Source organism: Erinaceus europaeus, chromosome X (genome assembly GCF_950295315.1).
Source record: "Erinaceus europaeus chromosome X, mEriEur2.1, whole genome shotgun sequence".
Classification (NCBI taxonomy): domain Eukaryota; kingdom Metazoa; phylum Chordata; class Mammalia; order Eulipotyphla; family Erinaceidae; genus Erinaceus; species Erinaceus europaeus.
In genome coordinates this window covers 123,835,340-123,945,440 of record NC_080185.1, presented here as the reverse complement: position 1 = coordinate 123,945,440, position 110,101 = coordinate 123,835,340, and the positions used below count along the sequence as shown (strand labels likewise).

The 110,101-nt window shown below is 46.5% G+C and overlaps 3 protein-coding genes across 3 annotated transcripts in view; all 3 read left to right on the top strand.

The window, feature by feature from the left end:
* Positions 1-18,701: 18,701 nt before the first annotated feature.
* On the top strand, positions 18,702-41,756 carry TLR7 (toll like receptor 7). The gene is made up of 3 exons (XM_007517472.2): positions 18,702-18,813; positions 19,486-19,587; positions 37,580-41,756. The coding sequence occupies exons 2-3, from the start codon at positions 19,585-19,587 to the stop codon at positions 40,730-40,732; spliced, it is 3,156 nt and encodes a 1,051-aa protein (XP_007517534.2). The 5' UTR covers positions 18,702-18,813; positions 19,486-19,584; the 3' UTR covers positions 40,733-41,756.
* Positions 41,757-56,011: 14,255 nt separating this feature from the next.
* On the top strand, positions 56,012-79,853 carry TLR8 (toll like receptor 8). Its single transcript, XM_007517473.3, has 2 exons — positions 56,012-56,111; positions 72,674-79,853. Exon 2 carries the CDS (start codon positions 72,680-72,682, stop codon positions 75,785-75,787), a length of 3,108 nt encoding a protein of 1,035 aa, XP_007517535.1. The 5' UTR covers positions 56,012-56,111; positions 72,674-72,679; the 3' UTR covers positions 75,788-79,853.
* Positions 79,854-108,990: 29,137 nt separating this feature from the next.
* TMSB4X (thymosin beta 4 X-linked) overlaps positions 108,991-110,101 on the top strand; it is a 1,702-nt gene continuing 591 nt past the window's right edge. Inside the window, exons 1-2 of the mRNA XM_007517474.3 lie at positions 108,991-109,052; positions 109,817-109,928. Coding sequence (XP_007517536.1) covers positions 109,829-109,928 — 100 coding nt within the window. The 5' untranslated portion in view covers positions 108,991-109,052; positions 109,817-109,828. The remainder of the gene's footprint in view (positions 109,053-109,816; positions 109,929-110,101) is intronic.

The following is a 110,101-nucleotide window of genomic DNA, read 5'->3' as shown; positions in this document are numbered from 1 at the left end:
TGGCCCGCAGACACATGAACAAAGGCTCCACTTTACTTCTCATTAGAGAAATGCAAATTTAAGCCCACTGAGATACCATCTCACACCTGCAGGACATAACAGGTATTGGTGAGGAAGGCAACATGCTACAGCCACTATGGGGACTGTATGGAGAGTCCTTAAACAAATAAAGATGGAAGTACCTTATGCTCCAGCAGTACCACTTTTAGACATTTATCCAAAAGACACGCAAACACAAATTCAAAGAGGCATCTGCATTTCTATGTTCACAGCTGCATTATTCACAGTAGCCAAAATACAGAAGCAACTTAAATGTCCACTGACAGATGACAGGATAAAGAAGTTATGGGACATATACGCAGTGGAGTACTACTCAGCAATAAAAAGATAGTATTGTGTCCTGTGGGACAAAAATGGATGGCCCTGGAGGTGACGATGCTCAGTGAAATAAGTAAGGAAGCAAAAGACAACTGCCAGGTGATTTCAGACATATATGGAATAGAGAGAATTAAAAAAATAAAAATAAAAGGAGCCAACCTGTCTTAGGAGAACTACTAACGGTGGGGTCCGTGGGTGTGGGGGGAGGCACTGAACTTTGGTGGTGGGTGCAGGGTGGCGTGGAACTCTACTCCTGTTCTTTTTTTAAATTTAAAATATTTATTTCCTTTTTTGTTGCCCTTGTTTTATTATCGTAGTTATTATTGATGTTGTTGTTGGGTAGGACAGAGAGAAATGGAGAGAGGAGGGGAAGACAGAGAGGGGGCGAGAAAGACACCTGCAGACCTGCTTCACCGCCTGTGAAGTGACCCCCCTGCAGGTGGGGAGCCGGGGGCTTGAACCTGGATCCTTGCCGCGGTCCTTGCACTTTGCGCCATGTGCGCTTAACCTGCTGCGCTCCCGCCCGACTCCCCTCCCTGTTCTTGTATAATCTTAGAAATCACTATCAAGTTACTAATAGAAATACCTACGAAAGACAAGTACATGGGCCCAAGATAGTGAACACCTGTGGCTCGAGGCTGTGCTGTTCTGAGACTCAAGTGATTAAACTGCCAGGCTGGAGGGACGAAGAGGGAGAGGCTGCTCACTGCTGCCCCCTGGGGCTCGGTCTCCATTCTGTCCCTTCCTCCACAGGGGACTTTTGATTTGCCACTGTAAGAGACAGGGGCTGCCCACTTCTCAAGCCTCCTCCTTTGGGCCCCCACCTGACCCCTCCACACCCTCACTCGTGGCTCCCAAGGTAGACAGAGGCAGGAAGGCGCCGGCCTGTGGGGCTCCTCCACGTTCACCAAGGCCGGCTCCCAGAACCCACCTCCTGCATCCAGCTCCAGGGTTGCCCACCTGGCTTGTTGTACCTGTGGGCACTTTCCAGGCAGGTGGCTCTTGACTTGGGAAGTGGACCAGGTTCTTTGTCTTTTCACTGGTCACTTACATGCCAAGTAGGCTCAGTAACAGAAAGCCAAGGTGGCTGGTTTCCACCTACAATTGTGTGTTGCCACGTGGCTTGTGCTCACAGGTGAGGACAGCATCACTGGGCATGGCGCGAAGCCACCGTAAGTGCCTCCCCCAATCATTGCTCTGTCCCGAGCTCCACATTACACCTCATTTAACCCTAAGATCACCCTGTGTTAAAGGAGAGAGTGAAACAAGTTCAGAGAGAATCTGGGAATGGATGGGGGGTGCAGCTTGGGTAGAGTACACGCCCACCCTGAATGTGTACAGCCCTGGGCTCCATGTATGGCATCACGTGGGAACACCAAGGACAGAGAAAGGTGGGATCCCATGGATGGTGGCCCTTTGGTATCTCTCCTTCCCCATGAAAATTAACGGGTGACTGGGAAAATAACTTGCATGCCTGGCACTGCCTGCTCAGTCCCTGGGGTAACATGTACTGCGGTGGTGCTCTACCCTCTCCTCTCCCTCTCCCCCTAGCTCCCTCTCCTATCTCTTATAAAATAAATCTTTTTTTAAAAAAAGAAAGAAAACTAAAAACTGGAACAGGGAGGCAGCTCAGTGGCGGAGTACGAGCACCAGACCCTGGGTTGGATGCCCAGCTGGCTGTTTATAAGTCACCACCTGCTTCAGCCAGTCTCAGTGGCAACCTTCAGAAGCCCCTGGCAGGGCAGGGCAATGCCATCTTTTTTAAAAAATTTTTTAATAAAGTCTTTTTTTAAATTTTATTTTATTTATTTATTCCCTTTTGTTGCCCTTGTTGTTTTATTGTTGTAGTTATTATTGTTGTTGTCGTTGTTGGATAGGACAGAGAGAAATGGAGAGAGGAGGGGAAGACAGAGAGGAGGAGAGAAAGATAGACACCTGCAGACCTGCTTCACCGCCTGTGAAGCGACTCCCCTGCAGGTGGGGAGCCGGAGTTCGAACCGGGATACTTACGCCAGTCCTTGTGCTTTGCGCCACCTGCGCTTAACCCGCTGCGCTACAGCCCGACTCCCAGGGCAGTGCCATCTTAGCTCCTCTTAGCGCTGCTGCTTCTCTCTTCTCCAGAAGTGCCCGCACACACTAAACCTAGGAGAGCGTCTCTCACTACAGCAATCTGGGAAGATGCCTCCCTGAAGACTTTTGGAGTGGTGCGCTGGGCAGGGGCTGGGGGGCAGCACTGTATGTGGGGGTCGCCGACTCAGGGCCAAGAAACAGTAACACAGGGCCAGGCGGTGGCATACCTGGTTAAACGCCCACATTACAGTACTCGTGGATGCAGGTTCAAGCCTCTGGTCCCCAACTGTAGGGGGAAAGCTTCACAAGTGGTGAAACATTGCTGCAGGTGTCTCTCTGTCTCCTCTCTCAATTTCTAGCTGTTTCTATGCAATAATAAATCTTTAAAAAATTAAAAAAAAACAAAAAAAGAAACAGCGACACTTGTTCACCCAAGGACGGTCCCCACTGCCCATGCTTTTCCTTCCAGGACAAGGGGGAGCCAGGTGCCCTGCCTTCTAGCATGCAGGTGCTTGTTTTGAGGACATTTCAAGTTGAGAGAGCCGCCTCCCCCCCCCCCCCCCCGCACACACAGGACTGCTGTCCCTTCAGCCAGCTCCGACACTGGCATCTGGGAGCCAGAGCACAGCTACTGCAAGTTCCCAGCACCAGAGTCCCAGTGTCATCACGCTCTCTGAGTCACGCCCTCTGCCCATTCCTCTAGCCCTTTCTCCCCCCTCTGGAAACCACTCTAGTTTCACAGAGTCCCAGAGTTATTGTTACTGTGTTTTGTCAGTCCGTTGCTTTGGTTGTTGATTATCCACATGTGAATGAAGCTACCCAGTCAATAACTGCCTTTCACTTCCCAACTTACACACTTAGCAGCATCTTCTCGCCTCCCATCCGTGTTGTTGTGGAAAGGCATAATGCTACCTTTTGTGTCCACTGAGTGCTGTCGCTTGACTTCTTGTTTTTTAAAAAAATTGTTTATGAGAAAGATAGGAGAGAGAGCGAGCCAGACATCACTCTGGCACATATGCTGCCGGGGATCGAACTCAGGACCTCATGCTTGAGAGTCCAAAGTCTTATCACTGCACCACCTCCCAGATTTGACTTCTTTAGCCAGTCGTCTGTCCATGGGCATTTAGGCTGTTTCTATTTTGGCTGTTGTGAACAATGCTGCTATGAACACTAGGGTGCGCACATTCTTTGGATCGTCTATGAGTGAGGCTGCTGGGTCATACTGTATGTATACTACATATACTGTATGTATATTTCAGTTGTTTATGGAATCTCCGGACCATTTCCCACAGAAGCTGCACCAGTTTGCGTTCCAAACCACCAAGTATGCCAGACCTCCTTTTGCCTCCACACCTTCACTAATATTTGTTGCTTCTAGTCTTTTTACTACAATATCATACATTGTTGTGGACCCTGAAATGCTTATGGTATTGTGAACCAATGGTAAATCAATTATGTTTTAATGAAATACATCATTGTGTGTAAGAACTGTCATCTGAACATCCACTGAAGTTTTCTCTGGCAAGATTCCAATTTAAGAGTTTGCAGATGGTCTCAGTAGGATTCCCAGTGGGCAGCCTACACTGGCAATATCCCTTTGAAAGACCATCAAACCAGTATCTTGCATCTTGGGATGCTGCTCTGTTTACAAACATGTGTTCCGAACAAAGCTAGTTATGGAGACATATTTTAAGCATGGAAAGTAAATTAAGTACAACTAGGGGAAATAAACATTGCCCTCAACAGTCTATTCCGGGCTAGCTTCGTGGGCGGGAGACAGACGACCAGGGACTCATGGCTGAGCTGGAAAGCAGTATCTCTTTATTCATGTGGAACGCAGCACAACTTACGCCATCTCTAAACTAAACTCTAATCACAATCCTGTCCTTATATATACACTTGCCAAGCAGGGTGGAAACAGGATGTGACGTAGAGAGGGTGGAGTGAAAAGACAGTGGTGGAAATCAGGGTGTACTAGGAGAGGGGGCGGAGCAAAAAGACATCATGAACCAGTGGGGATTAAACCAATGCCCTGCAGGCAGGGCGGTGCTTAGTTAACAGTGGTTATGTAAATAGAATACAGTGTTAAGCAGGGGGGATTAAGCCAATGAAACGGGGTCTTAGAAGCATACCAACAAGTCTAGTTACTTTGGGTTACTATTCATTTATTTGTTACGTGCAGAATCCATATTTGTGATTAAATGAAATTTGAAAATCCATGAAAAAAGGCATTTAGCATCTCTCTGATTCAGAACACTGTCATTACCTAAATCTGGGGCAACATGGACTGTAAACTTAAAGGGGAAACTGAGCATTCAGCATGCTGACAGTCAGCAGGGAATTCTGCACTGAGAAGTCTTTCTGTGATGTGCAAGTGTCACACCGCCTTGCTTGGACAGGGCCAAGCCTCCTTGGACAGTCGCATAATCTCTCCCTCACCACTCTTTCAGCTCCTGGATGCCCAGCATCCCCAGGCTCAGAGTCAAGAGGATGTAGAGTGCCTGAACTATGAATCCACTGCTCCTGGTGGTCATTTTTTCCATCTTATTGGCTAGGACAGAGAGAAATTGAGAGAGGAGGCGGAAGACAGAGAGGAAGAGAGAAAGATAGATACCTGCAGACCTGCTTTGCTGCTCATGAAGTGTCCCTCCTGCAAGGGGGGAGCAGGGGCTCGAACCCGGATCCTTGCATGGGTCCTTGTGCTTAGTACTATGTGCGCTCAACCGGGTGTGCCACCGCCTGGCCCCCATTTCTTCTCCTTTTCTTCTTCCTCCTCCTTCTCTTTCTCTTTTATTGCCACCAGGGTTATCTTGGGGCTTGGTTTCTGCACAAGGGAGCCACCACTCCCAGCAGCCATTTCTCCCCTTGTTTTATTTGCTAGGACAGAGAGAAATCAAGAGGAAAAGGGAGGTAAGACAGAGAGAGAAAGAGACATCAACAGCACTGCTTCACTGCTTGTGAAGCTTCCTCCCTGCAGGTGGGGGCTGGGGGATTGAACTTGAGTCCTTGCTCATGGTAATGTGGTGGAAAAGAGAATGTCAAGGCAAAAAAAAAAAAGTTAACTAACCAAACTGTAGGAAGAAGAAGCAGCCTAGATAACAGGAGGCCCTGAGAAAGCCTCCCCCCACACTCCCCTGAGTGGCACATCCTGTCCTGACAGGTCATAAAACTTGGAAGTCCTGAGGCTAACCTTTGCCCAGATGCAGCTCTGCAGGAAAGGATAACAGTAACTAAGGCAACCAGACCCTGAGCAGTGAGGACACCCCCATTCACCTTGCAGCCTCTGTTTCTGTGAGAATGCGTTCTGTTCTCAGCCCTGCAGCCCCATATAAACTGTACCATATCTTTGCTCAGGGCCCAGGATTCTTTAAGACCACCAGCTCTTTCTGTGGCTCATTCATATTAATAAAATTCCTCCTTGTTGACTCCTTGGGCTGGCTCTGAGTCTTGAACCCGCCACCGTAACATGTACGCTCAGCCAGGTACACCAACGCCCGGCTCCAAGACAGATCCTTTTTTTTTTTTAATATTCCCTTTTGTTGCCTTTGTTTTATTGTTGTAGTTATTATTGTTGTCATTGTTGTTGGATGGTTGTAGTTATTATTGTTGTCATTGTTGTTGGATAGGACAGAGAGAAATGGAGAGAGGAGAAGACAGAGGGGGAGAGAAAGATAGGCACCTGCAGACCTGCTTCTAAAGTGTGAGCATGTTTAGGATGGCCCAGAAGAGGGCAACATTGTACCAGGAGACTTAAGTTGCCCACTAGCACGGCCTTCCAGAATCTGTTAAGTACAGTCCTTTCAGTCAACCAAGCCTTGATTTGTAATTGACCCCTTGCCCCCTTCTACATGACTAAAGCTAGTGTAGTAATTAGTTGGCTTTCCTGCCTCAGTCCATTTAGTCCAACTTCAATATCTCTCGTCAATAAATTGAGATCTTGCTATGTCTGTTAACTGTTTTCCAGGGCCAGAAATGAAGAGGGGTACTCCTGCTCTGGAGAGGGGCTGTTCAAATAATTTAAGTAACTATAAGGGTTCAAACTGATTTATTTAATGAACTGAAAACCCGTGAATGTGGCAAGTAAAATAGCTCAAGTAGTAGAGTACTCCTGAGGCTCCTGGTTCAATTCCTGCCACAGCATGTACCAGAGTGGTGCTCTGGCTTCTCTCTCTTTCATTCAAACCTCTCTCAGTTGTACTACATAAAATAAACACTTAAACAAACTCATAAAATCTTGTTTTTTGCCAATGCCCATGTCCAGCAAAGAAGCAATTACAGGGTGCTAGGCGGTAGTGTAGCAGGTTAAGCACACATGGTACGAAGTGCAAGGACCAGCATAAGGATCCTGGTTCGAGCCCCTGGCTCCTCACCTGCATGGGGGTCATCTCACAAGTGGTGAAGCAGGTCTTTCTCCCCCCTTCTGTCTTCCTCTCCTCTCTCATTTTCTCTCTGTCCTATCCAACAACAATGATGTCAATAACAACAACAGCAATAATAACAACAATGATAAACAACAAGGGCAATAAAAAAGGGGAAATAGGCTCAAAAAAGGAGAAGGAGGAGGAGGAGGAAGAGGAGGAGGAGGAGAAGGAGAAGAAGAAGAGGAAGAGGAAGAGGAAGAGGAAGAAGAAGAAGAAGAAGAAGAAGAAGAAGAAGAAGAAGAAGAAGAAGAAGAAGAAGAAGAAGAAGAAGAAGGACTTCTGCCTTTCTGTGATGCCTACCAGCATTGCCATCTAGCTCTGGAGAAATAGTGGTGGCTTCCCAACCCCTCTGCCCTCTGCCACAGTGTTTCCTTCTGCCCCTGGTCCTGTGGAGGTGAGCAGAGTCTCTGGGACAGCCTTCAGGCCTTCTCCATGCCCAGTAGCCGCAGCCCTCAGACTGGTGCAACCCGAAATGGGTTAGAAAGCTTACTTTCTGGAGGATTTTGCCAGATTCTGAGGTGCAGATGAGAGCTATCCCCTCTGCAGACAGCTCTGCACAAGTTCTCACAGCTCTCAAGACTAGGAGGGGTCTGGAAAACTTATGCCAGGTGTTAGTGTGAAGACAGACAAGAAAAGTTCACATTCTCTGACCCTGAAAACTAAAGGCCCAAGTGAAGAACTAGAGAATGACTGACATGGTATGGAGCCACACGACCCCAACGCCCAAACCAAACCAAACCAAAGTGAATATACAGAGATGAAGAAATGCCATTCAGGCAGCTTTTGGCAGTGAGCAGCTGAGGGCTCAGAGCTCAGAGCTCGGGACGCCGTCGTAATCAGCAACCTTCCAAACCCCCCGTGTCCTCAGGCCCATCCACTGTGTCCCGACCCACTAAGCAGCACATCAGCAATGGTGTGTTCCTGTGATGGTCACTGCTCTTTGTTTATTTATCTGTCTTGACTTTCCATGTCCCCCGTTTTATCTGGAGGCCAATGCTATACAACACAGTCATCTACACATGGGCTCCATTTTCCAGCTCCGCATCGCCAGTGTCTTGATTTTTATTGAGGCACATATTTTTATATGTAGTCTTACATGGCCGCACATTTTAGAGGTGGTATCTCATGCCTCTTGCTGAGATGAATTACCACACCATCCCCACCACCAGAGCACCCACCTCCCACCCAGGGACACCCAAATGTTGTATGTTTCATATTGGTTTGGTCTCCTTCCCCCCACCTCTGGAAGAATTGGTTTGGCCCTTGCTAGTTTCTCGCCTCACTTTCTCACCGCCCCCTATGCTACGTAGTGCCAGAGTTCTGCCGGCAGCCGCCAGAGAAGAAGGATGCAGGACAGATAGATCTGTGTGGTGATTAGTTTGGGTTAGTTTATGGTCGTCTCTGTCTACTGCCACGAAGCTAGCCCGGCCAGCTGGAGCCCCGAACCTTAACGACATAGGTTCGGGGCTCCAGCTGGCCGGGCTAGCTTCGCGGCGGTAGACAGAGATGACCAGAGACACACGGCTGGGCCGGGAAGCTGTATTTCTTTATTCACGAACAACGATTCATAAACTAACCCAAACTAATCACCACACAGATCTATCTGTCCTGCATCCTTCTTCTCTGGCGGCTGCCGGCAGAACTCTGGCACTACGTAGCATAGGGGGCGGGGAGAAAGTGAGGCGCGAAACTAGCAAGGGCCAAACCAATTCTTCCAGAGGTGGGGGGAAGGAGACCAAACCAATATGAAACATACAACACTCAAACACTAATTCAAAGGGGCATCTGCACACCTATGTACACAGCTGCATTATTCACAATAGCCAACGAGTGGGAGCAGCCTAGATGCCCATCATCAGATGCTTGGCTAAAGAAGTTATGCACATATCCCATGGAATATTATTCTGCAATCAAAAAAGCTGATATTGTGTCCTTTGGGACAAAATGGATGGAGTTGGAAGTGATGACGCTTAGCAAAATAAGTAAAGAGATGAAAGACAGCTACCAGATGGTTTCATTCATACATGGAACTGAAACACATGAGAGAAAAAAAAAAACAATAAGAAGAAACTACCTGTCTCCAAGATTTTGTAAGGACTGTGGTGGTTACCATCGAGAATGTGGGTCACAGAATTCTGGTGGTGGGTATGCTGTGGAACTATATGTTGTGACTCTACATTCTTGTAACGTACTATTAATCACAAATGAAACAATAATAATAATATAAAACCCAAGCAAGGTCATCTGAGTTCCTCCTGACACCAAGTCCTATTAGTGCCCGTGACTGTGTGGTCTCTGGTTCTCCAGTGAAAGCCCCAAAGTCATGACTCGCTTGCACCAGACTTCCTACCACCCACCCGTCAGTTAGCAGGACTTGAGGGAGTGAAGTCTACAGATGACCCGGAACCTTCTTCTGACCACCACTTCCCTGTTCTCCCAGACAAAATCTGAATTACAAAGTGAAGGGTCAGGGGCCAGGGACCCGTTCAGCAGAGAGAGCACAAGCCTTGCTGTGGCCAAGGCCCGAGGCCCAAGGCCCGGGCTTCCAGCCCCAGCACCACATGGGAGCATCTCCGATGGCAGCAGGGGGGTTCCTGGACTGGAGAAGCAGTGCTACAGTGTCTCTCCTCTCTGTGTATCTGTCTCTCCTTCTCCTCCTTTCTCTAAGTAGAAAGAATGAACTCTGTGACTGTAGAGGCTGCCTGGAGGTGTCACACATGCAGAGAGACCTCAGTTCATTTCTGACATCACATAAAAAAAGAAAGAAAGTAAAAAGAAAGAAAGGAAGGTGAAGGGCCAGCTCTAGGCAAAATTCAGGGAACCTGGCTCAGCCTTTCTGATGCACTGGGCCAGCCAGGCCAAGGCCGTCCTTTGTCCTTTGTCCTTTCTCCTTTGTCCCTAGTCCTTTGCACTCAGCTTGGCCAGCTGGGCCATCTGTCCTCTTCCAGGCTGCTTTTCTGACTCTGGGAAGGCGACACCGGCTAGGAAGAGGCTCATCTTGCAGCTGCCTTCATGTGCCCCGGGGGGGTTCATGGTCATAAAGCTGCTGGTTTCCACACTCCAGGCCTCAGACTGTACCAGACTAGCAGTGGGAGGAGAGGAGAGGAGAGGAGAGGAGAGGAGAGGAGAGGAGAGGAGAGGAGGAAGAGGAAGAGTAAAACCAAGGAACCCCAGGCAGGGAGAAGGGGAGGGGAGGAGGGGGAGGAAGGGGGCAGAGAAAAAGGGGATGAGTCGCCCCGCCTCAGTAACCAATTTACCAAGAGAGTTGCAGGCATATTCTAGCTGCACCAGGGGCTGGGCGGTGGTGTACCCGGTGAAACGCACATAGTACTAAGTGAAAGAACCCAGGTTCCAGCTCCCATTCCCCAACCGCTTCGGGGACACTTCACAAGTGGTGAAGCAGGTCTGCTGGTGTCTGTTTTTCTCTCTCCCTCTCTCCCTCCCCTTCCCCTCTCAATTTCTCTCTGTCTTATCGAATGAAATGGAGGGAGAAAAAGGCTTCCAGGAGCAGTGGATTCATAGTGCTGGCACCAAGTCTCAGTGATAACCCTGGAGGAAAAAAAAAAAAGAACAAACAAACAAACAAAAACAAGGAAGAGCTGCAGCAAACATCCATGAAGATAGACAGAAATGACGCATCTCGGGGAGTCGGGCGGTGGCACAGCAGGTTAAGCACATATGGTGCGAAGTGCAAGGAACGGCATTAAGGATCCTGGTTTGAGCCCCCGGCTCCCCACCTGCAGGGGAGTCGCTTCCCAGGCGGTGAAGCAGGTCTGCAGGTGTCTGTCTTTCTCTCCCCCTCTCTGCCTTCCCCTCCTCTCTCCATTTCTCTCTGTCCTATCCAACCACAATGACATCAATAATAACTACAACAATAAAAAACACAAGGGCAACAAGAGGGAAAATTTAAAAAAAGAAAGAAATGGCGCATGTCCAGGCCGGCCTCATGGCCATGTTTAATGTACCCCATCAGTGAGGAAACTCCAGGGCCGAACTCAAGCAGGATCTGGGTGTGCTCAGAGACGGCAAGGAAGTGAGAACAAAATGCAAGGCTGCAGCTGGCAACAACAGCTTTGGACGGAGTTTCTTTCATTTTTTTTTTTTTAAACAATTCTGTTGGAAGATTAAAATTAATTAAAGCAACATAGAGCAAAGTCATAAGAGCTTTTAGGGCCAGAATATACCAGACCATCTGATGTGGAGGTGGGGGGCCATGGGCATAAGATTCTAAAATATAATGAACCAAGCAACCAGCTTCAACTGAAACCAAAACCCAAACAAAACAGTAAATAAAAACCCTGGGTCTGACCTCGAGTCCGGACCAAGTTTAGGTTTCAGGGAGTCAAAGCTTCAGTTACTAGCCTCAATACCACTTCTCAAGGAGAAAAAAAAAAAAGACCGAATCACACAAGATGTTAGAAAAAGACTGCCCAAACCAACTACTGAAATAGCCACAAGCAGCCTAGGAGGTGACTCGGTGATAAGAGTACATGCATGAGATCCCAGGCTTGAGCTCAGAGTGATGTTCTGGTTCTCTCTCTCTCTCTCTCTCACACACACACACACACACACACACACACACCCCTAAACAAAAAGTAGCTGAAGTCTTAAGTTTTCTACACCAGATCAAGCTATTTGAAAAAAATATTATTTTTAATGAGATAGAAAGAGACCAGAGCCCTGCTCAGCACTGGCTTATGGTGGTGCAGGGGATTGAACCTAGTACCTCAGAAACTCAGGTAGGAAAGTTTTGCACAACCATTATGCTGTCTCCTCAGCCTGATCCACTCATCTGACATGTGGGCTACTGCACAGTCCTCTCTCTCTGAACCCCAGGGCTCTCCCGCCTCCAGGAGAAAGGTGTTCCCACTCTCCCAGAGGTGCTCCTGTCTCCAGAGCTACTCACTGTGGGCACCAACCTTGCACGGTCTGTGGACGAGTTTGCTGGTAGGCTTTGCCATCTAGCCTTGGCACCTTGCCCCCTTCCTCCATATTGCGGCCCAGCGGTGTGGTACTGACTCCCACAGTCATGGGGACCGAGTCAGTACAGCCATATGACCCAACAACAACCAGACTTGCTCTACAGGGTCTCATTGGGCATGCCTGCAAGCCTGGCCAGCTCCTCATGGGGCGCGAGCGCTTCCACACTACAATCATCCTCTCTGGCATTATGCTATTCCACTGCAGAATACTGTGCCCCAGGATGGTTCCGTAGCCCCCATGTCCACTTGGTCGATTCCAAATTATATTCCTCCATGAGGATCATTTCTGGAACCATCCGTTCCACCCCGGTCCCATGGCTGCCAGTTCTTAGCGACATCGCCCCGCCAGATATTCGTCGGGATGCGGCATCATCTAAGTTCATTTCCCACGTCTACGCTCGACCGGACCTGCCAATATACGCGGATATCTTCGCCCACCCTGTCCAACGCTTGACGTCTCGTCACCCAATCTGGTCCCCTACACCTACACTGAACTTCTCTGTTCCAGACTCTTGGAAACAGAGTTGGCAGTCAGCTGAGGTCAAGAACAAACACCTCATCACAGACCCCTGCAAGCGTCCACCCAGCTTTGACCTAGCACGTTATGACTGGGCCCTCCTCCATCGCTATCGAACAGGCCATGGCCGGTGCGCCGCTATGTTCCATCGCTGGGGAGCCAGAGACGACCCGAACTGCCCCTGCGGCTCCAGACAGACTATGACCCACATAGTCAATGACTGCCACCTCTCCAGATTCAAAGGAGGTCTCGAAACTTGACATCAGGCTCAACCTGACGCTGTTGACTGGCTACGGAAGAAGGGCAAACGCTAGAAGAAGAATTGGGCATGCCCCCAATTTGCAAGAGTGTGGCCCCAAGAACTCCACTGTGGAGAGGAAGAGTATGGGGTCAGGCTGGGAGCAGGGTGGGGAAAGACAGGGGGTATTATCTGTCATGGAAGCCCAGGGCAATGCAGTGGCCTGAGCCTCTAGCCTGGGAGTCTGAAAGACAGCGCACCCCCAGCTTCCTGGCCACACAGGTCCTGGCAGAGAGAGCTTCTAGAATAGAACTGGGCGGCAGTAATGAGGCTCAAATGTCAGGCTCTCCTTTGGGGGTGATAGAGAGGGAGAGACAAGGAAAGACACCTGCAGCCCTGGTTCACTGCTCATGAAGCTTCCCCCCTGCAGGAGGGAAGTGGGAGTTAAAAGCCAAGTCCCATGGTAATGTGTGTGCTCTACTGGGTGCACCAGTGTCTGGCCCTAACAATCTGGTCACTTTTTTTTTTTTTCTGATTTCGTTTGATTTAGTCACTTGTATTCCACATGTGAGCAAAACCATCCAATAGCTGTCCTTCACATTTTTACTTATTTTACTCAGTATAATCACTTTCAGTTCCATCCATCTGTTCTAAATGATAAAATCTCATCCATTTTTATTGAAGAGTAGTGTTCCAGTGTGTATGTGTGTGTGTGTGTGTGTGTGTGTGTGTATATATATATATATATATATCCCACAACTTAAAAAAATATTTTTATGGGGGCCAGGCAGTGGCACATGTGGTTAAGCACACACACATTATAGTGTGCAAGGACCTGAGTTCAGGCCGCTGGTCCCCACCTGAAGAGGGTAGAGCTTCACAAGTGGTGAAGCAGGGCTGCAGGTGTCTCTCTGTCTCTTTCTATCTCCCCCCTCTCAGTTCTCTCTGTTTGTATCCAGTAACAAATAAACAAATAAAGGTTTTAAAAAAGTTAAAAAAGAAAATAGGATATTATTTATTCTATCTAATAGGATGGAGAGAAACTGTGAGAGGAGGGGGGATAGAGAGGAAGAGTTAGAAAGACACCTGCAGCACTGCTTCACCACTCATGAAACTTTCCCCCTGCAGGTGGGGACTGGGGACTCAAACCTGGATCCTTGTATATACATGCACACTTAGCCAGGTGTGCCACCACCCAGCCCCTTCACAACTTTATCCAGCCATCTGTCACTGCACGTTTAGGTTGCTTCCATACTTTGGCTATTCTAAATATTGCAGTTATGAACACAGGGGTTCACATATCCTTTTGAATTCGTGCTTCTGTGTCTTTTTGAAAAGCTTCTCATTGAAAGAAATTTCTCCAAAGATAAACAGGCAACCAAGCACCTGGACAAGATATTTGCACACCACACATCTGACAAGGGACTGGTATAGAAAATTTACAAAGAAGCCAAACAGCTTAACAACATAACAATAAACAACCCAGTGACGAAAGGGGCAAAAGATCCGGACAGACAGTTCTCTAAAGAGGACATCCCGTTGGCCCACAGACATATGAAAAAATGCTCCACTTCATTTATCGTTAGAGAAATGCAAATTAACACCACACTGAGATTTCATCTCACATGAGTGAAAATGGCTTGCATCAACCAAACAGGAAGTGACCAGTGTTGGCGAGGATATGGAGGGAAATGACTGCGATTACAGGGCTGGCGGGAACGTGGACCAGTGTAACCTCTGTGAAGATGAGTTTGGAGAATGCGTCAACAAATAAACATGGACATACCCTACGATCGAGCAATGCCACGCCACTCCTAGGTATATACCAGTTAAAGTCTTGTTTTGTGGGTGGGAAGGCTTCCTGAACTCCTCTGTTGGGAAGTTTCGCCTCGATTATGCTTTCTCCTGAGCTCACTCTCATCTTTTCTTTTCTTTTTTCCTCTTTTTGCCACCAGGGTTATCGCTGGGGCTTGGGGCCTGCATGATGAATCCACTATTCCCGGTGTCATTTCCCCCTTTTTTTATTTGGCAGGATAAAGAGAAATTAAGAGGGGAGGTGAGATAGAGAGGGAGAGAGACAGAGACATGTGTGCAGTACTTGCTTCACCTGTCGTGAAGCATTCCCCCTTGCAGGTGGAGGTTGGGGGCTTGAACCCGGGTCCTTGGGCATGGTAACATGTGCATTCAACCAGGTGCACCACTGCCCAGCCTCCCTTCACCCTCACATTTTCTGCGTGTTTGAAAGTGAATTGATTCCAGTGGAAAAGCAGTAACACTTGAAGAAGGACACATTACTGCCTTTGCAATCATAGCCTGGTACAGCCCGATGGGCAGACACAGCCAGTGCCTGACAGCATCAGGAAGCCTATAGTTCAGGCTCTCAGGATGAGCTGGGGGGTGCAGCACGCAGAGAGGCTGCAAGAAAGAAAACCTTTCAGATACTTTCAGTTGCCCAAATATTTTGACTATTCATGCTCCCCCCTTAGACTTCCAGCCTACTCTTCCCTCCCCTCCAGTGTCTGAGGCTGGAGCCTCAGCCCAGATCGTCAGTTTCCGCTGGGACTGGGCTCGGGTAGAGGCATGCAGGTGGGGACTGCCTCCCAGGGTGCAGGGTGTTCCCATAGCAGACTCCCTCTGGCACAGTAGGGTACTGGTTTTCTCTCTTCCTTTCTGGGAACCCAAGACCACCAGGTGAGCCACCTGGTCTGGCCTGCTCCATGACAAAAGGACACACAGACAGAGGCGCCCACTGTCCCTAGCAGACCCTCCAGCAAGTCCAGCACCACGGCTGCCTAGCCACCTCCAAATGTCTGGGAGAAATAATGCTTGTTGTCTGAAACCACTCGTTTGGGGGAGATTGGTGACTCAGTCATCGCTGCGTGAAACACCTCTAAGGCCTCCCGGTGAAAGCTCGCCTCAGGACCCCGCTGCCATCATGCGGCATTTCTCCACGAACCAGCATTTCTCTTAAGTCCAGGACTCGTGCTTGACTTTGCTATGAGTGGACAGCTAATGCAGCCCAGCCAGAGCCAGCCTTGCAGAGCTAAGGAAAAAGCGGCTCAGAGAGGTTCCCAGGGCAGAGACGAGTCAGGGTTAGCGCACAGAAAAAAAATGAAAGCAGAACACAGAAAGTCCGTGCTCTTTGTTATATTAAGAATACAAGCTAAAGTTCTCGACTGAAGATATGTCCGAGGTTAGTACGCTTAGTCCAGCCAGTGTCAAAGCTGAAGCATCTATTGGTGCATTTCTACCCACGACTCTGGCATCCATGGTAAGTCAGCCATGTTGTCCCACGAGGAAGATCCTGCAAGACTCAAAGATTCCATGGGAATCACTCTGCTTCTCAAGGAAAGGGGGAGCAGGCCCGTGCTCTTGGGAAGATTTTCTTTTTTTTTTTAAAGATTTTATTTATTGATTGATGAGAAAGATAGGAGGAGAGAGAAAGAACTAGACATCACTCTGGTACATGTGCTGCCAGGGCTTGAACTCAGGACCTCATGCTTGAGAGTCAAGCGCTTTATCCACTGCGCCACCTCCTGGACCACTCTTGGGAAGATTTTCTACAGGCTTAAATAGGTAACCCCTAAAGTCAGTTAGGCCCTGCTCCTCCCCCTTTTCCCTAGACGTTTCATCTCTACATAAAAGGTTAATTACAAGGTGATGGGGCTATTTCTGTAACACAGAAATGAAGAAAAAGACCAAGGGGGGTGGATCGGGCGGTAGCGCAGCAGGTTAAGCGCACATGGCGAGAAGCGCAAAGACCGGCGTAAGGACACCGGTGGTTCGAGCCTTCGGCTCCCCACCTGCAGGGGGGTCACTTACCAGATGGTGAAGCAGGCCTGCAGTGTCTCTTTTTCTCCCCCTCTCTGTCTTTCCCTCTTCTCTCAATTTCTCTCTGTCCTATCCAACAATGACAACAATAACAACAATAATAATAACGACAAGGGCAACAAAAGGAGAAAAAATAGCCTCCAGGAGCAGTGGATTTGTAGTGCAGGTACCGAGCCCCAGCAATAACCCTGGAGGCAAAAAAAGAAAAGAGAAGAAAAGAAAAAAGAAAAAGACCAAGGTCAATCAGAACAACTATACAATCTTAGAATAATCTTTAATTGGGTTCTACTTGAATGAAATAGTCCCCTGCAGTGAGTGCGTTCAAGGGCATAATCATCACACGAGCAGCCTAGAACCCAGGGTGGCATGAACACTGCCCTAACTGGGTCCCCTCAGTCACACAAGGTCCCAGTGCCAAGGTCACATGGGTTGAGAACACTGCAAGACAAGGCAACGAGTCACTGTTAGTTACAGTGTTGGTGTGAAGCCAAGCCATGGCATGCAGTGGAGCTTTGAACTTGACGTTGCCATTCAGGGCCATAGAAGCCTGATTTCCTCTCCTCTGCAGGCATAAGGAGAGTATTTATCATTCTCTTGCTCAAATCCCCCTTTAAGAGTTTCCTCTTCTTTACCCAGAAAACAGTGCCTCTCAGGATGGCTGCTAGAAACCTCAGTGGCCCTGGCCCTTCACTTCCCCTCACCCTGTCACCAGACCATAGTGGTGACACCTCAGGTAAGGCCCCCTTGCCTCTTCTTCTGCCAGAGTCCCAGAGCCTTCCTTCAGGACCTTCCTCCTTTGTCTGAATTGTTCTGAGAGCTTCCTAGAAAGACAAGGCCGTCTGCTCCCATCTATCTTGCCCCTTGTGATTTGCTCCCTCTACTCAAATCAAGAGTGAGCTTCCTTATTTCATTATTTCTTTATTGGGGGACTAATGGATGGTTTACAGTTGACAATAAAATCCGAGAATGAGCCTCCTCTCATCACTTACCAGCTGAAATGCCCAGCAGGTGTGACTCAGCAGACCCTTCCAGATCTTCCAGGCCCAGCAGGTGTGACTCAGCAGACCCTTCCAGATCTTCCAGGCCCAGCAGGTGTGACTCAACAGACCCTTCCAGATCTTCCAGATCATCAGCAGCCCACGGGGCACTTTTGCACAAACTAGAAAGAAGGTGTCCCTTCCTCAAGATGTTCTCCTGCCACTGGCTATCAAGTTGTTACGACAGACAGATAGACAGACAGACAGACCTGCAGTCCCTGCAACAGCTATGATGGCGCCCTCTAAATGAGACACCGTCTGAACTGGCTGTAGGCTCTGGTCTTTTCCTAGCCCCCTACTCTGTCAGAACTTCCTCCTCCTACAAGCTACTCCCATCTCCCCCACCCCCCATCTGCCCACCTTCTCACAGCTGCCCCTCTGCCTGGGGCAGACTCCTTTAGCTCTCCCATGTCTCCTTCTCCTAGCTCTGGAAAGTTCTTCCAAACCTCTAGCTTTGACCTTCCCTCTCCATCTCCCCCTCCCCCCTCCTCCTTTCGCCTCACACCCGTCACACTCCCTTCTGTAAGGGGCTGGAAGGCCACTCCTCCTGTATTAGCTCCTGGTCTCTGACTGCTGACCTGGGCCTCCCGGGGAGCCGGCAGCTGCCTTGACAGTGCCTAGGACACAGCAGACACGCAATAAACGCTGAGTGAATGAAGACCAGGCTCGTCAGTAAACACCATTCACTGGTTTCTGTCTTACGGCATCTACCAGGAGCTGCAGCGCCAGAGCCTTGCCCATCCCTTCCAGCTGGTCTGGAACAGGAGGTCAGTTTACAGAGGTCTCTAAGGTATCTACACAACAGTGGTTCTGAGCCTGCTGTGCTTCCCCCCCTGGCCCCCAGGGGACATTTTGCAGTGTCAGTAGACATCTGTGATTATCACAAGCAGAAGTTGGGTGGGGGCACGGCGCTCCTGAAAGCTAGTGAGTAGAGGTTAAGGATGCTGCTCAACGTCCTCCAGTGTCACAGAGGATAATAACCTGGTGACAGAAATGTCAGTTGGGCCAAAGTAGAGGAGCTTGCTTACCACAGACCAGGAAGGTCCCAGTCGTTTGGGTTTAGACAAGGCACTGCCCCAATTCTAGCAACAGAAATAAGAGGAACCTAGTACTGCTGTGAACCTCACTTCTAGGGTGGTTTAGTCATGCTCCTCCCTCCCTCTACCCCCAGCTAGCCCCCCCTCCCAGTCTTGCCTTTGACTTCGGAAACTCCGGGTGGGGGGCAGCCTGGAGCATCTGAAGCTCTTTGCTTCAGGAGACTCAGACACAGAACCACTCTATGCAGCCGGAGGAGGCACCAGGACTGCCGGGACAAGTTGGGCTCTGCTAAGTCATTTCGGTGCAAGAGCTGCTCTTCTGGGCATTGGGAGAGTGGGAGGGGGGGGGCAAAGGAGCCCAAATCATAGGCAAAAGCTTTTTTTTTTTTAGAACCCAGAGGAGAAGTGTGGTGGTCTAGTACATCTATTCTTCAAAGATACAGTTAGACTTGTAATACTATTAGAAATGTTTTTTAAAACTTTATTTTATTTTATTTTAAATATTTATTTAGTCATTCATTTTTGTTGCCCTTGTTGTTTTGTTGTTGTAATTATTATTGTTGTTATTATTGATGGCATTGTTGTTGGATAGGACAGAGAGAAATGGAGAGAGGAAGGGAAGACAGAGAGGGGGAGAGAAAGACAGACACCTGCAGACCTGCTTCGCAGCTTGTGAAGCGACTCCCCTGCGGGAGGGGAGCCGGGCTCTTGATCCGGGATCCCTATGCCAGTCCTTGGTCCTTGCGCTTTGTGCCACCTGCGCTTAACCCGCTGCACTACCACCCGACTTCCTAGAAATGTTTTTTTTTTTTTTTTTTTTTAGAGTTTGTCTCTGGTCCCTAGAGCTTTGAGGGAAGCAGTAAATACATGGGTGTTCTCCAGGGCAGGTCTGAAAGCACTGTTCCCGGCCTTTTGAAGCTACAGAACTTTGTCATCTTTGAAATGCTAAGTTTGCCGTTTTCTCTTTATCTTAGTTGAGGCTATTGGGCACATCTTGGGCTGACCTGGACACCTCCCATGCTCTTCTCTCTTCAACCAGACTTCCATCTTTTACTTGGGAAGAAGACTGAAAAATGGTAAGAACTGCTAAATGAAAGTGTTCTTTGTAATCTTTGTAGGAAGAACTGAAACCAGCTAGCAAGAGAGATGGTTATTTGTTGGGGAAAACTTCATGATATTTCATAACCAAGATTAATTATGGGACATTTAGGAATTTCAGACTCATCCGTTTATGCTGCCCAACTTCCTCCCTGAGTCATGCATGCTGGAGCACAGAGGGACGGACGGTTCTTCTTCTTCTAGCGTTTGCCAGGATGGATGGTGAAATTGAGGAAATAGTTCCTGGCTTCATTCCACATATTGGCCTTTGTTGCTTTTGTCTTCAAGATCGTCTTCTCCTTCTTTTGCCCCCCAGGGTTATTACTGGGGCTCAGTGACGGACTAGGAATCCACTGCTCCTGGAGGCCATTTTTTCCCATTTTATTAGATAGGACAGAGAGGAAATGAGAGAAGAGGGAGAGAGAGAGAGAGAGAGAGAGAGAGAGAGAGAGAGAGAGAGAGAGAGAAAGAGAGAGAGAGGGAGAGAGAGAGACCTGCAGACCTGATTCACCACTTGGAAAGTATCCTCCCTGCAGGGGGAGTGGGGACTAGAACCTCAGCCCTTGTACAGATCCTTGTGCTTAGTATTATGTGCGCTTAACTGGATGTGCCACTACCCAGCTCCCCAAAATCTACTTCTTAAATGAGAGGAGAGCACCACTGTGGGAGCTGTGGTGCCTGGAGTGGAGCTCAGAATGGCACACAAGCATAGGCCTGTACTGAGCCACCTCCCCCAACACTGGAATTTTTTATTAGTGATTTAATATTGATTTACAAATATTAAAATATATTTGCAATATGGATATATGTATAAACAAATTTATAATAGAGCTGTAATTCCACAGCATTCCCAACACCAGAGTTCTGTGCCCCCATTCCCTCCATTGGAAACTGCAGTAGTTCTCCTAATGTCACAGATATGGGTTGACTGTCATTTCTACAACTATCTATCTAAACTTACATATATTTGCCCATTTTTCTATTTTTAATTTATTCATTCATTCATTCATTTTTGTTGCTCTTGTGATTTTATTGTTGTATTTATTATTGTTGTTGTTACTGATGTTGTTGTTGTTGGATAGGACAGAGAGAAGTGGAGAGAGGAGGGGAAGACAGAGGGGGAGAGAAAGATAGACACCTGCAGACCCACTTCACCACTTGTGAACTGACTCCCCTGCAGGTGGGGAGCTAGGGGCTCCAACCGGCATCCTTACGCCAGTCCTTGTGCTTTGTGCCACCTGCACTTAACCTGCTGTGCTACCGCCTGACTCCTTATTCCCCATTTGTCTATTGTCCTGCCTTCTCTTCCTTTCTAAATCACACCTACTACTTCTGTGTGTCCTTCACTACCCCCCCCCATTCTTCTCTCTCTGGGTCCTGATAGAGTAGGAGTTCAGAGCCCTGTGGGCATCTTCCTGTAACATTTCTTCCCCTATCTTGGAGTACAGACCAAAATTCTTTTGGGGGTGCAGAAGGTGGGAAGTCTGTCTTCTGTAATTGCTTCTCCACTGGACATGGGCATTGACAGGTGGATCCATAATCCCAGCCTGTTTCTATCTATCTAGTGGGGCAGGGCTCTGGAGAGGTGAGGTTCCAGGGTCATGCTGAATTGTTTTTAATCCTGAAAACCCCAAAAGCACAGCTGTCCATAGGACAGTGTCGTCTGGCCGAGGCCGTCTCTGTGATATGTTGCACATGGGCTCTCATGCACTCAGAGAACCGGAGCTGGACAGTAGTTCAAATAGAGAATACAGGTTTTATTCAGGAACTACTGCAAGTGAGGGAAAGAGAACTCAGGAAGAGACCAGGCTCAGTTCCAAAGCCAGCACAGATGTGTGTGTGGGGGGGGGGAGGGCGGGGGGGGGGGGGAAGGTTATAGCTCAGGCCATCAGCTCATGGAAAAGTACCAAGAGGAAACATGGGGGGCGGCCCTATAAGAAAGCAGCCCGGGGAGCCGAGATAGCATTGGGGTGTGTGTGAGGCAATGGAACTGAGATCAAGGTAAGGGATTCTTGATAAACTGAGCAGACGGGCAGAAAGCCCAAGGGCTCAGAGGAATGCAACTCAATTCAGTTCAGGAGAGTGAGGGTCAGAGTTGGCTCTGCCAGGCCCTGGGGTGGGGGCAGGCTAGAGTCCATCACCCAGGTCCTCTGCAACTCACTCCTCTGCCTGGAACTAGAGTGGCCCTTCCCCTAGGAGCCTTGCAGGGTCACTGGGAGGCACAGAGAACTCAAGTTCTGTGCAAGCAGTATGAGTTATCAGGTGTGTCAAGAGATTATTCAGGAAAGGACAGCAGTGGCCTTTCCCGAAACTGTTCTGTCACCCACGTTAGACGAGATGGAGTAGGTTCCACAGGAGTGCCCTTTGACTTGTAGCTCTGCACGCTGGTGCTGGGCTTCCGTCTGTGTCCGGGTTCTAGCGAAGAATCCGCGGTGGAGGCACCATGCTACAAAGGACACATGACTTCCACTTTCGTTTCCTAGAAACGCAGATGTCTATTTTTATGCAAACCCATGCCCACATCTGCCTTTGCCCCTCAAGAGGTGGCAAGACAGGATGGGTGCTGATACAGAGTGCTCACAACTTTCTGACCGCCCACGTCCAGCATCGTCTCAGCGCTTCGTGTCTCTGAGCTCTTGGTGGGACAGAGGAGCTAGGATGCTGAGGTTAAGTCACTTGAGCAGTCTTGGCTGTGGCCACTTGCTGTTCTTCCTACAGCACGGCTGGCACACTGTCTGTGACCCAGAGACACACAGGACACCTGGGCTTTGTTTATGTATCTTCCTACTTACAGGGACAAAAAGGAGAGATTGGAGTGTCTTTTCTGAGAAAAGACATGAAAACAATTTTTAAGAGAAGACACGCCAAGGGCCAAAAAAATCGCAGGGTAATCATTCAACTTCATTAATAGAGTCCAGACCCTATGATCTGGAAATCTAGAAGTTTCACTTCTAGAAACCCTTGGTAAAGAAATGACTGTGGATGTGGCAAAATATTTGCGAAACTAGCCTACCTCATATGGCAAAGCACATCTCATGCCCCAAGGTGGGGAAGAATTAGTTAATCAGGGTACAACATTCAATGGGATTCTATGTAGCTATTAAATTGTGTTTTTTTTTTCTTTTTGTTTGTTTGTTTTTTGCCTCCAGGGTTACTGCTGGGGCTCAGTGCCTGCACCATGAATCCACTGCTCCTGGAGGCCATCTTTTCCCCCTTTTGTTGTCCTTGTTCTTGTAGCCAAGTTGTGGTTATTATTGTTTTGTTGATGTTGTTTGTTGTTGGATAGGACAGAGAGCAATGGAGAGAGGAGGGGAAGACAGAGAGGGGGAGAGAAAGACAGATGCCTCCAGACCTGCTTCACCGCCTGGGATGCGACTCCCCTGCAGGTGGGGAGCCGGGGGCTCGAACTGGGATCCTCACGCCGGTCCTTGTGCTTTGCGCCACATGCGCTTAACCCGCTGCGCTACCGACCCTCCCTCGTTTTTAATTTTTTTAAAGAAAACTGAGTGACATAATACTCTTGATATAATAATAGTAAATGAAAAAGCAGATTAAGATTGGTGTCATGTATCCCTGATGGCTTTAATGCATATTTTAAGAGCTTACTAGTGTTAGTATTACAAAGGCAAACTGTTAGGAATGTTGAATAGTTGTGACAGAGGTCACAGGTCTGTAAAGCATACTATTCACTGGCCCTTACAGAAAAAGTATGCCCATTGTGGTTTAGGGAAAACAAGGTAGGAGGGTGTAAGGTCAAATAAGATTCAATATTTTTATGGCCACTGGTGCTTGTTGTGATGCACAGTGGCTGCTGAGTTCCTAATGCCTGCACGATTACTTCATATCATTCTACTTAAGGAATTTGACATTCATGGCATTTACACTTAACAGAGATTAGCCTATAATTAGAAATCTTTCCCATTTTGCAGAAAGGGGATATTTGGTCAAAAATCTATAAGGGGAATTCCAAGTGAAGGTTCAGTCTATAAAATAAATAGTACTTTCTTTACTTCCCTTATTCACAGTTAGCCCCCAGGAGAGTTTTCTGAGCATGAGTCTAGTTGTCAAACTATTCATTGTCATCAATATGGCGAAAGGCTAATGAATTCAAATTCAAAAGATTCCAACAAGCGCTCCTACACTCCTTGCCTCTGCCTTGTCCTTCCTCATTATTCTCTAGCCAGTCCTCCCTCTAGTTCAGCTCAGCTTACTGCAGGCTCTTGCCAGAACCTAAGAGACCCCATCTCCACAGTTAACTCCATCAACTCTCTCCCACCAAAAATGCATATTCCAGCACTTCCTTCCTTTAGTTTTCAATTTCTTTATTGGGGAATTAATCTTTTACATTCAACAGTAAATACAATAGCTTGTACATGCAGAACACTTCCCAGTTTTCCATATCCAGCACTTCCTTTCAACGCAGGCTAGGAGGTGTTTTTTCTACTCTGTGACCTTGAAAGTAAAATACAGGGGCAGCTGGGCGCACACAACTGTTGTCCACCCTCCCCCAGTCCTGGCACCTGGCAGCCCAGTAGGGTGGCCTTCTGATTGGCTGGTTGGGTAAATGAGTGGAGGAAGGAGGGGAGTCATTCTCCCTGAACCCAGTGACAGGAAGTGATCTCCAGGGACTCAGTTATTCTCCCATTTGGGAAGAATTTAGCTGAAAGCACGTAAATCTAACCTGGAAATAGCTACGGTAAGAATGTGTGGTGGCTGGAAAGGAATGTAACTTCTTTATTTATTCCCTTTTGTTGCCCTTGTTGTTTTATTGTTGTAGTTATTATTATCGTCCTTGTTGGATAGGACAGAGAGAAATGGAGAGAGGAGGGGAAGATAGAGGGGGGAGAGAAATATAGACACCTGCAGACCTGCTTCACTGCTTATAAAGCGACCCCCCTGCGGGTGGGGAGCCGGGGCCTTGAACTGGGATCCTTACTTGGGTCCATCATGTGCGCTTAACGCGCTACACTACTGCCCACCCCCCCATTTTTATTTACTTATTTATTTATTTACTTTAAATTTTTTATATTTATTTTCCCTTTTGTTGCCCTGGTTGTGTTTTTATTAATGTTGTAGTTATTCTTGTTGTTACTGATGTCATCATTGTTCGATAGGACAGAGAGAAGTGGAGAGAGGAGGGGAGGACAGAGAGGGGAAGAGAAAGATAGACACCCGCAGACCTGCTTCACTGCTGTGAAGCGACTCCCCTGCAGGTGGGAAGCCGGGGGCTCGAACCGGGATCCTTACCTCGGTCCTTGCGCTTTGCACCGCTGCACTACAGCCCGACTCCCGTTCATAAAAATTTTGATAGCTGTATGATTTTGAGTTTCTTATTTGGAGAATATTATCTCCACAGGAATCTTTTCTAAGAGGTCCACTGATGTAAGCCAGCACCTAGAAGTAGGCAGCTGGCACAGAGCAGGGGTCCGTGAGCATTCGTTCATCATGTGTCACCATTCATTTCCTACTGTTATGATGAGGTTTGATCACTTTATCTGTAACTTTTATGATGTTGTAGTAAAAACCACACATGCTCTTTGAGAGAAAAACAAAACAAAACAAAGACCTCAAAGAATAGATTGAAATTAGGAGTCCTCCCTTTGGGGCCAGGCAGTGGTGCACCTGGCAGAGGCACCTGTTACAGTGCGCAAGGACCTAGGTCCAGGCCCCCAGGCCCCACCTGCAGGAGGGAAGTTTCAGGAGCAGTGAAATGCTGCTACAGGTTTTGGTTTCTCTGTCTCTCTCTCCTTTTCTCTTTCTACCCCTTTCCTCTCAACTTCTCTCTGTCTCTATCCAAAATAAATAAATAAATAAATAAGAATCTTTAAAAAAAAAAAAGTCCTTCCTTTCCACTCAGTGAAGGTCCCTTTCTTTTTAAGTACTGCCCAGAAAAAAGCACTGGTGAAAATGTGCATGTTCTTTCATAACTTTTGTCTGCAAGTTCACATCAAACAGTGTTTACACATATGCCACCTGATACGTACATATCGACACTATGAGGGCAAACACATACATTATATATTAATGTATATATATTCGTCATACAGAGACCATATGCTATGTGATACATACGTCTGATGCTACTTTACACTTTAATTTATGAGAGAGAAGAGAGACCGGAGAACTGCTCAGCCCTGGCATATGGTGGTGCTGGGGATTGAACCTATGGCTTCTGTGGCCTCCGGTGTGCAAGTTCTGTATTGTAACAGACTGAGCTATCTCCTTAGCCCTTATTTTGATGCTACTTTAAAATACAGTTTCTTTTCTCTAACTTAACAGAATAGCTTGCAAGCCTTTCATGTTAATATCTATAAAGCTATCATATATTTTAAAGGATTTATTTGTATATTTTTTAATTGATTAAATAGCGATTTATAAGACTATAAATTAACAGGAGTGTATATTAACACCATTCTCACCATCAAGGGTCTCTGTCCCTACCCCCACGCCCCTATAGTGAAGCTGAAAATCTACTCTCACCCTCCACCCAGAGTTTTTTACTTTGGTGCAATACTCCAAACTCAGTCAAATTCTGCCTTGCATTTCTTTTTCTGTTCTTCTTTCTCAACTTCTGTTTATGAGTGGGATCATCCCATACTCTTCTTTGTCATTCTGACTTATGTCACTTAACATATTTCCTTCTAGCTCCATCGAAGATGGGTCAGAGAAGGTGGGTTCATTGTTCTTAATAGCTGAGTAGTATTCCATTGTGTATATATACCACAGCTTTCTCAGCCACTCATCTGTTGTTGGGCACCTGGGTTGCTTCCAGGTTTTAGCTATTACGAATCCTGCTGCTATGAACATAGATGTACACATATCTTTTTGGATGGTTGTGATTGAGTCCTTAGGATCTATCCCTAGGGGCTCGGGCAGTAGCACAGTGGGTTAAGTGCACATGGCATGAAGTGCAAGGACCGAGGTAAAGATCCCAGTTCCAGTCCCCGGCTCCCCACCTACAGGAGGGTCACTTCACAGGCAGTGAAGCAGGTCTGCAGGTGTCTATCTTTCTCTCCCCCTCTCTGTTCTCCCCTCCTCTCTCCATTTCTCTCTGTCCTATCCAACAACAATGACATCAATAACAACAACAACAACAATAACAACCACAACAATGATAAAACAACAAGGGCAACAAAAGGGGAAAAATAGCCTCCAGGAGCAGTGATTCGTGGTGCAGGCACTGAGCTCCAGCAATAACCCTGGAGGCAAAAGAAAAAAAATAATAAAAGGATATATCTTTAGGAGAAGTATTATTGGGTCATATGGAAGGTCCATTTGTAGCCTTGTGAGGGTTCTCTAGACTGCTCTCCAGAGGGGTTGGACCAATTTACATTCCCACCAGTAGTGCAGGAGGGTTCCTATGTCCCCACAACCTCTCCATTTGTTGCTGCTGTTGTTTTTGATGTATGACATTTTCAATGTTGTCTGTATCTGCATTTCTCTGACAATCATTGACCTGGAGCAATTTTTCATATGCTTGTTGGCCTTTTGGATCTCTTCTGTAGCGAATATTCTGTTCATATCCTCTGCCCACTTTTGGATGAGGTCATTTGGTTTTCTGTTGCTAAGTTTGGTGAGCTCTTTATATATTTTGGTTATTAGCCTCTTGTCTGATGTATGGCATGTGAGAGATCTCTTTGTCTGGGTGATGTTATCTTTTGCTGTGCAGAAGCTTTCAGTTTGATGTAATCCCATTGATTTGTGTTTGATTTAGTCTTCTTTGCAATTGAGTTTGTGTCATCAAAGATGCCCTTGAGGTTTAGATGGGAAAGTGTCCCACCAATATTTTCCTCTAAATATTTGATAGTTTCTGGTCTAACATCCAGGCCCTTGATCCATTTGGAGTTGACTTTTGTTTCTGGTGAGATAAAGTGGTTAGGTTTCATTCTTCTGCATGTTTCAACCCAGTTTTCCCAGCACCATTTATTGAAGAGACTCTCCTTCCTCCATTTAACAATTTGGGCCTCTTTATCAAAGATTAGATGTCCATAAGTGTGGGGGGGTTTATTTATTTATCAATATTTAATTTATTTATTATTGAGTAGACAGCCAGAAAATTAAGAGGACGGGGGGAGAGGGGGAGAGAGGGAGAGAGGGGCAGAGATACCCCTGCAGCACTACTTCACCACTTGTGAACCTTTCCCCCTGCCGGTGGGGACCGGGGGCTTGAACCCAGCTCCTTGCGCACTAAATCAGGTGCGCCACCACTCAGCCCCGCTACCATATATTATTAATGGATCACTGGTATCCCACTGTTGGTGGGTTTCCATTTTTTTAGGTGTTATCTCAAAACTGATGGATTGTTATCTAATTCTAAGCTCAGTCTTACTATTTCAGAGAGCTGAATAAAATGAAGAGCTTTACCTTCAGACATCATGTCTAGCATAAAAAGATGCACTAGTGGGGGTGGGTTTTTTTTTTAAGATTTAAAAAAAATATTCATTCCCTTTTGTTGCCCTTGTGGTTTTATTGTTGTAGTTATTGTTGTTGTTATTGATGTGGTTGTTGTTGGATAGGACAGAGAGACATGGAGAGAGGAGGGGAAGACAGAGAGGGGGAGAGAAAGACAGACACCTGCAGACCTGCTTCACCGCCTGTGAAGCGACTCCCCTGCAGGTGGGGAGCCGGGGGCTCGAACAGGGATCCTTACACCAGTCCTTGTGCTTTGTGCCACCATATGCACTTAACCTGCTGTGCCACTGCCTGACTCCCGGGGTGTTTTTTTTTCTCTCTCTGTCTGTGGAATCCTTAGATGATTCAAGGTAGTTTGAGGCTTTGCATAGAACGATGTAAATAGCAGCCTGAGGTTCTGGGGAAAATAGGAAGACTCCCAGTGAGGCTAAACCCTGGCGGAGAAGTTGCAGAGGTACTCAGAAGCTTTAGTCTTTGGATAACCACAACAAAAAAGGGTCACTGAGGTCAGTAAAGCTGGCAGATGAGAAAGAAAGGCAAGGTTTGGGGGAATTTGGTCAGTAGTCTGCATCAGACAGAATACCGAACTCCTTTTCAGTTCATACATAGGATGCTAACTTCCAGAATAAGTAGACAGAAGCCAAACTAATACTGGTCTTCCTTGAACGTGTTACAAGATACAAAGAATTTCATCTCACTTCCATACACTTGCTATGTGTCCTTCTAGTGTTGTCATCTTCAGAATTTGGGTATAAGGGTGGGGGAGATAGCATAATGGTTATGTAAACAGACTCTCATGCCTGAGGCTCCTGAGTCCCAGGTTCAGTCCCCCGCACCACCAGAAGCCAGAGCTGAGCAGCGCTCTGGTGTTTCTCTCTGTGTGTGTCTCTCTCTCTTCATCTCTCTCAAAAATAAAATAAATAAAAAATTAAAAAAAAAGAATTTGGGTGAAAGGGATCAGTTGCATAGTGAAGGACAGAATTAGACGTTTAGTGGTGGGCATGTTGTATAGACAGATAATTATGATGATGACTGATGCACACCCGAACCCCCCATGATGATACCAGCCAATGTCACTTCAATCCAACATATTTTTAATGGCAGCGGGCCAGCTCAGCAGAATAGAACAAAATACTCTCTGCAAAGCACAAGGTTAGAAACACCTTGGTCATTATTTTCCGTGTCATAGCTCTCCAGCCATACCCATTTCACCAGGAGAAGTCACTTTTGCACACAGGTGCAAGTCCTGCCATGGAATGATGCATACAAGGAGACACGTGTTTCCACTCCCAAGGCTTACTGCTGCTTGGAGCTTCAGTTTGAAGGTGGACAGGAAGCACGGCCTATAGTGTAGTTTCTTTTCCCCACCAAGGACTTGCCCAACAGCAGAGAGAGTTCTGTGCGCAGGAGACAGACACAGCTTCTAAGTCACAGCAGCTGGAGTATCTGGTACCTGACAGCACAGCGACGCCGTCCCTACTTTGCTTATCAGAATGCCTAGCACAGAGTAAAGGGCAATTATGTTTGTTGAATGACTATGTGAGTACGTGATTCTTTTTCTTCTGACATGATTTTTTTTTTTAAGTAAAAGATCTCACAATAAAAATGCAGGCTAGCATTCACCAACGGAAATTCCATTCATAGAGAATAAGTCCTGGGGTCAGGTGGTGGCGCAAAAGGTTAAGTGCACATAGTACAAAGTGCAAGGTCCCACACAAGGATCTGGGTTCTAGCCCCCGGCTCCCTACCTGCAGAGGGGTTGCTTCCCAAGTGGTGAAGCAGGTCTGCGAGTGTCTGTCTTTCTCTCTCCCTCCCCCTCTTCTCAACCTCTCTCTGTCTTATCCAATAAAATGGGAGGAAGACACTCCTCCTGGAATGGCCCCCAGGAGTAGTGGATTTGTAGTGCTGACACTGAGTCCCAGCGATAACCCTAGAGGCACAATAAATAAGTCCCTGCTCCTGGCTAAAACCATTGTCTTCTAAAATAGCACTTTTCTACACCCCAAACCCTGCAAGTCTGTAACTAAGAACATACACAAATTAGAAGGCGTTCTTTACATAGACGTTCTCACTAACAAAATCCCACATCATGAAATTCTAAAGGTGTTTCTTACCCACAGATTAATAATAACACAATTTAAAACCACACCATTTCCTCTGCTCTTTTCCATTTCATTCAAAGTGAAACAGTTTTCTTAGAATAAAAATGTCTAGAGTTAAAAGCAAGTGGGCATGGAGTTGTTGAGTCTGAAGGCAAAACTCACAAATGGCCCTGAGGTGACATTCCTGGATACAGCATGCAATTCAGAAGAAATACAGCATCCAAAAAGACTCTTCAGTTCCCTCAATTAGGCTCACTTAAATTGTAAATACATGGGAGTCCGGAGGTAGCACAGCAGGTTAAGCATAGGTGGTGCAAAGCGCAAGGATGGGGTAAGGATCCCGGTTCGAGCCCCCGGCTCCCCACCAGCAGGGGAGTCGCCTCACAGGTGGTGAAGCAGGTCTGTAGGTGTCTCTCTTTCTCTCCCCATCTCTGTCTTCTCTCTCCATTTGTCTCTGTCCTATCCAACAATAACGACATCAATAACAACAATAGTAACTACAACAATAAAAAATAACAAGGGTAACAAAAGGCAATAAATAAATATTAAAAAATAAAATTAAAATAAAATAATTGTAAATACATACATATATATATTTTTAACATATGGAAATTGTTCTTAATGAAATTCTTTTTTGTTTGTTTGTTTGTTTTTTTGCCTCCAGGGTTATTGCTGGGGCTTTGTGCCTGCACTATGAATCCACTGCTCCTGGAGGCTATTTTTTCCCCCTTTTGTTGCCCTTGCTGTTTATTCTTGTTGTTGTTATTGCTGTCCGATAGAACAGAGAGAAATCAAGAGAGGAGGGAAAGACAGAGAGGGGGAGAGAAAGACAGACACTTGCAGACCTACTTCGCCGCTTGTGAAGTGACCCCTCTGCAGGTGGGGTGCCAGAGGCTTGGACTGGGATCCTTGCGCCTGCCTTGTGCTCTGCGCCATGTGCATTTAACCTGCTGTGCTACTGCCCAACTCCCCCTTAATGAAATTCTAAACAGTAGACTATAGAAACATTATAGTGTTGAGAATCATTTTAAAATATTTATTATTGAGTAGAGACAGAAAGGAATTAAGAAGGAGGAGACAGAAAAGGAGAGAGACAGAGGGATACTTGCAGCATTGCTTCACCACTCGTGAAACTTTCCCCCAACAGGTGGGGACCAGGGGCTTGAACCTGGGGCCTTGCACACTATGATGTGAGCGCTTAACCAGGTGTGCCACCACCTGGCCCCACATGAGTTCTCTGGGCTCTTGGAATATCCCATCCGGGGTCTCTGTGCCTGCCACCCTCTTTTAGGGGGCCTTCTGAGCACATTGCCTGCCTTGGGAGCTACACTGGGAGTGAACTACTGAGTCAGGATTACAGCCCAGTTCCTCCAACCTTCAACCGAGAGTTCTTTTCACAATAGCCTGTGCAGTCAGCACAGTGGGGAGATGGAGGAGGCATGATGACTTCTCTCTAGCTTGATCCCCAGAAGCCTCCAGAAGACAGTTATGAGCTGGGCAATACAAAAGCAGAGCCTCTTAAGTCTTCCCCCCAAAGGTATCCTAGAACAAACAGAAGAGACAGATGATGACCCCAGGATGGGTCTGGGGATGTAGCCTGAAGGAACCTACTCCAAGGAAGAATTTTTTTTTCCTCCAGGGTTATTGCTGGGCTCGGTGCCTGCACCATGAATCCACTGCTCCTGGAGGCCATTTTCCCCCCTTTTTTGTTGCCCTAGTTGTTGCAGCCTCGTTGCAGTTATTATTGCCATTGTTGACCTTGCTTTGTTGTTGGATAGGACAGAGAGAAATGGAGAGAGGAGGGGAAGACAGAGAGAGAGGGGGAGAGAAAGATAGACACCTGCAGACCTGCTTCACTGCCTGTGAAGCGACTCCCCTGCAGGTGGGGAGCCGGGGGCTCGACCCGGGATCCTTACGCCGGTCCCTGCGCTTTGCGCCACGTGCGCTTAACCCACTGCGCTAACGCCAGACCCCCAAGGAAGAATTTTTAAAAGTACTTTGCTTCATTTTACTATTCATCTAGCCACACATTCATTCTTTCATATGTTTGGCACATACAATGAATGGAACCCTAGTGAAGTGCAGGCACTGTTTCACCAAGGACAAAGAAACACTATTACTGGTTAAGTGAGTCAGAGACAGTCTCTTTGAGGGTGTGTTGCTTAAGTGGCCATCTGATATCAGTCTAAAGTGATGGCGATGACCTCAGGGATGGAGAATGACTTGCTTGTGTGAAGAAGAAGAGCAAGACGATTTCAAGAAGAGGCGCCAGGTCTCCCCCTTGAATGTAACTCACCTCCTAGTCCTCAGTATCATTCTGAGCAGCTCCGCCTGCTTATTTTCATAGTGGGACCCAGGTTCAAGGCCCCAGCTCCCCATCTGCAGGGAGGACACTTCACGAGCAGTGAAGCAGGTCTGCAGGTATCTATTGTTCGTTCTCTCTCTCCCTCTCTCTCTCTCTCTCTCCCTCCCTTCCCCACCTCTTTCAATTTCTTTCTATCTTATCCAATAAAATGGAAAAAATGGCCACCAGGAGCAGTGGATTCAAAGTGCTGACACTGAGCCCTAGTGATAACCCTGGAGGCAAAAACAAACAAAAACCTTACTCAGTATCACTCCTTTCCCTCCTCTATTTTTTTAAAGATTTATTTATTTGAGTGAGTGAGAGAAAGAGAGAGAGAGAGAGAGACAGAGAGACCAAGACTGAGCTTAGTTCAGCTCTCACATATGGTGGTGCTGGGGACTGAATCTGGAATCTCTAGGGCCTCAGACATGCAAGTCTGGTGCATTACTGCTTAACTATCTACCCAACCTCCTTCCCCTCTTTTAAAATACCTCCCTCCATCTTGACTCAGCCTGAATTCAAGTGGTGAATGTTTTCCCTGAATTTCTGAGTAAGACTGATGTTCAAGGAAGATTATTATTGAATCTAAGGGCTCCCTACACAGCTGGGCTACTGTCCAAAATATTCCACGTTAGGAAGGCTAGCCTTATAGGATTCTAGTGGGTGGGAAGGACAGAGGAGAGTTCAGATGGCAGGACCTGCAAAACCTGCAAACCGAGCTTGGACTTAATGATTTGAGAAGTTGGCAGAGGGGGACTTCTGGAAGTTGTGGCCATGGAATAACTGGGATCAAATCGCCTCCCCTTCCTAAACAACAAATAAATACAAGAGACCCAACTGAAGTCATAATCTACAGCTGAAAGTTCTGCAGCCTCAGGGGGTGCTCGAGAGCAATCGCGGTGAAAAGGGGCGCGGGCTGAAGAACAGCAAAGTCAAATCAGAGCTCTGGGTGGTGCGGGCGCTGAGCTGCGCCATTTTGGTGATTTCACTTTACGTGTGACAAGCGACTAACATTGTTCCTAGTGCCAGAAAAAAGAGATAGGGGCTTTAAACCTCTCAATCTTTGACACAGGGGGGGTTGAGCCTTCTGGATTTAAGGCAAGGGCACAACATAAAACAGGACATTTGTGACCACAAGACAGCCCAAAGCAACCCCACCCCATCCTACCCACCACAGATCATACAAACAAGAGAAACCTAGAGGTCACAATAGCACCACCTGCTGGCCATCAATAACCAGCACAAAAAGATGGGCCGGCAGAGAAACAGAACTTAACAGCCAACCATGCATTATCAGCCAGACAGAAATGAAACAGGAAATCTAAAGAATTACATATTTAGAGAGACCCTCAAATCACTAAGAATCTTCAAATCTTGAAAGAAGAACTTCAATCAGAACTCACTAAGCAGTTAGGAAGCATGCGAGAAAAATTCTCAAACAGAACTCTGGGGGGTAAAAGACACTGTAACTGTAATCTATGCCCAGGTAGAAGGCTTAGGAAGTAGACTCACACATTCAGAAGAAAAAGTCTCCAATCTAGAAGATATGACCAGCCCACTCTTTCAATTCAAAGATGAGGGAGAGGAATGGTTCAGAAAGACTGAAGCAACTCTCTGTGAAATTTAGACTCTATCAAAAGACTGAATATAAGAGTGATGGGTGTATCTGAGGAGGAGAACAAGGCCAAAGGCCCAGAGTCCATTTTCAGAGCAATTTTATCTGAGAACTTCCCTCATAGGAAACCATTAGGACATTCTCATTCAAGAGGTAGAACGATCACCGAGATTTATAAATACAAAAAGACCAAACACCAAGGCACATTATTGTAAAACAATTGAAAGTCAGCGACAAGGAAAGAATTTTGCTGGCTGCTAGGGAAAGGAAAGAAGCTACATACAACGGCAGAGCTATAAGACTTTCATCAGATTTCTCTTCACAAAGTCTAGAGGCAAGGAGTGAGTGGAATGACATATTCAAAGTTCTAAAGGAGAGGGAATTCCAGCCATGAATATTGTATCTTGCAAAATTATCCTTTGGGAGTCAGGCCATACATAGCGTAGCAGGTTAGGCGCACATGGTGCAAAGTGCAAGGACTGGCGTAAGGATCCCGGTTCGAGCCCCCGACTCCCCACCTGCAGGGGGGTCACTTCACAGGCGGTGAAGCAGGTCTGCAGGTGTCTCTCTTTTTCTCCCCCTCTCTGTCTTCCCCTCCTCTCTCCATTTCTCTCTGTCCTATCCAACAACGACGACATCAGTAACAATAACAATAATAACTACAACAATAAAACCACAAGGGCAACAAGAAGGGAATAAGTAAATAAATAAAAATAAGTAGTTAAAAATTATCTTCATATGAGGGAGAAATGAAGATATTCAAGAACTAAAGGAATTTGCCACAATCAACCCCACCTTACAAGAACTACTGAACCGAGTCCCACAAGAAAGGAGGAAGCAAAGGAATACTCATTCCAAACACCAAGCTGCAGATGCTACCATGACGCCAACCTGACTCCCCCGGACAGACGACCTCACCAATGTACCCTGGAGCCCCACCTCTCCAGAGCCCTGCCCCACTAGGGAAAGATAGGGATAGGCTGGGAGTATGGATCAACCTGTCAATGCCTGTGTTCACCGGAGAAAAAACTACAGAGGCCAGACCTCCCACCTTCTGCACCCCATAATGACCCTGGGTCCATGCTCCCAGAGAGATAAAGAATAGGAAAGCTTTCAATGGAGGGGATGGGATATGGAACCCTGGTGGTGGGAATTATGTGGCATTTTACCCCTCTTATTATATGGTTTTGTTGATATTTTCTATTTTTTATTTTATAAATTAAATGAACATAAAAAAAGAAGTTGGCAGGGGTGTTGGGCCAGGTTAAGTCTGAAGAAGAAGACTTTGTATATCATGCTTGTAAGTTAGGGTTCATCCTGTAAAAAATTAGAAGAGACACAATTTAAAGCTTTCAAGGTAATACAATCTGATTGTTCCCTGGGAAACTTGACAGATAGAGTGGGCTAGAAGAGCAAGATCCTGGGCACAAGGATGAGGTTCTGTAGTAGGAGAGTTGGTTTCAATTAAGGTTGAACTGACTGAAATGGCAAAGTCAGGAGGATGTCTACAAGGAGGATGAAATTGTTCACTGAACTCAGTGAATGGTTATAATGATGGAGAGGGGAGAGGTGAAGGAAGAGGGGCATGGGAGCTAGACTCTACTTCTTTTTTCTTTCTTTCTTTCTTTCTTTCTTTCTTTCTTTCTTTCTTTCTTTCTTTTCCCTTTTGTTGCCCTTGTTTTATTGTTGTACTTATTCTTGCTGTTGTTATTGATGTCGTCATTGTTGGATAGGACAGAGAGAAATGGAGAGAGGAGGGGAAGACAGAAAGGGGGAGAGAAAGAGAGACACCTGCAGACCTGCTTCACCGCCTGTGAAGCGACTTCCTTGTAGGTGGGGAGCCTGGGGCTCAAACTGGGATCCTTAAGCCGGTCCTTTCACTTGGCGCCACCTGTACTTAACCCGCTGCACTACCGCCCGACTCCCTAGATGCTACTTCTAATTCCAACCAACTCTAGGCGTGTAAAAATGTGTGGAGAAACTCTTTGAGATACTTCTGAACCATCTTGCATATAGAAAAAGAAAACTGAGGCAAGTTTTGCTCATTCGCCTCTTAAGGGCATAGCTATTTAGTTTATTGGTTATCAGTATGACTGATTGATTCAGTCAGTTGGAAGAACAAAGACAATAGTTGAGCAAGATGCCTGTAGAGGCACAGACTGGGTCATTTCACGGATGAGCGCCAGGTCAACTGTATACAGTGTTCTGGAGTAAGACAGTAATAGAAATCCTAAAGCTGAAAGCAAATGTATGGTTAAACTACTCTTTAAGGCAGAGCAAATTCAAATCAATATGGTGCTTAACAAGCTCCTCAGTGCTCCTTATAATCCTTCCTAAGGTCTTTCTCCTCAGGTCTCCAGTGTATGCCCAAGGATCACCACCATGAGTAGGTTTTCATGATCCAGCTTGCCGGAGAGAACCATAGTTAATTAATTAATTTACTTACTTTGCCTCCAGGGTCATCGTTGGGGCTTGGTGTCAGCACTACGAATGCACTACTCCTGGGGGCCATTTTTCGTTTTTATTGGATAGGACAAAGAGAAATTGAGAGGGGAGGGGGAAGTAGAGAGGGAGAGAGAAAGAGAGACGCCCGCAGACCTGCTTCACTGCTTGTGAAGCGACTCCTCTGCAGGTGGGGAGCTGGGGGCTTGAACCGGGATCCTTGTACTTTGTGCTATGCGCGCTTAACCCGGTACGCCACCACCCAGCCCTGAGAACCTTAGTTTATATCTATAGTCTTGCCACAGTAGTTAATAATAATGTGTACTAACAACACACCCTTTCTTTCATTTTCATAAGTTTCCTATTCAGTCAGTTAGGGGTCACCCAGGCAGTGATCTGACTCCCTGCTCTCACCTTTCCAAATTCGTGTAATGTAAATCCAAACAATGGTCACACTACCCGAATCATCTTAGAGATGATTTCCCAAAACACTCTAGCTTGTGGAAAAGAGGTGCCCAAGTGACAGCTGTTGTGTGAACTTGGGCAAATCAGCCATTATGACAGAACTATGTCTTAATCTATAAAATGGCGATAATTGGATCTCTTTTAGTTATGCACATAGAATACTGTGAAAGACTCGCAGCGCATCTCAGAGCAGGTTTAAGAAGAAAACTATCACTTTCGCTAACATCTTTCTGCCTTATTCTTCCCAGAGGTTTCTACATTTTAATGTTCCTCCATCTACCAACTCTTAGGCTTTGGCAGTTAATTGATGGTTCTTCCTTTGTAACATTGTACATAACAGCAAATAGGAAAATACTTCTTGTACCACCTTGAAAGCTAAGATGCTAAAAGCTAAATATGTAATTAAGTTACTGTGACTCTTAGTAATTGACAAATACAGGCATGGGACAGAAGGCTCTGTTTATGCACTTGAGAACAACACCTGAATTGTTGACTTTCAAATGTTTTAAAGGCAAGGCAACAAACAGGGATATTCAATTTTGATTCCCTGTACATTCTACAGCAGTGATTTGTCTTTCTCATGCTTTCAGGCGTTTCCAATGTGGACATCCAAGAAGCAATTTTTTGTCCTTTGTAACATGATCCTAATTTCCAAACTCCTTGGGGCTAGATGGTATCCTAAAACTCTGCCATGTGATGTCTCTAAGGATGTCAGAAATGCCCAGGTGATTGTGGATTGCACAGACAAGCGTCTGAAAGAAATTCCAGGAGGTATTCCCACCAACACGACCAACCTTACGCTCACCATTAACCACATATCAGACATCTCTCCAGCCTCCTTCAACAGGCTGAACCACCTGGTAGAGGTTGATTTCAGATGCAACTGCGTACCCGCTCTGCTGGGACCAAAAGAAAACATATGCTTCCGAAAGCTGCAGATTAAACCCCAAAGCTTCAGCGGACTCACTTTTTTAAGAGCGCTTTACCTGGATGGAAACCAGCTTCTAGAAATACCTCAAGGCCTTCCTCCTAGCTTACAGCTGCTGAGCCTGGAAGCCAACAACATCTTTCTGATCATGAAAGATAATCTAACGGAACTGAGCAACATCAAAGAACTTTACCTGGGCCAAAACTGTTACTTTCGCAATCCTTGTAATGTTTCATATTTCATTGAAAAAGATGCTTTCTTAAATATGAGCCACTTAAAACTGCTATCCCTGAAAGATAACAATATCACAGCTGTCCCTGCTATTCTACCACGTACTTTGACAGAGCTCTATCTTTATAACAACATCATCGCACAGATCCAAGAAGATGATTTTAATGATCTCAACCAACTGCAAATTCTTGATCTAAGTGGAAACTGTCCTCGTTGTTATAATGCCCCATATCCTTGTACACCGTGTAAAAACAACTCTCCCCTGCAGATCCATGTACGGGCTTTTGACGCATTGGCAGAATTACAAATTTTACGTCTACATAGTAACTCTCTTCAGTATGTGCCTCAAGGATGGTTTAAAAATCTTAAAAAACTGAAGGAACTCGACCTTTCCCAAAACTTCTTGGCCAAAGAAATTGGGGATGCCAAATTTTTACATCATCTTCACAACCTTGTCCTATTGGATCTCTCATTCAATTATGAAATTCAGGTTTATCATGCATTTATAAATTTATCAGATGCATTTTCTTCACTGAAAAATTTGAAAGTTTTGCGGATTAAAGGATATGTTTTTAAGGAGCTGGACAGCCGGAACCTTTCCCCATTACGTGATCTTTCCAATCTGGAAATTCTTGATCTTGGCACTAACTTTATAAAAATTGCAGACCTAAGTGTTTTTAAAGAATTCAAAACACTGAAAGTCATAGATCTTTCAGTGAATAAAATATCACCTTCAGGAGACTCAAGTGAAGCTGGTTTCTGCTCTAATCCAAGAACTTCTGTAGTAGGCTATGGGTCCCAGGTCTTCGAAGCATTTCATTATTTCAGATATGATGATTATGCAAGGAGCTGCAGGTTCAAAAACAAAGAGACTCCGTCTATCTCAGCTTTGGATGGATACTGCCCTTACAATTATGGCAAGACATTGGACCTAAGCAGAAATAACATATTTTTTCTCAAGTCCTCTGATTTTAAGCATTTGTCTTTTCTCCAGTGTCTAAACTTATCGGGAAATAACATTGGCCAAACCCTTAATGGCACTGAATTTCAACCTTTAGTGGAATTGAAATATTTGGACATCTCTAACAACAGGCTGGATTTACTCTACTCAACAGCATTTGAGGAATTACACAAGCTGGAAGTTCTAGACATAAGCAGTAACAGTCATTACTTTCTATCAGAAGGGATTACTCACATGCTAAACTTTACCAAGAATTTAAAGTTTTTGAAGAAACTGATGATGAACAACAATGGCATCTCTACTTCTACCAGCAGGACCATGGAGAGTGAATCTCTCAGAACTCTGGAATTCAGAGGAAATCATTTGGATGTTTTATGGAGAAGCGGTGATAACAGATACTTAGAATTCTTTAAGAATCTGCTTAAGTTAGAGGAATTAGACATCTCTGAGAATTCCCTGAGTTCTTTGCCTCTTGGAGTTTTTGAAGGTATGCCCCCAAACCTAAAGAATCTCTCCTTGGTCAGAAACGGGCTGAAGTCTTTTGAATGGGAGAGGCTCCAGCATCTCAAGAATCTAGAAACTTTGGACCTTGGACATAACTACATAAGGGATGTCCCTGAGAGACTGTCCAACTGTTCCAGCAGCCTCAGGAATCTAATTCTTAACAACAATGAAATCAGGTACTTAACAAAGTATTTTCTAGAAGATGCTTTCCAGTTACGATACCTGGACCTTAGCTCCAATAAAATCCAGATTATTCAGAAGACTAGCTTTCCGGAAAACATCCTCAACCAGCTGGAGACACTGCTTTTGCACCATAATCGGTTTCTGTGCACCTGTGATGCTGTGTGGTTTGTCTGGTGGGTTAACCATACAGAGGTGACTATTCCTTATCTGGCCACAGATGTTACTTGTTCAGGGCCCGGGGCTCACAAGGGTCAGAGTGTGGTCTCTTTGGATCTGTATACCTGTGAGTTAGATCTGAATAACTTGATTCTGTTCTCACTTTCCTTATCAGTGGCTCTCTTTCTGATGGTAGTTATGACAGCAAACCACCTCTATTTCTGGGATGTGTGGTATAGTTACCATTTCTGCAAGGCCAAAATAAGGGGATACCAACGTCTATTATCACTAGATTCTTGCTATGATGCTTTCATTGTGTATGACACTAAAGACCCGGCAGTAACAGAGTGGGTTTTGGATGAGTTGGTGGCCAAACTGGAAGATCCGAGAGAGAAACATTTTAACTTATGTCTTGAAGAAAGGGACTGGTTACCGGGGCAGCCAGTTCTGGAAAACCTTTCCCAGAGCATACAGCTTAGCAAAAAGACAGTGTTTGTGATGACGGGTAAGTATGCGAAGACTGAGAGCTTCAAGGTTGCATTCTACTTGTCCCATCAGAGACTCATTGATGAAAAAGTAGACGTAATTATTTTGATATTTCTTGAGAAACCCTTTCAGAAGTCCAAGTTTCTTCAGCTCCGAAAGAGGCTCTGTGGGAGTTCTGTCCTTGAGTGGCCAACAAACCCACAAGCACACCCATACTTCTGGCAGTGTCTGAAAAATGCGCTGGCCACAGACAATCATGTCACCTATAGTCGGGTTTTCAAGGAGACAGTCTAGCCCCTCTTTGCAAGTCCCAGGTCTCTCACTTACCCATTTGAAATTTGGCTACTTGGACTTGCTCATAAATGTCTCACCGAAAGTATGTTTTTGGATTCTCTACAGCCTGGGATGTGTCTTTATCAGAGAGGAGTCACCGATGTCTACAAAGGAGATGAGAAGGTTAGGTTTCTGTAATGTAACAAGTCCTCTTTCTTGTTTTTCTGTGTCTCCATGGGCTCCTGCATAGAATGCTGTTGCTACGGTTGTGAATAACAGGCAAGTAGGGTGATGTGCGGGTCTGATTCTCCTGTAACTGTAACTATTAAACAGACACACAATCACAAAATTGAGAATTGTTCTTCAACCCTTAAACAGTACTGATATGTATAGCAGTAAAAATATGTGCAGGACCTGTCTATGTGACATCAACATGCACCAGACGTAACCAGCTAAATAAAAACGCCAAATGTTAACACTTCCACTGACAGCTTCAATATCAATTAGCTCCTTCTTCTGTGCACATGGAGTGTTGGCATCAGACAGGTCGCTGCTGCTTACGTGCCACTTGCTCTTTTGCCCTTGGACCTGCTGCTGGCTTCCGTGGGAAACTACTTAGAACCCTCTTTACCATTGATGGACATAGTCTGCTTACAAACAGAAAACCATGGAAGTGACCTGTCATTATACAAAGGGCTGCTCCTGAATGATGCCCCTTAACCTTGATGGTATTTTATCTACTTAAATCTTCTGGTCGCCTTTATGTCCCCTCTTTTGATTCCTATAATGGAATCTTAACTCCTAACGTGATGGTATTAGGGGGCAGGGCCTTTGGGAGGTGATTAGGTCACGAGGGTGGAGTCCCCCTAATGGAATTAGTGTACTTATAGGCAAAGTCCAGAGATCCAGTTTCCTTTCTCCCCACCACATGAGGGAACAAAGAGAAGCCAACAGACAGGAAGAAGGCCTTCACCCAAACCAAATCATGCTGCACCCCCAATCTCAGACTTCTGTCTTTCAGAAATGTAAGAAATAAATGTTTGCTCTTTAAGTTACCCGGTCTGTGATATTTTTTATAACAATAAGAGCGGGGACAAATATTTTTAACTGCATTGCAAAGTATAGTACCCAAAGTAAAATAATTTCACTCCATGATCTTTCGAACTCTTTAGCCAGCTACTGTGGTATGTATGTAATTATCTGCAAGTTGGATCCACCAAACATGCATGGCTTTCACGATAAATGCTAAAGGAGGACACCAGGACATGTTTCATTTGTAGTTATTAGGCAAAGGTGAGCATTATTCCCATAAATTGGGAGGAAGGATGAGGAGAAAGATTTACAGACCTTAACGCTGAAAAGCTTCAGCCTTGAATATCAGCATTACTGATCAGAAACAACACCAGAAAAGAGAAATTCGCTCTGAAGACACATTATTTCAACTAGGTACAAAACTACATGGGTTCAAAGGTTTTTTAAAAATATATATTTATTTATTTATTCCCTTTTGTTGCTCTTGTTTTTCTATTGTTGTGGTTATTATTGTTGTTGATGATGTCATCATTGTTGGATAGGACAGAGAGAAATGGAGAGAGGAGGGGAAGACAGAGAGGGGGAGAGGAAGATAGACACCTGCAGACCTGCTTCACCGCCTGTGAAGCGACCCCCCTGCAGGTGGGGAGCCGGGGGCTCGAACTGGGATCCTTACGCCGGTCCTTGCGCTTTGCACCTCCTGCACTTAACCTGCTGCGCTACTGCCCGACTCCCTGGGGTCAAAGTTTGAAACCTGACCAATTTATTTAATGAGAGAAATGATCTTAGAGGCACCTGGTACCTTTGGAAAATAGTGTGTTTAGGTTCAAACCTCAGAATATTAGCTTGAGGATACTGTGATTTCCACATATATGAAAAGGCTAGAGCTTTAACTTTAAGTATAAATATAAATATATAGCATATGAATTATTTCCAAAGGATGTGTAACCAGTGAGAGTCACAAATCCCCAAGGTAATCTCTGGAATGAGTTGAGAGAGAATGGAATTGCTAGATCAAGTCAACTACTTGAAAACTTCTGTACTTAAGAGAGGCCTTTCCTCTATAGTGAAAACAAGAGTAACAGGGGGCCGGGCAGTGGTGCACCAGGTTAAGTGCTCATAGTATGAAGCACAAGGATCCTGGTTCGAGCCCCCCGCAGCTCTCCACCTGCAGGGGAATCACTTGTAAAGCAAGTCTGCAGGTGTCTATCTTTCTCTCTCCCTCTCTATCACCCCCCTCTCAATTTCTCTCTGTCCTATCCAATAAAATGGGAAAAAATGGCTGCCAAGAGCAATAGATTCATAGTGCAGGCACTGAGCCCCAGTGATAACCCTGGAGGCAAGAAAACAAACAAACAAACAAAAAAACACAAGAAGAGAATTATTAAAATAGCCTACATAAAATTAAAAAAGAAATTTCTATTAAACCCATAATCACACAAGTTGACGCTCTATTTGCTGTTTCGTAAGTCATAAAGCACTTGAAGAAAAATCAAACATCTTTTGAAATGGATAAAGTGGAAGGGAAACGTAAACAAAAATGCAACTCAGAAACATATTATGATATGAAGTAAATAAAGCTCAGGGGGTTGTTGCCCAAAGCCCATTACCCGATGGTTACAGTTTGACTCCTTCGGATCTTGACAAGTCACTCTTTCAACCTTCTGACAGCTCTCTGTGGAGTGTGGCTAGAGTTGTCCTTGGATGGTTCAGATCAAAACCCACCAGCTCAGACTGCCGGGAAGATATGGCGGCCGTGCCCTGCAATGCTCTGAAAAGCCTGCTTCTCCACTGACCCTCCTCTGTTTGGCTCTGCTCTGGAAAGGACTCCGTTATTCATAAATCCCACTCTACCACCAGGGCATGGCCCCTAGTCCCTTTTGACTCTAGACCTGGTGAGGGTAGTTCTTCCTCCTCAGCAAGACTTGGGTATTTGTAGAACATAACCCCCAGGAGGGGTAAGCGGGCTAGGTGCCACTGCAGAAGAATCAGTGGAAGTGGCTGCTCCAAGTCCATGTCCAACCCGGGTACTTTCAGATCCAGACGGTGTCTTGAACTAGTCAGGGAGCAGGGGTACAATGACTTGGGAACTTGGCGTCCTCTTCCTCGATGTCCCAAGACGCTGTGGTGGAAACTGGCCTGTTTTCCTTTTAGCTCGTGCTCTAAATGAGCAACAGAGAAGGACAACACTGGTTCTGGGGCAGACTTACCAGATGGGCCATAGGAGTACAGTCTTTCTTAGAACTTTGGGGTGCTGGGTCCTAGGAGCAGTCATGAATGGGGTATATCCCCATTCTTATCTGCTGAAAGATGGAACCCTTAGCCTTTAGGAACATGACAACTTACTGGGTTGTCGGAAAAGACATGCCACATTTTTGCACAGAAAAATATGTCATGGCTTTTCCAACAACCCAATATTTGTAGCTTCTGAAGTACAAACAGCAGTGTGTGTGTGTGTGCCGGGGGGGGGGGGTGACCACAGAACACAATTGAAGGGAACTAAAAAGGTGGTGTGCTCTGGAGAATACCAGGACCCAAAATAAATTTGGTTTCCTGAGTCCGTGTCAGGAGGAGAATGTGAGAGCAATCAGTCAACCCACTAACAGAGAAAAGGGTTTAAAAGAGACAAGAGAAAGTCCCCAACTCAGAATGAGACTGCGGGGGAAAGACCAGGCGACACAGGGACCATCCATGCTGGGGCCAGTGAAGTGACAGTAAGGCAGTTGCATGCTATTTTGTATTCTTTCCATCCTTCTTTTGTTGCCCCAGCCTTCTTAGTTTCCTTTTCTGCCTTCAGACACCCACAGCTAGCCTCATGCAGCGGCCTGGACGAAGAGAAAGTAACTATTGTTGCAGGTGGGAAGCTCTGTTTGAGTGGTGGTTTTGTGTGTACTTTCAGTTTAAAGCAGATCTCTCTCTCTCTCTCTCTCTCTCTCTCTCTCACACACACACACACACACCAAGCCACATGCACAGTAAATCCCCACCTGTTTCAGTGAGTGCCACCTTCACAGTGGGCTTGGTCCGATTACAAAACTGTCCCTGGGTTATGCTGCCAAGCTCGCCATCATATTCAAAGTCCTATTCTTCTGACTTAGGTCCGTGTTTGAGCATGTGTGTTAAGAGACTGGCAAAGATCTGGTGTTCTGCCTTTAAGAGTAGACTAAGCTCAGCTTGTAATGACTTTCTAACATGCTTATCACGACTTTCCTGTGCTCGCATTTCTTATACCTCTTAGTGATTTTTGTTGGTGAAATGTTTGGGAAGAGTCAGACTCAACTAACTGAGGAGTCCTAGTGTCTCCTGTGAGCATCCTCTAGAAACACTCTGGTAGGATCTGAAGGGAGGGGCTCCCAGTGGCCTCACAGCAGCTTCTGGAGACTAATCACGTAGGTAGAGCACTGGACTCCCAGAACTTTATACTCAGCATCACATGTGCCAGTGATGCGCTGGTTCTCTTCCTGTCTCATAAATAAATAACCAAATAAATGAACAAATAAAGCTTTTATAGGACTCAGGTGCACAATCAATGTCTGGCTACTCTCCATTATTCTTGAGGTGCAAACGGTGTGGAGGCACAGGCCCTTGACCCAGGTTAAACACATACAGAAGACCCGGGCTGCTCCACGCGTGCAGGAGCTCCGGCCAGAGGACAAAAAGGGAAAGGCTCTAGACTCCCCCCCCCCCCACACACACACACACCACTCATCTCTTGGGACCGGCAAAGAGCTAGCGAAGTACGCAGGCTGCCAAGACCCACATCTGGAGGACCCCAAGCAATAAGGATAACTGTGGTGTCACAAATGAGAACCAGGTGCCTCCCCCAGCAATTCTCAGAGCCCCTGCCTCATCCTGACTGAAGTAAACAGAATCACAGTGCCATCTGCTGGAAAAGCAAAAGTAGCACAACTCTCTGAATTGCTAATTCGGATGATCCCCAAATACTAAACGTGGCTAAACGAAAGATTGCTGAAGTCCTGGGCCCCTATGAACACACCTAGAATAGATATTCTAGCTTATTTCCACCCTTGGCTCCTTATTCTCATTGGCTCTAATCCTACTCTTTGGTCCCTGTTTGTTGAGCAATATGTCTTGCTTTGCATTTTACTGTTTTACACCAAACAAATAAAAAACTAGAAAGAACAAACTCACAAGGAAGAGATGAAAACACAAATAAAACCAGAAACAAAAGAGAAGTTCAAATATAAACTGATGGGGGGTTGAGCGGTAGGTAGAGCAGCGGGTTAAGCGCACATGACGCAAAGCGCAAGGACCAGCGAAAGAATCCCTGTTTGAGCCCCCGGCTCCTCACCTGCAGGGGGATCTCTTCACAAGTGGTGAAGCAGGTCTGCATGTATCTGTCTTTCTCTCCCCCCTCTATATTCCCTTTCTCTCTCAGTTTCTTTCTGTCCTATCCAACAACAATGACAGCAATGACAACAACAATCACAACAACAACGATAAAAAAAAAAACAAGGGCAACAGAAGGGGAAAAATAGCCTCCAGGAGCAGTGGATTCCTGGTGCAGGCACTGAGCCCCAGTGATAACCCTGGAGGAAAAATAAATAAATAAAATAAATAAAAATTAATATATATATATATATATATATATAAACTGACGATATCAAACATCACAAAAGAGTATTATGAACATTCATATGTAACAAGTTGGTCAAGCTATAAGAAATGGATAAATTCTTAGAAAAGTGCAATATTTCACCATAGAATGAGGATTTTATTTATTCATTCATGAGAAAGATAAGAGAGGAAAGAGAAAGAACCAGACATCACTCTGGTACATGTGCTGCTGGGGATGAAACTCAGGACCTCTGCTTGAGAGTCCGATACATTATCCACTGTTCCTTTTTCTTTTCTCTTCTTTTCTTCTTTCCTTTCCTCTCCTCTCCTCTCCTCTCCTCTCCTCTCCTCTCCTCTCCTCTCCTCTCCTCTCCTTCCCTTTCCTTTCCGTTCCTTTTCTTTTCTTCCCCCCCCCTCTCTCTCTCTTTTAATTGGATAGGACCGAGAGAAATTCAGAGAGGAGTGGGAGACAGAGAGGGAGAGAGAGAAAGATAAGACACTTGCAGACCTGCTTCACTGCTTGTGGAGCATCCCTGCTGCAGGTGGAGAGCCGGGGGTTCGAACCCAAATCCTTGTGCTTAGTACTATGTGCACTTAACTGGGTGCACATATATTATTATTTTTTTTAATTGTTAAAATTATTTTTATTTTATTTTCCCTTTTGTTGCCCTTGTTGTCTTTTCATTGTTATTGTAGTTATTATTGTTATTGATATCGTCACTGTTGGCTAGAACAGAGAGAAAGGGAGAGAGGAGGGGAAGACAGAGAGGGGGAGAGAAAGACAGACACCTGCAGACCTGCTTCACCGCCTGTGAAGCGACTCCCCTGCAGGTGGGGAGCCGGGGCTGGAACCGGGATCCTTACGCCGGTCCTTGCGCTTTGTGCCACGTGCGCTTAACCCGCTGCGCTACCGCCCGACCCCCATATATTATTTTAGAGACATATACAGAATGATACTGAATTTGTTAGCTTGTGACATATTCTCAGTTACTGCTTAACTTACTCTTATTTTCTTTGGATTTCTTTATTTATGTATTTATGTACTCCAAAAACTGAGGGAATATGGTCAAATAATGGTAAATCAGTTTTGCTTACAAAAACTCACTCTCTCTTCTTTGTTTGCCATCCCTCTTTCCCTTCATCCCAGTAACATTGACAAAGCTTCTATTATCCTATGGCTGGGTGGTTGGGGATGAAATAGGCAGCTCCCCGTCCAGAGAGGGGCACAGGCTAGTGGGGGGAAAAGATGACGAGGTCTTGAGGGGAAGGCAGAAGATGGCATGGTCCTTGGGGGAGCAGAGCCCTTCCTAGCCAGCAGGGGATGGGTAACACCCGGCATCTCAGAGCTGATGACGTCCAGACTGAGTGCTGGGGCAAGAGCAGAAGGTAGGCTTGGTTTGGTGGAGGGTGAGAAGGGGATAGTGTGAATGTGCCCAGGTGTGAGGTGTGCCCAAGTGGGACATGTGGTGGGCAATGCCAGAGACTTTAAAGACTGGAGTGTTGGGTTAGAGTGCAGCTTGGCTCTTGAATTTCCGGGAAGAGAGACAGAGCTCGGTGCAGAGTCTTGTTTATGATGCAGAGAAGTTTAGATTTCACCCTCAAGGTCAGTGGGAAGTTCTCTGAAGAGTGTTCCTAAATGGGGATGAGAGTGGAGAGTATCATTCTAGAAAACCCTGTATCTTCCACCTAACTCTTCCGTACTGTTGGTCCCAGCTCCCCTGTTCCTCCACTAGTCTTAACCTGACTCCTTCCAGAGCGCTACAGTCAACAGGGACTTACCACTGAGTCCTGGGCAGGAGGCAGGGACAGCCACCTGACCAAGGTGCCTCTGTATTGTGTCCACGGCTTCCTAACACCATGACACCCACACCTAGTGTCTCTGAGCCTCTTTGGGAAAAGCTCTCTCTCTCTTCTCTTCTTGTTTGACCCAAGAACAATCACATCATTTTACATATATCTGCATATATGTACATAGATAAATAAGCTTAACCGTTTTCAGTTTATGGTTATTTATTTATTTATTTTATTATTTTATTTTATTTTTTAAATATTTTTATATTTATTTTTATTTATTTATTCCCTTCTGTTGCCCTTGCTGTTTTATTGTTGTAGTTATTATTGTTGTCATTGTTGTTGGATAGGACAGAGAGAAATGGAGAGGGGAGGGGGAAGACAGAGAGAGGGAGAGAAAGATAGACACCTGCAGACCTGTTTCACTGCTTGTGAAGCGACACCCCTGCAGGTGGGGAGCCAGGGCTTGAACCAGGATCCTTATGCGGGTCCTTGTGCTTAGCGCCACCTGCGCTTAACCCGCTGGGCTACAGCCCGACTCCTTTATTTATTTATTTATTTATTTATTTATTTATTTATTTATTTATTTATATTTATGTAGTGCTAGAAATCAAATTCAAAGTCTCATTCCTGTACTCTACCGCATGAAGGGCACACCCTTCCCAATCATTACTTTCTTCCCCTGTGGCTCTGAGCTGACCTTTTCAGATAGAGAGAGCTAGAGAGACAGAGAGGGGAGGCAGCACAGCACTGAAGCGTCTGCCAGTGCGGTAGGGTCCAGGCTCAGACCTGGGCTGTGAGTGTGACAGAGCAGTGCACTGTCCAGGTAAGCTACTTTCCTGGCCCGGAAATCTAAAATAAATAAATAAATAATGCGAGAGAGCACACATGCAAAGCACCTCTCCACTATCCATGGAGCCCCACTTGTTTTTTGTCTTTGTTGCTGTCACGCGATAGGGGGACGGATGATTAATAGCGGATTACGATACCGTAAGATTGCAGGTTATATATAGAGCCCACACCACACCCACCACCCAAGGTTTGTGCCTCCACCCCCCCCAACGAGAACCACCATAGCTCACGCAAAGTCTTTGAGATAGTTGGTTGATTTATTTGCAAGTGTATGTGCTTCAGTTCTCTAGATTCTAAGTGCGACTGAAACCATCAGGTAACAGTTGTCTTTCATCTCTTTACTTATTGGCTAAGTGTCATCATCTCCAGTTCCATCCATTTCGTCCCAAGGGACACATCCAGTCAATTTTAATATTGAAATGAGCCTTGGAGCTGATGAACACTCTCCTGGCTGTGTCTAGGCGGTGTGTGTATGTGTGTGTGTGTGTGTGTGTGTGTGTGTGTGTGTGTGTGTGTGTGTTCATGCCACAACAGTGCAGGCGATGCCAGGCTCGGGTGTGCGTGTGCACTCCTACCGCTACTCAGAGCTGTAGCTTGTAGACTGACTGAGGAGACAAACCAGGCCAAAGCAGGCCTCTAGAACTGTATGGACCTAGAGGAGGAGGAAGAGGATGAGGAGGAGGAGGAGGAGGTGGTGGTGTCTTAAACAATCTAACTTCATAACATGAGAAACTGGAAAAAGAGGAACTAAACCAAAAGCTAGTAGAAAGGAGAAAAATCATTCAGATTACAACAGAAACAGATCATGAAAAATAATAGAGAAAAGCAACGAATCCGAAGTTGGTTCTTCAAAAAGACTAACAGAATTGAAAAGTTTTTAACCAAGTTGTCTAAGACAAAAATAGAAGACCAGAGGGGCCGGGTGGTGGCGCACCTGGTTAAGCACATGTTACAGAAACAGAAGACTCAAATACATAAAGTCAGATATGAAGGTGGGAGGGAGTGTAAAGCTGGTAGTACAAGAAGAAAGTAAAATGAAAAAGCTTATGTTAATGAAATGGATCACTTGGGTAAAAATAGGCAAATTCCTAGAAACACAAAACTTATAAAGACTGAAGGTGTAGAAAGTCTGAAGAATTCCCACTAGTGAGGAGAATAAATCAGTAATAAAAAAATTAAAGTCAAATAAATGTTACCAGGAAATCCGCCATTGTAACCACACAAAGTGAAGGATATATATATATATATATATATCTCCACAGCGTTGTACAGCCATCACCAGCTTCAGAACTCTTCATCACCCCAAACTGAAACTCTGTGCTCATTACACAATGATTGCTGCCCCCCGCCCTCTGCTAATGTCTACTCTTCTGTTTCTGAGAATTTGCCAACTGTAGGTAGCAGCCGGCAAGTGGAATCATACAACTCCTGGCCTTTGGTGCAGGCTCCTTTCCACATGAGCCAGTGTAGTCTGTATCCAGATGCCCTTGCTTTTAAAGACTGAGTTCCACTGCTTGTGCGCACTACACTTTGATTATCCATTCCCTTGTTTCTGGACATTTAGAAGAGTTATCTCAGTTTCTTAGGTTCTTATGAGGTGTGACTGTTACTTGGATGTCCCTTGATATGATTAACTGGATAGTAGGTTGGAGATTTTGTGGAGTGCCTCTCGTTTTTTTCTTTCTGACTTTTTTTTTTTCCCTCTTCTTATTAGTAATCTGAGGTTAGAGGTTTTGAGCAAGAAGACTCACAGAAATGCAAAGTCATTCTTGATACATCCTATGAGGGGTGACTGCTTCCAACAAAACCATTCTCCTATTTATATATCAGTGTCTGTATTAAGCTGGATATGCTGTTCATAGTTATACCTGTAACTCTGTCTGGGTGCTGCAAGGTTCAATCTAGCCTTCCCACTGTGTAAGCTCTGGTTTTGACCATCTAGATATTTTCTTTTCTTCTCTTTTCTTTTCTTGCTGTCTTTTTTCTTTCTCCTCCACCCTGGTCTTTACCCAGTGATGAAGATGGTTAATGCACAGATGTTGTCAAGTTATAAAATACATTTCCATGTGACTGTTGGCAGAATGGAACAACCACACAGAACAGTCTGGAGTCGTCAACCAACTCAGTCAACTGCAGCCCACTATTATGCTCTGCCCCCACTGGCTCTCTCAACTGGAGATCGACATCCTTCTAGTCTCTTGGCCAAATTCACTTGCTCATCTGAAACATTTATGGGACCCCAAGACTCGGAGGAAACCTGAGTAAGCTGCCACAGACCCTCTCTGCCTCAGTACTTGCTTGTTTTCATGCCATGGCAGTGAGGAAAACTCCTTATACTTCCTGCTCCCAAGATTCCTGGTGGAGTGTGAAGGGGAATTCCCTTATGCCGGGGGGCTTCCATGTTTCTTCTGCTCCTGAACCCACCATAGTTCAACCTCTTGTCTGAGACCCACAAGCATCTTTCTTTAACCATTTCATCCTTTTCAGGCAGGATTAGACTTATCTTGTCCAGGAAAAGGCAATACTCCTTTTTTTAAAAAAAAAAAATCATTACTTATGTATTGGATAGAGACAGCCAGAAATCAAGGGGGAGATAGAGAGGGAGAGAGACAGAAGACACCTGTAGCCCTGATTCACCACTCGCAAAACATCCCCCCTGCAGGTAGGGACCAGGGGCTTGAAGCCAGGTAGGTCCTTGCACGTTGTGCCATGTGCACTTAACCAGGTGTGCCACCACCCGATCCCAGAAAATACTGTTTCATGTACTGTTTTCTGTTGAATATATTTCCTATGTTAAGAATGGGAGAACGGAAGTATAACTTTCGGGACTGCTCTCTGCTTGCCAATGTGTGCAGTTACCACATTCCTGAAGTAGCGACCACCTCTCGGTCCTCTGGAGGTGGGGAAGGGCATGCGCATCCTGAGCGGGGTGGGGGGGACTCTCATGCGTGAGGGCCTTTAGATTCTCTTCTTCCACTGACCCCTCTTGCTCTGTGAACACACATTAACATCTAAATTGCCTTTGGAAAACCTGGAGCATGAGGAACTAATGTCAGTATATTTGAACTTCATTCACTGCTCAAGAGACAAACTGGATTACCAAGAGATTTCAGCAGAAGAGTAGAAAGGAAGAACAAAGAACCGCTAGGGAGCAGAAAATTCATCCTCTCCTCCAAACACTGATACTATTTGGATTTTCATGTGGGACATTCATGCAGGGAGAAGTAAATAAAACCCAAAAGCAGAAGTAGAGTGGTGAGTTCCAACAGTCCCCTCTACTACTATTATCCTCTTGACCTTTGGCTTTAGTCTCTTTAGTTGCACAAAATAAGATCATTTGCTCAAGGGTACTGGGCCTTGATGAGGCTGTCATCAGCCCTTCCTCTTCTCCTTTAGCAGGGTGCCCTGACTTGGCTATCTCAGTTCACAGGAAGGGTGGAATTAATCTGTTTATCCAGAGGGCTGCCATTTTTCTAAGGGGCACTGAGGAGGTGTACAGACAAGTATGTTAAGCTTTTCTTTGAAATGAGAAACAATAATCCAAATGGTAGCAAGCCAGCTATGGTTGAGCACGGACACAGTGACAGAAGGGTCGGGGTGATTGCTGAGACCGAGAGGGCTCGGAAGAATTGGCTAAGGGTCCAGGAGTGAGGAAGAGAAAACAATTGTTTCTTTCAGGGGGAAGGGCACCGGAAGGGGCAAGAGGGAACTGGGGACCCAGTGCGCGATGGTAGAGAAGGACTGAAGTTGTCAGAGCAAGTGGTGTCCTATGATGCAGAGAGAATGCATTGTAGCCATGTGTTGATAACTGCACTGTGGATCATTAATTCCTCAATAAAAACGATCTGGAAAATGTCTGTTTTATTGTCTCCTTCCATTTTAGTTGTTTCTATATTTACTGTTGATAGAGGGGTACAAACAACTGATTGCAGTGACCGGACACCGTCACACTGCTCTCTTTTTAAAAATTTCTTTATTGGGGAATGAATGTTTTACATTCGACAGTAAATACAATAGTTTGTACATGCATAACATCTCCCAGTTTTCCATATAACAATACAACCCCCACTAGGTCCTCTGTCATCCTTCTTGGACGTGTATTCTCCCTGGGGGATTAATGTTGTATAGTCGACAGCAAATACAATAGTTTGTAGGTGCATAACATTTCCCAGTTTTCCATATAACAATACAACCCCTACTAGGTCCTCTGTCATCCTTCTTGGACCTGTATTCTCCCCACCTACCCACCCCAGAGTCTTTTACTTTGGTGCAATACACCAATTCCAGTTCAGGTTCTACTTGTGTTTTCTCTCCTGATCTTGTTTTTCAACTTCTGCCTGAGAGTGAGATCATCCCATATTCATCCTTCTGTTTCTGATTTATTTCACTTAACATGATTTCTTCAAGTTCCATCCAAGATGGGCTGAAAATAGTGAGTTCACCATTTTTAATAGCTGAGTAGTATTCCATTGTGTATATAGACCACAACTTGCTCAGACACTCATCGTCACACTGCTCTTTAAGGATTAACGCCACTGCTATTTTTACAGAACATTTAATTGCCTTTCCTCCAAGTGGGACTGAACAGCTCTCTCTCTCGGAGTGTTATTTATATTTATTTATTTATTTATTTATTTATTTATTTATTTATTTATTTATCTCTAGGGTTATTGCTGGTACTTGCACTACAAATCCACTACTCCAGGAGGCTATTTTTTTCCTTTTGTTGCCCTTGTTGTTTATCATTGTTGTCGTTGTTGTTGGATAGGGCAGAGAGAAATCAAGAGAGGAGGGGAAAACAGAGAGGGGGAGAGAAAGATAAGACACCTGCAGACCTGCTTCACCACCTGTGAAGCGACTCCCCTGCAGGTGGGGAGCCGGGGGCTCGAACCGGGATCCTTACGCCGGTCCTTGCGCTTTGTGCCATGTGCGCTTAACCCGCTGCTCTACTGCCCGGCCCCGCCTCGGAGTGGTTTTTACCACCATTCATCCTCAGGTTTCCGAAGACCCTTTTCCTGCTTCCCCAAGGAGCCTCATCCTGACTTCACCTCCCAGATTCCAGATGGAAGATGGATTAGGCCCCCTGCTGATCAAGATGGGCTGAACCAACGGGATGGTGCCAAGCACAAGCCCCCATCTGCCTAAACTCTTTCCTTGCCCTGCTCTCTCCTCCTCATACAATCTCCTAAGACAAAGGGAGACAGAGCTGAGGATGAGTCCTCCTGTCTCCTACCTGACGGGCTTGTATTAAAACTACACTTCTTCTCCTCAGGTGCCAGCCTCATGGTCTTTCTGGCTTCCAGGCCCCTGGTCGGACAATGCCAGTGCTGAGCCTTCTCCCGGCTCCATACTTAGCTGCCTCTGTTTAGAGAAGCTGTCTGCTGCCACCTCGCATTCTGCTGCTCACGGCTCGCGGAGAGGTCTCAGTGAGCAGTCTGGCCATTGTGGGCACCTGCCCGGATTAGTGCAGTCCAGGTGGCAAGTAGGGGAGGCAGATTCTGGCTCGGCTTGTTGAGCGCTGACTGTGCCGGGTGCTTTCCCAAGGGTCCCACAGGCAGGAACACATCTCCTCCTCAAAGCCTGCACAGGTGGAAGATGTTGGCATTGAGTTTACTTTGAGAGACAAGAAACTGAGGTTTAGAGAGTCTCATTTGCCTCATGCATCCGGGACACACAAGGTGCCTGACAAGAGCAATTCCATTTTGAAACACAGTTCTGGTCAGTGTGGACGGCTAGAGGAAGGGCAGGGCAGGACTGGTCTAGGAGATGCGCAAGAGATCTGTGAGCTGGCAGGGCAGGGCAGGGCAAGGGGAACAGAACTGGTCCTGAGGGCCAAATCCTCTGGCCACTTGGTGAAAATGAACTCCCAGTTGGAAGTGATTCCTGTTCTGGTGCTGATTTCACTCACTCATTCACTCACTCACTCACACACACACATTCACTGGACCCGTGCTGCACTGAGCCAGTGTGTTGTGTGCTGCTTGCAATGCAGCGGCGCACAGGGAAAGATTCTTCTGTGGCCACAGCCTGGTGGGGGGACCCATAGCCACTGGGACTAGTGCTGTTTTGGAACCGTGTAGAACAAACACGAAGCACTACACATGCTATTTAAGCACTGGCTTGAATTATACAACAAAGGTGAGCTTGGGCCCTTCTAAATGGAGTACAGATTTGTGGTAAAGTTTTTTATTATTATTTTAATAAGTGATAGAGACAGATAGATGCTAGATAGATAGAGAGACAGACAGACTCAGAGAGATGCAGAGAGAAAGACCGGAGTTCTGCTCAGCTCTGGCTGATGCTGGGGATTGAACCTGGGGCCTCAGAGCCTCAAGTATGAAAGTCTTTTGCAGAGCCATTATGCTGTCTCCCCAGCCCAAGTTTTTTAAAGACACACTAGAACTTTCTAAGTAAAGGGAATCTATTCCTACGGTCTATTCTTTTTTTTTTTTTAATTTTATTTATTCCCTTTTGTTGCCCTCGTTGTTTTATTGTTGTAGTTATTATTGATGTCGTCATTGTTGGATAGGACAGAGAGAAATGGAGAGAGGAGGGGAAGACAGAGAGGAGGAGAGAAAGACAGACACCTGCAGACCTGCTTCACCGCCTGTGAAGTGACTCCCCTGCAGGTGGGGAGCTGGGGCTCGAACCGGGATCCTTATGCCGGTCCTTGTGCTTTGCGCCACCTGCGCTTAACCCGCTGTGCTACAGCCCGACTCCCCCTACGGTCTATTCTTTGATGTCCCTCCAATCCTGCTCTCCAGAACTAACTGGTATTGATGGTTTGTGGAGGGTTCTTCCAGTCACGCCCACATACACACAAGTAAACACAAACTCACAACAACACAGCAGCGATGTGATGTCTATCTTGGGTTCTGTTTAAATCACTTGGAAAGTGACTCCCTCCCCCCAATTTCATTTTTTGAATTTTAAAGCACAGTCAATAGATAATTTGGGAACAGTTAAGAAATCACAAGTTCCCTTCCTCCCACATAAACTTCTGCAAATCACGAGCTAGGTTCCTCTGACCGTAAAGCATCTATTTCCAGAAGTCTGCTGGCTTCCTCTCTCTGTGCCCATGCACAGAGTACGCCCTGCAGGGCTGCGGGAGTGAGCTGCTGGAGAAGACCAGGGTACCAGAACAGCGGTAAGCCACTTCTTTTAAAAATATTTTTATCTATTTATTCCCTTTTGTTGCTTGTTGTTTTTTATTGTTGTGGTTATTGTTGTTGTTATTGATGTCGTCGTTGTTGGATAGGACAGGGAGAAATGAAGAGAGGAGGGGAAGACAGAGAGGGGGAGAGAAAGACAGACACCTGCAGACCTGCTTCACCGCCTGTGAAGCGACTGGGGGCTCGAACCAGGATCCTTATGCCGGTCCTTGTGCTTTGTACCACCTGCGCTTAACCCGCTGTGCTACCGCCCGACTCCCAAGCCACTTTAATTTTTTCAGGAAAGCTCTCCAAAAAAACCTGTGATCTCTGGTCAGAAATAAGGGTCATTGACAAATGGCTCCAACAAAGAGTGAGCAGAACTCTGAGTGGAGGCAGAGCAGGTTGGTCAGCAGTTTTGAAAAGCTGCTGGAGTGGTCTCATCACTTTTAACAGGAAAACAAGCAACTTCCAAGTAGCCTGGAGCCAGTGTTGCTCCAGGAGTGGGAGCAGGAGAAGACAGAAGAGTGTTTTTCCTTTGCTACTTTTGTATGAAAGAACAGTCTTTCCCTCACAGGAGTCACTTTCTACCTTCTTTTTTTTTTTAAATTTTTTATTTAAGAAAGGATTAGTGAACAAAAGCATAAGGTAGGAGGGGTACAACTCCACACAATTCCCAACACCCAATCCCCATAACCCACCCCCTCCCATGGTAGCTTTCCCATTCTCTATCCTTCTGGGAGCATGGACCCAGGGTCGTTGAGGGTTGCAGAAGGTAGAAGGTCTGGCTTCTGTAATTGCTTCCCCGCTGAACATGGGCGTTGACTGGTCGGTCCATACCCCCAGTCTGCCTCTCTCTTTCCCTAGTAGTTTTCTACCTTCTGAACAAAGCCTGAAGTCAATATGCTGCTAGAAAGGTCAACTTCAGAGTGCTACTTGCCACATTCAGAGTTTTGGTTTGGTTTGGTTTGGTTTTTGCCTCCAGGGTTATCGCTGAGGCTCAGTGCCTATACTAGGAATCCACTGCTCCTGGAGGCTATTTTTCCATTTTGTTGCCCTTGTTGTTACTGTTATTGTGTTGGATAAATAGAGAGAGGAGGGGAAGACAGAAAGTGGAAGAGAAAAGTAGACATCTGCAGATTAGCTTCACCGCTTGTGAAGTAACTCCCCTGCAGGTGGGGAGCCCGGGGCTTGAACCTGGACCCCTACACTGGTCCTTGCACTTCGCGCCATGAGCACTTAACCCACTGTGCTACCTACCATCCAGCCCCCCGCATTCAGAGTTTTTAAGTGAGCATGCTATTGTTTTTATAATTATATTGTCTAATGTTTAGCCATAGCAGATGGTCGGTTTTTGTTGCTGAAAAGAACAGGGTGGACATTTTACAAAGTTTTAAATGATATATTTATATACCTAGACAAGTGTATGAGCTCTAAGAGCAGGCTGATTTCAAGAGAGTCTCTTCTAAAATTCTCTTTGTATGTTCTCCAGGTACCTTTAGTATAGATCAAAGCTCATGGAGTCAGTTTTCACCACCATTTAATGTATGTTTAAGTTTCTGAAGTTGATTTTTTACATCCATTTAATGTGCATCGTAGGCCCATAAAGCTAATTAAGCTAACACTAAAGATGTATGGTGCTTTACAAAATTATTGCAATGGCCCATTAAGGAACTGGGCCAACTCACCAGGCCAATTACATACATAGCAATTGAAGTTACCCAGTTTCTACTTGATATGTGCACACTGCTGTGACCACCACTATCATAAGAAAGTATTGTAAGAGAGTGAAAATCGACTGGAAAGCTGCCCCTCCTCCCTCCCTCTGGATGCTGACTTCCAGCCTGAGAGCGGTTCTCAGCCTTGGCTGCATATTGGAACCACACAGAGGGTGTGTGTGTGGGGGGTGGGGGGGTAGAAAAAGCCTTGCTAGGTAGGTTGAACCCCAGAGCAATGGAATCAGAATCTCAGGGGTTGGGGGAGACTGGATTCTCGACTCCCCAGGAGCTCCAGTGTGTAGCCAAAGCTGAGAACCGCTGCTGTAGTGCTGAGATCTTTCTCTAAGGAGCACAGCATGTTTTCAAGGTGTGTGTGTGTGGGGGGGGGGGTGTCAAGGCTCTGGGAAGCCCCTTGGTTTGAGAGTAGAAAACAAAGGGGAAATTCCAGGCTCCCTTTATCTGAGAAAGCTAGGCTGCAAGTCAGTGTGAGGGAGGCTGGTGAAGTTCAGTCTTCCTCCAATCCCGGCTTCTTTCCATAAGGATCCTAAGTGATCCTACTCAGAGTATACAAGACAGAAGGCAGCCCCAGGGAGCGCCCAGGCTTAATGAGTGGCAGGATATGTCCCGCAGGGAAGGAAGCCATCACCCATGGCTAGTTTTGAAACTCAGCAGGGTATTATTTTAAGTGACTCTTAGCATCTTCTCCACACCTTTGGTGAGGGGGCACTATTCCAGTGGAATGGCTTTTGAGTTCAAATGAAGGAGGGAGGGAGAGAGGGAGGGAGGGAGGGAGGGATTTGACTAGTCAAGGCTATGGGGACACAGAATCATGGTTCTGCAAAAGACTCTTGAGGCTCTGAGGTCTCAGTTTCAGCACCCAGCATCACCATAAGCCAGAGCTGAGCAGTGCTGTGCTCTCTCTCTCTCTCTTCCTCTGTATCTCACTCATTAAAATAGAAGAAATAAAATATTAAAAATGGAACTAGTGAATTAAAATGAATAACTGATTATTAGTCTGGGTCAGCCTTCGCAAGTACAGGCTGTTGGTACATACATCTAAAAACCAGTGGGTTTCCAGTTAACCAGAATTGCACAGAACCCAGAAGCGCTCTGTGGTAGCCCGGTGGGTGCAGAAAGACAAGATGGGTGAACCACACAGCCACTGGACGCTGGGGTTCTGGGCAAGGCTACCATGTCTCTGCAGATCACTGTCAACCAGCCTCTCGGTTCCAGTCCTTCCAGTTTGACAATTACTTCGGTGCATCAAAGTTTCATCTCAACTCTGCCACCTACTATTCTGAGTTGTTAGAAAAGTCAAGACACATTTTTGCACAGAAAAAATAGATCGTGAGTTTTCCAACAGCCCAGTATTTGTGTGGCCTTAGGCAAGTTAGCACCTCTCAGCCACAGAGTCACGTGCTTGTAAACTGGGAGCTTATGATAGCAGCACCTGGCTGATTTCCACGAGGTTCAAGCAAGACTGTGCATGCATTGTATGTGGCCCAGCGTTTGCCTCACAGCGAAGCCCTGAACAGTTGGCCTGTGCCACCCTCTTCAGAATTCACACAGTGTAATATTCCATAGTTTCACAAGAAAACAATCAGAATCCCTCTCTTTGCTGATGTGCTTTCTTTTGTCTTTCATAGCTGTTAGTGAATCCACCGAATCTGGATGGACAAAATGAATATTATTAACTAACTTTCATCCATGGTGATAAATCTCTGTGTGTCCAATCACTGCTTTATTCATTTGCTTCCATGATATATCAGTGGTTGACTCAGTCAACTGTAAATCATCAGATACCATTAAAAACAGATTTATCAAGGGAAGAAAAAGAACAAAAGAGGCTTTTAAGCCACTGTGCTCCAACTCTGCTGGGAAATTGTGCAGATGCAGTCACAGCCGCCATGTTGTCCCCTCAGGTCATTGTCAATTCCCCGGGATAGTTGGAGTGCTTTGTTTACTCCTCCCCCTTCCCATCCCCTCGAGAGCTATTGTCCTATCCTGGAGTGCTTTCTTTACTCCTCCCCCTTTCCATTATCTTATCCCCGAGTGCCTTGTTTCCTAGCCAATCACATCCCGACTTTCTTCCATAAAAGCCCTTCTTCTTCTGCCCCTTGCTCTGTTGCCTGCTCTTCACATCAGTGAACGGAAGGGTGCTGCGCGTAGCGGGAGGCGGCCATTTTTGCTAGCTCCATGTGGCCCAAACTGCTGTGCTCTCACCCAACTCTGAGGTGCCCACGTGAATAAAGAATTGTGTTCCCTCTCTGCTCCGGATCTCCTCTCTCTCTCCTCCACATTGCAGCCCAACATAACTCAGGGATTAAAATAATATTGAAACAACTGTCAATTTCCACAACTGTGAACTCTTTAATTACCCTACTTAGACACAAGTCAATCCAGGCAAGAGTGATCAGTAATTTGAAAAGTACCAAGTGAGGGACCTCATAACATACTATATAAGATGGTTAAACCAACAAGAAATAGTGGAGAAATGAACAGGACAAGAGTCCAGCTAAAAACCCCCCAAAGGGTGAATCACAAAATAATGAGGTCAACATCCAAACACTAGTTAAGGAAATAATCACAGGAGTGAGTAAAGAGTTTGAAAGAACTGTCATCAGAAATTCAGAAACAACAAATGAGACTCTGGAAGAAAACACTATTTATCTCAAATATTGAACACAATCCTAGCCAACCAGATACAGCAGTATATTAAAAAGACTGTTCATCATGACCAAGTGGGGTTTATCCATGGGATGCAAGGTTGGTTTAGTATATGTAAATCAATCAATGTGATCCACCACATTAATAAAAGACCAAAAACCACATGATCATATCAATAGATACAGAGGAAGCCTTTGACAAAATACAACATCCCTTTATGATCAAAACACGACAAAAAGTGGGAATAGATGGAAAAATCCTGAAGATAGTGGAGTCTATATATTAGCAAACCTACAGCCAACATCATACTCAATGGTGAAAAACTGGAAGCATTTGCCCTCAGATCAGGTGCTAGACAGGGCTGCCCATGATCACCATTATTATTCAACATAGTGTTGGAAGTTCTTGCCATAGCAATCAGGCAGGAGCAAGGAATTAAAGGCATACAGATTGGAAGAGAAGAAGTCAAACTCTCCCTATTTGCAGATGACATGATAGTATACATTGAAAAACCTAAAGAATCCAGAAAGAAGCTTTTGGAAATCATCAGGCATAACAGTAAGGTGTCAGGTTACAAAATTAACATTCAAAAGTCAGTGGCATTCCTCTATGCAAACACTAAGAAGAAGTTGAAATTCAGAAATCAATTCCTTTTACTATAGCAACAAAAACATTAAAATATCTGGGAATAAACCTAACCAAAGAAGTGAAAGACTTGTGTACTGGAAATTATGAGTCACTGCTCAAGGAAACTGAAAAAGACACAAAGAAATGGAAAGATATTCCATGTTCATGGGTTGGAAGAACTAACATCATCAAAATAAATATACTACCCAGAGCCATCTACAAATTTAATGCTATCCCCATCAATATCCCAAGCACATTCTTTAGGAGAACAGAACAAATGCTACAAATGTTTATCTGGAACCAGAAAAGACCTAGAATTACCAAAACAATCTTGAGAAGAAAGAACAGAACTGGAGTCATCACACTCCCAGATCTCAAATTGTATTTATAGGACCATTGTCATCAAAACTGTTTGGTACTGGAACATGAATAGACACACTGACCACTGGAACAGAATTGAGAGCCTGGAAGTAAGCCCGCACATTTATGGACATCTAATCTTTGACAAAGGTGCCCAGACTATTAAATGGGGAAATCAGAGTCTCTTCAACAAATGGTTTTGGAAAAAATGGGTTGAAACATGCAGAAGAATGAAACTGAGCCACTATATTTCATCAAATACAAAAGTAAATTTCAAGTGGATCAAGGACTTGGATGTTAGACCAGAAACTATCAGATACTTAGAGGAATATATTGGCAGAACTCTTTTTTGCATAAATTTTAAAGACATCTCCAATGAAACAAATCCAATTACAAAGAAGACTAAGGCAAGCATAAACCTGTGGGACTACATCAAATTAAAAAGCTTCTGCACAGCAAAAGAAACCAATACTCAAACCAAGAGACCCCTCACAGAATGGGAGAAGATCTTTACATGCCATACATCAGACAAGAGGCTAATAACCAACATATATAAAGAGCTTGCCAAACTCAACAACAAGAAAACAAATGACCCCATCCAAAAATGGGGAGTGGACATGGACAGAATATTCACCACAGAAGAGAGCCAAAAGTCCAAGAAACAAATGAAAAAATGTTCCAAGTCTTTGACTGTCAGAGAAATGAAAATAAAGTCAACAATGAGATATCACTTCACTCCTGTGAGAATATCATACATCAGAAAAGGTAACAGCAACAAATGCTAGAGAGGTTGTGGGGTCAAAGGAACCCTCCTGCACTGCTGGTGGGAATGTCAATTGGTCCAAGCTCTGTGGAGAACAGTCTGGAGAACTCTCAGAAGGGTAGAAATGGACCCACCCTATGCTCCTGCAATTCCCCTCCTGGGGATATATCCTAAGGAACCCAACACACCCATCCAAAAGGATCCGTGTACACATATGTTCTTAGCAGCACAATCTGTAATAGCCAAAACCTGGAAGCAATCCAGGTGTCCAACAGCAGATGAGTGGCTGAGCAAGTTGTGGTCTATATACACAATGGAATACTACTCAGCTATTAAAAATGGCGACTTCACCGTTTTCAGCTCATCTTGGATGGACCTTGAAAAATTCATGTTAAGTGAAATAAGTCAGAAACAGAAGGATAAATATGGGATGATCTCACTCTGAGGCAGAAGTTGAAAAACAAGATCAGGAGAGAAAACACAAGTAGAACCTGAACTGGAACTGGCATATTGCACCAAAGTAAAAGACTCTGGGGTGGGGTAGGGGGGAATACGGATCCAAAAAGGATGACAGAGGACCTAGCAGGGGTTGTATTGTTATGTGGAAAACTGAGGAATGTTATGCATGTACAAACTATTATATTAACTGTCGAATGTAAAACATTAATTCCCCAATGAAGAAATTAAAGAAAAAAAAAAGAATGGGGACAGATGGAGAATTTCTCAAATGAATAGTTTATATACAACAAACCCACAGCCAATATCATACACAATGATGAGAATCTGAAAGCTTTCCCTTCTCTGTCAAGTACAAGGCAGGGCTGTCCACTATGATCATTACTATTCAACATAGTACTGGAAGTCCTAGCCATAGCGATTAGGTAAGATAAAATAATTAAAGAGACTCAGATTGGAAAAGAAGAAGGTAGGTTGTAACTATTTGCAGATGATATGACACATATATAGAAAATCACAAAGAATCCAGTTTAAAATTTCCAGAAGTCATTAATCAACATAATAAAGTGGCAGGCTGCAAAATCAATATATAAAACCCAATGACACTCTTATACAAACAATGAACTAGAAGAAGTAGAAGAAATCTAGAAATCAATAAAAAAAAACAACAACAAAACAAACAGATCTATCAGGGCACCTGGTTGAGTTCACACATTATACTACACAAGGACACAGGTTTGATCCCTCAGTCCTACCTGCGGGGGGGACTTCACAGGTGGTGAAGCCGGGTGGCAAGTGTCCTTCTCGATTTCTCTCTGTTCTATCAAATAAAATAGTTTAAGAAGTAGAAATATCTCAGTTTGGCACAAATTTCATTCTGGTTGACTCTTCCACCATTGCCACACATCTCTGAAACTCAGCAGGGGAGGCTAACCCCAATCTAGGACCATAGGTTCTCTTGACAGTTTAGTCCTCAGGGGCATCAGCAGGACCCCTCATCCTGAGAAAGGGGAAGGGCAGCTGGGAAGCCGGTCTGAGGCACATCACGTGTAGGCAAAGGAAACTCTGGAGGAGGGAGAAGAAGGAGAGATATCATTGCAAAGCCACTGCTTGTAGCTTAGGGAAGGGGTGCACAAAGCTGTTTTGTCCAGGAAGGCCACCATCACCCTGACTGTGGGGGATAGCCCACAGGGTCTGCTTTTGACTTGCCTGTCGAGCTCAGCCCCTCGGTGCCCAGTGTGTCAGGTCTCTGTCCTGCCCACAGTCCTCAGCATATGGGCTGGCACCTCCTGGGGCGTCCTTAGCTAAGACTGATTTCTCAACTGGTTTCTATTTCATGATTCATATGTTTTCTTCAAATAAGTGGGTCTTGAATCTGCAACACCCAGTGGAGGCCACTCATTACAGACACCCAGTCATGCGTGGCTGGGTGCTCTGTGCACCCGCCCATAGATGCTGCTTCTGCTTCCTGTGTAGCCCAGGCCACTGACTGACTTGGCCGTTGCTCTCGCCTTTACTCCACTAGACTCCTCTGGCCATAGCAGCGAGCGAGAGAAGTGTGTGCCAGATCTTGAGGCCAGATGACTGGAATCAAGGTGCTGTCCTCAGAGCTGGCTCCCTGCTGGGTGCTCAGAGGGGAGATTGACCCCAGACCTCCCTGTGGTAACAGGCAACTGTGGCTTCCCTTGGCTTCTACTTATTTAAAAAATACTTTATTATTTGTTGGCAACAGAAAAGAGAAATTGAGACAGAGAAGGGGAGAGAGACCCCTGCAGCCCTGCTTCACAGCTCATGAAATTTCCCCCCTGCAGGTGGGGACTGGGGCCTTGAACCTGGGTCCTTCGCATGGTAACACGCGCTCAACCAGATGGGCCACCACCCAGTCCCCATCTCGTGACTTTGAACAGTACCACTCCAATCCCTGCCTCCATCTTCATTGGCCTTCTTCCCTGTGTGTTTCTGTCCCATGCCTTCCACCTCTTATCACAAGAGCCATCATTAGATTCGAGTCCATCCAAACCCTGTACCGTCTCCTTGCTACTCAGCTCTCTCTGCAAAAACCCTACTTCCAGATAAGCTCACATTAGTATTGCAGAAATTAAAACTTGAGGGGATAGCTCCCCTGTACAGCTGCACCTTACCATGCTCAAAGCATCAAGTTCAAACCGTGGCACCGCATGGGAGTACCAAGGCATCAGGAGAAGCTCCACAGGTGCTGAAGTGGTGCTGTAAAGCCTCTGGCTAGCTCTCTCTCTCTCTCTCTCTCTCTCTCTCTCTCTCTCTGTGTCAACTTTCTCTATCTGAAGTAAAAAAAAAAAAAAGAAGAAGAATAACGTCAATGTATTTTGTAGGGCTACAGTCCAATGTCCAATATGATCCTTTCATGACCTCCTAGTCCACCACTTCTACCTTCACCTCATCAGTTCCCATTCTATTACTTATCTTACTCCCGGCATCTCCTTCTTATCCTAATGAGTTTCTGGGACCCTAATTTGACCCCCATTTTACCCTCATCAAAGACCAGGAGTGACTTTCTCTTTAGTTCCAAGTGGTCCAGGGCCCAGGATAACTTAAGCAAAGGTTTGAATTTCTTTCAAGATAAGGAAAATCAATATAATTCACCCCAGGTTATATTCATCTTCATGACAATGTGGTCGTGAAATACAGTTTGCTATTTTATATGGAGGAAGGAACCCACAAATGTCGAAGTGCCTCGGGCCCATGGAAGTCACCACTTGGTGCTGCTGGCAGCCATGTTCTACTTTCTGTTTTTGCAGCCCTGCCCAGGGAAGTCCAGGGTTGGCAATGTGTTCCCAATGGAGACTGAAGTATCAATCCACAATCCTATTGTCTGATACCTGTGGGCCAGAACTTGTCCAAGTTTAAGATTGCTATTTCAGTAAGAACGCTACGGTAAATAAATGTGATATTACAAGAGTCTGAGTCATGTGCGCATGTGGGTCTGGTGCCTCAAGAGGAGCAGCACCAAAGAACTGGCTGCAAGTTGCAAGCACGGGGTACAGGGCTTTTCAGCAGACACATCTCCTGCAGGAAGTGGCAGTGAGTCAGCGCTGGTGGCAGTAGTGCTTGTGCCAAAGGAATCCTAGATGTTTCCTATGGGGTAGGGCTGACACTGGGGGAGGAGAGTAAGGCGCTTGCTGTGGGGGTGAAATTGAAGGGTGGGGAATGCCAGAACGCTCAGGAATCAAGACAGACACGATTTGATTTATCTTTAAGCGCAGGTTATTTATTTATTTGTTGGTTTGTTATTTATTTTTCCTCCAGGGTTATCGCTAGGGGTTTCTGTGCCTGCACTACCAATCCACTGCTCCTGGAGGCCATCTTTTCTTTGATGGTTGCTGTTGTTGCTGCTGCTGCTGTTGTTGGATAGAACAGAGAGAAATGGAGAGAGAAGGGGAAGACAGAGAGGGGGAGAGAAAGACAGACACCTGCAGACCTGCTTCCCCGCCTGTGAAGCGACTCCCCTGCAGGTGGGGAGCCGGGGGCTCGAACCGGGATCCTTACGCCGGTCCTTGTGCTTTGTGCTATGTGCGCTTAACCCGCTGCGCCACCACCCGGGCCCCACAGGTTAAATATTTTAATAACCCATAGACAAGCCTTTAAATTTTTATGTCACTTTGAATTCTCAATGTTTTCTTCTATAAGCTTGGGGAACTCATTCCTTCTTTCTTTTCTCTAGTTGTTTTTCCTAACTAAGATTATTTGTACGGACTCAGTATTGGCTTACAGAATCAGCAGATGCCAGGCGTAGAGCTTCCCACCCACATGAACGTGTGTACGACTCACTGTGCCTGCAGACAGAGTTCCTGTCCCCCCTTCCCTCTGGCCACCATAGTCTTCAGAGTCTAAGAAACAGTCGTCTGGTTACTTTTTTTTTTTTTTTTTTGTAGGTTTGTCTGTTTTAGTCACATATACACTATGCATGATGGAAACCATTGGGTAGTTGTCCTTCACTTCTTTTTTTTTTTATATTTTATTTATTTATTTATTTATTTATTTATCCCCTTTTGTTGCCCTTGTTGTTTTGTTGTTGTAGTTTTTATTGATGTCGTTGTTGTTGGCTAGGACAGAGAGAAATGGGGGGGGGGACGACAGAGAGGAGGAGAGAAAGATAGACACCTGCAGACCTGCTTCACCGCCTGTGAAGTGATTCCCCTGCAGGTGGGGAGCCGGGGGCTCGAACCAGGATCCTTAACCCACTGTGCTACCACCCGACTCCCTGTCTTCCACTTCTTATTTCACTCAGCAGTATCACCTCCAGTTCCATCCACTTTGTTCCGAATGACAAAATGTGATAGTTTTTAATGGCCAAGTAGTATTCCATCGAATATGCATCTCATTAGACAGATGTTTCAGTGCTACATATATAAACATATACATATGGTAGATCAGCAGGCTGCAGTCCTCGGGCTGACTGCCTGCTGTTTAAGTCCAGCTTCACTGGCCCCAGCGTCGGGACAGGGTGGGGGCAGGGCAAGAAGTAGTGTGTCGCAAGTTCGAGTCTGATTTTACTCCAGTGCCGATAGCTCCTCCAAACATGATCTTACCTTTTCAAGAGAGTACTCATCTTGATGACTGAGTCTCCGGGTGCCCCCGTCAGTTTTGCTCTCACACATTCCACAGGCCTGCTGCTGCCATTAGAGATGAGCAAGTCCCTGCTCTGTGCCAGGCGAGATGCCCTCGCGTCTTACCCGGGCGCTATAGCAGGGTGGTGGCAGAGTGTGGCGGCTGGCGGGAGGAGTTCGGCAGGGCTGTGCACATGCCACATACTGACCTTTGACTCCGTGCTCTGTCTCTGACAGGTCGCCCTGATCTCACTTGTGCCTGGAGTCCTGTCTGGAGACAGTTAGTCAGGGCTGGGTGTCCGGGTTAGGAGTGTCTTCTGTGATGTGCAGGGACTCTGCTCTGGCTGGCCCGAGGCCACAGCCCTCCTGCTCTCTGCCACTCGCCCTTGGTGTCCTCAGCCCTCAAGGCAGGCACCCTCCTGTCTGTCCTAGAGGCCTCGGACCCCCTCTCTGGCTTTGAAGAAATCTGGTCCTTGACTCCCACTTGAAAGGGAACCTTTGCTGTCAGGCGCCTCTAGCAGTGTCCCCTCTCTTTGCTGCGTTCTCTTGTGCGTCTGTCCTGTCTAGCTTGTCTAATTGCCCCCTTCTGCCTCCCTGGGATCTGCAGAGGGTCATTTCTCAACTCTGTTTGCAGAGTCGCCACTTCTCGTTTGCCAGACTGAACGGTCTTTCTTCACTTAACCTTAACTGGGTGAATGTTCCCTGACCCCCTTCCCACTTCTGGTTTCCTTTGGTCTCCTTTGGAACCACAACTTGTGGCATCCAAAACTGTGGGTGCCACCCAGAGGAAGCATGGGCGGGCGTGGGAAGCCAGCCCTAGCTGGGGCCCTGGGCACTGCACAGTCTCCTCAGATTTTGATGGGTGAGGGGGGCCGGGCTCTCTGCCCTCTGCTCACACCCCTGAGTCTGGGCCAGCCCAGCGCCAGAGAATGAACAGCCTCTGTAGTCCATCTGCCTCACAAGGCCTCCTGGGCTTCTCTGCCTGCCTGTCTGTTCCTCTCCCGCCTCAGGACACTCACACAGAAGTGGTGTTGGTACCTTCCAGCCCACAGTTCCCCTCTGGGAATCTTCTGATCAGCTATTTTCAGCTTGAACACAGTGACTTTCCGAAGGCTCTTCTGCTGGTCTCCAGCGCCCCCTGGCAGCTCTTCTCAGCGTTGTCTGAGTTGCTTTGGAAATAGAAGGTCCAAGCCTTAACTTGAGACTGGTGTGCGGTCGGTCACACGGGACAGGATCATGGCAAGGCAGGCACACCTCCAGTGAGAATTCCCCCCCTCCCCCAAGCCCCGGGCCTTTACTAGAGTCCAGTTTGTTTCTTAAATGAATCTAAAGTGAAAAGTTAAACTAAGAAGCTGGCAACCCCTTAGCTCAGCCAGGTGGGCAGAGTCCACATGGGCAGTCATGGTCACACTGCTAGTGGGCGCCCTCTCTATGGAGTGACTACAGTGACACTTCAACCCTGTGGCTCCCTCCCCCACACTCACTCTCCCAGTGATGACAGAAGACCAGACAAATCCCAAGTGGGCAGTCTGCATAAGCAGCCCCATTCGCGTCTTGATGTCTCTGCACAGGACTCCCACCATCTAACACGTTCCAAATGGGCAGCTATTTTAAATGGTTGAGTTTTCTGTTGATCCCCAGCTTGAAAATAGTTCCGAAAGTAAAGTATATGCCCAGGGAACAGTTACTGAATGAATGGATAAAGGAACATAGAGCCACTCCTTATCCTTTTTCATTTGTTTGCCTCCAGGGTTGTCGCTGGGGCTCCATGCCTGCACTATAGATCCACTGCTCCTGCAGGCCACTTTTTCCATTTTTGTTGCCCTTGTTGTTGTTTGTTGTTGCCGTTGTTGTTGTTGGATAGGACAGAGAGAAATCGAAATCGAGAGAGGAGGGGAAGAAGGGGAAGACAGAGATGGGGAGAGAAAGAGAGACACCTGCAGACCTGCTTCACTGCTTGTGAAGCAACCCCCCTGCAGGTGGGGAGCTGGGGGTTCAAACCCAGATACTTGTGCCTGACATTGCACTTCGTGCCGTGTGCACTTAACCCGCTTCACTACCGCCTGGCCCCTAATCTTTATCCTATTTAACTGTTGCTAGTCTTCCGCTATGAGTATGGGCACATGACTTTGAGCAGATCACTACTCACAGGCATGGAGACTGTGTCCAGACCTCTGCTAGTGCCAACAGCCTTCTACTGGACACCCTTGTGCCTAGTGATTGGCATGCCTGAAAGCCTCTCTTTAGGCTCTACTCCTAGAACAGAAATTGCTGAGTCTATTTTCAAGTTTCATAGGTATTATAAATTATTCTCCATCTTAGAAGTGACACTAACTTAAACCCATGCCAGCAAAACCTGAGAGCCCCTGTTTCTCCACATCCTCGTGTACACAGCAGAATTGGTGAAAAATGGCATCCCGGTGCAATATTTTGGGTGAAGTACTGTATATTTTTCTACGTATAAGAGCTGTTTGTGTTTTTTTTTTCCCCCCCTGTGGCTTGTCTGTTCACATATTTTTGTCTCCTTACTGGGCTATTCATCTTTTCACATTTAAAAAGTATATACCAAATATATCACTTCCTTTTCTGTGATATGAACTCCACATATTTCCACTAATACCTCACTTTGGGTATTGTTTACTATGAGTGCGTGTGTGCGTGTGTGTGTATTGTCATTTGTGCATGGGATAATTGATCCTCTGCTAATAACTTGCCCTATCAGACACAAGCACCCCCAAAACTATAACTGTGACTATGCTGGAGCAGGGCATGAATGAGGAGTAGATGGATGAAGTAGAATGGTGAGTCTAGAAATAGATCCAAATACAGGTTAGTGAGTACATAATAAAGGGCTCATATCAGATCAGCGAGCAAAAGATTCTTCACTGAGGGAGTTGGGCAGTAGCGCAGGGGGTTAAGTGCACGTGGCACAAAGCACAAAGACTGGCGTCAGGATCCCGGTTCGAGACCCCAGCTCCCCACCTGCAGGGGAGTCGCTTCACAGGCAGTGAAGCAGGCCTGCAGGTGTCTGTCTTTCTCTCCCCCCTCTCTGTCCTCCCCTCCTCTCTCCATTTCTCTCTGTCCTATCCAACAACGACGACATCAACAACAACAATAATAACTACAACAATAAAAAACAACAACAAGGGCAACGAAAGGAAATAAATAAATAATTATTTAAAAAAGAAATAAAAAAAGAAAAGAAAGGTGCAAAATTACTAGGAAAAAAAGAAAAGGCTTAGGATTCTTCCGGGCTTGCATTGCCCTGGATGGTGTCATTCTCACCCATGCCTGCTCTTGCCATGACTCCAGGCTCCTCCTTCCCTCCACCAGAGCTCCACCTTCACCCCACCCCCAAGATCTGTTGCGCTTCTGTTTTCATCTCGAGATGGACTTAGTTTTCCTGGCTGTTAAAAATTAGTGAAAGCTGATTCTCAGACTAGTCAGCATCTACAGCAAAGTCTTTCATGGGAAGGTATGACAATGGCGTTTAGTTCACCCACACTAAGCCTTATGAGAATTTAAAAAATAAAAAATATATTAAAAATAAAAAATAACATTTTTTTCTAGTTTAACTTACAATAAGGATATGTGTTGGGGCTAGTGGAGTTGTATAGAGATTGGCCTCCAGTCCCAACAATAAGACTTTGAGAGTTCTTTGGACCACACTCCTTGGTCAAGTCAGTCACATCAATCTGTTTATTGCATTGCACAATTCACAAAAGTAGTATAGAAAGGGGGTCAGGTGGTAGCACAGCAGAATAAGTGCATAGCCCAAAGCGCAAGGACTGGCATAAGGACTGGCATAAGGACTGGCATAAGCCTCTGGCTCCCCACCTGCAGGGAGGGGTCGCTTCACAAGCGGTGAAATAGGTCTGCAGGTGTCTGTCTTTCTCTCCCACTCTCTGTCTCCCCTCCTCTCTGTTTTTCTCTGTCCTATCCAACAACAGCAACAGCAATGACAACAAAAATAATAATGACAACAACAAGGGCAACAAAGTGGGAAAAATGGCCTCCAGGAGCAGTGGACCGAGCCCCAGCAATAACCTTGGAGGCACAAAAAAAAAAAAAAAGAGTTATAGAAAGTGAAATAGTCTACTAAGTGTTACAGAAGATGCATAAAAATATAAAGCATCATGCCTACTCTACTTGAGTTTATAATATTAGCAAAAGAGTAGCTACAAATACCAATGTTTGTGTGATATGACTAGCAGGCTACACGACAAAAATATTATTCTGTAACATCAGGTCTTCATACATATGTGATTCTACTACTCACAGGCCAATTTTCCCATTATCATTTTTAAAATTTTTAAATATTTATTCCCTTTTGTTGTCCATGTTGTTTTATTGTTGTAGTTATTATTGTTATTATTGATGTCATTGTTGTTGCATAGGACAGAGAGAAAAGGAGAGAGAAGGGGAAGATAGAGATGGGGAGAGAAAGATAGACACCTGCAGACCTGCTTCACCACTTGTGAAGCAACTCCCCTGCAGGTGGGGAGCCTGGGGCTTGAACCGGGATCCTTCAGCCGGTCCTTGCACTTTGCTCCACCTGCGGTTAACCCACTGCGCTACTGCCCGACTGCCCCCACTATTATGTTTTTTTCTTTTTTTCCCTTCCTCCAGGGTTATTGCTGGGCTCGGTGCCTGCACCATGAATCCACCGCTCCCGGAGGCCATCCTTTCCTCCCCTTGCTGCCCTCATTGTTGTAGCCTCGCTGTGGTCATCACTAGTGCCATTGTTGATGTTGTTCGCCGTTGGACAGGACAGAGAGAAATGGAGAGAGGAGGGGAAGACAGAGGGGGAGAGAAAGACAGACACCTGCAGACCTGCTTCACTGCCTGTGAAGCAACTACCCTGCAGGTGGGGAGCTGGGGGCTCGAACCGGGATCCCCACGCCGGTCCCTGCGCTCTGCACTACATGCGCTTAACCCACTGTGCCACCGCCCGACCTTCCCGCCCCCACTATTATTTTTTAAGAGCTAAACAAGGCAGCGAGACAGAGGTAGAGAGTGAGAGAGACCACAGCACTGAGGCTTCCTCTAATGTCATGGGGGGCCGGCTCAATGGATTGTGCACGTGACACACTATCCAAGTGAGCTATTTCTTGGCCCTTTCCTATTTTCACTTCAGATCAGGAGGGCAGGAAGAAAGCCTCCTCCCCATCGCCCTGGTGGGGCATCTGGAACAAAGTGAAAACTGAACAAAGCTGAACAAAGTGAAAACTTAAAATTGTTTTGAACCGAATTTAACGCAATCCCACTGTTAAGAGCACTCACACTTAAAAGCTCCTACAAATACCGTGAAGCGCTCTAAATGTGACGGAAAGCCTGGCAATATTTACTGATACTGTGCTTCCCCTTTTGATTTTCCTCAGGCAAACATGAGCCCTCAGTCTTTGTTTTTGACCTGCCTGCTCCTGCTCGTCTCTGATTCCTGTGAGTTCTTCACTGAAGCAAATTACTCTAGAAGCTATCCTTGCGATGAGAAAAGAGAAAATGTCTCCATTATTGCTGAGTGCAACAACCGCCAGCTGCACCAGGTTCCTCAAAGCGTGAATAAACATGTGACAGAACTAGACCTGTCTGAGAATCTCATCACACACATCACAAATGAATCATTTCAAGGGCTGCTCAATCTCACCATAATAAATTTAAACCACAACGCAAATCGCCAGGACTCGAATAAAAATCCTGACGCGACTGAAATCAGCATGAACATTACGGATGGAGCGTTCCTCAGTTTACAAAAGCTGCAGCACTTGTGGCTCGAGGACAATCGGCTCAACAGAATACCGGCCGGCTTGCCCCAGTCTCTGCAACTGCTTAGTCTCACTCAAAACAGCATACTCAGGGTGAGCAAGAAGAACACTTCTGGGCTTCCACATTTGGAAACTCTCTACCTGGGCTGGAATTGCTATTTTGGAAATTCCTGTAATAAGTCATTTGTTGTAGAAAATGGAGCCTTTGAGAATCTTACAACTTTGAGGGTGCTATCACTTTCATTTAACAATCTTCACTATGTGCCACCCAAACTGCCAATCTTCCTAAGAGAACTTTATCTCAGCAATGCCAATATCACGACCGTCGGTCAAGAAGACTTCAAGGGACTGAGAGATTTAGAAGTACTGGATCTCAGTGGAAACTGTCCCAGGTGCTTCAATGCCCCTTTTCCATGCACACCTTGTACTGGAAATACTTCAATTCAAATCCATCCTTTTGCTTTTCAACCCCTGAACAAGTTGCGCCACCTGAACCTCTCCAGCACGTCCCTCAGCCGGATTCCCGCAACCTGGTTTGACAATATGCCCCAGCTGACGACGCTGCATCTTGAATTCAACTACTTAGTGCCGGAAATCGCTACTGGGGCATTTTTAACGAAACTGTCCCGTTTAGAACTCCTTGACTTATCTTTTAACTATAGACAGATGGACTATTTACCATACATTAATATTTCCCCAAACTTCTCTAAGCTTATATCTCTCCGGGCATTGCATTTAAGAGGTTATGTCTTCCAGGAACTGAAAAAAGAACATTTCCAGCCCCTGATGTCTCTCTCAAATTTGACCACTATCAACTTGGGTGTTAACTTTATTAAGCAAATTGATTTTTCTATTTTCCAGGAGTTCTCCAAACTGACAGTCATTTACTTGTCCGAAAACAGAATATCACCCTTGGTAAATAATAGCAGTCAAAACGATAAAAAGGACTCTCTTTTCCAAAGGCATGCCCGTAAGCCACGTTCAGCACAAGAATTTAACCCACATTCAAATTTTTATCACAAAACTAATCCTTTAATAAAGCCTCAATGCTCCGCTTACGGTAAAGCCTTAGATTTAAGCCTCAACAGCATTTTCTTTATTGGGAAAACACAATTTAAAGGTTTTCAAAACATCACCTGCTTAAACCTCTCTTCAAACGGCAATGGTCAAATGTTGAAAGGAACCGAATTTTTAGATGTGCCTCATGTCAAATATTTGGATTTGACAAACAACAGACTCGACTTTGCAGATGACCATGCTCTCAGTGAACTGAAAGAGTTAGAAGTTCTAGATCTCAGCCATAATGACCACTATTTCCGGATAGCAGGGGTAACTCACTGTCTGGGATTTATTCAAAATTTAACACAACTCAAAGTTTTGAACTTGAGTTACAACAGCATTTATACCTTAACACAGAAAAGCCTGAGTAGTATGTCCCTGGAAGAACTGGTCTTCAGTGGGAATCGTCTGGACCTCTTATGGAGGAACCATGATAACAGGTACTGGGAAATTTTTCAAAACCTCAAGAATCTGATGTGGCTCGACTTATCCTCCAATAATCTTCAGCGCATTCCGGAGGAAGTATACTCTAACTTGCCCCGGAATCTCACCAAGCTCTATCTAAACAACAATAAGCTAGATGACTTTAACTGGACTTCGCTCCAGCTGTTTCCTCGTCTCCGCATGCTTGACTTAAGTGGAAACCAACTGTCCTCTGTGACAAATAGCCTGTCTAAATTCACACCTTCTCTTCAGACGCTTCTGCTAAGACAGAACAGGATTTCCCAACTGCCCCCCGACTTTCTTTCCCAAGCCAGCAGTTTGAAACACCTTGATTTAGGCTCCAACTTACTCCAGACGATTAACAAATCCACCCTGCAGACTAAGACTAGTCCCAATTTAGCTGTTTTAGAACTAGGTGGAAACCCTTTTGATTGTACCTGTGACATTGGAGATTTTCGAATATGGATAGATGAAAATCTGCATGTCACAATTCCTCGATTGACGGATGTCATTTGTGCCAGCCCTGGGGACCAAAGTGGGAGGAGCATTGTGACTTTTGAGCTAACCACGTGTGTCTCAGATACCATGGCGGCTGTGCTGTGTCTCTTCACCTCCTTCATCACCATCGTGGTGATGCTGGGGGCCCTGGCTCACCACTGGTTCTACTGGGATGTCTGGTTTATCTACCACATGTGCACAGCGAAGGTAAAAGGCTACAGGTCACTGTCTACATCCCAGACTTTCTATGATGCTTACATTTCTTATGACACCAAAGACGCCTCAGTCACGGACTGGGTGATAAACGAGCTGCGTTTCCACCTGGAAGAGAGTGAAGAGAAAAATGTGCTTCTCTGCTTAGAGGAGAGGGACTGGGACCCGGGCCTAGCCATCATCGACAACGTCATGCAGAGCATAAACCAAAGCAAGAAAACCATATTTGTCTTGACCAAAAACTATGCCAGGAACTGGAACTTTAAAACTGCATTCTACTTGGCTCTGCAGAGGCTAATGGATGAGAATATGGATGTGATCATTTTCATCCTGCTGGAGCCCGTGTTACAACACTCTCAGTACTTGAGGCTGCGCCAGCGGATCTGTAAGAGCTCCATCCTCCAGTGGCCTGACAACCCCAAGGCGGAAGGATTATTTTGGCAAAGTCTGAAAAATGTGGTCTTAACTGAAAATGACTCCCGGTATAACAATCTGTATGTTGATTCCATTAAGTAATACTAACTCATGTGAGCCCACTGTTCACCAACACAGTAACATGCAAAGCAGCCACACTTCTCTTTCTATCCTTCTTCCTTCCTTCCTTCCTTCCTTCCTTCCTTCCTTCCTTCCTTCCTTCCTTCCTTCCTTCCTTCCTCCCTTCCTCCCTTCCTCCCTTCCTCCCTTCCTCCCTTCCTCCCTTCCTCCCTTCCTCCCTTCCTCCCTTCTTTCTTTGTTATCTGTTGCTGTGTGTAACAAATCACCCTCAAACTTGATAGCTATAAGTGACACATACTTGCTATCTCCCAGTCTCTATAGGTCAAGGGGAAACAACGTAACTGGTAGAGCACAGGCCTTGCATCCCTAAGGTTCCCAGTTCAATTCCCTGTGCCATGTACATGTGCCAGTTGTATTCTGGTCTCTCCCTCTCCCTCCCCCCTCTCTCTCATGAAACTATCTCATATGAAATAAGAGTACATCTAGCTGTCAGCTAGGGCCAGAGGCATCTCTTGGGGTTAGGATCCACTTTTACTTCACAGCTGCGGCTGTGTTCAAGGTTCAGTCCCTCCTGGGCTGCTGGCCTCGGCCTGCTCTCAGTTCCCTGCTGTGTGGCCCTCTCTCGCATGGCAGCCTGATGTGGCAGCTTGCTGCACCAAAGCTGCCAAGAGGGAAGTCACTGTCCTTTGTAATATGATCAAGGCTAAACTATCCCATCACTTTGGCCATATTCTATTGAGTCAACACAGGTCCCATCAGCTCCATGGAAGTGATCACCTCAGTCCAGGGCACTTCGTCTATGACAGAAATGCAAGGTTGTAATAGTCACAGATGGCTTGCCATCTGGCTTGTAGACTGTGACTTCCAGGAGACAGGTGTCATGGTGGGCTATGTTACTAATAGTTCTTATGTTAGGAGGCAATTTAGATGGTTCATCTACCCAGGACTATGTTATGCTATGCTTGTATTAGCCTTTCTTTTTATAACTACTTTGACAGACACTGGTTATAACATTTGATTTCTAAGGTTTAGGTGCCAGTAGAGAGTAAGGTACATAGTTTTTAAAGTCTGGTTTTACTTATTAGCTGTGTATGTGTGTGTATGTAGTCATGGCCTTGCACATTCTGATTCTACCACTCAGGGCCACTTTTTTTTTCCAAAGGAGAGATAGAAAGATAGATAGATAGATAGATAGGAAGACAGATAGAGAAATGGGGAGAGAACCACAACACTGAAACTTTCTCCACTAGCAAAGCACCTCCCATAGGTGCTCAAACCTGAGTCATGTGCATAGCGAGGCATGCGCCGACCCAGTTAACCATCTCTCTGGCCCCTCTTAGTCTAAACCAAAAGCATTTGGAGGATCTGCTAATTGCCATTGCTGTGCATCTTGAAATAGCCGACTTAAAAAAATGCTTCATTTCATTTTACATGACAGTAAATATACAGTAGGGAGGCATGTGCATATGTGAAAGAAATTGCCATCTACAGTGAAGTTTTTGAGATTACTTGCTAAAAGATCTTTGCTAGAGCAGCCTGGGAGATGACTCACTGGGTAAGTGCGTGACTTGCAAGCATGAGGTCCTGAGTTTGGTCTCCAGCACTGCATATAGCAAAGTCATGCCCCAGTGCGCCTCTACTCTCTCCCTCTCTCTCTCTCTCTCTCTCTCTCTCTCTCTCTCTCTCTCTCTCACACACACACACACACACACAAATAAATTATTTTTAAAAATCTGATTCTTTGCTCATATGTACAATATAAAGAACTGGAACACATGAACTTGTCAAAAAGGAAAAAATAGGGAGGTGGGAGGTAGTGCAGTAGGTTAAGTGCAGGTGACGCAAAGCTCAAGGACTGTCGTGAGGATCCCGGTTCGAGCCCCCGGCTCCCCACCTGCAGGAGTAGCTTCACAGGCGGTGAAGCAGGTCTGCAGGTGTCTCTCTTTTTCTCCCCCTCTCTGTTTTCCCCTCCTCTCTCCATTTCTCTCTGTCCTATCCAACAACGACAACATCAATAATAATTACAACAATAAAACAACAAGGGCAACAAAAGGGAATAAGTAAATATTAAAAAAAAAAAAAAGAAAAAGGAAAAATATGGTGGTCAAACTGCCACTAAGACCGAAAATTATGGTGGTCATCCTAGTGGAGGGAGGGCACAGACCTGTGGTGGTGGGTGTGGTGAGGAACTAGACCCCTGTAACCATATCATCTTAGAAAGCATTATTGAATCACCAATAAAAATCAATTTAAAAAGAAATAAAAATCTTTGCTATTGATAAAAGAGGAAGCAGCTTTCCTGAAGTCTGTACATTTAGATAATTATAAATAGAGAAGAATATTAATTTTATATCCACTTCCTGCTCAGAACCCATAAAGTTGGAATGCCTACCTTTTGCTATCCTTAGTGCAATTCTTCCCAACAAAGAAACTTTAGGATTCCTGGCTCATCTTTCAACGATCTGCCTTAGTCTGTAGCAGCAGAGGGATGAATCTTTAAAAAGGAACCTTGGGGAATTATCTGAGAATAACTGGAAAATATCTAAGCATAAGAAAATCAAGTCCTGACCCAGGCTCGAGACCAGCTCCCACCACACTGAAAGAAGCGTCAGCACTGTGGTTTCTTTCCTTCTCTCACTCTGCATCTGTTTCTGTTTGAAAATAAATGTAGGGGGGGAAAAGAAAGAGAGGAATAAAAAAAGAAAGAAAGAAGGAAGGAAGGAAGGAAGAAAGAAAGAAAGAAAGAAAGAAAGAAAGAAAGAAAGAAAGAAAGAGGGAAGAAAGGGAAAGGGAAGAAAATCCCTTCAGAATAAAAAAGAAGAAAAGTTACCAGTTACTTCTGGAGAGCAGGATTGGAGGGACATCAAAGAATAGACCGTAGGGGGAGTCGGGCTGTAGCGCAGCGGGTTAAGCGCAGGTGGCGCAAAGCACAAGGACCGGCATAAGGATCCCGGTTCGAGCCCCCGGCTCCCCACCTGCAGGGGAGTCTCTTCACAGGCGGTGAAGCGGGTCTGCAGGTGTCTGTCTTTCTCTCCCCCTCTCTGTCTTCCCCTCCTCTCTCTCTGTCCTGTCCAACAATGACAACAACAATAATAACTACAACAATAAAACAACAAGGGCAACAAAAGGGAATAAATAAATAAAATAAATTTAAAAAATATAGCCTCTTGGTTCATCTTGAAGGGTTACTTATCTTTAAATGAAAAATAAAACCAAGAGCATGTCACAGCATTGTTTAATACGGATAAAATGGAAACAGGCACATGTTTGCCAAGGACAGTGCTAGTTTTGTCACCTGGAACTCTGTTTTGTGATCATGTTATTAGGGAGACAGTTACGCTATAGGGAGTAATAGGGAAATATTTATGTTGATAGGGAGATATTTATGTTTTGTTTGTTGCAATATTGGGACAAATATTTCTCTTTTATCTTTATTTATTGGATAGAGACAGTCAGAAGTTAAGAGGGGGAGGGGGAGATAGAGAGGGAGAGAGAAAGAAAGACACACCTGCAGTCCTGCTTCACCACTTGCAAAGCTTTCCCTCCTGCAGGTGGGGACTGGAGGCTTGAACCTGGGTCCTTGTGCACTGTAAGGTGTGCGCTTAGCCAGGTGCGCCACCACTTGGGCCCCTTGGGACACATATTTCAGAGCAGGATGAGTCTAGAAAGGGATACCCTAATATAAGTGGTGGGGTGGAATCCCAGCTCAACCCTGGTTGAGGCCATAGTAGTTTGTTGCCTGGTGGAGGTCTATTTCCGTGTTTCCTGATTGGTTTGAAAAAATAAGAATGTACATTTTTCAGTAGCTTTGGTAACTAAGAACCTATCTTACGGTCACATACTTGGCAGTGTTCTGCTGACAGGATCAAAAGTTACTGAAAAGTCACAGATGGGTTTAGTTTCTCCTTAGCAAATATCATCATAAAGCTGAGATAGCAAAACCATTGGTTAATAAAACCACTTGGAAAGGGGCGTGAAAGGGTGAAGAAGGCCCAGTGGACAGTGGTGAAGAGATGTTGGCACTCTGGTGGACTGGGCATGACAACGTATTTTTTTTTTATTATTTATTTATTCCCTTTTGTTGCCCTTGTTGCTTTGTTGTTGTAATTATTATTGTTGTCTGTCTTCGTTGTTGGATAGGACAGAGAGAAATGGAGAGAGGAGGGGAAGACAGAGAGGGGGAGAGAAAGACACCTGCAGACCTACTTCACCGCCTGTGAAGCGACTCCTCTGCAGGTGGGGAGCTGGGGGCTCGAACCAGGATCCTTACGCCGGTTCCTGCACTTTGCACCACGTGCTCTTAAGCCGTTGTGCTGCAATGTATTTTTTAAAGAGGTGCAGAACTGGGAGTCAGGCGGTAGCGCAGCAGGTTAAGCGCATGTGGTGCAAAGTGCAAGGACCAGGGTAAGGATCCCAGTTCGAGCCACTCCCCACCTGCGGGGGGTTGGGGGGGTCACTTCACAGGCGGTGAGGTAGGTCTGCAGGTGTCTATCTTTCTCTCCCCCTCTCTGTCTTCCCCTCCTCTCTCCATTTCTCTCTGTCCTAGCCAACAACAATGACATCAATAATAATAATAACTACAACAATAAAACAACAAGGGCAACAAAAGGGAATAAATACATAAACAAATAAATAAATAAATAAGAGGTGCAGAACTGTACTCCTAAAGCTTACAGTCTTATAAGCCAACATTACTGCAATAAAGACAATTTGAAAATAGAATATGCAAATACCTTCGAAGAAATAAATGAAAGCATCATCACAAAAAACCCCACTTATTTCTGAGACTCACTTAGCACCAATATAGGAAAATCAGGCCAGGCAGTGGCGCACCTGATTGAACGCACATGCTGTAACACACAAGGACCAAAGTTTGAGCCCCCAGTCTTCACCTGCAGAAGGGAAGCTTTGTGAGCTGTGAAATGGTGAGGCAGGTGTCTCTCTTTCTCCCTCTCTATCACCCCCTTTCCTCTCAATTTCTCTAGCTCTACCTAATAAATAAATAAATAAATAAATAAATAAATAAAAATATATACATATTTATTTATTTTCCCAGAGCCCTGCTCAGCTCTGGCTTATGGTGGTGTGGGGGATTGAACCTGCAACGTGGAAGCCTGAGGCATGAGAGTCTTTTTGCATAATTGTTGTTAAAATTCGGAAGGCTCTTGCTGGCCGGGCTAGCTTCACGGGCGGGAAAGAAAGAAAGAAAGAAAGAAAGAAAGAAAGAAAGAAAGAAAGAAAGAAAGGAAGGAAGGAAGAAAGAGGGAAGAAAGGAAAAGGACCAAGAAGCTAGCTCAGTGTTACAGCTCAGGATCTGCATGCCTAAGGCCCCAGGTTCAAGCCCCTGCACAGCTGAGTAGTGTCCTGCTCTCAGAAAAATTATTTTAAAAAAACAGTAAATATTAAGGGGGCCAGGAGGTGGCACAACTGGTTAAGTGCACACATTACAGTGAGCAAGGGCCCAGGTTCAAGTCCCTGGTCCCTACCTGCAGGGGGAAAGCTTCACGAGTGGTGAAGCAGGGCTGCAGGTATCTCTCTGTTTCTCTCACACTCTCTCCCTGTCTCCTCTCAATTTCTCTCTGTCTATATCCAATAATAATAAATAAATAGAATACTTTAAAATATTAAAGAGTAGGGGGCCAGGTGATAGCACACTGGGTTAAACGCACATAGTACGAAGCACAAGGATCCCTGTTAGAGCCCCCAGCTCCCCACCTGCGGGGGGGGGGGGGAGCTCGCTTCACAAGTGTCTTTCTCTCTCCCTTCCTCTCTCAATTTCTCTCCGTCTTATCCAATAAAAAATGGAAAAAATGGCCACAGGAGCAGTGGATTTGTAGTACAGGCAGGCACTGAGCCCCAGTGATAACCCTGGAGGAAAAAAAAAGTTAAAGAGTAAATAAAGATTATTGTGCATTCTTTCACTTTTTAAAAATTTTTATTTATTGATTTATTTTCCCTTTTGTTGCCCTTGTTGTATTTTGTTGTTGTTGTAGCTATTATTATTGTTGTTATTGATGTTGTTGTTGTTAGATAGGACAGAGAGAAATGGAGAGAGATGGGGAAGACAGACACCTGCAGACCTGCTTCACCACCTATCAAGCGACTCCCGTGCAGGTGGGGAGCTGGGGGCTCGAACCGGGATCCTTATGCCGGTCCTTGTGCTTTGCGTGCATTCTTTTACTTTTAAGTGTAAAGACTCAGATGCCGGGGGACCGGGCGGTGGCGCACCGGCAGCGCAAGGACCCACCCTCGCAAGGATCCTGGTTCAAGCCCCCAGCTCACCACCTGCAGGGGGGTCGTTCCACAAGTGGTGAAGCATGTCTGCAGGTGTCTTTCTCTCTCCCTCTCTATCTCCCCCTCCCGTCTCATTTTCACTCTGTCTTATTCAAAAAATTAAAAAAGAAATGGCCACAGGAGCAGTGGATTCATAGTGCGGGCACTGAGTTCCAGCGATAACCCAGGGCGCAAATTAAAAAGGAAAGAGATAAAGAAATAAAAAAGACTGAGTTGCTGTAACAAAGAGACCCAAAGATAAAGAGAAGTTTGTTTCTCTGTCCCATATGCTATGACTTGAATGTTTGTGTCCTCCCCCAAATTCATATGGTGAGTCCTAAATTGCTGGGGCCTCTGGGAAGTGGTGAGGTCATGAGGGTGGAGCCTTGTGGGTGGCCCAAGAAACCTCCTTTGCTCCTTGTGCCAAGTGAGGACAAAGTGAGCTCTCACCACATACTGAATCAGCTAGCACCAAGATCTCTGACGTCCCAGCCTCAGGAAGAGTGAGAAGTAAATGCTTGTGGTTTATAAGTCACCCACTCTCTTGTATTTGGTAATAGCAGATGGAATGGACTAAGATTCCAATAACACACCCAATGAGAACAGTTCAGGTAGGCAGGGCAGCGCTGCTCTAGGACCATTTAAGAGCCTTTCTCCTGTTGCTTTGCTGTCCCCTAAGGAACTGACATCACCTGCATGGCCCCAGTCAGGATGTGATGGAAACCATCACTACAGTCAGGTTCCCACATCAGACAATCGCTCAAATTACAAGGCACGGTACTAAGTGTCTTCAGCCTCATGCTCAGCAGGTGGCTCACATCTGCCACTTCTGAAGGCGACTCCTAGCTTTCCATGGTGAGGACCTGTTTATCTCCACATAACTTTAAGGTGTGCTGGGAAATATGACTAGGGAAAATTCTCTGACTATGGGGGAAAGACTAAGGACAGCCTGGTTAACAGCAGTCTCTACCATAACTTACAGACATTTTTAGTTTGTACATGTAAGCCCTTAATTGTTATTCTGCTATAAAAAAAAAATCAAGCTTTACAAAATTCTCTTTTCACTTGGTATTTCTCAGATATGTTTTTTTTCTTTTTAATGACTGCTATCACTGCCTTATATGGATATATTATAAGGAATTTTAGCAATCTTTTTTAAAATTTATTTTATTTAATTTATTATTGTTGGGTAGAGACAGAGAGAAATTGAGAGGGGAGGGGGACAGAGAAAGGGAGAGAAATAGAGAGCCACCTGCAGTTCTGCTTTACCACCCCTGCAAGTGGGGACTGGGGCTTAGAACCTGGGCCCCTATGCTCTGTAATGTGAGCATTTAACCAGGTGAGCCACTGCCTGGCCCCTTAGCAGTCTTTTATGGTTGGGCATTTAGGTTGCTTCCAGTCTCCTGCCATTATAGATCATTTGTAACACTTGTGTCTTGCTCACAAATCTGTATAGAGTAAAACTGCAGTTGAGTGATACTCAAAGTTATATGCATACCACTGGTTACTTAGGTCTCATTCTGGAGGACAAAAATCTTAAATAAAGGTATCTGGAGAGCCCCGATCTTCTGCTGGATCCTTGTGGGTTTTTTTTTTTTTGTTTTGTTTTTTCCTTTAGTTTTAATATGGTGCTAGGGAATAAACCAAGGGCCTCATGCATGCATGGTTCCACTGAGCAGTTTCTCAGTTCAGCTTTTTAAAGTTTCATATCCTTAATGAGAGACACACAGAGAGAAGAAAGGCGGAGAGACGCTGCAGCACTGCGCCACCATCCATAGAGCTCCCATGGGGCTGGGAATTGAAGCCAGGGATTCTCACTTCTCCTGGCCCCTGCTGGCAATCTGTGGTGCTCCTTGCTTAACTGGCAGATGCATCACTCCAATCTCTAATCTGCATTGCCACGGGGCTCTCTTCTGTACTCCTTATAAAGACACCGGTCATGCTGGATTCAGGATTCAGGGTTCACCTTCATGCCAATGAGGCCTCATCTTAACTAGCTGCATCTCCTGTTTCCAAGTGTGCTCCCATGCTGAGCTCTTTTGAACAATGCAAATGCCCTTGTGAATGGGAAAACCCTTTGTGACTATTGGAGGAATAAAGGCAACACTCCTCTCAGCTAATAATAAAGCCATTGTAGTGACATGGCAAGGTTTCCACAGACATTGTCCTTGAACGGAAAGCCATAATGGCGCCCGTTCTGTCCAAGGAGGACAGAAAAAAGTCACAGCTGTGTTCTCTTCCTTTCTGCCCTTGTCTGCTTCCACAGAGTGGGGAACTTGGTAACGGCTCATGTCTTTTTTTTTTTTTTTAAATTTATTTTCCCTTTTGTTGCCCTTGTTGTTTTAGTTATTATTGTTGTTAATGTCGCCATTGTTGGATAGGACATAGAGAAATGGAGAGAGGAGCGGAAAACAGAGAGGGGGAGAGAAAGACAGACACCAGCAGACCTGCTTCACCGCCTGTGAAGTGACTCCCCTGCAGGTGGGGAGGCGGGGGCTCGAACCGGGATCCTTCCACCGGTCCTTGCTGTGCTACTGCCTGACTCCCCACAGCCCATGTCTTATCAGCAGTCTTGTTGTAGTCTTGGAGGATCAAGGCAAGGGAGAGGTGTGCTGTGAGCTCGAGAGGGGCCTCTCAGGACTCCCCATGCCAACACTTCTGGATAGAAAATGCCCTTTAGAAAAAGTCCTCCAATGTGCAAAGGGGAGATACTAGATTTAAAAGCCCTAAGACATTCGTCAGAAAACCAAAATCTCTCTACGTATGAGAGCAGAATGCTCCTGCTAGGACGCTGTTGGTTATTTTAGACTTCTTCAGTCATTCCCAGTGAGACAGACTCCTGGGGAAGTAGAGAGAAAAGGGAAAAGGGATGCCTTACCTTCCCAGCCCTCCATCCTAGGGTTAGTTTCCCTCCTACTCAGGATTGATGAGAGCAGAGCTCAGAGGATTGAGACTAATGCCTGGGTTTGCAGGACAAGTCCCCAACACACAGCTGCCCAAGCCAGAAACCAGAGGCCCAGAGCTGGCTCCTCCCCTTCACTGCTCGCGCCCTGCCCTCACCAAGCACTCTAGCTCACACTTCCCAAGGTCTAGGCACCAGCACCTCTTGTCTGGCCTCTCTCACTGGCTTACTTGGGCCCACCCACTCTGGTCCCTCCAGAAGGGAGAGTGATTCTTGGAAAAGGTGTAACGTCTGAATGAGGCTGCAGATCTCTGCTCCTGAACAAGGCCCATAAGATGCTCGGTGCACACACCCCTGCCCCGCCCCATGTTTGCTGCCCCTTTGGTCTCTGCTCAGAGACTACTGGCCTTCTGCTCAGCTGCTACTGGCCTTCAGTTTCCAGTGTGGACATACCAGGCACTCTCACCTCGATGCCTGCACCACCACAGCAGCCCCCCACTCACTTCTTCTTCCCAACTCTACCTAACTAGTCCCGATGTACCCCACCAGGAGAGGCCCCCCAACTTCCAACGCTTACCTAGCTGCCCCCTTTCTATGACCAGCTCCTGTCTCATGTTGGGCAGATGACAGAGAAAGGGACAATGTGGTGTTGACAAAGGGTCTTCCATCAGACTGTAAGCTCCAGAGATGAGGAAGGAGCCCTGTCGCTCCTTCTCCACAGTCACCTGCTTCTGTTCCAGCCCTACCTCAGCGGCTGCCGTTTTCCTCAGCAAGCCAGTGGGAGCAATACCACAGGAGGCCAGCCCAGAAGTGCTGTCACATCTCTAAGCAGTGAGCAGGCCTTCAGAGAGGTCTCATCTGTGGTGGCGACTATGGGAGCAGGAAGCCAGCTCAGGACTGGGTGTTAGGATGCCCTTTGGCAGCTCCATGTTCACCCTTCAGCCAGGGCTTTCCCATGAGCGCTCTAGGCTTGTCCAATGAATACATCCAAGTAATAAGGCCTTGCTGACACAGGGCCCTGGGTTCCACCCCAGCACAGAAACAAGAAAGACCAATAGAAGTTCACAAATGGAGGGGTGGTGCTCTGGTCACTCTCTCAATTAAAGCAGAAAATAGGCATCATTTCAGGACCGGCTCCCCATATCAGATGAATCCTACCTAATTCACATGCAAAAACTCCACTGTACTGGTTCCCAGCTCACACAGCCTGGTTGCTTTGCAAAGATGTGACCCAATTATTTGCCTCAAGACCTACACTCTTTCTGCTTCGCTCTCTGTCTCATATCCTGTTGTCAGAAAGATCAAAGCCCACATCAGGGTGGAAATCACCGTATAAATGAAAGGGGAGCGTAGTATAAATGCTTCCTCACCAGCCCTTAATTATCAAAATCCTCTGTCTTGAGGCATACTTAAAAATGAGTAATGTTATAATGCAATGTTTCCTCAGTTAAAAAAAAAAAAAAAGTCCTCTGCATCTCTCGGGGCTGGTCCCTGTGCCCTCTGTGCCATACCATCTCCCCACTGGAAGCACCAGCTCTTAACTTTGGTGTGAGGGCTGGTTAGAGCGAGGGGCAAGCCCCACAACCTGCCTGTCTAATGCGCTCCCAGGAGACACTGCGGGTGGTGGCTGGGGACCCCACCTTGAGCGCCCCTCGGACCCAACATCACACTGGAACTCAATGCTGTCCACCTCCATAGTTCCAGCGCTTGGCTCCTGAGCGTGGCACATCTAGGTACCGTCACGTCAGTAGTATTATCTCCACCTGCCCCACGAGACAGCACATTCCTCAATGGTGGAGCCACCATTTACTCCCACCTGCATCCCCCCGCCCCCGCCCAGGTGCCAGGCAGGCAGGGTGCTTCTCAGCCAGCCGGTGTCCAGTATATGTTTATGTGTAGAGCTCTGGAAAGTGATCTGAGCAATATGTTTACTATATAAACTAAGCACACATTAACCTTTCCAGAGATTTCCAGGGGCTGTTTGCTGATGACAGTATCTTCCAACCACATAAAGGTGGTTCGAATGCCACCCATTTGGGCAGCGCGCCAGGCCTGCCGGGGATATATTGCTAGCACACACCCACTGAAAGGCTGAAACAGCAACAGGTTGACTTCTGGCCTTCCTGCTCCTCCAACATATCGGGACAATTTGGCAGACCTTTCCGACCTCCACTGGCTAAAATTCTCAAATTAGACGCTATCTTGAACACCCGATTGTACTTTTCTGATCACGGAATGCGAGACACTGCAAAAAGAATTTGCATTAAGATCCACTTGAACGCGGTGCCATGACAATATGAACGTCTAGGTAGACAGACTAATCTCCCCTTGTGCCTTACTCTCTCTGAGGTATTTCAAAGGAAAATCCTTTCTGCCTTCTGAGTCACAAGAGGGCTTGTGGCTCTGCCTCCTGAGTCAATACCAACTTCGGATGACAGGGGGCAGCAGCGGTCTGCCTAAAGCTCTGGGATTCCAGGCAGAAGGAGCTCAGGGTGTGGAATTTTTATTGTTTACTCTGAAACCTGGCTTGTCACCTGTCTGTGGGCTTAAATCCTCCTCCAACCAACCTAACAGCTCCGGAGCAACACCCTTAGTTAAGCTTGCTGATAAAAAGCTGGATCTGGTGCAAGGTAGATAATGCTCTCTCACAGAATGAGCAGTTTGAGAGAACCCGAGCTGAGGGGATCTCTGCAGCAGTTCCCAGATTGAACCAATTTAGACATTGACCTGTAAGCTCAAGTGGACCGTTTTTATTGGCTGCTGGTGATGTCATACGAGGCTGGGAGAACTGGTTTTCCAGGTGTGGAGCTTCTTTATGCCCAGAAATATCTTCTAGAAAACAAACCTTTCAGCCTGGCCTCCAAGTGGAACCGGATACTAAGCTTTTTCCAAACAGACTCTTAATAAACAAGAGAAAGTCCAAGAAATAGAAAGGTCAGAATGAGAGCAAGGAAAAGAAACTGCAATGGTGTGCACCCTGGCTGTGTGGGCATTACCCAGGAGCTTTCCTGGGCACATGTGGCTGCCAGGGCCCCACTTAGAGGCTTGAGGACCTGGTCTGTTTACAGCCTACACAGCTGGAGTGTGGGAACATCTGTGGGTGATGCCAGCATGTAGCTGAGAAGAAGGAGAAACTTTCGTTCCATGTATTCCTGTCTTTTGTTTTGCTTTGGTTTTTTTAATCTTTATTTATTTATTTATTGGGTAGAGACTGTCAGAAATCGAGAGGGAAAGGGGAGAGAGAAGAAGAAGGAGAAGGAGGAGGAGAAGGAGGAGGAGGAGGAGAAAAAGAAGAAAGAGAGAAAGAGAGAGAGAGAGAGAGAGAGAGAGAGGGAGGCCTGCAGCACTGTTTCACCACTCACAAAGCTTTCCCCCTGCAGGTGGGGACTGGGGGCTTGAACGTGGGTCTTTGTGCATGGTAACATGTGTGATTGACCAGGTGCGCCAACACCCGGCCCCTCCTGTGTTATCGCATCCTCACAGCAGTTTAGATTCCTTATGCACGTTTCAAGGAAAACCCCAAACTTCATAAGGCAAAGTTAGCACAGTGTCAGGGGAATTGGAATGAAATTCAAATCAAGCAGAAAGCATACTCAGGGATTCTCCCCCCCCCCCCCCCTTGAATGGCCACCATTAAGTATTCCCAAGGAATACTGTTCGTGATTTCTTTTATCTGTTTCTGGACGAAATCCTTGGATTTGCTGACCTTCAAATACTTCTAGGTTGTCTAAAAGGAAGTCAGGAAGCCACATGGCATTTCAACTTTTGAGTAACCTGGCAACTTGGATTTGTATCAAATCCCTTTAAGCCTTGCAGTGGACAGTGTTTTCAATCTGCTGCCTAAGCTCTGAAGTGGAAAGATGAAGCAGAAGCCAGGCCCAAACTGCCTGAGAGTTCTTACACAGGGATGAGTCTCCTGAAGCCTCATTTCTGAAGCTCCCCACTGACCATCCACCATCTGAGGAAAATGGCCGTCAGGCCCCTCCCTTCTCTTGGGCTGTTAGCTCACCCAGAGCCCCAAGGGCTGGCAGAGCTGGCAGGATGCAGCATGGAAGGACTGATGCCTTGCAGCATGCCAGGCTGGCCTTGCCACTCCCTCCCCAGTGATGGGAGCTCACACAGACTTGGCACTGGCTCCAAGCTGCCCCTTGCTCAACTTGCCTCTAAGGGAATAATGCCCACTTCAGGCGGTTTTCTTTAAATTTTTTAAAAATTATTTTTATTGTGGTCTGGGAGGTGGCACAGTGGCTATGGCATAGACTCTCAAGCATGAGGTCCTGAGTTCAATCCCCGGCAGCACATGTACCAGAGTGATGTCTGGTTCTTTCTTTCTCTCTCCTACCTTTCTCATTAATAAATGAATAAATAAAATCTTTTAAAAATCATCTTTATTCATTAGATAGAGACAGCCAGAAATCAAGAAGGAAGGGTGTGATAGACAGGGAGAGAGACAGACACCTGCAGCCCTGCTTCACCGCTCACAAAGCTTTCCCCCTGAAGGTGGAGACTGGGGGCTTAAACCCAGGCCCTGCCACATTGTAACATGTGCGCTCAACCAGGTGTGCCACCACCCGGCCCCGATTTTCTTAAATAAGTGGGACAAGTCTGCTATGAGTGGACAAATGTTTAACATTTGGTGGAGGAGGGTCAGGAAGTACCTAATTCATAGTGTTTGTCAATTTCCATGGTGTAAGTCGTCCCCTTGCGGTTGATTTCAAGATACCAATGTGGTGGCACTGAGTGGGGACTTGGGAAAAGAAGAGGAGACACATGTAGCACCCAGAACAAGTCATGTTACAGTACCTGCTTAGAATGGAGCCCACGGTGGCAAAAGATTACATCTGCGTCCCACTTCTGCTGACACAGGACTGTGCCATTTTTATGCACACCATTTCATTAAAGTCTTGGGCAATACTGTGAGATGCGAAGGGTGGGGATCATTTCTGACTTTTGGAGATGAGCAGCCTCAGGCTCAGAGAGACCAAAGCCAATTGCTCAAGAGCATGCAGGAAGTAATCTCCAAAGTGGGAGAAGTAAGCTGCACAATGCCCTCGACCTGGCCACGGCCAGGGCCCTGAGGCCTGCGAGAGAGAATAGGGAGTGTCCTGAACTTGTGCAGATGAGGCCAATGGAATCACAAGGTTCCTGAAAAGTGGAAGAGAGCAAAGGGAGCTGTAAGCACAGGGGCATGTCCAAAGGGAAGCCGCATGGCTGGCTGGCCTGAAGGGAGCCCAGGAGCTTGCCCAGCTCAGAAGCTGGAAGAGGCAAGCAAGGAGCTTCTTCTCTGCCGCTGCGGAAAGGCTGCAGCCTCCAGGTCCTGATGCTGGCCCCTAAGACTCCTGAGCTCCGGAACTAGAAGACCAACCCTTTGTGCTGCCTAAGATGCTAGCTTTGTGACAGTGTGTTACAGCAGCTTATGGGACAGTGATATAAGGAGATCTACAGACAACTAGGTATCCTCTTGGGGAAATCTCTCTTTTGCTCACCCTTCCCAAGCTTCCACTTTCTCCGGAATGTTCCAGAATGAATACCTGCCTTCCAGCACTTTCCATTTGGTTGTGGCACTGGGCACCCCGCCCTCTCCTGCTGCCTGCGTGTTCCACCAGCAGGGTCTCCTTCAGCCAGGCCTGAGCATGATGACTGGATTCGGAGTACACAGACGACAAGCGAATGGATAAATGTCTGTCTGCCTTGGACATTAGCAACAGCACCGGATCTCTTCCCTGCACTGCTTGCTGATGCTGCAGAAGAGGCAGTCTCCAGCTCCTCCCCCCACCCCCAGCCCCTGCGGTACAGTCTGGGAGCTGCAAGAAAAGATCAAGACTGTCTGTCTTCCCATCACCCCCTGAGCCCCCCCCCCCCCACACACACACCCTCGCAGTGCACCTTTCCTGGCTTTTTGTGCCAAGGAAGGTTCTGGTTCAAAGCTGGGGAGAAACAGGCATGGTGAATGAATAGTTCAGAGTCCAGACTGGTGTACGGGAAGTTCAAATTTGGGCTTTCAGGCCAGTCACTTATTTCCTCTGTGTTTATTTCCCCAGTGAGAGAAATGCCAGCTCTGTGCTCTGCCTCCTTACAAGGCTTGTGAGAAGGAAATGCAGCCATGACAGGCCCTGACGCCGCCCTGTAACTGACACACTGGGAACAGCTGTGACCACGTGGCCAGAGGGCTGGGCTACATAGGAAAGTTCACATTCACACGGGAAGTGAAAGTGAGTCACAGCACTGTGCTCCCACGTGACGCCTGTGAGAGCCAGCCTGCCCTTCCTGAGTCTGCAACGGAGATGGCGCCCAGCTCCCAGCCTCGCTGTCAGCCTGGTCCGCAGCTTGGACTCCCCTGTCAGCGGCAGCTCAACACTGGCTGAAACCGTGCCAGCTCGGTGCCCCTCCCCCAGCTGACTCAGAATTGCAAGGGTGGCTGCAGAGCATTAAAGCAGGCAGCCCTCAGCCCACCCCCTTGCAACTACCCCCGCAGGCCCAGGCAGCCTCACTCCAGAACCTTCTTTCCTAGCATCTGTGCTCCCATGGCTGTCTCCCAGGGCAGCTGCGGGGTTGGCAGGGACTCTCCTGACATGGGGACAATGTGAGTGACAGCCTGAATGTGGAGGCGCAGAGAGGAAGATGAATAGGGGGTGATAAAGCCTGTGGCCACCACTTCGGTTACTTTCAGGAAGCAGCAGCCGGGGGCTGCTAGATAGAACTGGCTCCCGCCTTCTGCACCTGCACTGGGGTCTGGCCTGGCTAACACGAGGGGGCAATGTGGAGCAGGGCCAAGAGCCCCCCTCCCCCGCTCTCCCCAGAGGAGACCCAGCTCTTGGGGGGCACAGAAAAGAAGGTCACTGCAGTCCAGGCAGGTAACGAGGGAGAGGTGAACAGCATTGAAGTTGAAACAATAAGTTTTGGCCACAGTCTGGGCACAGGGGTTGGGGGAGGCCTGGCTTTTTGTTTTGGGAACCTGTTGGGGTGTCACGATATCCGCAAATTTTACTTCTGAACAACAGCAAACAGAGCATGCTGTTTCAGCAAGTAGAAAATCTCTACAAATTAAGAAATCAGTTTAAAAAGAGCAGCTGCTGCTTGCTATGAACTCAGAAATTCCTCAGTTTGGACTCTTCACCCCAAAATACTCCCTTCCGCTCTCCAGAGTGTTCTCTAAGAAACATAATGAGGGTCATTATGTTTCTTACATGCGATTGTATCACATTCTATATACTAACTCTCAATCCCAGAGGAAACAGTGGATGCAAAACAAAATCAGAAAAGGTGGGGGGGGGATAGAGCTTCCAACTCTCTCTTGGATTTTTCTCTTAAACTCGGTAGGACCCCACGGAATGTAGCACCCCTAAGCACAACGGCCTGGGTTCAAATTCCAGCTCCTACTTACTAGTCACGGTACTTTGGATAAGTTAGGTCGCCTGGTTCCTTCCTATAAAGTGGGCTGACAGTGCTATTCTTAATTCAAGCATAGCATGACACCTTGTTCACGGGGCAAGAAGAGAGTGCACATACAAGTGGCAACATGTGGACAAATGTCACAACGGACAATTTTCTGAGGTATGGAGATGTGAAGGCAGCATTCTGCTTCACAGGGATGGCCACTATGCAAGCTCTAGAACAGCTGACAGGGTACTTTCTTGGGGGAGGGGGATGGAAGATTCTCTACTTCCACCGGGAAGGTGGTTTCATGAGTATATGTGGCGATCCTCACTCACTGAGCATACACTCAAAAGGAATGCATTTTGCTTCATGTAAATTGAACCTCAGTCAAGCTAACCATAAAGAGAATCCGCAAGGGTGGGCACCACATTTTCATGGTAGCTCGCCGCCAGGCACTTGGTGGGTTTTTTGCTGAATGAGACCATGGAGGGCACAGGGTGGAAGCACTGAAGCATTGTGCATCAGGGGAGGGCGGGCAGGCCGCTCTCTGTTGCTCCTGGCTCGGAATCCTGCCTTTGTGCGGCCACAGGAAGCCAGGGCTGAAGTCAGCCTCGTGGGGAGGAGCCTCTGTTTAAATGTGAGGACTTGGCCAAGCCTAGTCAAGCCTCCAGAGTTCTGACAAGTCTTCTTTTTGCCCAGAGCCTTGAACACAGGCTCTCCTGGTCTGAACATAGGCTTAACTGGCAGATGAGCTCTAAGCCCCTCGGGTCCCTAGGCCTGTTAGTCCTGTTAGTGGTTCCCATCTGCTCTTGGAATTCAGTGAACTCTCTGCCACCTCCCCTGGGGCTGCTTACTTCTGAACATCTCTCTCCACTCTGTTTCTGTCCCCCACCCCCAACCCCAGAGGATTCCACTGGGACCAGGCAGGCAAGAGCTCCTAGGTGGAGAACAAAGAGCTCAGAGAAAGTATTAAAGGGTGTGTGTGTGTGTGTGTGTGTGTGTGTGTGTGTGTGTGTGTGTGTGTGTTTTCAGGAGGATCTGGAAGAACAACCAGCTGACAATCGATTTTGAAAAGGTTTGAGTCCTCCTCCCCCACAAGGTAGAGTTTCCAGGAAAAAAAAAAAAAAAGAGGATGCCCAATTAAAATGAAATTTCAAATAGGTAATAAAAACTTATATACATACACCAAATGGGCTGACAGGGCACTTCCCATCAGGTACCTCCTGTCCCACCCCCACCCCCCATTTTCTACCCTTGCCTTTTCCACTACCCATGTGGACATCACCCTTGTCAGAATCCCCACTTCAGTACCCAATCAGTGTTTAACTCTCCAGGTAGGCAAGGTAGGTGAAGAGAAGTCAGTGGAAAGTTACTCCACATAAATGGACAGACGGATGATGAAACCCCAGGCAATGAGAGTCCTCCCTTGCTGGGGAAATGGGCCAGATGCCAGCCTGATGAGGTCTGGGACCCACTTCTGGCCTCACTGCAGGCCCAGAGACCCAGTGTGTGTCATTTCTTCATGGAGAGTTGGGTGCCGGCTGCCTTACAGGGCTGTCAGGAGACATGTGCCAAATCCTGGCTCAACTTACCAAGGAGGTACCTATATAAAGTGCACCCCAATGCAAAGTGTTCGAGCACATCCACACATCAGAAGCAGCTGCCTCACCTCAGAGAAAATAGAGTTCAGTTAGGCTCAACACAATGCTGTGTTCACATTTCGCAGGCAAACCTCCAAGGCACAGCTGCTGTAGCGAAGCACAGCCCTTAGCTGGGCCTGAGGTGCGCTGCAGAGTGCACACTGTGGACAGCAAGTGGGGTGATGACGAGGATGGAGAGATCTCTGCTGGACAATATTTGTCCTGCCCCTTTAAGAACACAAGTTCCTTCAGTTGCAAATAAGCAGGAAGTACGTGCCCCTACTCTGTCTCTGTGGAGTGTTTCACTTCCTTTCAAGGGTGTTTTGTTACTAAAGAAATGCAGGTCCAGAGCCACAGTCTACTCCTTTCAAAGGCGACTCGAATGCCCTGGCCCCACCCATGCACAGCCTCCACCACTATCAATATGAATAATGGCTTAAAGTATTTAGAAGGTGAGAGGAAGACCTAAACCAACACCTTAAATGTTTAGAACTATAGAAGTGATACTTGTTTCTGCTAAGAATGTAAATGATAGAGAAGTCTCTAGTCTGGTAGTCCAGAGGTATGAACTTCCCATCTGAAATAGTCTCTCAACACCTAGCATTTTTGTCACACACAGGAGATCATACAGTATTTACAAGGTTCTCTTTTTTCCACTTGAGAGTATACTGTGGACATCCTTCCATGGCATCATGCATAAATCTGCCTCGATGTTTTTCTAGTGGTTGCATCATTCTCCATTGTTTAGGTCGAGCTCCGAATGAATAGAAGCTTAGGCTGACTCTAACTTCTTTCCTTACCTACACTATGATGGGGGGAAATAAATATTTGCGTGCGTATGGAGATAGATGTCTGTGCCAGTGCCCATTCACAAGCTTAGGGAACAAGTGGGAACAGTGGAGCTAAAGCATCAGGCCGGAAATACTGTCTTAATTGTGAAGGCATTGCATTTTGGCAGCCTGTGCTAATTTACGCACGGCCCAGGGTACATGGGAGCTGATTTCGCTCCTCTTTCTCTGCATTCTCACCCACCTCAGACAATTTTGTCCTCTGAAAGGGCTGAGAGGGCCTCCTTGTCAGATTTGCATTTGAAAGCCTACGATCCTGAACCCTGGCTCAGCGAGGGGCGCTTAGAGGCCAGACTTTGGAAGCAGACGGGAGTTGAATACATCCAGCCACTTGCCAAGTGTGATCTCTGGAGCCTCAAATTTTCCATATGCAAATTGAACATCCTAAAACTAAATCCATGGGGTCAGAGCCGGCAAAGTAATACAGGGTGTGTCACTCCGCAGTCAATCATGGATATACAATGGTGGTCTCTCCTACAGCTGAGGGGTAGCAGGCTGTACCATCCAGGTGGAGAGACAAAACAAAACACTGATTTCAGTTTCTGCAGTTTTGAGGTTTCACTGTCTCCTTACTTGCTGCCTCCACTTGAGGAAAATGCAAATAAAATGTCGACAGTCAGAGTGGATGAATGAATGGTTGGTCTACTTGTTAACCAGCATTGGGCATGTTATACAACTCAGCCCCAGCTTCTTCTTCTGTAAGATGGGGTGTTGGGAACAGGGCCCCAAAAGGACTGGGTTGTCTGATGTGGTCCTGAGGGAAGAGAGGAGGTAACGCTCAGGCTGCTAATCTGGTTCGAACCTAACTCCAGCAGAAACCAAATTTGGAAAACAAAAATGACTCAAGTCTGGCCCTGTTCTGTTAATCTTGTCATTTTGCAACAATTAAGAAGAGTTAAGGGGAGTCGGGCGGTAGCGCAGCAGGTTAAGTGCATGTGGCTCCAAGCGGAAGGACCCGCTTAAGGAGCCGTTCGAGCCCCGCCCCGCCCCCCGCAGGCAGTGAAGCAGGTCTGCAGGTGCCTGTCTTTCTCTCTCTCCCTTTATGTCTTCTCCTCCTCTCTCCATTTCTCTCTGTCCTATCCAACAATGACAACATCATCAACAACAATAAAGCAACAAGGGCAACAAGATGAAATAAATAAATATTTAAAAAAAAAAAAAAAGAAGAGTTAAGATCAGCTACAGGCTTTGTTCTCAGAGGACATTCAAGAGCCACGATGGATCCAGGAGGTAGGAAGAGCTGAAGGTTTGGGGCTCCTCCCTGCTGCCCCTAAATTCAGCTCCTGGCTTTCCAGATGCCACTCCATTTCTACTTGTGTAGCTGTCCCTCGCTGTAAAGGGAACGGAGGTTGAGCTGAGCAGTAACTCTGGCCTCCACTGTGGATTTGAGCAGCAAGTAAATGAGCATCTTTCCCTTCTTATGAAAGCGGGAGCAGCAGTGATGTGCTTTCTGTGGCCCCAGGCAGTGGGTCCTCACTTGGCTTCACGTTCACTCTACCCAGCCAGGTCATTAGGAGAGCTGGGAAGCAGAGAGAGCAGCCAGGGGCCTTGGCAACGTCACTTCATGGGTTCTCCTTGGTGTTCCTAGCCACAGATCCCCTCCCCTGCCCACCAAGAGCTCAGTCCATGCTTCCAGTGGGGCAGATTGAGAGCAGAGTTCTCTCCACTAACAGATGCTTCTCGCACACTTGCTAGGTGCCGGCACAGCGTGGTTGCTGACCCTTTGGGACTAGATGCTCTGCAGTAGGGTCCAGTCATGCAGTATTTATAACAAACAGGTTCGGAGAAGTGTGTCACTAGGCGATTGCCTTGCTGTGCAAACTTGTATTTACGCACACCTAGATGATATAGCTTCCTGCAAACTTAATTGTATAGGGGACCACTGTAGCATATTTAGTTTCCTATTGACTAAAATGTCATTATGTGACATCTGACTTTCTCGGTGGAGAGAAATCCTCCAGCTTTCTGGTCTTCCCTTTGAGGAAGAATCCCCTCTTGCAAGGTTCAGCAAGTAAATTGAACGAAGAGCCTCCACTGGTTTTAATCTTCTCAGGAGATCTTCATCAACCCCATTCTCTAGCAGTTAATCAGGCCCTCATCAACATGCTTGGTGAAATAAATATGTGTCATAGCTTACCTTTTAAAAATAGTATCCGGGAGTCGGGTGGCAGCACAGCGGGTTAAGTGCAGGTGGCGCAAAGCACAAGGACCAGCATAAGGATCCCGGTTCGAGGACCAGCGTAAGGATCCCAGTTGGAGCCTCCGGCTCTCCACCTGCAGGGGGGTCACTGCACAAGCGGTGAAGCAGGTCTGCAGGTGTCTATCTTTCTCTCCCCCTCTCTGTCTTCCCCTCCTCTCTCCATTTCTCTCTGTCCTATCCAACAACGATAACATCAGTAACAACAACAATAATAACTACAACAATAAAACAACAAGGGAAACAAAAGGGAATAAATAAGTAAATATTTTAAAAAATGGTATCCTTTGGGGGGGGCGGGCAGCGGCGCAACTGGCTAAGCACCCACATTACAGTGTGCAAGGACCTGGGTTCAAGCCCCTGGTCCCCACCTGCAGGGGGAAAGCTTCACAAGTTGTCAAGTAGAGCTGTAGGTGTCTCTCTGTCTCTTTCCCTCACTATCGCCCCCTCCCTTCTCAATTTCTGTCTCTAATATAGATAAATAAATTAGATTTTTTTAAAAAAACAGTACCCTTTGGAACAAGAGTGTATATCCTAAATGCTGTGGCGCCGCTCAGTCAACAAGTAATTAGTTTGCCTGTAAATGGGATGGTGCTTGCGTCGTGTCTCCATGTCCTGCAGTCCTTCAATGCCACACTGACTCTCACTTGGATTTCTCTATGGTGGGGAGGACAATTTGCCTCCACTGAGTTTACGATTAATCCCACCAGTGCTGAGTACTACAGAGAGCTGAATATTGGGATCTCTTCTGAGTTCCTATACTGAACTCCTACTTCCCAAGATGCTAGGTAGGCTTTTAGGAAGTGGGAAGGACATGTGCACAGACCCTTCGGCAATGGGCTTAGTGCCCTTCTAACAGACACTCCAGAGAGTGCCCTTGCCCTTCTACTATGTGAGGACACAGTGAGGAATCCGTGACTCTGAGGAGAGCCCTCACCTGACCATGCTGCCAGCCTGATCTTGGGCACCTCGCCTCCAGAACTGTGAGAGGTAAATGCTGGTTGTTTATAAGCCACTCACTTGTGGTGGCAGAGAGCTAGGGATTCTTTGTCAAGACAACTGAAATATTCACGTCATGAAGGGTATGGAGATAACATTCCAGAGAACGTCTCAAAAAAAGAGTAGTTCTGTAATGAAGAGGTCTGGCAGATGAACGCTTTAATCAAATGATCAAAGTTAACATCCCCAATAATGGAACAAACCAACATCATGTGCCTGTTGATATGAGACTCAGAGAAGGTGTCCCTGGGGTAGTATTTCTGCCAAAAAGGCAAAGCCCAAATCTAATCAGGAGGAAACATCGGTCAAATCTAAATCAAGGGAAATTCCACAAAAGAACTGACCTGGTTTTTTTTTGTTTTGTTTTGTTTTGTTTTGTTTTGTTTTGTTTTGTTCTGTTTTTAAAGGTTAGTGTCATGGAAGAGGCTGAGGAAGTTCTAAATTAAAGACACTAAAATGACATGACAGATAAACACACGATCCTCGATTGGAACCTGGTCCAAAAAAGATTGTTACAAGGGCATTACCAGACTAACGGGCAACTCCACAGATTTGATAATGATGTTAGAGCAAAATGAAGTTCCTGGCCCTGATCATTGTGCTTTGGTGATGTTAGAGAATGTCTTTGTGCTTAGTAAATGCAAAGTGCACACTGAGTGTTTAGGAATGAGGAGTCATAGGCACAGTTACTCTCAAATGCTTTGGAAGACAGGACTAGTTGGCTAGATGACTAGACAGATACATAGGCGAATAGATGGATGAATAGATAGACTGGTAGAGGATGATAAAGCGATTGATAGCTCTGGTTAAAGGCTGCACAGGAGTCCCTCAGTATTTTTGCGGCTTTTCTTCAAGTCTGAACTTATGCCAAAGTGAAAATTTTAAAACATTCTGATGACTCTGTCCATGGTATATTCAAAAAGTAAATCACAAATGGATCCTACCTAATGTAGGACATAAGACACTTAGTGTTGTAGAAATTTGAAGTGGAAAGCCAATAGCATCTCTCTCCTACTTCACAGCTCATTTCTCCTCCATTTCTTCTTACCCAGTTTCATGCCCCATCCCCCCAGCCTGACAGTTTTAGAATTTTTTTTTTTTGTACACAAAACGATCATTTAGCTTGGTTTTTTCTTTTTAAATTCTTCTTAGTACTGAATCTGAATCTCTTTTGTCCAACTGACATGCACAAAGTACCTAGCAGGTGCCAAGCAATGGTTCATAATGAAATCAGGCCCCAGTGACTCTTGCTAACACTGGAAGACAGGATAATGCAAAGCTACATCTTAGAGTATTCTCTCTTGCACGTTGGGTGAAGAAGCTGGGGAGGATGAGGGGAAGGAAGAGAAAAAAATCTTCATAAACTGCCTCCTGGCACATCCACTTAGATGCTATTAAGCAAAGCAGGTATGTAAATCCTATCCAAGCTCCATATCTCAGTGAAGACAACACCATTTTTCCAAGTTGTTCAAACCCAAACCGCTGGTGCTATCTTCAACTCTTCATTCTCTCTCTCTTTCCCTCTACACAGATCCTAGGGATCAGCAAATCCTTTTGGTTTTATCTTCAAAGCACATTGAGCAACTGCCCGCTCATTACACTCCACCTAAATTGTTGCAATGGCCTCCAAAGTAGTCTTCCTGCTTCCAGTCAACTCTCAACTCAGCAGCGAGACTCATTCCTTTCAAACTTAAACCACACCTTGGGACTTCTTCTATCGGAAACTACCTGTGACTTCCTAACGCATGTAAAAAGGGAAGGTCATGGTTCTTAAAATGAGCTAGAACGTCTTTTCTGATTAGCACCACCAGACTATGTCCCCACGAGGCTGCCTTACCTCTCTGACTTCAAGCCTTCTGTCTCTGCTTCAGTCATATTGTATTCATAAGTGAGTACAATCCCTACTCAGGTTTTGAAATTGTACCTTCTCCCTAGAACACCTGCCCCTGGACTTCTGCATAGTTAACCGTCTTGCTCCCCTGAAGTCTTGCCTCATATGGTATTTTGTCAGCGAAGCCTACCTGGACAGCCACCCCTACATCCAGACTCCTTATTTATCCTCTGCACACAAATGTATGTTTCCACGTATGTTTTCTAGTATAGTATACATAATACATATAGTGTCTCTCCTCCACTAGAATGTAACCTCCCTAAGGGCAGCCATTTTGCTTATTGAGATACCCCCCAACCCCTTCCCCAATACAGCCTGCTCTAAAGTTGTAGCACAATAAATATTAATTGCATAAATGTTATTTAAAAAATAAACATGGGATATCATCTTACTTTAATAAAGGGTATACAAATATCAATACGTAAGATCAGACATTCTTTTCATTATGAGAGAGAGAACAGAGCACTGCTGTTGTGACTGTCTTTTTTTTTTTTTTTTTTGTGGTGCTAGAGATTAAATCCATGGCCTCACACCTGCAAGGAATGAGCTTTACCAGTGAGCTACCTTCCCAACTCCAAGAAAAGATCTTTTAACGAGATTTCCTTTTTCTTTTTAAATGTCTCTCTCTCTCTCTCTCTCACACACACACACACACACACACACGATAAACACAAAGAGAAATTGAGAGTAACAGAGGAGAGAAGGAGAGAGGAACAGAGAGACACCAGCAGCATCATTTGGGTCCTTGCACATGTGCGTTCAGTCAGGTGGGCCACCACCCAGCCCCCTTAACAAGACTTTCCATCGTTCAGCAGAAGGATTTATTCTAGGTGTGGAATCTATATGAAAATCACAATTTAGATTTGTGGTTCATTCTCCTGTTACCTTCTAGCAAAATATAGGATAACAGGACTTGCCCTGAAGGGCTTTGACTGGGAATTGGATAGTATAACTGGCACTGGCTTACTAAATGAGATGTGAAGTTTCCCTACTTTGTCATTTTGTAAATCTTCCCAGAATTAGGCCATATTTCACAGGTGAAGGCACAGTCCTCCACAAGACTGCCTTCACTTCAGATACCAGTTCCAAGTGTGGAAGTTCCCAAGGCTACTCTCTCTTCTGACCAACTGAGTAAAAATTGGGGGGGGGGGGTTCCCATGAGTTCCCTGGTGTTAGATAATTTGCTAGAATTCAGGAAATTGCTATGCTTACAGTTAACGTTTTGTTAAAGTGAAAGTAAGTAGCATAGAACCAGTTCAAAGGAGAAACACATAAGGAAAATCTGAGCGCTGCCCAAGTGCAAGATTCTGTCATCCTCAGGGACCTCAGGGTCATCCTCCTGGCAGCGAAGAGTGACTTGAGTTACTATGTCCCCAGTTTCTACTGGGGCCTTCTTACATAGGCATGGTTGACTGGTTCATGTGATTGAGCTCAATCTCCCACTCTCCTTAGCTCAGTCTGATGCCTGCCATGAGAAGATTGAGCTGATGTCACATGACTCAGAGCCCTAATCTTCCAGCCACATCACTGATCTTTCTGGAGTGGTCAAGCCTCATCCCAAGTCATTCCATCAGTGCTTGCTGTAGAGGAACCCGCTGAGTCATCTCTCACTATTATAAACAGGCATGATCCAAGGGCTTTATCCAGGAATAACAAAGACATTCCAACCACTTGGGAAATTCCAAGGCCTTAGAGGCTATCCTCCATGAACCAGAACCCATGGCCAATCATGTATTTATTTATTTATTTATGTATGTATTTATTTATTTATTTATTTATTTTTCACCAGAGCACAGCTCAACTCTGGCTTATTATAGTGCTGAAGACTAAACCTGGGACCTCTGAGTCTAAGGCATGGAAGCGGTTTATAACCATTATGCTATCTCCAAGACCCTCAGCCACATTCTTTATTATGCAATGCCAGATCTGATATTATATTCATAGTTCTATAAGTAAGACATTCAAAATATGAAATTCAGACATTAAAGTTCCTCCTCTGATCCAAATTAAAATTATGTCCCTGTCTGTATAAAGACAGAAAAATCGAAGACTATGTCCAGATATATACTCATGCTTTGTGTCAAGGACTATAAGCAGTGAGAAACTGAAAGGTGGAGCATGTCAGGGAAGTAAGTCACTGTTAGGGATGAGCACGGTTAGACCTATTCTCTAGACCTATCTCTTGCACCTAAAATCATGCCTGAAGGACTATGGGTCCATACTTGAAAGTCAGGCATTTCAGTTAGTGGTCTGGGCTCTGCTAACCCCAGGTAAACACCACTGCACAGGCCAGTCCTCTCAAAACTGATGTCAGCACCTAACACCTCGCAACTGCACAAGGGCACTGTAAGGGTAAAATGACACAAAAGATGAGGAAGGACATTGATCAAGTTCACTCACACCAGATAAATCTGAGTTATATTCCATAAGGAACTAAAATACTTGAATTGTAAGGTGACACCAATAAGCTGCCCTTTTTCCTCTTTCAAATGCTATCCAATTTACATCTTCCTCTGAGCAGGTGTCTACATCCTCTTAGGTAAGCTGTTGGTATGATGGACGACTTTAGGTGAAGCTGGGAATAGGCAGGGCTACATGACAAATTATTATTTTAAAAAATTTGTTTAATATTTATTTATTTTCCCTTTTGTTGCCCTTTTTTATTGTTGTTGTAGTTATTATTGATGTTGTCGTTGTTGGATAGGACAGAGAGAAATAGAGAGTGGAGGGGGAGACAGAGAGGGGGAGAGAAAGATAGACACCTGCAGACCTGCTTCACCGCCTGTGAAGCGACCCCCCTGCAGGTGGGGAGCCGGGGCTCGAACTGGGACCCTTACTCCGGTCTTTGCGCTTCGCGCCACATGTGCTTAACCCGCTGTGCTACTGCCCAACTCCCATGACAAATTATATTGCCAAAGCAGAGGCTTATCACATGCACTGATAGCACCAAGGTCAGGGCAAGATGGCCACAGACCCCAAAGAGGCCACTGGAAGTCACATACTGGAGGGCAAAGAGCATGGATTTCCTGGGGGCCGGGGTGTGTGACTATTGTGCATAGTGCATTCCAGTCCTGGGTCAAAGAGAATGGGCTTCAGCTGGGGAGAGCGTCAAGGAAGGAGTGAAGAAGTGCACCTCCGCTCAATGGAAGCCAGGCACTTGAGAGTCTTGTTCTGGTACGCACAGCACAGTGTGTACCCATCGGTACAATGGGCAAGGAACCAAGTTCTGAAGCCACTGAACTGAACCAGTCAATTCAATCTGCCTTCTGACTATGCCATCCAGAAGCACATTTGTTTTTGCGTTTTAATATTGGATTTTCTAGGGCTCGCAAAAGAACTCACTTGGATACTGCGCTGCTTTGCCATGTGTGAGACCCAGGTTTGAGCCCAGTCCCTACCACATTAAAGGAAGCTTTGGTGCTGTGGTCCATTTTATTCTCTCATTGCTTCGGTATCTGTTTAAAAAAATTTTTTTTAATTGCTTTCCTAATAAAAAAGTTCTTTTGCAAATTGTTACTATCTTCACAAGTGAACCAAGACACTTGGGCAGCAAAGGTGAAATGATCAGAGGAAGCACTGTAGACAGAGGGAGGGCTCCCAAGTAGATGGGCCCACTTCTGGATCCCATGGTAAGCTGCAGCACTGAGGGCCAGGGCGAGGGCCAAGACTGCCTTATAACTCAGTTATAAGTGCAGTGAAGCAGGTCTGCAGGTGTCTGTCTTTCTCTCCCCGTTTGTTTTCCCCTCCTCTCTTCCTCTCTTGGTTTCTTTCTGTCCTATCCAGCAGCAACAATAACAGCAACAACAACAATAACAGCAACAACAACAATAACAGCAGCAGTAATAACAGCAACAACAATGGGGAAAAAATGGCCACCAGGAGCAGTCGATTTATAGTGCAGGCACCGAGCCCCAGCGATAACCCTGGAAAGAGAAGAGAGAGAGAGAGAGAGAGAGAGAGAGAAAGAAGAGAAGAGAAGGGAAGGGAAGGGAAGGGAAGGGAAGAGAGAAGAGAAGAGAAGAGAAGAGAAGGGAAGAGAAGAGAAGAGAAGAGAGAGAGAATTCCCTTTATTAGGAGCACGTTGGGCTACGGAGGCGGAGGCAAAAAGCCGGTTAAGTTGCTGCAATAAAATCATTTAAAAATGGGGTCAGGTAAACTTTTAACCTATATGCTACATGACTGTGATTTCCATGTTTAGAAGTTTCAATGTTAATTTGGATGGTCTAATGAGATAGAATAGACCCCTACCTTATGTATTTTAGAGAACAGAGTCTAAAAGCCCTGGCTTAGGGTTTAGACAAGCTGTGTGTGGCATGAGGCAGCTTCGCAGTCAGTCAGTTCCAACTCTGCCTCTGGTTTTCACTGTGTGGTTTGGGATGAGCTCTTGAATCTCCCCAGGACTCCCTCATCTGCAGATAGGCACATAATAGTGCCTCTGCCATAGGGCTGTGTGTGGATGTGGGGAGACTATATATGGAAAGCTCCCCTGTAGATGGTAAGCACACACAAAATGTTATCGTTGTGACTATAATTATTGTTCTTGTGTTATTATCATACAATCTGGTCCCTCCCTGCCTGGTTCTCCACAGAATTTCCTGTCATTTTCTCTCATTCTATGCAATCCCCAGCCAAACTAAGCTACTGACTGCCCCTGCACAAACTAGAAGACTCTCTGCCTTCTTACTGTTGCCCTTGCTGTGTGTAGGCTGAGTAACCACTTGGAGGGGATGTTGTCAGGCAAATTCATACCACGGGAGGGAACTGGGCTGACTGAGATCCCTTTCAGAGTTCCTTCTGGCTCTAAGATGCAGTGGGATCAGCAGAGAGCACATCTGACTTTCTTGAGGGTGCTCTCTGATGCCCCTCTGCCTCCCTGGTGTCCTGGTTTTTAGTACTAGTATGGGGGGGTACTGTTTGTCCCACTCACAAGGTGAGGGTGTCAGCCAACTGTAAGGCAGAGAGGGGCCTCCTGGTCTAAGGCCCCTGGTGTTTCATCTCCAGCAAGTTCCTTGGGTGCCCTGCCTGCCAGTTTCTCCAGCAGTCAGCAGGAGCATGAGTATCCACCACACAGGCTGCCAACTGAAGCAGACGCAGTCTACACACAGTTTACAGGCTCTCCCTTCCTCTGCTGTCCTCATGGGGAGGGACTGGGGGAGGGGGCCTTGGATTGTGTCTTTACAGGGATTTAGATGAACAGATGGAGACTGCCTGGGGGGGAGGGGAGTGGGTTACAGGCAGGTGGAGACAGATGGCAGGAGGCCCTGTAACCCAGACAAAGGGGCCTGGGTTAGAGGATACAGAGAGTTGGGGAGTCTTGCTGGTGTCACTGTCTCTGTCCCCTCCTCCTCTTCCTCCTCTGCATAAAATTGAACAGGCTAAAAATCAGAGGACTAGCTTTCATGAACTCAAACTTCAATGGCCACTCCCCCAGAGCTGTAAACAGCTACAACTCTGTCTCAGGCCCGGCCTGGAAAGCAAAATAAAGCAGAATGTGTGCCCTGACTTCTTCCTGGTTCCACCAGACACAGGCTTGGAAGGAAGGGCACATTCCAGGGTGGCTCGAAGGGTACTTTCTCCCCCAGGATACTGCGACCCATGAGCTAAGGCAGGCGGGGGAGGTACCAGGTGGGCTCTGGGCCCATCTTTCCCTAGAGAGTCAAGGTGGGACTACAGGTCCGCTCTTCAGCTCCTCTGAGCATCAGTCTCTGCAGCTGGGACTGCAAACTGCCCTGGTGGTTGTGCTTAGCCTATGCTAACCCCTTCAGTGGCAGCATCCATGAGGCGGGACTTAACTCTGCTGTCGGCAGCAATGAGACTGAAAGGATGCCACTACCTGGAGAAGGAAGCAGGGTGGCTAGAGTCAGAGGCTCAGAGGAGGTGGAGCTGGTTCAAGGACCTTCCTTCCTTAAGCAACTGAGTACAATGCAATGTCAGGCAGGATTGTTTATTGAGCAACTCCTATCTGTCTTGTGAGAAGTGAAACATCCTATCCCTCACACTCTTCCTGGTGATTCTCAGGATTAGGGGGAGGGGATCCAGACTAAAGAAGACATCCCCACACCTCTGAGCATAACCAATGGAGAGTGCCTACTGATTGGGCTACCCTAACTACTGTTCCCTAAGCCTCAGTCTTCCCATCTAGAAACCGCTCCTCAGGAAGCAATGGATCTGAGTAATAAAACAAATATCAAGCACACATTTCAATGCCTGACTCTTACCAAGCATCAGCCAATGGGAATTGATATTTTTCACTTGCTGTAAAACTAACAAGCGATCATATTTTTAAAATATTTATTTATTTACTCCCTTTTGTTGCCCTTGTTGTTTTATTGTTGTAGTTATTGTTGTTGTTGGATAGGACAGAGAGAAATGGAGAGAGGAGGGGAAGACAGAGAGGAGGAGAGAAAGACAGACACCTGCAGACCTGCTTCACTGCCTGTGAAGCGACCCCTTGCAGGTGGTGAGGCGGGGGCTCGAACTGGGATCCTTAAGCCGGTCCTTGCGCTTTGCGCCACCTGCGTTTAACCTGCTGCGCTACCGCCTGACTCCCTACGATCAAATTTTTACTGGTATCTTGTCAGAGAAACAACCTATATAAAAATTACCCAAAATTGCAATTATATGCAGATTAGAACATTCATTTCCCCCCCCTCAATCTTCCATCCTAAGTTAATACTGTAATGACAACACAAACCACTTGCTCAGTGTCTGCAGTGTCCTGGGAGGCAGGTATGACAATGAGGCCAGTTTACAGATGAGAAAATGCCAGCACAGAAAAATTAGTTACCTGGCTCAGAGGCGCCTATCTGCTAGCTCTGCCTGTTGGTAATTCAAGCCTAAAGTGGTGGCCACCATCACTTTCAGTAACATGCCTTTCTCTCTCTCTCTCTCTCTCTTCTTCTTCTTCTTCTTCTTATCTGCCCCCTCCCATATCATTATCTAAGTTCTTCAAAGGGCTGCAAATTGCCAAAGAAGTCAGGGTGAAGCCACAGCTTCTACGGATATATGTGTGAACCAAAAGCCAGAATGCAGCTGTTCTGGTTCTGTGATGCAGCCTCACGCTAGACCTCTTGACTCTGTGAAGGAAACAGGGCACAGGGACCTGAGACATAATCTTCATCGGCCATAAGGACACACACAAAGTACAGCTGGTCCATGACGCCCAAGCTCAGGTCCCAGTAAAACCAACCAGCCAACAGGGCAGATAGGAAAACCAATGTAAGGACCTTGGCTGGATGTCTCAACAGAAAGATAACACCAGGACAGGAGACATGGTGAGTCACTCTAGGTTGTGTGGTTCCTAGCGATAGGTACTGTGAAAAATCTCCACACCAGGGTCCAATCTTTGGACTAGTTCTCTCAGAGCAAGCTGAGAACTACTCCCAGGTTCCAGTCCCTCCCAGACTCGAGTACTCAGCTTGATTCTTTAATAAACTCACTTGAAACTTAATTCTGTTCTGGTTTTCAACTAACGAAAGACAACGAAAAGGCTGCTGATTACTAAACTGGAAAATATCCTCTCCTCCATGTCCTTGTAGGCCATTGCTTCCCCAAGGCCTCACCTTTTTGCGGAAGGGGCCTCCCAGAGAGCAGCAGCAAGCCTGCAGTGGGGTCCTTCCTGAGGAAGGAGGAAAGAATTTATTGTTGACAGCAGCTGGGTGAGGGATTCGGAATCACAGAACCTGCACAAACCTTGTCAGGCTGAGGACGGCTGAAACGGGTCTCAAAGGCCCCCTGCCCAATCTTTTCTTGAATTTCAACAATTAAGAGCCTTCTCAGGCAGTGACTGTGTCACCAGAGAGGTGAGTCAGTGCTGCCTGCAGTCACCAGCAGAGCATAAACCCGGGAACCAGCCAGTCACCTGCCCCTTCACCCCCATCCTCCCCAGGAAGAAGGAAGTGAAGTAGAGAAAGAAATGGGAAGTCCAGTTGTTACTGCACTGGTTTTTAAGGGTCTAGTATAACAGTTGACTCTGTTTCCTAGTGAGACAAAAGCTCTGCCACAAATCGAGATTAGCAAGAGCTTTCTGGAAATACTTCCTCAGGGTGCAGAAAGGGACACACACACACACACACACACACACACACACACACACACACACACACTTCTTGGCCGCTTAGAGTTCGTCACAAGGTGTCCTTTTACTGAGCCACCAGCCTTCCTCCTTTGTATGGGGGCATTTGTGAATCTCAGTGCAGTGCGGTACCATTTTGAAAAGGACTCCTTGACCTCCACCTTCCGGGGCCCAAGAATGCTGAAAACATTTCTCAACCCAGTCTTCAGGTCTTATAGATAATGGAGTCGCCTTGTTCTTCGGCGCGGGCCTCCTTATGGGATGAGTTTTATAATCCAGGGCAATGCAGGAACAGGAAAATAATAATTTCCTCATTGTCAGGCAGCAAGTTCATGACAGAGCTCGAACTGGGCTTTTTCTGAAAAGGAAGTGCTGTACTCTACACACTCCCGATAAAGGATAAATTAGCCTCCAGGCAAGACATATTATCATTATCTCATCTGGATGCTCACAAAACTTAGAGCGATGAGAAAAATATGGATGTTCCAGCACCGGAACTTATATTCTGCAGTCGCTCCGGGCCCTTCGCCTCCCACCCCAGTCAGGTCGGTTAGCTAAGAGACAAAGAGGCCGGGTGGGGCGAACGCTCTCCTCAGGCCTGAAAGCTGAGTCACAGGAATCGAACCCCTGCAGTGGGCGAGGCCCTCCGGCAAGGGACGCCGCACCCTGGCGGAGTGGGGACGAGAGGGTGTCGCCCTCAAAGCCAGCTTCGCAGTGCACGAATGCCCTTCTCCCTAGTACCACTCTTAGCAAGCTCTGAGCCCCCAAAGCGGGTTGCAGAAATCCCCCCATGTCACTGGAGAGGGGCCGTGGCGCCAGACAGACATGGCGGAGGGTGAGCTCCAGCGCGTGTGGTTTTCCGCCACGGTGGCGGCGCGAGCGGGGCGGGGGCGGGGTAGGTGCCGACGCCCGCGCCCCGGACGCCGCTGCGGAGACGCGGCGCGAAGGGGTTAAGCGGACCCGCTTGTGACGTCACCTCATTTGCATAGCGGCGGTCATAAAAAGGCTCCCGCGGCACCCCGCCCGACACTCGGCGGCTGAACCGGCACAGGTCAACTTCTCCGGTCCGCTCTTGCCTCGTTCGGGTGAGCCCCCCGCGTCCTCTTCCCGCCGTCCCCCCCCTGCCCTCCCGCGGCCCTCCGTGTCCCCATGCCGGCATTCCTCCGCCGACCCCCGCGACTCTCCCGGGCAGGCTGGCCCGGGGCCCCCTGTCTAACGGACGGCGGGGTCGCGAAGGGTCCCGCGCCTCGGCCAGGGTGTGGCCGCGCCCCCGGAATAGACGGCGCCCCTGCCCTCCTTGAGCGCTCCGCGGCGGACGCCGCGACCCTTTGTTCTACGCACCCCCAGCCGAGCCGTCGCGGGCTGGGCGCGGGCAGCCGTGGGCGCGGGCGGGCTGCAGCTGCCGCCTTTGTGCGCGAAGAGGGAGGGCGGGAAGCGGGGGGCGCCCGGCGGAGGAACTGCGGGTGCTTTGTGCGGCCCGGTCCGCAGCTCGGCCGTGCCCGGCGGCGCTGAGCTTTCGCGCCCCTCGGTCCTGCGGGCGCCCTTGGCTTTTCCAAGTGCCGTCTGGCTGCGCTCCTGCGCCCGGCTCTCCCCCGCATTTACCGAAGCGGGGTCGCTCTGCAGAAAGAGGAAGCGCCCGAGCCCTGAATGAAAGCGGAAGGGGGAGCTCCGCTGCGGTTTGGGGCGCAGGGTGGGGAAGCCGCGTTCCTGAGTCCAGGGGAGGGGAGGAAGGGAAGGGAGGAAAGGGAGGGGCGGGGAAGGGAAGGGAGGGGAGGGGATGGGAAAGGAAGGCGGGCGGGCGGGCGGGCGGGCGGCTGGCGCTCACTCGTCTCTGGCTTTGTGCCTGCAGCTCTCCGCAACCATGTCCGACAAACCCGATATGGCTGAGATTGAGAAATTCGATAAGTCGAAATTGAAGAAGACAGAAACGCAAGAGAAAAACCCCCTGCCTTCAAAAGAAAGTAAGCTCCCCAACCCCCTTCAGGAAAAAACACGGGGGGGGGAGGGGAGGGGGCTGGGGGGATGCGGGGTGCAGCCTACAGTTTAATGATGAATATGACTTGGATTAAATAAAGATTTAGTAGTATATTAATATGTAAATGCTTTTATCTGTTAAAAGCCTTGTTAATCTAGA

What these genes read in the sequence shown, in the direction of transcription:
- TLR8 (XM_007517473.3), top strand. Translation starts at nt 72,680, where the DNA reads ATGAGCCCTCAGTCTTTGTTTTTGACCTGCCTGCTCCTGCTCGTCTCT.